The following is a 122,558-nucleotide window of genomic DNA, read 5'->3' as shown; positions in this document are numbered from 1 at the left end:
GAAACCTTTTGACCTACACCTTCTGCCCCAAGTGGTGGGTATTAGAAAATTCCCACCAATAGCAGAGTCTTGCTCTTGAAGCAAAAAAGAATTATATGACCAACTTCGAAAGTTAGTTTTTTTTATTTCTCTGGGGGCAAGGGAACACAAACACTGGGTGGGAACTGTCTTCCCTTCAGACTCTAACAGCTGGGTCCTGGGTGGGCCTTTATCACCTCCCAGCTATTGGGGTAGGTGGGGGTACAACGGTGACCAGACCCAGTGTGCTGGCTGGGCCTATGGAGTGAGCTGGGGAAAAAAACAGGAACTATCCGGATTCAAAACTGGTTGGGGCCAGAGAGATAGTTTAGCATATAGGGCATTAGCCTTGCATGCAGCTGACCAGGGTTCAATCCCTGGCATCCCATATGATCTCCCAAGTCTGCCAGGAGTGAGCCCTAAGAAACACTGGGTGTGGCCCCCAAAAACCAACCAACCAACCAACCAAGCAATCAACCAACCAACCAACCAACTCTTCCTGGTGTACATTTGCATGTGTGAGGCCCTGGCTTTCACCATGGGTACATCCCCCCTACCCCAAAACAAAGGTCCCAGTTCAGTTACCTGCCTGAGTCGGTTACATGGAGCAGAGGGGTGATCAGGGAATGAGATTAAATCCTGTGGTCAGAATTTAAAGGGGTCTCTTTTTCTTGCCTGTCACAGCCAGATAAGCAAAAGCCACATCCCATGCCAAAAGCCTCTGGCACAGACCCTCAGCAAAATCAAGAAATGGTACAACGCAAGGCCTGGGGAGCACCTGAGCACCTGCCTGCAGGAGGCCTGGCCACCACATGTTCCTCCAAGCACTAAGCTGGCAGTAGTCCCTGAGCAACATGCTGTGGCCCCCAAACCCAAACCAAACCAGTAGGACATAAATAATAAGCCAATAAGAGCACTGATGCAGGAGTGGTTCTGCAGAGGCCTCCTCCGTGGACAGGGTAAGGCCGGGCCTGGAAGCTGGCCACCTGTGATACACTCAGTGTATCAGAGCTGCAGGGGCTGCTCTGCTCCCGGTTGGTTTGAAGTCACTGATGGCCTTGACTCTGCCTTGCCAAGCCACCACGGTGTCTGATGGGAAAACAGGGAGGAAGCCTCTCAGAGGCAAAGGCAGCTCTGCCCGAATCAGGTAGATAGCACCTGGATAGTTCCTGGTGGACAAAGTTGAGGAATAAGTTTACTAATTCCCAGGAATTCTGAAACTCTGGATACCAGAGTTCCTGGGATGAGCACCTGACCTTTGGGTCTTCCCTGCACATTTTGAAGGTGTTGAAGATTTTGAGGAAGCAAGAACAAAAGGAATGGTTTTGTTTGACAAACACTGTCAGAATTTTTCTTGAGGAACTGGAGAGATAGTATAATGGGTAGGGCGTTTGCCTTGCATGCAGCCAACCTGGGTTCAATCCCCAGTGCCCCATATTGTCCCCTGAGCACCACCAGGAGTAACTCCTGAATGCAGAGTCAGGAGTAACCTCTGAGCATCACCGGACTGGACTAAGAAAACAAAAAAAATCCCAAAAGGAAAAAAATTTCTTCATACCCAATATTCTCACTTAAACTAGAAAAAGTAATTATTGTCATGTTGAAGGATTTTGTAGCATTTTAGGTTGTCAGGAAACAGCAAACACCAGATAGCATCAGATCATACTTGTAGAGAATAAAATATGGTTACAGGGCTCAGAGTGATGTGATGGCTTAAAGGGCTCAGTGAAAGTTTTTTTTTTTTTTTTCCGGGGCCGGAGCGATAGCACAGCGGGTAGGGCGTTTGCCTTGCATGCGGCCGACCCGGGTTCGATCCCCGGCATCCCATATGGTCCCCCAAGCACTGCCAAGAGTAATTCCTGAGTGCAAAGCCAGGAGTAACCCCTGAGCATCGCTGGGTGTGACCCAAAAAGCAAAAAAGTTTTTTTTTTTTCATTTTTGGTCACACCCAGTGATGCTCAGGAATTACTCTTGGCAGTGCTCAGGGACCATATCAGATGTCAGGGATCGAACCTGGGTCAGCCGCATGCAAGGCAAACACCCTGCCTGCTGTACTATTGCTCTGGAGCCAGATTTCGAGTTTTGTTTGCAGGAGTTCTGAGTTGAGTCCTGGCACTACAGGACCCTCTAAGCACTGACACAAAACCAGCACCTGAGCACCATTGTGGGTGGCCCCAGAGAAAACACACAAACAAAAGAATTCTACCCGTAAGACGCTTGGATATATTGCTGTGGTAGAACGTACCCTGGGGCCAACCCCAAGACAACAGAAAAGGGAAGCTGTTGCAAAGGCATGTTTCAGCCACATTTGAATTATGTTTATAATTATACAGAATATATAAATATGATATATCCTTCTATCTATAATTATCACCTGCAAAAGGGAATATTGCTATGTTTGATTTAAACCAACCATTACTCATCCCCTAAGATTGGGCATATTATAATTTGAAAACAAGGATTTCATTAAAAGTGAGAAATGGCTTGTAGCAGACAGAAGTAGTTCATGGTTCCAGGTACAGGGCAAGAGCCAGCAGGAACCTGTGATGCCTTTTTTGAGGGTTGGGGGCACGTCTAGTAGTGCTCAGGGGTCACTCCTGGCTCTGCACTCAGGAATCACTCCTGATGGTACTCGTGGAAACTATATGGGATGCCAGGGATCGAACCTGGATTGGCTGCGTGCAAGACAAGCGTGCCACCCACTATGCTTTCTCCCCAGCTTAACCTGTCCTTTGCTTTGACAGGACCCTTCCTAAGGGCACTGCTACTCCCCCAACCCTCACTGGGGGCTCCTGGCTTTGTTTGCTAATCTTTTTTTTTCTTTTTGGGTCAACCCGGTGATGCACAGGGGTTACTCCTGGCTCTGCACTCAGGAATTACCCCTGGCGTGCTGGGGGGACTATATGGGATGCTGGGAATTGAATCCGGGTCGGCCGCGTGCAAGGCAAATGCCCTACCTGCTGTGCTATTGCTCCAGCCCATGGTTGCTAATCTTGCCTGGAAAAGAGCTAAAAGATCTGAACCAGAAACAGTATGGCAGGTAGGGCACTTGCCTTGCACTCAGCTGACCCGAGTTCGATTTCTGGCATCCCATATGGTCTCTTGAGTCCTTCCAGGAGCACAGAGCCAGGAGTAAGCACTTAAATAAGTAAAACCCAAAAGAGAGGTGAAAGATCTGCTCCCGTCAGATTTTGTTCACCTTCCAGCTCTTCAGTACGCCATGAGGGGAGCTTTGCTGGCCTCCCCATCTATTTTGGTGTGGGGGGCCTGGTGACCTTGTCGTTCTGATCATTTAGGAAACCTACTAACCCCTGCTCCACCGGACCCCACACCACCTTCCTCCGACAACTCAGCACTGCAGCTTGGTCCTTGTCACCAAGGTCCTTACATCTGCATGGAGGTCAAGGAAACATTTCCATGACCTTGGTTCAAATCCCTGTGTCACAGAGAAATCTCAGGATGGGGCTTATGAAGAGCTCACTCGAGACTTTCCATTCAGACCTGAGCGTCTCTGGGGAGAGTATTGCTAAAGATGCATGGAGATGCGGTCAGAAGGAAGCAGGCTGAACCCCAAACCCAAACTTGCTTAATTTAGGCTCCAAGCAACCACGGCCAGGCTGGGTAGAACAGGAAACAAAACCTTTTTGTGTCCAAAACCTCCCAGACACCACAGCACTAGCCCACTGAAACTGGGACCTAGTGTGCAAGTCCCACGCCCAAAGGTACACCACAGCTAAGGGTGCTAGGCGTGTGTGCAACCCTGTTGTGACAACAACAATGAAGGGAAGGGAGGGGAGGAATTTAAAGTAAACAAACAAAAACATCCTATTGCCATTTCCTTCACACTGAAACGGTATTTTCTCAAAACTCCATCCTGTTGGGCTCAAAATCTCTCTTGTGTTTTGGTTCTTTTTTTTTTTTTTTTTTTTCAGGAAATAGACAAGATAGTTGTTTCAAGCACCTCCTTCTGCCTGTATAAATATTTCCTGACTCACAGGGATGGGGAGGTCGCTTAGAGGCTGGCTCCTGCTTTCCCCCTTTTCCCTGATGGCAGTGAAGGACTTTCCCTTCTGGCAGAGGCTGGTGTGACAGCGCTGGGCACTCCGATGCACTGGGCAGCAGGCCCTTGTTTGGCGTCCAGCCCAGAGCCTCAGAAGATTAATTCATGTGTTCAAATAAATTAAGATGAATTCATGCGTGCAAATAAATTTCAGGGACTTGGAGTGATAGCTCAAAGGGGTGGAGCACACGCTCTGCATGAGGGGGCCTGTCTCCATCCCAGCCCTACGTGGCTGGTGACTCATGTGCTGTGGGGGGAGAGGAGAAGAGCCCGCAGTCTGGGGAGAGGGAGTCTCCTGACTTCCTTTTGCCCCACCTCATCATCTCAGGATCGCCTGGGAGGTTTAGAGAAGATGAAATCGGCCATAAGCAGCAAGCTAGGCACAGGCTTAGCTTGTCACCATGGCACTTGGCTCCACGTGGTAGTTGTCAAACTGCACCTGAGGCCCACTTGATCTTCACAGCACGAAAATTTACTCCGACACTCAAGTGCTGAAAGTTACAACAGCCGCGTCTGGCTTCTTGGGAAGGCAAGTAAGAATCACATGCCAGGGGCCAGAGAGAGAGCACAGCAAACGAGGCGCTTGCCTCGCATGCTGCTGTTCCCCTGAGTCATGCCAGGAGCCATCTCTGAGCACAGAGCCAGAGGTAAACCCGGAGCACAGCCTGGTTTGGCCCCCAAAGTGAACAAACAAAAAGAATAAGATGCCAAACACTGGTTATCTTTGGTGTTACATTTCTTTCTTTACAGCTGGAAAGAAGATACAGCAACCTCTGTCTAGAGCGAGGGACCCAGTGTCTCCTTTCCAGCAGCTTTTCCCCAGCATCTCTCCCCGCTGCAGCCTCTCACAGAAGTTTCTTTCTCTCCCAGGAATACCATTCCTAGCAGCTCACGGCTCATGCTCATATGCCTTTTATATCTCTGCTCCTGGCAAGCTCCCCGTGGCCTATCAATATGCCAAATACAGTAACAATAACAGGTCTCATTCCCCGGACCCTGAAAGAGCCTCTAATCATTGGGAAAGACGAGTAAGGAGAGGCTGCTAAAAATCTCAGGGCTGGGATGAATGGAGACGTTACTGTTGCCCACGTGAGCAAATTGATGAACAATGGGATGACAGTGATACAGTGATACAGTGATCCCTGCTCCTATTGTCCAATTGGTTATGCCTGATCTTAACAAAGGTATGAAAATTAATCTATTCTGTTTCACCAGACAACCAATCAGACAACCTAGATAAAAAAAATCCAATCCGATTGCCTGTCTTTTGGGTTTTGCTGTTTGCTCTTGAGCCACACCAGGTGGTGCTCAGGACTGACTCCTGCCCTGCACATGGGAATTACTCCCGGCAGGGCTCAGGGGACCATATGAGGTGTTGAGGATCTATCCCAGGTTGGCTGCTAGCAAAGCAAGAGCCCACTGTGCTGTTCCTCTGGCCCCTCAGACTGCCTCTTATGGGCACTACTAAGATGAGGCATCTGTCTCCCTCACTTCTGGAACACAGGCAGAGGACTTCTCAGGGTGCCGTGGGCTCGGGCCGGAGAGAGGGATTGTCCATTGTAGGAAAAGGAAAATAATTCCTAATCTCTGCTCTCGCCTTGCATGCGGCTGACCCAGGTTCAATTCCTCCTTCCCTCTCAGAGAGCCCGGCAAGCTATTGAGAGTATCCCGCCCACACAGCAGGGCCTGGCAAGCTACCTGTGGCATATTCAATATGCCAAAAACAGTAACAAGTCTCACAATGGAGACATTACTGGTACCCACTCGCACAAATTGGTGAGCAACAAGATGACAGTGATACAGTGAATGGCCTGAGTCTGAACTCGTTGCACAAATAGGAGTCGGGGGATTCTTATGGGGACAGGCTTTGAACTCCTAGCGGCTGTTTTCATGTTTTTCTCACAGCCTTTGAGTCCCATGCTTCTCGTACCAGAATAGGTTCAAAGATGTTCTGGGTCTGGAATTTTGCATCTTGGAAGTTTCCCAGGGTCCTCACATGAGTCCTATATTTCAAAGGCTTTTGCGCCATTGGGCAGACTTTACTTGGAGACACACTCTCTGTCCCAGTCCACATTACCAGGACCCCCTGACCCTCTATCTCTGCCTGCCACAACTGCATGTGCTCCCACCCCCAGCACCCTAAGCACAGAGCTGAGAGTAACCCCCAACCTCATCCCCAAACCAACCAATCAACCAGGGTTGGGGAAATAGCTTAAAGAGCTATTTAAGCTACATTCTGTGTGGCTGGGAGGCCAGATTTCAACACCAGATTGAAGAAACAAAAAGAAAAAAAAGTTCTGGCACATACACACTTACTGAAAAATTCAGTCCAATCTTAATTTATGTTCTGTTTTCCTTTTTGCTTCTTTTTTTCCCCCCTAATGCTGGGGCTCAAACCTCAGGCCTCACACATACGAGGCAAGTGTTCTATTTTGAGTCATATCTCAAGGCACAAACTTAAGTTCTTTTTTTTCCTTTTTTTGTTTTTGGAACCACATCCGGCAGTACTCAGGTTTTATTCCTGGCTCTGCGCTCAGGGATCACTCCTGGTGGGGCTCAGGGGGCCATACAGGCTGGTAGGCATCAAACCCAGGTTGCCTGCATGCAAGGCAAGCACCTTACTAGCTGTACTAGTTCTCTGACCCCTCCCTCCAGAGTGCTCTGTGTGAGGGACTTAGTTTACATGTGGGAGGCTCTGGGTTTGAGGAGGTTGGGGTGCATAGATATGTAAGACACTGACCCTCCTACCCATTCCCTGGAGAAGTAACTTTCTTTGAAACAATGTTTGTTTGTTTTAAATTAAGGTCTGGAGAGACAGTGTTAGTGCAAAATCGGATTTTCCTGTGCTCGTGGGTTCTTGAGAATTGCACGAAATATTTGTATACAAAACTTGGCAGATTAAAAGTTAGAGTTTGGGTCAGTCTCTCAGTGAGGGAGTTCTGTTTTGTTTTGTTTTTGTTTTGGGGAGGCCCTAGACATGCTCAGGGGTTACTCCTGGCTCTGTGCTCAGTGTCACTCCTGGTGGGCTCTGGGGACCATATTTCATACCAGGGTTCAAACCAGAATCGGCAGCATACAAGGCAAACACCCTACCTTTGTAATATCACTCCAGCCCAAACGCTATGCATATTTTTTGTTGTTGTTTTATGGGCCGCACCTGGAGGTGTTCAGTTTCTCAAGGATTACTCCTGGTGGGGCTCAAGGAACCATAAGAGATGCTGGAATCAAACTGGGATTGGCTGCATTCAAGGTAAAGGCCCAACCTGCTGTACTGTATTTCCAGCCCCTGTTATGAAGATTTATTTATTATTTACTTTTTTATTGGGGGGGAGCACACCCAGTGATGGTCAGGGGTTACTCCTGGCACTGCACTCAGAAATCATTCTTGGAGGGTTTGGGGGGCCGTATCAGGGACTGAATCTGGGCCGGCTGCATACGAGCCAAGCGCCCTACCTGCTGTACAGATTTAAATCTGGTGTCTCCTCTACTGGTGGAGGTTTGCTTATTCTTCACTTCCTGCTATGGAAAGGAGACACCTTAACAGAAGTAGATTTTCCTTACAAAGGTTATTCCAGAACCGGATCTCCTACTCTGAGCTTTTCCCATCTGCTATTTCTTAAAAATAACCAGGCTACCATAATCCTTGTGCTAAACAGGCATTATTCCCCTCCCGCTAAGTGGTATTTGTTCAGTGTGTGTGGGGAGGTGGGGAAGCACACCTGGTGGCGCTAAGGGGCTGCTCCTGGCCCTATGCTCAGGGGTCACTCCTGATGGCGCCGGGGATCAAACCAGGGTCGGCCACCTGCAAGGCAAGCACCTAATCCCTATACTACCTCTATAGCCCCTTTCCCACCCGCTTTTTTGGGAGAGAGGCGGGGAACAGTAGCACATTAGCAGTGCTCAAGGCTTACTCCACTCCTGGCAGTTCTGGGGCACTGTGTGGTCCCAGGAATGGAATTGGGTTGAGCACATGCAAAGCAAGTGCCTTACCCACTGTACCATCAATGCAGCCTCACCGGGGTCCTTTTGTAACCATTTTAGTATTATTAAGTTAACGCAGTTTACAATACAGATACATCCTTTACCCTATTTTTTTTTCTTCTGGGTCATACCCAGTGATGTTCAGGGTTATTCCTGACTCTGCACTCAGAAATTACTCCTGGGGGACCATATGGGATTCTGGGGATTAGAACTCAGGTTGGCCACGTGCATGGCAAACGCCCTACCCACTGTACTATCACTCCGGCCCTACCCTATTTTTTGTGGGGCGGAGGGGGGTAGTTTGGGTCACACCAGGCGATGCTCAGGGGTTACTCTTGGCCCTGCACTCAGGAATTATCCCTGGTGGTGCTAAGGGGACCATATGGGATGCCAGGTATTAAACCCGGGTTGGCCACGTGCAAGGCAAATGCCCTCCCTGCTGGGCTATCGCTCCTGTCCCACATCCTTTACCCTTGCATGAACCCAGGCCTGCAGTCTCATTGAGATGGCCACATTTAGCAGAGGGACTAGATTTCCATGTTGGAGGGACTGATTTCCTCAGCAAGTGATGAATATGAGTATTGCCAGCTGCCCAAGACTGGCCCAGCAGCCAAGGCACAGCTGCAATTTCCAAGCCACTGGAAGGAAGCCCTTGCCTCCAGCTTCTTTGTCAATCCACACCGAAGCATAAAGGTGCAGCTGGGATGTCTGGGAGGGGTGGGCAGACGAGAGCACTCTGGGGACCCCAATACCATGGTCAGAAAGTGAAGCAGGAGAGAGTCCCTAAGTGGAAATGGGAGGGAGGACAAAGGGCAGGTGAAGGGGAGAAAGGGCAACCCAGGAATTTAGTGAGGGTTGGGAGGAGGTTGGCAGGACGATGTTAAGAAGTGGAACCAGGGGCTGGAGCAATAGCACAGTGAGTAGGGCATTTGCCTTGCATGCAGCTGACCCAGGTTCGATTCCCAGCATCCCATATGGTCCCTTGAGCACCGCCAGGGGAACTTCCTGAGTACAGAGCCAGGAGTAACCCCTGCGCATCGCCAGGTGAGACCCAAAAGGCAAAAAAAAAAAAAAAAAAAGAAGTGGAACCAGGGACCAGAGCCACAGTGCAGCAGGTAAGGCACTTGCTCTGCTCTCGGCTAATCCAGGTTCGAACCCTGTCATCCCATATGGCCCCCGAGCACTCCAGGAGTGATTCCTGAGCGCACAGCCAGGAGTGACCCTTGAGTTCTGCTGGGTGAAACCAGAACTGGAGAGATAGTGCTCTGCTGGGTGAAACCAGAACTGGAGAGATAGTGCAGTGGGCAGGGCACTTGGTTTGAACACAGCTGACCAGGGTTGAATCCTTGGCACTGCATATGGTCCCCTGAGCCCTACCAGGAGTGATCCCTGAATGCAGAGCCAGGAGTAAGCCCTGAGCATGACCAGGTATAGCCCCAAAGCAAGCAGGCAAGCAAAGGAAAGCGGTTTGGGAGAGGCAGGAGGCTTGGGGGAGGCAGGAGGCTGGGTGCATGGTATGGATCCAGCAGGGCTGAGAGCTTGGCAGCTGCTGTATGGGACAGGGGCACCCAAGGGGGCAGAGGCATTCCTAGGAGGAGGCTGGGCTGTCAGAGAGAGCCCCAGAGCAGGGACAGCCTCGCATCTGTCCCCCAGCTGTGTACCCAGATACTGAGTCTTCCACCAGCCTCTCCCTGTAATGGGGACCAGGGGCTCTCGGACCCCCGCTCCCTGTTCTCACACGCCAGTCTGGGCACTGTCTCCTCAGGTCTCATTCCTCTGCCTGCAGGTGAGAACCATGTACTCAGTGGCTCAGACGCCCCAGCCAGTAACATTTTCAGCACCGAGCCTTTTATCAAACATGCCAGGTGCAGGGAGGGGTGACGAAGCAAAAACCCTAGAAGTTTTCTGTTTTGGGGTCATACCCTGTAAAGCTCAGAGGTTACTTACCAGTGGGTTTGCACTCAGGGATCACTCCCAGAGGTGCTCGGGGGACCATATGGGATGCGGGGTATCAACCAGGATCAGCCACACACAAGGCAAGCGCCCTCCCCACTGCACCATCGCTCTAGCCCCAGTTGAGCATATAGAAATCGCACCCCCTGGATGATGGCATCGAGGGGAGGAGGCTCTGGGAGATTAGATCCCAGGGTGGAGCCCTAGTGAACACAGTCAGTGTCCTTTGAGAAGGGATACAGGGGACAGACACATGTCATCTATGATCAATAGCACAGAATCTGCTGGCCCCTGTGCTGACCTGCTCAGTGGCCTCAGAGGCTAAGACAGGTGCTTCAGCTCCCTCTTCCAGCTCTGGGGGACCCCCGTCCCAGGCAGAGGAGGCAGTCAGCACCCGGCATCACGGCAAGGCCAGTGGCCAGCAAAGGTGCTCCTGCCCTACCTCCACCCCTGGAGCCAGGAGATGGCTGGAGTGAGTGCACGGGGCTGCTGCTTTCACAACAGGACACTGGACCCAAAGCTGGCCTGAGCCGGGGTGACCCTACCAGGCCTGGGGGTTGGGTAACCAAGAGATGAAAGGTGTCACCAAAGCGGGGTGGGGTGTCTTCAGACTTGGCTTCCAGGCGGGTACCCCTATCTGCAGGGTACCTATAGAGTGCCAACATGTGTTCTGGGCATTGTCCAGAGGGCTAACCTGGTCCTCGGGTTCCTCTCAGTGCCAACGAGGTCCCTCAAGAGCTGGAGAGGGGCTGCATCCGGGCTCCCCATAGCACCGGGCGGGCGTCCCAGTTGTTGGAGGAGGTTCTGGGGAGACCCTCCGGCCGGCGCTAGCGCGGGTGGGAAGGGAAAGTACCGGGAAGCCCAGGGAACTTGGGAGTGAGGGAGCAGACACCGGACGTGGCCTGGGAGGGGCGTCCGCTTCCCCGCCCTCTCCCCTCCTCTCCCCCCGGGGTTCCCGGAACGGCCGGGGCGGAGCGAGGACACGCCGGGCCTCTCGGGTCGCAAAGTCTGAGCTGCCCCCGACCCTGGTGCTTCCGGCGGTCGGTCCGTCTGTCCAGCCATGGCCGTGCCGGGCCCCGCGCCGCGGATCGCGCTGCCGCTGCTGCTGCTGCTGCTACTGGCGCCGCCGCCGGGGGGTGAGCTCCGCGCTGGTGGTGGTGGTGGGGGGGGGGCTGCGGCGGGACTCGCAGGACCCCCAGGACTGCCTGACCCCGACTTCCCCCAACCCCAGGCGCAGAACCCCCCCCAGGACTGCCTGACCCCTACCCCCAGGCGCAGGACCCCCAGGACTGCCTGACCCCGACTCCCTCCACCCCCAGGCACAAGACCGCCAGGACTGCCTGACTCCTATGCCCAGGAGCAGGACCCCCCAGGACTGCCAGACCCAGACCCCTGCCTGGCGCAGGATCCCCCCGCCCCCCGACGGCCCCAGCCCCTCCACCGCCCTACCAACTCTTGGCGCAGGACCCCAGGATGCCAGCACCGCTGTGTGGCTGTGTGCCCGCAGGGACCCAGCCCCCATTGTTCTGCCCGGGCATGCGGGGGAGGCTGTCCTCTGTAGTAGCTGCCAAGTGGCTGGGTCCCAGACAGCTGTAGGGGGACTCCCTGTGGTGGCCCCATCAGAGGCCATCTCCTTGCCCTGTCCCCTTCAGAGAGGTCCCACTTCCCTTTATGGCTTCCCTTGATGGTGTCTCAGAGGCCTCTGGGTTGGGGATGATTCTGGAACCCAGAGGCTAGACCAGAGCCGTTCAAGAGTAGGGCTGGGAGCTGCCCCCCACACTCTGCTGCAAGGGTCCGGCGGATATGATGGCTGGGGTGGGGAGTGAGCAAGGAGGCCCGTCCATCCTGAGTGGCTGGGGAGCCCACTAGCTGAAGCCCCCACTCTCTGCTCCAGCACAAGGCCCTGGACTGGCCGCTCAGGCTGGAGGTGGGGTCTCCTGCCACGCTGGGTCTGTTGTGGGCTTAAGGCCCAGCAGGCCTTGCCCAGAGCAGGGTTCTGCCAGCAGCTACCAGAATGAAGCCATCCTCTTGTCCCCAGCTCCCTCCTCTCTGCGGCCACCCTCCCCTGCCCATGGCCCTAAGGCTATGATGCTGAGTGGACCCTGCTGCCTCTGTAGACACTTCATTGTCCACCCGGTCCTGGCCAGGCAGGGGCAGAGTGTGCCAGGCCATTGGGGGTTAGCACGTGGCCCCTCTCCCTGCACTGGGTATTTCGTTTGGCGTGTGCCTGGCACGTCCAGCTTCTGAGGAGACATGGGGATATTGTCGTGCATTCCTGGAGCTTTCTGACTGTCTGGTCACCCCAAGCCCTGGAACAGCTGCGGGGGTGCTGCCAATCATCAGGGCAAGGTTGGGGTGGTTTCTGGAGTGCCAGAAAGAGGGCCTGGAAGTAGGCTTGAAGGTGGGGGATGGGAAACATTGTAGATTCTAGAATTGATTCTAGAATTGATCCCGTGGCAAGGGGGGCCGGGGTGAGAGTGGCGGAGAGCAAGGGTGGCCCTGTGAAACACTAAGCAAGTCCGCCTCCAAACAGAGGGTGCATAGAGTGGCGGGCTGAGGGGGACCTCGTTAGGAGCCAGTGCTGCCCAGTAAGTAGGGCAAGACTGGCAGGGGTGGTGGCTAGTGGAGGCCAGTGACTGAATCTGCCCAGTTTGTTTGTGCCCTCCGGTCATGCTGGGACAGGTGCTGTGCTGACCGGACGTGGCCGAGGCCTGGTGTGAGACTGGGCCCCGTGGCCCTGGGCAAACAGGTGTGTCTCTGCTGCAGCCCAAGGTGAGGTGTGTGTGGCTTCCAGTGGACGCGGCTTCCCTGAATTCTGTCCTGTGTTCTGCTGTGGCACCTGCAGTGACCAGTATTGCTGCTCTGATGTGAGGAAGCAAGTGAGCTGTGCTGAGGCCAGGTGGGTGCACTGGTGGGCAACAGGGGGGTGGGCACACGGAGAGAGATCACCCTGCCCCCCCAACCTCCTCCAGGAGGCCCCTCTCTGTTGGAGACTATGTTCAGTTTATTGCATGCTTCTCTCTCCCTCACCCTGGAAGGCTCCACCTTACCCACCTGACCAAGTCGCCAGCTGTGCATTTTCCTTGTCCCAGCATATCCTCAGAGCGGGCACTTTGGCATGAGTACTCCTCAGGACATGCCTGCATCTGGTGGGCTGTGATCTGTGCATGTACTATCTTGTGGCCCTGCGTGTGGACCATAACTTGACCTTCTGGTATTACCCATGGATTTGCACTTGGGTCTAGAATATAGATGGTTTTCATGGGGGGCCAGAGAGATAGTGCAGTGGGGAGGGCGTTTGTCCTGCATGTGGTTGACCTGGGTTCAATCCCCAGCATCCCATATGGTCCCCTAAACCCTCTAGGATAATTCCTGAGTGCAGAGCTAGGAGTTAGCCCTGACCACTGCTGAGTGTGGCCCCACAATGCTATGTCCCCCCCTCCATCCCGCTCACATACACCAAAAGATGGTTTCATTAGCCAATAACCAAGATCTGCGCCTCTGTCCTGTGGTGCCCTTTGCAATATTCTGTGTTTCCTTTGCCGCTGGCCACAGGTCTAGAGGGTCAAGGTGGTCTTACAGATTTACTTCGTTTTTTTTCTCTTTTTTGGGTCACACCCAGAAATATTCAGGGATTACTCCTGGTGGTGCTTGGGGAACCATAATGTATGCTGGGGATTGAACCCGGGTTGGCCACATGCAAGACAAACGCCCTACCCGCTGTACTATTGCTCCGGCCCCCATTTATTTATTTTTAATTGTATTGTTATTTTGTATTTGGGGGACCATACCGGGCAGTGCTCAGAGTTTATTCCTAGCCCTCAGGGGTCACTCCTGGAGGGCTCATATACAATGCTGGGGATCAAACCCAGGTTAGCTGTGTGCAAGGCTAATGCCCTTCCTACCTACTGTACTACTTCTCTGGCTCCATATTTGCTTTATTTTTATTTAATTTAATATTTTGGTTTTTAGGTCACACCCAGCAATACTCAGGGATTACTCCTGGCTATGGACTCAGGAATTACTCCTGAAGGTGCTCAGAGGACCATAGGGATATCAAAGATTGGCCTGAGTTGACTGTGTGCAAGGCCCTCTTTTTTGGGTCACACCCAGAAATGCTCAGGGGTTACTCCTGGTGGTGCTTGGGGAACCATAATGTATGCTGTGGATTGAACCCGGGTTGGCCACATGCAAGACAAACGCCCTACCTGCTGTACTACCTCTGAACCCTCCAGATTTACTTTACTGTCCCATGACCGCTCCAGTTCTCTCTAATCCCTCACCATCAGTTTACTGGTCAGGGCATTTCCGTTTGGTTGTGTTCTTGCCCAGTCTGTGTTGCTTTGTGCATGTTGAGGCCCTTCTGGGGTTCTGTGCAGTGTTGGTAAGACCTATTCACTCTGCCTTGTGCCCTCCCCTGCTCAGCCCAGACCCCCTGCTCAGCCCAGACCTTTGCTATTACATATGGCTACAGCAAGCACCTTTGTTTGTTTGCTTCTGTCTTTTATTGAGCTGTGGAAGATTTTTTGGAAGTGTGCCTGGGGGCCAGTTCCCAGGTCATAGAGCGGTGAGGCATTGCCAGAGGCTTCCCCAGTGCTCTTGTGAGCAATGCTGTGGACTGTAGCCATCTGATGCTTCTGGCAGGTTCAGTATGGCCCTGTTTCACAAATATCTTTTGATTTGTATTTTTTGTGTGTGTGTGTGCATGTTTTTTTGGGGGGTACACCTGGTGATGCACAGGGGTTACTTCTGGCTCTGCACTCAGGAATCACTCCTGGCGGTGTTCAGGGGACATATGGGATGCTGGGAACAGAACCCGGATCGGTGGCGTGCAAGGCAAACACCCTACCCGCTGTGCTATCGCTCCAGCCCCTGATTTTTTTTTTGAAAAATTTTGGGGCACTCCTCTGACACTGTGTTCTGGGGTTACTCCTGGTGATGCCTATATGCAGTGCTGAAAACCATATGTAGTGTAGTTCAAAGTCTACCTCCCATAAAAAAGAGGGAGAGGGAGAGGGGGAGGGGGGGAGGGAGAAGGAGAAGGAGAGAGGGAGAGAATACAGTTTTTAGAGAGAAACTTTTTGTTTGTTTTTTGATTTTTGGGTCAGTAATCAGGGATTACTCCTGGCTCTACACTCAGAAAATACTTCTGGTGGTACTCAGGAAATCATATGGGATGCTGAGGATTGAACCCAGGTTGGCTGCATGTAAGGCAAACACTCTACCTGCTCTACTATTGCTTTTTAAAGAAAAATTTGTATCTTAAATGCTTAAATCTTTTTGTTTGTGGTTTGGGCCACACCTGGTGGTGCTCTGGCCTTATCCTGCCCCTGCTCAAGGATCACTCCAGGCAGGGCTCTGGGGGCATACAGGTGCCATGAGTCCACTGCATGAAAGGCAACTACCTTAACCCCTGAGCTCTCTCTGGCCCCAAGTGCTGAAATGATCTAAAATTAATCTTTTAGCCAGAGAGACTGAACAGGGGTAAGGTGCTTGCCTTGAGGACCCAGGTTTGACTCCCAGTACAGCATAAGGCCCTCTAAGCACCAGCAGAGGTTCCTCGTGAGCACAGAGACATAAATAGCCCCTGAATATTTGGGGAAAAGGGTCCCAAACATTGCTCAGAGGGCCTAGGGTCACCCTCTCTGATCTCCAGCCAACTGGGCCAGATGGTTGAGTGCTAGGGCCTGGGAACTGTGGTGCTTGGGCACTGGTGCTGTAGGTTACCGGGGTCACACCTGGTGGGCTCAGATCTCAGGGACCTCAAGGGCTGCACTCAGAGATATCTTGGAGGCCATGCAGTGCTGGGAGTTTTTTTATTTACTTTCTGGAGCCACTCTGGTGATGCTCGGGGCTTACTCCTGGCTCTGAGCTCAGAGATCACTCCTGGCAGGGCTCAGGATCATATGGGATGCTGGGAATCAAACCATGGGAATCAAATGAAAGTAAGTGCCTTACCCACAGCTCTGACCCCTGGGAGTTTTATTGTTTTCTGCTGCAGTGCTGAGGGTCAAACCTCGCCTCATGCACGTAAAGCATGTCCTTTGCTGCTGAGCCACATCTCCTGCCTGATACTGGGATGAACTGGGGTCACAGGCATAAGAAGCAGGTGCCCCTAACCCCTGTGCTATGTCCTTAGTCCAAGGACTGTATTTTATTATTATTGTTGTTGTTGTTATTATTTTAGTTTTGTTTCTGGGCCATACCCAACCTGATGATGCTCAGGGCTGCCTTACTCCTGGCAAGGATTCAGTGACAGGCATTGAATCAGGGTCAGACACAGAGAGATAGAGATGTGTCCCCCAGAGATAGAGATAGAGATGTATGTACTCTCTCTCCGGCCCATGTATTTTTTTTTTCTTTTTGGGTCACACCCGGCGATGCACAGGAGTTACTCCTGGCTCATGCACTTAGGAATTACTTCTGGTGGTGCTTGGGGTACCATATGGGATACTGGGGATCAAACTTGGGTCAGCCATGTGCAAGGCAAACACACCCTACCCTCTGTGCTATTGCTCCAGCCCCACCATGTATTTTTTAATTCTCTGATTTCTGTTTGGACTTTCCTTAAATTTTCTCTTTCTTTGTCTTTGTTTACGTTGTTTTCCTTGATTGCCTCAGTTTCTTTCTTTCTTTCTTTCTTTCTTTCTTTCTTTCTTTCTTTCTTTCTTTCTTTCTTTCTTTCTTTCTTTCTTTCTTTCTTTCTTTCTTTCTTTCCTTCCTTCCTTCCTTCCTTCCTTCCTTCCTTCTTCCCTCCCTCCCTCCCTCCCTCCCTCCCTCCCTCCCTCCCTCCCTCTCTCTCTCTCTCTCTCTCTCTCTCTCTCTCTCTTTCTTTCTTTCTTTCTTTCTTTCTTTCTTTCTTTCTTTCTTTCTTTCTTTCTTTCTTTCTTTCTTTCTTTCTTTCTTTCTTTCTTTCTTTCTTTCCTTCCTTCCTATTTTGGGTCACACCCAGCGATGCACAGAGGTTACTCCTGGATCATGCACTCAGGAATTACTTCTGGCGGTGCTCGGGGGACCATATGGGATGCTGGAAATCGAGCCTGGGTCGGCCGTGTGCAAGGCAAACGCCTTACCCGCCGTGCTGTCACTCCAGGCCTGATTGCCTCAGTTTCTGAGCATCATTAGGACTGTTGCTTCTTCAGGTCAGCTGACAGTTTATTATTGCTCCATTTGCTTCATTGCAAGGCTTGGGGGACTATATGGGGTCTTGGGGATTAAATCCACCTTGGCTGCTTCCAGGAAAGCTCCTTTTCTGCTATTCTCTCTCTCTCTCTCTCTCTCTCTCTTTCCTCCTCCTCCTCCTCCTCCTCCTCCTCCTCCTCTTTTTTCTCTTTTTCCTCTCCTCCTGGAAATCCCTGAGCTCTATTAGGTTTGACTCTAGAGGCCCCACACCACTGGGGTGGCCTGGGTTCCCCTGACATTGCAGGGCCTGAACAGGATCACATCCTTGGGCCATGGCATAGAACCATTGGTTTGATTGGCTGGAAATCAGAGGTGGGGCCCCCAGACCTTGAAACACCACTTGGGAGCCCCCACTCTAATTAAAAAAAATGTATATATGTTTGCCTTTTGGGTCACACCCAGTGATGTTCAGGGGTTACTCCTGGCTCTGCAGTCAGGAATCACTCCTGGTGGTGCTTGGGGAACATACGGGATGGGGATCAAACCTGAGTCAGCGGCGTGCAAAGCAAAGTCCCTACCCACTGTACTATTGCTCCAGTGCCAAAAAATATATTTTTTAACGTTTGTTTTTCAGTAATCTTGTTTTGGTGGGCTTGGATTTTTTTTTTTCTAAATTTAGGCTGTTAGCACTCTCAGAACTTCTTGAAATCCTTGCTTATTTAATTTTTATTATTATTATTACTACTACTATTTTGGTTTGGGGCAACATCTGGGGATGCTCAGGAGTTACTCCTGACTGCGCTCAGGAATTGCTCCTGGAGATGCTAAAGGGACTATATGGGATGCTGGGGATCGAACCTGGGTTGGTCATGTGCAGGGCAAGTGCCCTACCTTCTGTTCTATCTCTCGGGCCCCTGATTATTTTTAATTAGTGAGAAAGATGTTAGCCGTTATCACTTTTTTTAAAAAAGATTTTTTATTGGTGAGTCACCTGAGGTAGTTACAGACTTACAAACTTTTGTGCTTGTGTTTCAGTCATAAATGATAGAGTACCCATCCATTCACCAGTGCCCATTTTTCACCACCAATGATCCCAGCATCCCTCCCACCAGCCCCACCCTGTCCCCCCCACCCCACCCCGGCTCTGTGGCAGGGCATTCCCTTTTGCTGTCTCTCTCCTTTTAGGTGTTGGAGTTTGCAATAGAGGTATTAAGTGGCCATCATGTTCGGTCTGTAGTCTACTTTTAGCACGCATCTCCCATCCCGAGCAGGCCCTCGTAACACCCTTTACTTGGTGGTTCCTCTTCTGTCTGAGCTGCCTTTTCCTCTAGCATGTGAGGCCAGCTTCTAAGCTGTGGAGTAATCCTCCTGGTACTTATCTCTACTGTTCTTGGGTGTTAGTCTCCCATTCTGTTACTTTGTATTCTGCATATGAGTGCAATCTTTCTATGTCTGTCCCTCTCTTTCTTGTTTTTTTTTTTTCTTTTTGGATCACACCCGGCAATGCACAGGGGTTACTCCTGGCTCTGCACTCAGAAATCACTCCTGGCAGTGCTCAGGGGACCATATGGGATGCTGGGAATTGAATCCGGGTCGGCCGCATGCAAGACAAACGCCCTACCCACTGTGCTATCGTTCCAGCCCCTGTCCCTCTCTTTCTGACTCATTTCACTTAACATGATACTTTCCATGATGATCCACCTATATGCAAATTTCATGACTTCATCTTTTTTTTTTGGGGGGGGGGGTCAGACCTGGCAATGCACAGGGGTTACTCCTGGCTCTGCACTCAGGAATCAACCCTGGCAGTGCTCAGAGGACCATATGGGATGCTGGGAATCTAACCTGGGTTGGCCGTGTGCAAGGCAAATGCCCTACCCGCTGTACTGTTGTTCCAGCCCCTGACTTCATCTTTTCTAACAGCTGCATAGTATTCCACTGTGTAGATGTACTAAAGTTTCTTTAACCAGTCATCTGTTCTCGGGCACTTGGGTTTTTTCCAGATTCTGGCTATTGTAAACAGTGCTGCAATGAACATACAAGTGCAGATGTCATTTCTACTATACTTTTTTGCCTCTCCGGGATATATACCCAGAAGTGGTATTGCTGGGTCAAATGGGAGCTCAATTTCTAATTTTTTGAGAAGCGTCCATACTGTTTTCCAAAAGGGCTGAACCAGTCGGCATTCCCACAAGCAGTGAAGGAGTGTCCCTTTCTCCCCACATCTGCGCCAACACCGGTTGCTTTTGTTCTTTTGGATGTGGGCCAGACTGTGGTGTGAGATGATATCTCATTGTTGTTGATCTGCATCTCCCTGATGCGTTATCACTTTTTTATTTTCTCTCTTAGTGCTGGGTCTCAGACTCAGGCCTCCTGTGTGCAAGCCCTGCTCTTCACTGCTGAGCTTCACCCCCAGCCACCACCCTCTGTGTAACGATCTGCTACTGCAGCTGCTCTCTGCTCCTTTCAGGTGCTAATCACGTGTCTAAGACCTTCTGTAAATTCTGTTCCATAGTTCACTTACAGCTTCTGTATTTACATTTTCCACTTTATTTTGGTGACTGGGTTTCATATATATATATATATATCAGTTTGGGCTGGAGCAATAGCACAGCGGTAGGGTGTTTGCCTTGCACACAGCTGACCTGGGTTCGATTCCTCCGCCCCTCTCGGAGAGCCCGGCAAGCTACCAAGAGTATCTCGCCCGCACGGCAGAGCGTGGCAAGCTACCCGTGGCGTATTCAATATGCCAAAAACAGTTAACAAGTCTCACAATGGAGATGTTACTGGTGCCCGCTCGAGCAAACTGATGAGCAATGAGATGACAGTGATGACAGTGACGTATCAGTTTGAACATATGCTCAAGTTAATTGATCATGTCCTAGCGATAGCTCGTCTTCTATAAAGTCCATCTAATCACTTACTGATTTGTTGTTGTTTTTGTTTAGTTTTAGTGTTCTTTAAATTTATTTCTTCTCTCTCTTGCTTTTTTTCTCCTCCTCTCTCTTTAATTGTGTAGTGTGAGGGATCAAGCCCAGCGGATGATACAATGTCAAAAATTAACTCCCTGCAGGCCCGAGAGATAGCGTAGCGGGTAGGGTGTTTGCCTTGCATACAGCCAACCTGGGTTCAATTCCTGGCATCCTGTAAGGTCCCCCAAGAACCGTCAGGAGTAATCCTTGAGTGCAGAGCCAAGAATGACCCTTGAGCATCACCTGGTATGACCCCAAAACAAAAAAAAATGCAAAGTACCTGCTTTGCCAGCATGAGGCCCTGAGTTGAACCCCTAGTCTGTCCACATGTGCCCGGTATGGTGTCGTGTCCTAGTGACTCTGCTGCTGGGAACCTGGAGCCACAACAAAGTGGACTGTGCTGATGGGCGGGAGATCGCTGTGACCGCTGATGAGCATTGTAACCAGTGCTTGAGCTCCACAATGAAAGGGGTGCCATCCCCAATAAGCACTGTGATCAGAGCTGCAAGGAGGGGGGCACCATAGCCAAGGATGTACAACCCCATTCTTGAAGCAATGAAGGGAAGGGAAAGGTCAAAAAGCAGAGAATAGGGCTGGAGAGATAGTACAATGGCTGAGACGCTTGCCATGCACGTGGCCAACCCTGCTTTGATCCCAAGTACCCCGGATCTATCAGGAGTGACCCCTGAGCACAGAGTCAGGAGGAAGCTCTGAGCACAGCCAGGTGTGAACCTCTTCCCCACTGCCCCTGCTCAAGAAAAATGTAGGAATCATTTCTCTGAAAAGATATGTAAGCACTAAATCACTCACCCACTGGGCACAACTAAGAGTGATTAATAACTTTCAATATTAGTCTGTCTTCAGCTGCCTCTACTTGTTTCAAAAGTGCATTTCTTGGGTGGCTCGTTACATCATCATCCCTTGAGCACCACCGGGAGTAAATCCCAAGTACTGAGAAAGGAGTAGACCCTGAGCACTGCTGGGAATGCATCCCACACCCCACAAAAAAATTTACAGTCTAACAAAGTTCTTATGTTTTTGTTTTTTTTGTTTTTGTCTTATGTTTTGTTTGTTTTTGTTTTGGGGCCGTACCAGGTGGTGCTTAGGGGACAGTGTGGTGCTGGGGATTAAACGATATGACCACATGCTAGATAAGTGCCTTACCTAGGTAAATCGCTTATTCTCTCCAGTTCTTAAACTTGTTATTGTTGTTGTGTGTGGGGCCACCATGGCATATCCCTGCTGGAGATGGGGCCATGTTCCAGGGCTGGAACCCAGGGCCACGCATGTGGCTGGGGCATCTGTTCTCTGATGGAGCCACATCCCTGCTCCACCATTCCATGAAACATCTCTTTGCCCCTGTTTTAAGCATTTTGTTGGTTTGAGCCCCCTCCTCACCCTGTCTCTCTCTCCATCTCTGTTCTCTCCCTCTCCCCACCCTCACTCTCTCTGATAGGTATTCTTTTCAATTCTGTGACTCATCATTAGCCTCTTACCTTCTTTGTTGTTACAGTGACCCGAGTTGCATACTTGCCAGGCTCCGTGTTCCCATAGCTTTCAGCCATGGCACTTGCCGGGGTTCACGCGCTCAATAGTTCTGTGCACCAGGTTTTGCTCTCGTTGAGTAGTTGCAACGGGGCCTGCACATGTGCTCTCCTGGCCCCGCATCCTTGGGTTTTATTTGTTTTATTTATTTTTTATTTTTTTTTATTTTTTTGCTTTTTTTGGTCACACCCAGCAATGCACAGGGGTCATTCCTGGCTCATGCACTCAGGAATTACCCCTGGCGGTGCTCAGGGGACCATATGGGATGCTGGTATTCGAACCCGGGTCGGCCGAGTGCAAGGCAAACGCCCTACCCGCTGTGCTATCACTCCAGCCCCCCCTCGGGTTTTACTTATTTTTGGATTGGGGGGCCTACCCAGCAGTGCTCAGGGCTTACTCCTGGCTCAGGGATTACTCTGGTGGGACTTGGTGGACCATATGCAGTGCTGGCGATTGAACCCAGGTCAGCTACCTACTAGGCAAACGCCTTACCCTGTGTCACCCCTCTGGCCCCTGTGCCCCCACTCTTTTTTTTCTTTTTTGGGTCACACTCGGCAATGTACAAGCGTTCCTCCTGGCTCCGCACTCAGGAATTACTCCTGGCGGTGTTTGGGGGACCATTTGGGATGCTGGGGATTGAAGCTGGGTCGGCCGCATGCAAGGCAAATGCCCTACCTGCTGTATAGTAGCTCCAGCCTTTGTGCCCCCACTTTTTTAATATATATTATGTGGGAACACTACTATTTATTTGTGCTCCCACTTTTAATAGAGGCATGCAAGTAATGGTTGTGGTGCTCACAGGGCTCACTGTGGCTCTCACACCTGTGCTCACTGGCGGCCATACTTCCTGGTTGGTGCACATGCACATTTATTTTTAAAGTTGTGTGTTTCCTGGTGGTTGGACCCCTTTTTTATGGTGCTTACAGACTCCTGGCCATAGTGTGGTCAGGGGTTCCTTTTGGCACAGTCAGGATCAACTGCGTACTCGGGCACAGGGAATTTGAACTCAGGCCCAAACTCTTGCAAGCAAGATGCTCTGAGGCCCTGCTCTATTCCTTTGGGCTCCTTTTCAGATCTCTTTTGAGCAGTGTTCTGTGGCTTCACATGTAGTCCACCCTGGTGAATGTCCCCTGTACACTTGAAGAATTGTGTGTGTTATCTGTCCTGAGGAGGCCATCAGAACTACCACTGTGACAGTTTGACATTGAATTTTTTGATTCATTGGCTTTTGTTTTGGAGTTTCGGAGCCATACGGGGAGGTACTCAGAGGCTCCTCCGACTCTGCTCAGGGTTCACTCCTGCCATGATGGGGGGCACAATATGCAGTTTGTCGGGCTCTGTCTTCTGTGGGGGACAGGTGAGAAGCTGGCCAGCAGCTACTGTAGCCCGTCTCCGGGAGAGCTCGACTGGGATGGGTGAAAGTCTCTCCTGAGGGACCTGTAAAGGTGAAAGGGTTAGGGAATGACTCAAGACTCGTGAGGGTCTAGAGCGTTTATTCAAGGCAGAGTTGATGCTTATATACTTTGCAGGGGGATTGAGAAACTCGTAGGTCACGTACACAACGTACACAGCAAATGGGCAGTGAAGATAGGGGGCTTGTGCGTATAATCATTAACTTACACATCCTTGACAATTTGATCAGAGTGAGAGCAGGGACAGAGCTGTCAGCCCTAACTGTTTTCATTGTGGCTCAATATCCTGTTAGCGGGGGCTCGTGAACGTCTGTTTTCAGTCCCTCTATCGAGGCAGGCGGAGGTCATGCAGAGATCACAAGTTGTGGGGGAGAGGGGCCTAAGACTTCTCGTCCACGGCTCCCCACAGCAGTTCTGGGAACGTAAGTGCCTTCCCCCCTGTGCTGTCTCTCTGACTACCAGGATTGAGTTTGGGGGCCTGTTCTGTGACCTGGGTGTGAACTGAGATTTTTTTTTTCTTCTCAGTGTGGCTGTTGCTATGAACACAGCCCCGGGGGAGCAGCTGGGCACAGCTCTGAAGTTCAGCATGGACGATGATCCCATGTCAGGGTAAGTGAATGGAGGGCACGGGAGCTCCGGTGGCCAGCCCGGAGAGGGCTTTAGGGACTGGGATGGGGTATCAGAAGCTGTGTCTGATCCCCAAGACCTTTACTCCTTATGCTAGGAAATTCTTATCCTGATTATTGAGCGGTCTGAGGCGGGCTGGTTGGAGGTGGATAATTAAAGGATGGGGGCACGGATCTGATTTGGTGTCTTGAGACTGGTTTTCAGCGAGGGTGTATTTGAAGCCTGGTGTGTGGGATGGAGGCCTTGCACCTCAGTTCTGATGCTGTCTAACCAGAGAGCGCATCCCTTCCTGGGGCAGTGATCCACGGGACTCAGGAGTCCCACTGGATGCTCTGTGTGACGGAGGAAATGCTTTGGAGTCCTGGGTTGGATTCCTGGTGCACTGTAGCCCTGCCAGGAGTGAGCCCACCCACAACCCGCTCACCCCTCCAGCACAGAGCCAGGAGCCCCCCTCCCTGAACAAACAAAAAAACCCAGAGGAAGGAAGGAAGGAAGGAAGGAAGGAAGGAAGGAAGGAAGGAAGGAAGGAAGGAAGGAAGGAGTGAAGGAAGAAAGAAGTAAAGGAAGGAAGGAGGAAGAGATGCACAGGGCAGCTCAGGGAAGGGCAGGCAGGAGGCGACAGCCTTGCGCACACTCCCTGCTCCCCCAACCTTCTGCCCTCCTCAGCTTTGCATGCCTTGCCTTGACGAGGTGGAGCCCAGTGTGGGGAGCCCCCATTCCCACCCCTTGGAGGAGTGATTCCATGAGTACTGACATGTGCCATGGGCCCAGCAACCCCCACCCCAATATTGTATTTTCTCAGGGCCTCAGGCTTGACTGTCCTACAGCTGCCCCGGAGGGGAGGGGGCGTGGGAATTTCTTCCATTCCTCGGGGATTTAGTGAACATCTACCCTGGGCCACGCTGCGAGCCACAACAAGTGTGTGGGGCCAGATAGTGATTAAATTCTGGGAGAGCATTTATTAAGGAACCTGACCTGGCTTGCCTCCTTATAGGTAACGGGGCAGTGAGAGAGAGAGAGAGAGAGAGAGAGAGAGAGAGAGAGAGAGAGAGAGAGAGAGAGAGAGAGAGAGAGAGTGTGTGTTACGTACCCTGAGCCTCTTGCATTGAGCAGATTACTTCTGGCCACAGGAGTGAAGTTTCGTGCTGAGGTCAGGAGGGTGAACGGGAGGGAGTAGATGGGTCCCTCTGGGGCAAAGTCCCCAAAGGTGCTTCCCAGAGCTGAAAGAAGTTGGGTGTGTCTGGAGCAGTGAGAAGATGAGGGGGAGGGGCGGGGTGGGGACATTGGAGTTTCGAGCTGGTTTATTTAGAATTTTTGATTTTTGTTCTTTGGGCCCCATCCTCCTGTAGGGATGCAAGGGATCATACTGGTGCCAGGGATCAACCCTGGTCAGCTTGGTGCAAGGCAAGCATCCTGCCTGCTGTACTATCTCCTTGGGCCCTTATTTAGACCTTTAAATAAAGATGAACATTTGCTTCCTTGTAGTGCACCATTAGGGGAGGCAAACTCTTAAACTATCATCCAATTGTTTGTTTACTGTCAATAATAATACACTGTGGAAAAGTAAGACAGACGCACAGTTTGGTGAGGAAACTAGAAGCCAAATTCCCACATGATCCCCAGAACGTTTGAGAAGAGCCACAGTGAGCTTTTGAGCAAGGAGCTCCAAGGCCAGCCCTGGGGCTGGGGGCTGAGGAGCTGGGTGCCTGGGGGGCCCTTTAGGGAGCCTGGGTAGCCGTAAGAGCTCTGCTTGGAGCGCCTGGGCACTGAGCAGGAGTGTCCAGCCCCAGAGGTGGGGGCTTCGCAGACCCTCAGTAGTAGTGTGCCCTGCCCCAGCGTAGGAGCCCATGTGAGTAGCAGCCCGGGAGCGGCAGGAGACTGGGCCATGCTGTGTCTTTAAGAGGGCCCCCGTGTTTGTCCTTCTGCCCTGACGTCAGGGGAGGGCGGGCCGGGGCGGGCCCGGGCAAGCCAAGGAGATTTGCTTTCTTTTTCCCTGAAGGGGAGGAGATCCGAAACTCTTAGAAAGCGGGAAGTAGGGGATTCGGAGAGGCCCCTGAGTGAAGTCTGAGGCTAATATGGGGTGAGCTTGGGCTGTGTTCGTGTGCTTGCGTGTGCGTGTGTGTGCTCACATAGGCACCAGAGGCAGAGGATGGCCCTGTTGTCTGTCGTTGTGTGTGTGCGCACATGATGGCCGTGTAGCATGTCATTGTGCGAGTGTGCATGTGGTAGACCTATTGTCATTGTGGTGTGTGTGTGCGCCTGTGTGTGATGGCCCTGTAGGGTATTGTTGTGGTGTGTGTGGAGGCCCTGTTCTATGTGCAGTGTGGCATGTATATGTATGTGCGTGTGAGATTTCCTGTAGTGTGTCATTGTGTGCTCACGTGTGATTGTGTGATGGCCTTGTAATTGTGTATCATTTTGTGCAAGGTGTGTATATTTGTGTGCATATGTGTGACGGCTCTGTCGTAGTGTGTGTGTGTGTGTGTGTGTGTGTGTGTGTATGTGTGTGTGTTGTCCTTGATTCCTGGGAGGAGGCTGTGGGAGAGACAGCGAGTGGCTCCTGTGTTGAGCAGAAGGGCAGACACCCCTGATCTGGCCTCGGGCCACACCCAAGGCTCTGGGAAAGGCTCCTTTGACCCTTGGGCTGTGCTGCCCAGTTTGGGCCTTCTAGAAGCCCCTCACCCGGCAGCGAGGCAAGGCCCGGCCTCCGTTCCAACTGATCTGGCTCCTTTCAGAACTTCATGCACTTGGTGCAGCTGAGCATTTGCCTTCAGTACACTTGACTTGGCCTCTGGAAATGGGAGGAGAGTGCGGGACTCTGTCTGGAAAGTCAGTTTTTCTGAACTTCCCAGACCAGGGCCTGCTTACTCACAGGGCAGGTCACACTGTGGTGTCCCAAACCAGCAGGGCCACATCAGGCCTGTCCCTGTCATCACCTGACACAATTCATCTGCTGGTCAGCTAGTCAGAGCGTGGGATTCCAGGGATGTGTGGACAGCTGGCCTAATGCTGGCACCTGGGGCCAGCAACTCTGCCCTGGGCACAAAGGTGGCTGTGTGGGGCTGTCACCCCATGCCTGTTCTCTTCTCATTGGTCTGCGCTTCTGGAATATCAGCCCACCTTTACCACCTCTGCTTCCTGAGCCATCCTGCCTTCAACATCTGCTTCCTCCCTGGACCCACCAGCTACTCTGTTTCCTGTTGCTAAGTTGGGCTCAGAGCACAGTGTCTGGCTTGTGGCCTGTGTTCCGTGATCAGCTGATCAGCTGGGGGGTGGGGTGGGCAAGATATGTGTATGTGGGGAGCAATGGGGAGATGCTACAAGACCGCCTGAACTCCTGAGAGTGAGGTGGGCGAGGCCAGCTCTGCCAAGGTGCGTTGCACAGACTCCCCAACACCCCCATCTCACCTGGGAGGAAGTGGGCTGCAACAGGAAGTGGGCTGACCTGGAAGCTGTCTGAGTCTCCTTCCTGCCAGCACGCTGCCCTGGGAATGGGCGTGGTGTGGCTCCTGGCTGATGGTGCGTGACACTGGGTTGTGATCTGGCTCCTTTGCAGGTTCGGGGCGACGGTAGCCATTGGCCTGACCATCTTTGTGCTCTCCGTGGTCACCATCATCATATGCTTCACTTGCTCCTGCTGCTGTTTGTACAAGATGTGCCGCAGACCACGTCGTAAGCCTGTCTATCCCCACCCCTACTCTGGCTCTTATGTAGACCCACTTCACGGGGGCAGGGGAAGCTGTTCAAGACCCCCAGTTGGGTTCAGCTAAAGGGAGGCGGTGAGACTGAGGGTCCTGACTGGGCTTCTCTTTATAGCGGTCGTGACCACTACCACGTCCACCACTGTGGTGCATGCCCCGTACCCACAGCCTCCTCCAAGTGTGCCACCCAGCTACCCTGGACCAACCTACCAGGGCTACCACCCCATGCCTCCGCAGCCAGGGATGCCAGCAGCACCCTATCCAGTGCAATACCCACCACCCTACCCAGCCCAGCCCATGGGCCCACCAGCCTACCACGAGACATTGACTGGTGAGTACCACTGCCACCTCTACCACTGCCTGGTCCCCCTGCTATAACCATGGGACTTACAGCCACCGAGTGTCCTCTCTGTTTCAGGAGGAGCGGCCATGCCCTACCCTGTCAGCCAGCCTCCTTACAACCCAGCCTACATGGACCCACCGAAGGCTGGCCCTTGAGCACGCCCTCCGTCTCTGGCTGCCACTGATGTGTGAATGTGTGTGAATGCAGACACGGTTCTCTTTGTTAGTGGTTGCGTGTGTTGTCTATTCACAGGCTTTTTACAATGCTGACGTGGTGGTGAGCGATCCTCGCCAGAGATGCTGGGATATACTTTGTTCTCTTCCTCCCTTGACATTATGCTTCTTGAAATTACAAGACTCAAAGAATGACTCAAAAGAGCTCTTTTCCAGACCACCCCCAGGAGACCAGAGGGCCATGTCACACTAGAGTCACACAGTGTTTTTTCTTTTCTTTTTTCTCTCTTTTTTTTTTTTTTTTTTTTGTGGCAGCATGCATGTGCTCTCCTTTTGGTGGAATGGCCACTGCTTGTGGCCATGAAGAGCCAGAGCCATGCTACGGGCAGGTGGGTAAGGCTTGTGGCCCAGCAATAGGGTTTAAGTCATTATAGTGGGAGTTCCCAAGCTCCTGGGCCTGTGCTACGCCCAGTGAGGGCAGACATCAAAGCACCTCAGGCAGAGCCTCATCCTCCCGTATGAACTGTCTGCCCAGATTTTCCCTACCTTCTCCCTGGTATTGCCAGGGAGCCATGTGCACCCACAGGTCACCCTTACGGGTGCCAGCCCATGACAGGTGGTCAGTGTGCCACCTACACACTCAGGTGTCTCCCCCCTGCAGTGTATCTGTTTTACCTGTAGCCAAATATTATGCCTTATCCTGTTGCAAATGGTGTGTGAAAATTTCAGTGGGCTGAAGCCACTGGGACATGAATATCCCATTGAGAGGGACCATCTGACGCTTGTCATTCCCTGCTTCCTCCAACGACAGCCCCAGCGAGTATCCAGCTTCTGTGCTTGTCAAGATTGTCTGGGCAGTGGGACCCTTGGGTCAAGGGGCAATGTGACCCAAGATGGAGGGGAACTCTGGGTGACAGCTCAGACCCAAACTTGAATTCCCCCGTGTTCCCGGCCCTCTGTTCATTCTCACCAGGTCTTTCCTAGCTTTGTACCTGTTCATGTGTTTCTGTGAGTGTTGTTTATAATAAAGGCAAACTTTTGGAGCTGCTGCCCTCTTTTCTTCTGTGTTGGCTGCTGGGATTGGACATTAGACCTGGCACCTGGATGTGTCATGCATCTTGTTGGGGTTTAGGTGTCTGACCATCTTACAGGGGAAGGTGAGAGTGAGGGTGAGTCCTTGCCACCCTCTGTGCCCATCTTCCCTAAGTGTCCCCAAGTGGGGCAGAGGCCCAGGTGGCTACCAAAAAGGGGAAGAGACAAGTAGTGCTGGGTGGGTCTTTATTAGTCAGACTGTTCTTCCTGGCCTACTGTCCTGGTGTGGCCAGGGACAGCCCGTACAGTGTGGCTATCGCCAAGGTCAGGAAGGCCAGCAGGCCCAGCGGGGCTAGCAAGCCTTCCTTGGGTGACGCTCCGGGGCCGTGCACTGGAGGAAGGGCATTGGCTCTCCTGCCTCTTCCAACGTTGGGATTGGGGTTCCTGACTCTGTTCAGGGATGCAGGGACGATGGTAGAATACGGCCTTGGATTGGAGTCAGCCGAGGCAGGGACCACCTCATACATGGGCTTGATGGTGCTGAAGGGCTTGGCGTGAGCATCCACCCACCGCAGCAGGGCCTGTGGCCTCCACTGACAGATGCTGAGCAGAGCCAGCACGTCCCCCTCCGCCGTGTGAGAGTCTGGCGCTTCCTGCCCGTATAGGCGTGTGTAGATGCTGCCCAAGCTGTAGCTCTTCCTTGGTCCGTGCTCCGGAGACCTGCCCGCGTGCTCCAGGGCCTTCATGGCTGCAATGCTGTCCACACAGAAGGCATCGTCCAGAACACTGGAAAGGCCCAGAGCGGCCAGCTCCGCCTGGAGCAGAGGGAAGTCATACCGGTCCCCGTTGTGTGCCACCAGGCACCAGGGCTGGGGCTGGCGCTGCAGGAAGGCCTGGAGCATGTTGGCCACATTGGGATCAAAGTGTTGACGCCCATGTGCTGCCAGCAGATCTGTGTTCAACCCTGTGATCTCGCTTGCCGCAGGGTTACAGGCCTTCCCTGGAGCTACGCACAGGGATAGCTTGTCCACCACGCGGGGTGGGGGGGGCACTGTGGGAGATGGCCCCTGAGGGCTGGGTGGGCTCTCCAGAGCACATCTGTGGATGGCCAGCAGGCACAACTCCGTGACCTTGGGCTGGGAGAAGGGTAGGCCAGTGGCCTCCAGGTCCAAAAAGATGAGGGTCTGTATGGGGGCCGGGGGCAGTGCCTGCGAGCCCATGGTGAGGCAGGTACCTGTGCTGAGCCTGGGAAGAAGCACGGGAGAGGAGTGGGTATGAGTGCCTGGCAGCAAGGCAGGTGGGGAGGGGCTGGGCGGGGCCAGGCTGAGAGAAGCATATTTCTGGCCCTGGCCAGTCATGCTTGGGAGCTCCAGGACCCATTTTCAGGGCAGGAAGGCCGTGGTGGGGGAGGGAGAGGGGAAGGTGGCTTCCTTGGTGAGGCCAGCAGATAGCTCTGGAAGGTTGGGCTCCTCCCCCATGCCCGCCTAGTCTGGGAAAGGGTACCAGTGGCCTTCCCACCTTGCCCAGCCCGTTGTGGAGGAGTGGGGGGTCAGCACTTACCGGTCAGCAAGCAGCGGCACTGACTCTGGGAGCACACTTTCCGGCTGGCTCTCGCAGCTGGCAGCAGTGGCGGGAAGTGAAACTTGCCTGAGCCCGCCCAGGGGCTGGCCTCAGTAGGGCCTGCCCACCTCAGCTGCCGGCTGGAGGCCCCTCCCTCCCCATCCGTCCTGCTCACAGCCACAGTGGAGGCCTGTTGCCTGCACAGTGCCCCGCAGGCTCTCATGCTTCCGGCAGCGAGCCAAAGCTATGGGAGAATGGTGGGATTTGAGACCTCCCCGAGCCCCTACCATGGCCATTATGAGCCCACACTTGTCCCCACATTCCCAGGACTCCCCGGTTTAGGCCTAGGCTAAGAGCTGCCTTCTTTCTTGCCACACCAGGCTTCCTAAGGCCTAGGCCCAGAGCGATGACTCAGGACAATTCATAGGCAGGGCAGGGCTCCTTCCCGCAGGCTGACTCGTTACCATGGGGATAGGAAGAAGGATCCCAGCCTTCCCGGAGTCTGGTCTTGCTCCATCCCTCCCACTCAGCCAACACAGATCAGACTCAGGAAACACAAGCTGCACTCTTTTAATCAGCAGATGAGGTGAGGAAAGTGGTGGTGCTGCTGCTGCCACCGTGTGGCCCAAAGCTCACAGGCCTCAGCTACAGTCCATGTCGTGGTCGTCGGCATCGGTCTCGGCAGCGCACAGGTCATCCAGGGCTGCCTCTGAAAGGAGGATTCAACAGTGAAAACCCCAAGAGTTGGGGGTTGGGAACCCACCTCTCTCCCGCCCATACCCGCAGGAACTAACCAGTCCCTTCCACACCCAGGCCTTGCTCCCTCAGCTGCTGCAAGCAGTGATTCAAAAAGGCAATTCAGACAGAGGTGTTTCTGGAAAACTGTGACTCTGCCCAGCTGACTCAACAGTCAGGAGCAAACTCAGCCTGCTTAGCTCTAAGAGCCGGAGCAGGAAGATGGGAATATGGGCCCAGTGCTGGCAACAGTGCTGGGAAGGGAGGCCTGCGGGAGTGCCCCCGGATCCCTGGCACCTGAAGGCCTGAAGGTGGCTTACCTTCGCAATCCGTCAGGTCAGGAAGCCCTCGAATCAGCATGCTGACCCCTGGCATCACCTGGTCATATTGGTGCAGGACCTCTACACAGTGCACCGTGAAGAGCTTGTCCCTCTGGGCCAGGCTGTGCATCAGCAGCACCGTGTCCCGCAGGCACCGCACTGTCCGCTTCTGCTGCTCAGTCCTCGGGTGCCCCCCTGCCCACCGCACTGTCAGCCACTGTCTGTGTAGCATCACTGTGAGCGCCCTGACCACCTGCAGGGTGGGCGCAGCCTGAGGCTGGGTTTCATGCTTCCCACAACCTCCCCTACCACCAGCACAGCTGGGTGGGGTGTCCAAGGTATGGGGAGTTCAAGCTGCCCAAGAGTCCAAGGTGCTGCTCTTGCCCCCACCCGTAGCCAGGTACTCACCTCCACGTTGCACTGGCAGTCGGAGCCAGTGACTGGGGAGGTGGAGTTGTGTACCCCAAGCTTCGCCAGGAGCCACACGGCCTGGAGTGAGAACAGACTCTGCTGAGTGCCTGGTGGAACAAGTCCAGAGCACAGCAGGGGCTGTGATCACTCTCAACAAAAGGTTCTTCTTAGCTTTTGGTTTTTGTCCATACCCGAAGTGCTCAGGACTCACTCCTGGCTTTGTGCTCAGGGGACTGAACAGGGTCAGTCGTGTGCAAGGAAAATCCACTAGCCGCTGGATTCCTCTGGTCCTTTAACAAGTGCTTTTTAGTGGCTGCTCCTCTGCAGGCAAAGGTTCCCTGAAGTGGCACTGTGGGGCATTCCTGGACCCGATTCAGGACCGACATCTGTGTCCCACCCAGCTCCCACCATCACCAGGCCCCACAGCCATGGGATGATCAACTCAGCCTCTCTGCAAAGTCCCAGGACTCCCTGACCACCACCAGTATTGCATCTGTGTATATGGGATATCCAAGTTGAGTTAACTGTTGGCTACTATATAGTTTTATAACTGAAGTGACTGAAAACTCTTCTACCCAGAGAGAGGAGGAAAGAGGGTGTGTGGGTTCGGAAGGTAGCATGGCTAGCAGTTCCCAGCAGGCGCTCTGGAGTCTTTACTTTTTATGGAGAAGAAAGGGAATTTGGGGCCACACATGGAAGTGCTCAGAGATACTCCTGGTAGTGCTCAGGGGCCCACATGTGGTGTTGCAGATGACAGCTGGGTCGGCTGTGAGCCCTCCCTGCTGTATCATCTCTGGTGTGTGGAGTCTTACCTCTTGTTCCAGCTGAAGCCACTGTGACTCTGAGGCCACTCTGTCAGGCCTTGATGTGATGTACATGTACAGCAGCAGGAGGAGGCAGCCTTCTGAAAGACACCCCACCTCTGACTCAGTCACCGTGTGCCCACCGGAGCCCACATACAAGCGGCAGTATTCATTAGGTGGTTGCTGCCCTGTCCCTGTCCCCACCCTTCCAGCCCCTGGCCTGCCTCACCTGAGTGGGAGCAGAGCTGAGGCAGGAGCTTCTCATGGTCCACCAGGAGGGAGAGCAGCTCCACGGCCAGAAGCACGCTGGGCAGAGGCGTGTCTGGGCTGAGGCACCGTGGTAGCACTGGGAACACACACTGGAACCTATGTCACAGGGACCCAGAGAGACATGACACTCCCAAGCCTACTGTCTAAGCCCCTCGCGTTCCACTGATTAGCAGGATACTGGTTAGCAGGTCAGATTCTCGCAGGGGAGCCTTGTGGGTTCACACCGGTTGGGACAAGTGTCAGCAGATCACCCCTGATTGGTTGTGACACTGGCCTCACTGGAATACTGTGCATCACTGTGGGCTGTTGTGGCTTAGACCTGATACCCAGGGCCTGGGCGAGCCTGGCCTCCCCAGTGCTGGACTCCTCGCTGACTCTGTTCCCTGACTGGCACAAGACATGCCCTGTGCCCATCACCAAAGGACTAGCCCTGCTCCAGAATGACAATGTATGGCCCTGATGGGATCTTGTGAGATCACTCAGGAAGGCTTTTTTCCCCCCACCTGTCAGAAAATACCAGTTCTACTGACAGTAAAATATTTACTTGGGGTGCCCATAAGGATGGGGGCTCTGGGCAAAGGGTTAACTATTACCAAGCAATAAAATCCTAAGACAACCAGTGTCTGGTAGCTGGGGAGAGGAGAGGGTTAAATCTAACACGTCCTATGTCACAATTCTGCAGTCTACACATACAGTGCTGAAGGTTAAAAGTATTCTTTTGAGGCCAGGAGCCAGTCCAGAGGTTAGGGCACATGCCTAGCATCACCAGAAGCACCTGGCACTGTGGGGTGGCAGGTACCCCAGGCAACACAGCTCCTCCGGCCTTGCACTGAGTGGATGGTTGGAGAACTGACAGTGGGGCCCACAGGCCTCCTAACCACTGCTTGGGAGAACATCAGCATTTCTCATGGAGGGCTGGGATATGACTTATCAACAGAACATTTGCTCTGCATCCTGTGTGAGGCCTGACTCTGGATTTTGAAACTGCACAAAACAAACTTATTTCTCACTGTTGGTGGTGAGGTGGTTCAACAATACAACGCTTGCTCCATCTGGCATCACTAAAACTTTAAAGTTCCTTAGCACACTATCAGGAAGCAAAGTAGGTCACATCATTTGTTATTATGATTCTCGTTAATATTGGTGCCAAGGATCTAACGCAGGGGCTCACACAAGTGGAGGATACACTCCATCACTGAATCGCATCCCCAGCCCAAGGCCTCTTTATTCAGGCGACCTGACTTTAGAGCAAGTGCTGTCTCACAGACATGCAGCTGAGCGTCACCAGGGAGTGTGGAGTTTGGTAAGGAACTGGAATTGACTTAGTTGTTAACCCAATTTCATTACAGAGGCTCCCAATTAGTGCACTGAAATCCTTGAAATTACCTGCAATAAAAAACCATCTTTTTATAAACACAGTGGTTTCAAATATTTGTATTTTTTGGACACCTATTTGTGCTCAGAGGATGATATGCAGTGCCCGAAATGGAACCTGGGTCTCTATGATGCAAAGCATGTGCTCTTGCCAATTAAGCCATCTCTGACCCTTAAATGTTTTTTGGATGGGGGTTTGGATCAAGACCTGATGGCACTCAGGGCTTCCTCTGGTCAGTGCTCAGAGAACTGTATGCAGTACCAGGGATTCAATCAGGGTTGGCTGTGTGCAAGGCAAGTGCCTTAACCTCTGAACTGTATCCTGGCCCCTCAAAACCATCTTTTGATTAACACCAGAACCTTCTTGTAAAGTTTTTCCTTCTCTAGAGGGGGCATATACAGTGGTACTCGGGGATCATGCTGTGCCAGAAATCAAACCCAGAGCCTCATATATGCAAAGCAAGTTCCGTACCACTGAAGCACATTCCCCCAACACTAAATCACTAAATTTTTTTTGTCTTTGGGCGACACACTACTTTGCTCAGGCTTACTCCTGGTGGGAGCTGGGGGTCTATGTGGGGGGCAAGGGATAGAACTGGGCCGACTACATGTAAGGCAAATCCACTATACTATTTCTCCAATTTCTAATATTTTCTTAACAGTAATAGTTGTTACCCTGGTTGTAGTTGAGATCCAATTGCTGGTCTCTGCCATAGTCTGTGGGGGACAAGGCTGGCACTGTGCTACCACAGATGCGGTAAGATACAGGGGGTGATTTGCTCTACTGCCTGCTTGGCTGCACACACTGCAGTGCAGACTGCTCTGGAACCTGGCAGTACCCATTCTTCCTTAGCTCTTCTTTCTGGGGTATAGGAAGTGGAAGCTGTGTGCTCGGGGTTCAGCTTGCAAGCATGAAGGAATTCTGGAGAGCACTGAGTAGGAAGTGATGCCCTGAGGGGGGCAGAGCAATAGTAAAGCAGGTAAGGCAGTTGCCTTGTGTGCGGTCTATGTGGGTTCGATCTCTGACACCCCCATATGTTCTCGAGCCCTGCCAGGAGCGATCCCTGAGTGCAGAACCAGGAGCAACCTTTGAACACTGCCCAGTGTGGCCCCAAAACAAAACAAACAAAAACGACTAGTAAGCTTTAAACCCACCCAGGACACTCCTTCCTGTGTTTCAGTAAGTTTTCTTACCTCGACAGATGGTTCATTCGCTGAACAAATACTGAGCTTTGGCTTCTATGGGCTATGTCCTCTGCTATGGTAAGAGACTAGAGGGCTCTGTGGGTAACATAAGGCCTGTGCCTGGGCTACAGAAAGCACCAATTAAAAGGCTGGGTGTTTGGGGCTTTTTTTTTTTTTTTTTTTTGCCCACATCCTTGCAGACTAGCACAATAGGAGAGCAAGGATGAGATATTTACTGAGTCACTGTCACTGTTATCCCGTTGCTCATCGATTTGTTCGAGCGGGCACCAGTAACGTCTCTCATTGAGAGACTTATTGTTACTGTTTTTGGCATAACAAATCCGCACGGGTAGCTTGCCAGGCTCTGCCGTGCGGGCAAGATATTCTTGGTAGCTTGCCGGGCTCTCCGAGAGGGGCGGAGGAATCGAACTTGGGTCGGCTGTGTGAAAGGCAAATGCCCAATCGCTGTGCTATCACTCAGAGTACTGGTAAAAAACAAGATTTTTGGAGCTTCATTCATCTATTATGATATACACTTTCACCTTGAGCTGTACACCTGGGTGATGGTTCTATATTCACCATATAGCCCACCCATAGAGCGGAAGGAGACTGGCTAGTTTTGAGCACCAACAGCATGATGGGCCTGACGAGCCAGAACATATTCAAACTGGAAATAGGTTTCGGAAGTGTTTTTAGTAAACAGGAATGCTCAGCTTGAAAGAAGGACTTTAGTTTTGGTGCCATACCCAGCTGTGCTTGGGGGACCAACAGTGTTAGGAATAGGCCCCTGGCCTCCAGCATGTCTGGCAAGCACTCGGCCTGCTGAGCTATCTTCCTAGTCCTGATACAACAATACTTACAGGACTGGAAGACAGCTCAAAGGCCTGGAGTGCATATTTGCATGCAGTAAACCTGGGTGTGATCCCCAGCATCACATATCTGCTGAGTACTGCCAGGAATGATTTTAGAGCAGTGCAAAATGTGAGGCCTCCTCCCAAAAAGGGCACACTTATGTGCAGTTAGTGGAGTCACCGCAACACAGGAACTGGCCTCTTGCTGGGAGTGCTGCGAGCGAAACTGGATCACCAGATGAGGGGATAGGCTGAGTCTTGAGGCTCTGGAATAACAAATTGATGGTAACAGTGTTCACTAGACTACTATCTCCACCAAATCTTTAAGAGGAACAAACACCTAGGGTCCAGGTGTAAGGTGTGCTCATGATGATGACTGCAAGGTCACCTACAGGCCACAGTCTTTCCCTACCCTCTGCTTCCTTCGGGAACCCCACCAAACTTAATGTGGATGTGACATGTTGTCTTCACCTCATCTGTGTCCTAGGTTCAAGGGTGCCTTGGTTCAGCCTTTGTCCAGGGGTAATGGTTAACAGCCTTCTTTTACCATACAGGACTTTTACTTACCTGCTGTACAAAGGCAGAATTAAACTAAATAAACCATTTCCTCAATTCTCCCAACACTTGGCACTTCAGAATGCCTTGAACAAAGCCTTAGAATCAAAACTAAGGCATAGTAGAATTGAGCAGTGCAGACAAATGAAAATGAAAGCAAAGCACAAACCCACAGGAAAGACCCACAAAGAAATTTCCATGCTGTGTTATACCTGGGCAAGAAATCAAAGGAAGCATTTTCAGCTAATTTCACCAACACCTTAAGGCACTGGCTAAGGACACTGGCTTGAGGGTGACCTGTTGCAGCAGAAGAGAAAGTCAACAGGTGAAGAAGCATCCTCAATAGTGGATGTTGATCTTGGTCATCAGCAAGCCCCCCTGGGGCCAAAGTCACATCCCCATGTTCATGTCTCTGAGCCATGTTCTGGCTTCCTTTTCTAGCAGCAGAATCCACCCCCACTCCTGATAGCAACAAGTGGACGACTGCTCCACTGTGGCACACCAGGTGCTGAAGGATGCTAAGTGATGCCACAGAGAAGCCTTCCAGGTTGAAAGGTGAGTCCTCAGGGCTGGCCTCTACCCCAGGACTCCCACGGGAGGAATGTGCTGGGGAATCCCCAGGTGCTCCGCTTCTTTTGGCTGCTGCCAAATCCTGCAGAGCCTGGCAGTGTAAGCCAACAAAGAACTGTACCAGGGGGAGGAGATGCACAGCTCCAGGAAGCTGGCTGAGAGGGAAGGGCCTTGTGCCGTCCTCTGCTGGGTTTCCATCACCGGAACCTTCATTTCTGGCAACCAGATTCAGTCCAGTGAGCGCCAGATTCTGTGCTTCTCTTAGGGCCGACAGAGAAAAGGACCCTTCACGAGAACCTGCAGTCCTCAGGCCTGAAATCCCAGTCAAGGTACTAGCAACAAACAAGAGAAAACATGCACACGTGAAATGGACATAAGCTCCATCACGGCCTGCCAGCCGAATTCTCTACACCTGCCCATCCCGCTGACCTCCCAGGCTGACCAGGACTAGAAAGGGACTTGCTTACTCATTCTGAACGCCCCCGTGAGGAATCTTAGGCTTACCTGCCAAAGCCTGTTGCCTGCAACAGGGTGCCAACAGGAGCTTCAGAACAACTACTCAGGAGGTGGCACAGACCGAGGGGTAATCCTGGGATCAAAGGTTGTTTCAAGAGAAGGTTTATCAAAATGGAACCTGCAGAAGACAGGATGACTGTGGGAAGGTTGTGGGAAGGTTTTTCGAGGGCTTCAGAAGGAAAAGGTGAATGCTCCTTAGTGGCAACTGTTTTCTAAACCGCCTTTTTTTTTTTTTTTTTGTCACAACTGGCGATGCACAGGGGTTACTCCTGGCTCTGCACTCAGGAATTACTCCTGGCCGTGCTCAGGGGACCATATGGGATGCTGGGATTTGAACCCGGGTCGGCCGCGTGCAAGGCAAATACCCTACCCGCTTTGCTATCACTCCAGCCCCATCTAAAAACAGCTTTTAAGTGCCATTAAGATATCTGTGTGTGCTGACAGCTCAGGGACACACGTACTTCTTGGTCCCTACCATTTCAGTCTTTTAAGTCACAGGATTATTTCTCTGTACTCTTTACAAGACTGGATAGGGCTCTGGCTGTTATAATTTGAGACAATTCTGCAGCTGGTTCCAGAGGACAATCAGAATCACAGAAGCTTCCTGAGGAAAAAATGGGATCTGGTACCTTGAGTATTTGATCTCTGTATCCAGCTATCAACTAAACTCTTCTTGAACTCTTCTTGCTTCATTGGGTCAATTCCTGAATTATGCACTTTACTCTCTGAAACTAGGAGGGAAAAAAAAAATAATTAAAACTTGGGCACAAAAGTACAAGCATATCAGAACCTCTTATACGTAAAAGAATTTAAAACAGATTGTTCTGCTTCCTCAACTTTGAATTAAACAAGAGTCAAAATGAGAAATGGGCCAGAACAGAAAGGCAAAGGGAATTGAGAAGGGGAAGGAAAAGGGGGAAAAATTACATAGAGTCTCCTGAGCATAGAACCAGGAATAACCCCTGGAGCACCACCAGAAGTGCCCACCCCCTTCTCCCCAATAAAAAAGCTGTTTATGACCCAGCCCTGGAAGTCACATAGCATCACTTCTACCACATCCTGTTAGAAGAAAGTCACTGCCTCTGGGCCATGTTCAAAGGAAAGGGAATGAGGTTGTACCTGTTGAAGGGAGGCGTGTCAACAAACTGGCAGGCCTGTTTAAAAAGCTCTCCAGTTAGCATCCATTCATGTGTCAGCAGTTACAGAACATGTAGGGACAGGTTCCTGTCATAGCCCAGCTTGGTGTTCTACTGCTCAGTTCAGATGGAGGGTGCTGCTCTGCTTTCTGCTGCAGAGCATCACTGGTTTCCCTCTGCATCTGCTATGCCGGTTTATCCAAGAATTCAGATACTCGACCTCTCTTCCACCACATTCACCCTTTCAAATCCCTGGGTGTCACACCACCAAGAAACAAGGCCCACTCATTTTTGTCAGATAGCACATGCAGCAGCTGAACAGGGGGACCGATCAGGGGTAGGCCACACTCACAGCAAACACCTTAATTCCTATATAGCCTATCCAGTCCCAAAAGTATAGCTTTCACCTGGCTCTCTGCATCTGCGAGCTCTAAAGGAAGCTATCCACCAGGTCATGAGCTCACCCAAGCAGTCCCGTGGAGAGGAACTGTGTTTCAGTCTTTGAGGGAGCTACCCTGAAATAGATCCTCTAGCCCCAGACAAGCTGTTAAGGATTCCAGTACTCCCTGAGTTTAGCTGTCCCTACTGTACCCTGTCAGAAGTGTGGATCATAGAAATCAGGGGAAAACAATCGCTCACTGATTTCTAAATCACATAATTGGGTAAATTTGGGTAAATAGATGACTGAGAGACTTACCCTCTCTGCCCACTAGGGACTTGCATCCAGGCTCTGTCTGGCAGGAATGCAGAAGGGACATGTTAGCAGTAAAAGACTCCTTTGTGGGGAAAGATGGTTTTCCAAACTGTGGAGAACTTGCTTCTGGTTTTACAATCACAGAAGGGCTTTTCCTAGGGCTAGAAAAAGTCACTATGAAAGTACAGTAAAACTTCTGCTAAAACTACTTAAAATAACTGGTTATGAAACTTCCAACATGTTTCATCCTTTTTTATAGCTAGAGGTATTGAAAATTTTTGTTTTGGGGGGCAGAGAAAGTATAGTAGATATGGCACAAGTCTTAAATGAAGTCAACCTAGGTTTGATCCCTGGCCATCCATATGGTTCCCTATCAGTCCCTAAGCAGAATCAGAGTTTAGTCCTGAGGTACAGCTGATGTGGCCCAAAAATCAAAATTAAAAAAAAGAAAAAAGAAAATTTTGTTCGGGGGAAGAGGGGTGGTAGAAGAGAGAGCGTAGAGAAGGTAAGGCACTTGCCTTGGATTTGGCCGACCTAGCACCAAACATGGTCCCCTGAGAACGGCCAGCAGTGATCCCTGAGCAAAGGAAGGAATAAACCCTGAGCACAGCCAGGTGTGGCCCTGTCCTCCTCCCCCATTCTGTTTTGGATTCATGCTTCACAGAGGGTTACTCCCTACTCTGTGCTCAAGGTTGTTCCCCAGTGATGCCTGGGAAACCATGTGGTGCTGGAGATAGAACCAGGGTCTCTTGCATGTAAAATATGTGCTCTAGCACTTGGAGCTATCTCTCCAGCCCCACAATCCCTCTTCTAATAGTCAGGGACTGAAAGATTTTCAAGAGGATCAACTGTTAAAAACTTATGCAGTTGGACCAGAGAGACAACTCTACAGATTAGTTAGGCAACTGTACTATTGCCTTGTATGTGGCCCACCCTGGTCTGATTCCTAGTACCTCATATGGATGGTCCCCTGACCACCACCAGGAGTGATACCTGAGCACAGAGCTGGAAATAACCTCTGAGCACTGCCAGGTATGTCCAAAACCAAAACCAGATATGTTGTCTTGGGGCTGGGGAGATAGTTCAGCAGCTGGGGTGCAATACTTTGTATGAGCAGAGAACTAAGTTTGAATTCTAGCATCACGTGTGCTCCCAGCACCTTTGGGTGTAGCCCTTGAGGCCCACAGTACCACTGGGGTAGCCATGCTGGTCCCCAACACCACAGAGCTGTGTAGCTCCACACCCTTAGGTTCTTGCATGGAACAACCTAGCTCAGTTGGTTAAGAATCTTCTGGAATGGCCCTGGGGTCCCCTTGAGCACTGCTTGAGAGTGCCTCCCACCAAAAGGAAAAAGCAATAAAACAAAAACAAAGAGGAAAGTATGTTGTTTTGCAAATTGCAATCTAAGTCAGCTCCTGAAGGTCAAAGTCCTGTTAGAGAACAGTCTTAACTCTGTGGTTTGTACTTTGTTTTTTTGGGTCACATATATTGGTGCTGGGAGCTGCTCCCTATGGGAGCTTGGGGTTCACTCAAGGTGATGCAGAGGGTACCATGAGGTGTTGTGGATGGAGCGCAGTGGTGGTCCTGCCTGCTCTTCATGTACTCCCGGCTTCTACTTCTACTAGTGATAAGTGAAGAGGTGTCAAGAGATGAACTACCTCAGGCCCCATTTAACATGGACTGCATAAGGCAAGGTCCATTTCACATCTGCTCCTATGAGCAAAGGCAGCAGAATGTTCAACACTAATACCACAAAATAGACGTGCTTGCCCACACAATTCATATTTCCAAGCTGATACCAATAATGTGCCAGACATCTGTGGATTAGAGGTAAAAGGTCTGCAGTGGAAAGAAGAAAAGATTATCCCAATTAGTTGTGACTGAAATAACACTAATGCTTTGGGAAAATTCCTTTTTGGGGGGGAAAGCAGGAGCATACCTGACGCTCGGGGGGCCATTCGGTTTAAACCTATTTGCTCTGGGTCCCAAATAGGTTATTAAAAAAAAAAAAAATCAAAGTTGAGACTCAAGTGATAGCTCAATAGGCTGAGCATATGGCTTGCATGAAGGAGGCATGGATTCGATCCCTGCCACAGCAGCCCTGAGCAGAGTCAAGGCAGGAGTAGCACTTGAACACCCCCAGGGAGGAGGCTCAAACAAACAAAAAATCAAAAAATGGCCAAAATAAAAAACCCATGGCCAGAGAGGTAATACAGGGGTTAAGGCACTTGCCTTGCACTTGACTGCATGTGACCGCCAGCACTGCCGGAAGCGCCCTCTGAGCACAGGGCAGGAGTGCAGGCTCTTCGCACCACTGGCTGTGGCTCAAAACAGAACCCAGTGAATAGATAGAAAATGATCACATGTGACTGCTTCTGCTTCTGCTTTAGCGGTGTACAAAATATGTCTTCTATTTTTGTGAGCTACAAGTATAAAATTAAAAAATCACCGATGCAGATTTTGGGGAGTTTTTGGGCCACACCAGCAGGCATGTGTGATACCAGGGACATGTGTGATACCAGGGATGAACCTAAGTTGCCTGTGCAATGCAAGCACTTTAACCCATGTACTATCTCTTCAGCCCCCCTCCGTGTACCTTTTTTGGGATGGTGGGGGAGCGTGCCTACACCTAACAATGCTCAGGCTTACTCCTTGTTCAGTGATGGGATCTCTTCTGGTGGGGCTCAGGGGACCAGATGGGAGTGGTGGAGACTGATCCTGGGTCAGCTGTGTGCAAGGCAAACTTCCTATCCAGTGTAGTATCTCTATGGTCCTGATGTAGACTTTTTTCTTTTTTTAAAAGAATGTAGGAGGACTGCTAATTATTCAGCCATTGATTAATGATGTAGACTTTTTAACTAAAAAATCAGAACTGAGGCCAGGGAGGCAGCTCAAAGTGTTGGAGCATATGCTTTACATGCAGGAACCAGTGGTTTGACTCAGTACCTCGTGGTAGCATAGCAGAAATAGATCCTGAGTACCCCAAAATTAAAAAGCAATTATAATTAAACTCAGACCAGGCACGAAAGATAGTTGAAAGGGCTTTGCATGCAGGAGGCCTGGGCTGGTCCTCAGTTCCACCCAATTTCCTAAGCACCTCTTGGTGTGACCTCCTTAAATCCAGAGCCAGGCATAGCCCTGAACATTTATGGGTGTGGCCCTTATACAAAACAAAACAAAAACCAAGCCAACACAACACAAAAGAAAAACTGAATATTCCCTCCAGGACCATTACCTGACATGAGAAACAGAGGGAACAGAGAGTTTATTTGTCCGTTCACAGCTCTGAAGCTTTGTCCTTAATTCATTCATCTCTGCATCTTTAAACTGGAGTTCAGACTGCAATGACTGGAGCTGAAAGGCAGAAGAATGCACTTGTAGTGGTCCCATTACAGATACAAAACTAGTTCTGGGTTTTTCAGTCTCAAGATAGTAAAGAAAAGCCCAACGATGACAAATAAGTATGAAAGTCTGCTGTGATATGAATGTCCTAAAATAGCAGCTTAACCTTTTAGAAATATATTCCAATTTGAGCTATTGTGAAGTAGTTCATGAGGACTCAAATACTATTTACTCAGTCCCTCTTAACTTTAGTATTTATAACACAAATATCAATCTTTGTGGTTGAATGATACACGACTAGAGCACTAGTACGGCGGGTAAGGCGCTTGCCTTTCACGCATCCAACCCAGGTTCAATCCCTAGCACCCTACATGGACCCTCTAGCACCACCAGAAATAATTCATAAGCCCTAAGTACTGAGCCAGAAGTAACCCCTGGTTACTCTACAATACAAAAAAATGGTTGAGTGATTAAATAATGATGCTGAAAATCAAACGCCCAGTGGCCAGAGAGATAGAATAGCAAATAAGAAGCTTGCCTTGCATGCAGTCGACTCAAGCTTGACACCTGGCACCACACTGGTCCCTAAAACACCGCCAGGAGTGATCCCTGGGCATTGCCAGGTGTGGGTTACCAACCAAAAAATTTAATAAAAATAAAAAGTAAAATGCGCAACATAGAACTTGGCAACCTGCCATATCTTATAATGATTTGTCCTTTTATTATATAATCTTGTTTTGCTTCGATCATACTTGATGGTGCTCAGGGATCATTCCTGGTGGTGCTTAGGGAACCACATGAGGTACCGCATGCAAAGCACCACTTTACCCCTTTTACCATCTCTCCAGTCCAATGATTTGAACCTTTAATAAAGTTAGTGGTACACAAATCCAGGCGTTCTTTGATTTTCCACACAAAAAGCACCACCAGGAGTGATTCCTGTGCATGGGCAGAGTACACTAATAGTTCTATCATATACAATGGAGGAAGAAGAGCCTGTGCTCTGGCCTGCAGGTAACATCTGTCATTTCCCTGACACACTTGGTACGAGGCACAGCACCAGACACAGAAAACCAGTTCAGTCTCAGAAGGATCTTTCTGGATTATTTTCTGGAACTATAAAGGGAGTAATAAAACTTATGTCTGAGTTATGGCTTGTTTTTTTTCCTTTGCTTTTGGGGCATATCTGGTGCTGCTCAGGGCTTACTCATGTCCCTGCACTCAGGGATCACACTTGGTGGGCTCAGGAAAACATATCGGGTGCCAGGGATTGAACTCAGGCTGGCTGCATGCAGGGCAAGCATTTTACCCTCCAGCCCCCTGAAGTCACTACTTGTATATGATTAAGATCTGAATTCAGGGGCTGGAGTGATAGCACAGCGGGTAGGGTGTTTGCCTTGCACACGGCAGACCCAGGTTCGAATCCCAGCATCGCATATGGTCCCCTGAGCACCGCCAGGAGTAATTCCTGAGTGAAGAGCCAGGACTATCCCCTGTGTATGGCTGGGTGTGACCCAAAAAGAAAAAAAAAAAAAGATCTGAATTCAAACTCTGGTTGATCTGACTGAAAGTTCTTTGCTTTTCACCCCCAGTATAAAAAAGTAAGCACTGCTGTTGCTTTATTATGGTTTTTTTTTTTTGTTCCTTCATTCTTTGGGGTCACATCTGGTGGTGCTGGGGGTAGGGAAACAACTCCTGGAAATGCTCAGGGAACCTTTGATGCCAGAGATCAAACCAAAGGATCCTGCACACAAAGCATGTGCTCCAGCCCATTTGAGCTATCTCTCTGGTATTGTTTGTATTTCTTTAAAGTTTGCCAAAAGAAGGGGCTGGAGTGATAGCATAGCGGGTAGGGCGTTTGCCTTGCACGCGGCCAACCCGGGTTCAAATCCCAGCATCCCATATGGTCCCCTGAGCACCGCGAGGAGTAATTCCTGAGTGCAGAGCCAGGAGTAACCCCTGTGCATCGCCGGGTGTGACCCAAAAACCAAAAAAAAAAAAAAAAAGTTTGCCAAAGGAAGAAATGACAGAGTAAGACTGTATGTCCTTGAGATTAAAGCCTTGGGCTATGCTGAGGGAAGTGGTACTAGATATCTATTGCTTTTCTTCCCAGAACAGCATATCTCTTCCCTCAGACACAATCATTTCCTGTGGAATTAGTGATTGATGGAAATATATTATGAGTCAAAGTATTGTGAAGTAGCTTAGCAACTGCCCTGTGGTTACAGTGATTGGTTCGTGGACAGAGCCCAGACTCAAATTAAACCAATAAAAGCCTTTCCAATAGGCTTATTTGGAAACACCTGGCCATCCACCTATGAGATGGTCAGACTTCTTCGTCAAGACCCTGAATGAACAGTTTGATGCTCTTTGTGTTCCTGGATTGAGCAGGTGCCATTGGACTACACTAGCATGCAACAGGGATGAAGGGAGATGTTACTGGTGCCCGTTTGAGCAAATCTATGAGCAACGGGATGACAAGTGATACAAGTGAACATTGGGGCCGTGCCTGGTGGTGCTCAGGGCTTACTGCTGGCTCTGTACTCAGGGATCATTCTTGGCAAACTCATAGGAACAGCCGCTGAGATGTGACCCCGTGAATCCAGTGTGCACGAGCGTGAATCCAGACCCAGCTGAACCAAATTCAACATGGGCAGCTACTTGCAGAATGTCTCCAGCCTGAGAACCAAGCCGAGACCCCATGCCCGCCCAGGAGGGGAAAGGTATTTCTCTCTCTCGCCTGTCCCTTCCCGGGGATGAAGGGCGTGGGGACCGCCATATTATGACGACCACAGATGGGATTTACAAGCCTGCAATGATCCAATATCCGGAAGAAATCTCCCTGGACTTAGTTGTTTAAGTACAGAAATCCAAAACCGCGTGGCCGCTACTGCGGCCGTGCAACCTCATTTCCCTTCACAACAGGTCTGACTCTAGTGGGGTGCTCCTAACAATAATACAATAATGGTGAGGATTGTGTTGAAATATTGAATGTAACCAAAGTAAATAGAAAGTAAAGTGAAATTTATCAGTTATAAGGGGGGGTGTGGGGGTGGGCGGGATGGGAGGCGTACTTTTTTTTTTTTCCGGTGGTGGGATATGGGCACTGGTGAAGGGATGGTTGTTTCAGCATTGTATGACTAAGACTTAAGCCTGAAAGCATTGTAATTTTCCACATGGTGATTCAATAAAATAAATTAAAAAAAAAACCTCATAGGAACATATGGAATGTAAGGGGAAGGGGATCTTGAACCTGGGTCAGCCAGCAGGGTCAGCAAGCAGTGTCCTACCCACCATACTAACCCTACAGATGAGGGAGCCGCCCAAGTATTTAGTCTGTACTAGAGCTCTGAAATATGCCAGGAACTTCTGGTAAACATATCCTCTACCAGAAGGAAGAAGCCTAGCCAAAGAATAAAGGTGAGTTCAGGAATAGCTTGAGTCATTCTAAATTCCAGCATATCTGCTTTCCTGACACTTTTTATTTTTGTTTTTGGGCCACATCCGGCAAAGTCAGGGATTACTTCTGGTTCTATCTCAGGAATCACTCCTGGTGGTGCACAGGGAACCATATAGAATGCCAGGGATCGAACCTGGGTGGGCCACATGCAAGGCAAGTGCCTACCTGTTTTTATCGTACTATTATCCCGGCCCCTCCACACACTTAATTAGGGGTGCTAACATATTTCCTTTTGTCCTAAGCTAGGTTACTAGAATTTCTGATCTGCAAAATAAGTATAACTTAAGCCTATTTCTGTAAATTCTAAGCTACTGAATTATTCCTGCTCAAATCAACTACCAAAGCAAGGCAATTTCATCTGAATTCTTTTCCAAATTACATGCAGATTCTGGAGAAAAGTACGTGTAATTAGCTGATACCAGAAATTATTTAAGAAAAGCAACTGCTGTAATATTCTTAGATTTATAGGCAGCTTTGGTGGTGTTTCTAAAGGAATTTATTAAGCAGGGAAAGCTAGCATCCATAACAAACAAAACAAATGTGCTCAGTCACCTTTCTGGAGAATTCCTTTTCTTTGTCATTGAGTGCTTGGGCTTTCTCTTGTTCAAGAAGGAAATGAGATTTTCTTTGTTCCTCCAGGATGGATTCTGTCTGATGCAGTGAGTCCCGCAAAATTTTAATTTCCCCATTTTTAATGAGGACTTCTTCTTCCATTGCCTTCACCTGTAAATGCCAAATCAATCTTGTGAAAAGTTTGTAAGGAAAAATCATATATGTATTTGCTTAAACATGCTGTTGCAGAAATGTAAAGGGCATATTTACAATATAAACTATAGAATAATGAGTGCTAAAAATGTATCTTTACCAAACAGATCATGGCCTCCTATGTCTATTCACAGGACAGCTGATTTTAGCAAGATAGCTTAAGAACACACTTGTCACTATATAGTACACAGATTCTACTTGTAGTCATAGAAAGATCATCTTCTGTTTCTGCAACCATTCATAAAAACAGCAAACATTAGGGGCCGGAGCAATAGTTCAGTGGGGAAGGCACTTGCCTTACATAGGCCAACATGGATTTGATCCCCAGCATATGGTGTCCAAAGCACCTCCAGGAGTCATTCCTGATTGTGGAGCCAGGAGCAACCCCTGAGCATTGCCAGATATGATCCAAAACTAAAACCAAACCAAACAAAAAAAGAAATAGCAAACATTCAGTTTGCTAAACGGTCATTTTTTAATATTTACTGATAACCTTCAATATGCCGGGCACAATTTGATGAGTAAACTACATTTTCTTACACTCATGGAGTTTATAGAGCATTAAAAAATAATCACACAAGGCCTAAAAATGCAAGATGTTGCATTTTTAAATTTTGTTTCGATTTTGGGTCACACCTGGCAGTGCTCAGGGCTTACTCCTGGTTCTGTGTTTAGGGATTATTCCTGATGGGCTCAGAGGACCATGTGGGGTGCTGAGGAAGAATCTGAGTCTGCCACATGCAAGGCAAGTGCCCTACTTATTGTACTCTGGCTCCAGATGTTGCATTCTTTGTATAAGACTATAATATATAAATATAAATATATGTTGCATTCTTTATATCAGACTTAATTTTGTCTCAGTGTGTAACAGAAATTTTATACCTCTTGGATTTGTCATATAGTGTTTAGTTCCTTGGCCTGGCTGTAAGAAATTTTAGGATTTAGTTTCCTTTAGTTTTTATTTTCTGGCTTTCCTTCCCCAACTCTCTCTCCATTTTATGAGGATGAATCTAGATGAATTCTATTTTTTTTTTATAATATAGGAGCACTGCTATTTATTCAGCCATTGATTAAGCTTATTGAGCTGGACATGAGCTCCACATTTAAAAAAAAAATTAAAAAGGGGCTGGAGCGATAGCACAGCGGGTAGGGCGTTTGCCTTGCACGAGGCTGACCCGGGTTCGAATCCCAGCATCCCATATGGTCCCCTATGCACCGCCAGGAGTAATTCCTGAGTGCATGAGTCAGGAGTGACCCCTGAGCATTGCCGGGTATGACCCAAAAAAGAAAAAAAAATTAAAAAAATTTATGTTATTTCATAATGTTTGATTACATTAAATATTCAAACACCAATCCAACCACCCTTACACCTTCCCACCACCAAATTTGGGATGTTTCCATCCCAAACCCCAATCCCTGTTCCAAAACAGTCTATTTTTCTTAATGGGAGGATGTGTGCTCAGGGCCCACTCCTGGCAGTGCAGGGGAACAATGTGGAACATCAGAGATTTGAATTTGTTACCACCTGCTTGCAAAGGTATGCCTGTAAGCTCTGTGCTATTCCTTTGGGCCCTGGATACATTTAAAAACATTTACATATTTTGTTATAAAAGCTTTAAAACACTTGCACAAGTAAATAAATTAGCTACAAATACCTCCAAGTCACTTACCTTCTCTTTAAGTTCTTTATATTGTGTTTGAAGTACCTCTAACTCAAAATTATCTTTAACTTGAACATTTTCTCTGTATTTCCCTGAAGAATTTTTTAACATTCCATCTAATCTGGGGACCTTCTGAGCGTCTGTAAAAAAACAGTTCTCATATAAATTTCAGGACCCATCATTGTCACACTTTTGTCAGACAATGCAGAAAATCATTCTTAACACACATTAGAAAAAGAGCAAGTCAAGCAATAAAGTAATATATTTTCTAACCTAAGGACATGATTCAAACTCATAAATAATTCTTATGAAATGACAAATCCTAGTACCTTCCCTCTAATCTAAACCAACCAAGATTCAAGTTTCATCTGATAGGTAAAGTATATGTCTCACTGGTCAACACTTAGCGGTCATTTTTTAATATTTACTGATAACCTTCAATATGCCGGGCACAATATGATGAGTAAACTACATTTTCTTACACTCATGGAGTTTATAGAGCATTAAAAAATAATCACACAAGGCCTAAAAAGATAGTATAGGGGGTAAGGCACTTGCCTTGCAAATGGCCAACGTGGGTTGGCCAGCATTCCACATGGTCCCTGAGCACCAGTATAGAGCCAGGAGTAACCCCTGAGCATTACCAGATGTGGCCCCCACACAAACATAATAACACAAATATAAAATTACAACTCTGATGAGTGCTGTAGCAGAGAACAAACCTAGAAAGCCTCTCTTTTAAGTGTGGGATTTACTCCAACTGAAATGACTGGTATACTTTCCTACGGAACAGAGGACAAAACTAAGCTGAAGAACAATCAAGAATCAATCAAGAGGGGTTGGAGCGATAGCACAGCGGGTAGGGCATTTGCCTTGCACGCAGCTGACCCAGGTTTGATTCCCAGCATCCCGTATGGTACCCCGAGCACTGCCAGGAGTAATTCCTGACTGCATGTGCCAGGAGTAACCCCTGTACATTGCCAGGTGTGACCCAAAAAGAAAAAACAACAACAAAAACAACAACAAATCAATCAAGAGAACTAGGGAGAATCGATGAAAAGAATACTCAGTACTAGACACAGAAATATACAAAATGTCTTTTGTAAGCAGGAAGAGAAAATTTAAGGAATGGAGTTCAGCATTCTCTAGAGAGTGAGGAAGGGCAAGACTACGCTGGGTTTTATAAGTCATGATCATTATACCAAAATGTTATTGGAAACTCATTCAAGGACTCTCATACGCATCTGTGTAAGACACAGCCAGTATCTAAGTTCTGAAAAGATAACTCTTGATGTGGTATGAAGCGTGATTTGTAGGGCATCAAGATTAGACACAGAAAGATAATTTAGCAAACTGTTGTCAAGAAGAGGGGTGATGGTTAGCATGTTTAAAGGGAAATGGTAGAGATGATGCAGAGAATGGACCAGAGATGGATTTAGAAGGTAAAGGAAGGCACTAGAAAAAACACAGTGGGTAAGGCACTTGAGGTACTCATTGCTGACTTGGGGTTTGATCCCTGGGACCCCATACGGTCTGAGCCAGGAGTAAGCCCTAAGCATAGCTGGCTGTGGTCCCAAAACAAGGAAGGAAGAATGGGAGGGAGGGAGGGAGGGAGGGAGGGAGAAGAAGGTGGAGCATTGGAGAATCAGTCAGATGTAGGAGGGCTGATTCCTTGTGCTGGCTGGGAGGAACAGTTGGTCCACAGTATGTTTCTGCATGCTTTGCCAGGTGCTATGCGGTAGATGCCAGCGGACGGCCTCTCACATGTCCTAGGAATATGAGGAGCTGAAGATCCAAGCAGAGATGCAAGGTGCCCTTGGAGACTTTATCTGGGAGGCTCACAAGACTTCACTTGTTCCCCAACCAGAATGAAAATGCCACAAGGAAGGAACCTGTCTTTGTTTTCTTTGCAAAATGTGCTGCAGTTCCCAGGGTTTGGGTACCGGTACAATGTGTGGACTCTTTGAAAGAAGTAGCTCATCTTTTGCCGCAGCCAGACTCTATTATGCTCCTGTGGCCCAAGGGGGACCAAAAAAAAAAAAAAAATGGGTGCCTGGGTGTTGTCATGGTTCTGACAGTGGTGGTTCATGTTTCAAGGATCTCTGCTTTGAGCCAAAACCCCCAGTGGCTCAAACTTTAGAAACTCCAGTAAAACGTTTACCAAGCTTTCTGGATTTCAAATAGGCGGCCTGACTTTGCTTATATATTTCTCCCTAAAAATCAGAGCAGCTTTTGAGACATGACCGCTACTTAAACCGAGATCTAAGTTCCTAAACTATAAAAAGAGGGAAGGGGCAATGTGGGTTTGAAACGGTCGCCGAGGGGTTGTGAAGACACAACCATCAAAGGGGGCTATGGGGGAAAGGCCCCGTGCGGCACTCACTGGACACGTCCCGAGGCGCGGCCGGACCCTGGCTCAGAGCCTGTGACGCGAGCGTGTCAAGCTCTTCCAGGTCGTCTTCAGTGAAATCCTCGTGCGCGCCGAACGGGTCTTCGGGGTCCGAGGTGACCACAGCGGGGAAAGACCGGGCTCGCTTATTCGGAGGACGCCCGGCACTGGGCAGCAGGCCGGGGCTAGGCACAGGGAGCCCACTCAGCCTCCTGCTGCCCGGCGTGGGCGTCCGAGCCATGCCTTCCCGCCCGCTAGTCTTCGAGAGGACCAAACAGGGCAGCCGAGCCGCGAGCCCAGAACCGGACCAACCGTTCACGCGCCACCGCTCGCCTCAGCCTGAGGCCCCGCCCCCGACGACCCGGGCCAATCAGCTGGCAGCCAGCGGGCGCGTGAGAATGACGCACATCCTAGCGCGCCGCGACGCTCAACTCCGCCTGCCCCTTTTTGGTCGCGCGATCCGCCCTTCGCCCCGGTAGCTGCGAATACTCACTTCTCTGCGGTGCGACAGCGGGTTGCCAAGCGTGCAGGTTCGGGCTCGGCACTCCGCCCCCCCCTCCGGCCCCCCTCCCGTAATTTCTTGTTCTACAGACCCATTGCAGTACACAGTTCGCCACTTATATGTGCGACTTATTTGGAAGCAGTCACAGCGGCCACACCGGGAGGTGCTAAGACCATACAGTGCTAGGATTGAATTTGGGGCTCCACGTATGCAAAGCATATGCCCCAGTCCTGTAGGGCATCTCCCTGGACCCCATCGTGTGCATCTGAATGCAGACAGCAGCAGTATTCAAGGGTTTGGTTCTGTCCTACCGGCCCAGAGCTTGTCTTCCCACTGTACGTATCTCTCACATAATCCCAAATGCTTGATGGAGGAGCGTGGGAAAACTGGATGGATGAGGAGTATGAAAAAGGATGTTGTGAACAGCAGTACATGCCTTTGAGTATAGCAAGTAGTTTAAAATTTTTTCATCTGCAGTCCGGAGAGTACGGCAGATAGCGTTTTTGCCCTGCACGCAGCTGATCAGGGTTCAATACTTGACACCCCATACTGTCCCCCTAAGCCTGCTAGGAGTGCCACCTGGTCACTGAGACAGGAGGAAGCCCTGAGCCCCATTGGGTGTGGTCTAAATACAAAAACAAAATTTATCCACTTGAAATAGGTCTAGAGAGGAATAGCCTAAGAACAGATGACCCTGAGAGGAATGTGCCTTTGTTGGAGGATGGGAACTACTCAAGCTATTAACATTTATTCCATTCTCATAAGAAAGGGCTTTGGGTGTTTTTGTCTCAAGTGCTGGTCATATTGAAATGAAGCTCAGGTCAAGGAAAGTTCCCTGAAGTGGAACCTGATCTATCATAGATGTTGGGTGGAAATTACTGATTGAGCAAAGAGGCTGATAATATAAGATCCCTTAGATAAAATGAAATGAGTTTTCTGTGAGAGAAGGCAAGCCTTCAAAGAGTAGGAATTCAGATTGGGCTTGAGTCCACTTTGGGCTCAAGAACGTTTTGTATTTTGGATCACATCTGGCAGTGCTCAAGGGGCTATTCCTGGTTCTGAGCTCAGGAGTGTCCCTTGTCTCTACTGTTAAGGACCATATGTGGTACTAGGGATTTGAACCGTGTTTAGAATGCAACTCATTGGGATTGTTCTTATTTCTTTTCTATCACTATAGTCCTCAATAGGATTTTTTTGGGGGGTGAGGGGTTGGGCCCCACCCTGCAGTACTAGATGATCATGTGGTGCTAGGAATTGAAGGAGTCAGCTTCAAGGCAAGTGCCCTACCTCCCACACTGTTTCCCCTGCCCCTCGGTAGGATTTTATTGGGCAGCAGTTGTGTGCACTGACAGCAGGAATAGTGTTGACTAGCAGGCAAAACTGTCTTCCTCCTCAGTGGCAAATTTGGCCTCTGAGTGTCCTGTGAGTGAAAGCAGTAAACGAAAGGCCAGATGGTTAATAAAGTCAGGAGTCTTGAATACCTGAGCTTAGTTTTTTTAAGACTAGCAGGCTCTGATAGTTGCCCAAATGTTGAGTGTGTCTTTGTTTTGTTTTTGGGGTCTCATCTAGTGGTGCTTAGGCTTACTCCTGGCTCTGTGCTTAGGGATTACTCCTGGTGGCTCTGGGGCACCATATATGGTGCTGGAGATCAAACCCAGGTAGGCTGCATGTAAGGCAAGCACCCTACCATTTCTGGACCCAGAATGCTGAAGTCTTAATTAGAGCAGGTTCTGTTGTAAAGAGACAAGATTGCACTTCATTTGACAGGAGGGACTAGGTTTCATCCAATAAAAAAAAAAAAAAGCAGTGCTTGTTCTTGGGGGCAATGTGTTGGCTGACCCTCAGAAAGTTGATTCTCAAGACAGGGCTGCATGCCAGCCGCAAGGCCACTTGGGGTAAACCTATAGTCCAAAGATTATGCTGCTGGCTGCAACATTCTAGAAAATCAAAGCAGGTTTTTGTTTTTTTTGTTTTTGCTTTTTGTGTCACACCCAACGATGCATAGGAGTTACTCCTGGCTCACGCACTCAGGAATCACTCCTGGTGGACCATATGGGATGCTGGGAATCGAACCCGGGTGAGCCGCGTGCAAGGCAAACGCCCTACCCGCTGTGCTATCACTCCAGCCCCCAAAGCAGGTTGGTTTTAACTAATTTACATTAGTTATAACAGGTTTCAAGCCATCAGAGTCTTTTCCAGTTTTTTGTTTATTCCCTCCTCTCTCCATTTTGTTTTTGGCAATGCCAGGGATCAAACTCATAGCTTCACACATGTGAGGCAAGTGCTCTATTGCTTACATTCCAAAGCCTAGAATTCTTTCCTTCTTAGTCTCCCAATCTCTCAAAGTCCCTAGGAACTACTGTTAACATTCAACCCCAGGCTACGTGGGCCCATCAGTGCTGCGGTCCACCATGGCCACCCTAGCAGGGCTCAGGAACCATGCAGTTCCAGGAATTGAACTCTCTGATTATACTTTGTATTCCCAGCCATACAGTACTCCTCTGGTCCTATTTTTTTGTTTGTAGGCTACACTGAGCAGAACTCTTTTGTGATGTTCAGAGCTGGCAGTGGTATGGCTTGAAATTGCTCACAGTGCCAGGAATGGTGGACAGTAGGGCTGTTCAATTCACATAGGGCACCTGGGAATTAAACTGACCAGTGCTAGGTAGGCACTACTCCTCTGGGTCACTTTGTCAGTTTTGCATTAACAAAATCTCAAAGGAGTTCTAGAGCACTTCATGAAAAATGTTATTTTCATTAACATTATCCTTCAATTCTTTATTGTTATTTTTTGGGATCACAGTTGTCTGTGCTTAGGGATACTCATGACTCTGTTCAGAGTGACCCCTGGGATCAAACTGGGGTCTGTCACAAGCAAAGCAAATAAGCCTCTTAAGCCCTGTGCAAGTCACAAGATTGGGTATCAGTGGAAATTAATCTGTAGGGAAGTCAGGGAAGGTGCAGTAAGACAAATTTGGATGTGCATGCCATAATCCAGTAAGGAATGATTTAGGGTTAGAATGGGGGTGATGTTAGGGCTGGAGGGATAGCACATTTGCCTTGCACATGGGTGACCTGGGTTTGAACCCCAGTGCCCCAGATGGTCCCCTGAACACTGCCAGGAATGATCCCTGAGCACAGTCAGGAGTAAGCCCCAAGTACCACTGGGTGTGGCCCAAAAACAAAAATAAAAGGAATGGGGGTGGTGTTAGCACTAGAGTAAGTATATAAGAGCTAGATATAATTGTGCTGATGAAATATTAGACACTGAAACCTAGCAGGGATCTTTTGAACCTCCAGTGGAAATGTAGACTATGTGGGCTTTGATGTACACTTGGGTCTTCAGATCCTTTTAGGAATATCCTTCTTACAGCCTTATTCCTCTCATAAGAAGTATTTTTTTCATCCTGCTCCTCCTAAGAGAAACACCTTGACAAGAAGAACTATTCACTGTACACGCCCAGTCTGCATATACCAGACTCCTTGTACGAAGAATAAACATTATAATAAATGGCAACAGATGTCAAAACCAGAGTGGATTTCTTTATAAAGTATACATTGTTCCACTTACCTCAAGAGTTCTGTTTGGTATACAACCACACAAAAACAAAACTGTTTCAAATGAGCTGGTTTAATTTCAGATGGTACAGAATAAGGGATGGACCAAACACTTGAGGAAAGTACACTTTGGCAGGGTCTGGGCTAGGTTTACTGACTTCACTGCTACAGTAAAAACAGCTGAGAACCAGAGAATGAGAAACCTTATGAATTCTTTCTCTTCTTTTTTTAAATTTTTTTACAGAAGTTTATTCTTAAGTGTACAACAGGTTCCAAAACACTTCATTCTAGGTACTGCTGGCAACCGAGGTTACACAGGGAATCCAGATGTTTAACCAGAAATAGAATTAAAGATCACCATTATCTCCAGCACAAGAAACAGCTTACTTTTTGCCAGACTTCTTAATTCCACCAGTGGCTGCAAAAGGAAAAAGTTTCCAGTTAGAGAAAAACATTTTTTTGGTTTGTTTCTTTTGTGGCCAGGAGGCAAGTGAACACAAGGCCTCAAACATCAAGACAAGAGCTCTACTGGTAAGTTACAGCCCCGGGCCCCAGTGTATAAAGCTTGACTCCTGTATTGTGCACAAGCATGCACAGGGCTCTATTAATGTTGTCTATTCTAGGCAAAAGCAGAATGAGGCAGGTGCACAAACGGACTGATCTGATTTACACTCTGATGTGCGCATCATAGATTGGCTCTTTAATTCATATCACCTATCAACTTGCTATAGAGGTAATGAAGTCTTCATTGTTCAAAGCCAGAACCCCAAGCTGAACAGTCTGACTTTCCAGTTCATATTCTCAATTTTGGAGGTGGGGAGACAGAGGCATCCAAGTAGTGCTCAGGAGGTCTCAGGAACCACTCTTGGCAGCCAACTTAGGCTGAGCATTCAACACTAGAGTCCAGCAGTTCTAAAGGAACCATGTGGTACAAGGGATCAAACTCAGGGCCTTGCACATGCCCTGATATGTGTCCCTGGGCCCATAACTATCTCCCCAGTCCGTAAGTCTTTCTTCTTCTTCTTCTTTTTGTTTTTGTTTTTTGGCTTTTTGGGTCATACCCAGTGATGCACAGGGGTTACTCCTAGCTGTTCACTCAGTAAGAGTAGTGGGGGGTTGCACACCCAGCATGCACTCAAGAATCACTCCTGGCAGACTTGTGGAATCATATGGGATTCAGAGGATCAAACATGGTTTTCCTGTGTGCAAGCAAACGCCCCAACGATTGTGTACTATCTCTCCTGTATCTCTCCTGCCCCAAGTTCATATTCTTAACAGACATGCACGCGCGCACACACACACACACACACACACACACACACACACACACACACACACACACCACACAAATTTTCTCTCTGATTATATGGGCTGGACAGAATACACAAGGGTTCAGGTGCTTGCCCTGTATCCTGGTGATCATAGTTTGAATGCATGGCAAGACCATGTATGGCTATATAGACAAGCCCCCACCCTCAAGCAACTAGAATCTTGGCACTTTGGAAAACTCCTAAATTAGAAATCTTGCAAAGAAAAAAAAACAACAACATACTAAAGGGCTGGAGCGATAGCACAATCGGTAGGGTGTTTGCCTTGCATGAAGCCAACCCAGGTTTGATTCCCAGCATCCCATATGGTCCCCTGAGCACCACCAGGAGTTAATTCCTGAGTGCATGAGCCAGGAGTGTGCATCGAGGAGGGTGACCCAAAAAGCAAAAAAAAAAAAAAAAAAAGAAAAGAAAAGAAAAAAGAAATCTTGCAAAGTCCTGATTGACTTATACCATACCACCCTCTACAGCCCCAGTGTGGCTCACAGTGATGGAACAGAACAAGACATTAAGTGGAGAGAGAAGAGAATTCACTTTGTGAATGTAAATAACTATCTCGGAAGTACAAAGTATTATACAATGTTACCATAGCTCAAACAAAAACAATACCCAGAAAGAAATCTGTTGGTTACAAAAAATCTTTTTGTAATACCAAGTCCTCTTAAAGTCAAAGAAGAAGCAGAATAGGGGGTTACTAGGGGGCCAGAGCAATAGTATCTGGCTTCAATACCTTACCCAGGTTCAATAGTGGCCCTGGCATACAGTCCTCCAAGCCAGGCTTTATCCCTGAATACACAGCCAGGAGTAAACCCTGAGCAATGCCAGGTGTAGTCCCCCCAAAACAAATAAAAAAATGATTAGGCTGAAAAATCACACAGGGGCCCCAGCAACTCTTCGGCAAGAGCCATGCTTTCCCTGCTTGCATGCAGGAACCCTGTGCTCTACCACAGCAAGGTCCCCCAGCAACCCAAGGAGCTAACTTCACCTCAGCTTCACTAAGTGTAGCACCACAGGGGCTGCGGGGGAGGCATAATGCGGAACAGCAAACCAAAGAGTCTGGACTTGATCCTTCAAGTCTGTCAGCATCCGAAAGTAATAAAGATGAAAAAAATTTAATTTTGTGGAGGAATCCCCAGCAGTGCTCGAGATTCTGGTGCTGGACCCCAGAGCCCCTGAGCATGCTATGCTGACACTCCAGGTCCCAGTAGTCACTGGATTTAACATGTCACTGTCATTCTGTTGCTAATCGATTTGCTCGAGTGGGCACCAGTAACGTCTCCATTGTGAGACTTGTTAGTTTTTGGCATACTGAATACACCACAGTACCTTGCCAGGCTCTGCCGTGTGGGCGGGATACTTTTGGTAACATGCCGGGCTCTCCCAGAGGGACGGAGGAATCGAACCCGGGTCAGCCGTGTGCAAGGCAAATGCCGTACCCGCTGTGCTAGTGCTCCAGCCCGATTTAACATGAGTAGCAACTAAATAATTGTGATGGTTGGGGCCAGGGCGATACAGTACAGCGAGGGTAGGGCGTTTGCTGTGCAGGCGGCCGACCCAGGTACAATCCCCGGCATCCCATATTGTCCCCCAAGCATTGCCAGGAGTAATTCCTGAGTGCAGAGCCTGGGGTATCGCCGGGTGTGACCCCCAAACAAAATAAATACACAGCAAAAAAACTGTATTGGCTACGCATGAAATGTGTGCGCCTTGAGTTAACTTCTCCGCGGTCATTTTTGCAGCTTCCCTAAGGAAGGGGTGCACGGACTCCCCGAGAGACAGGCAGACTTCGTCTTAGACCTGATCTCGATCCAGCCCCCTTCTCGTTGCGGGGAGCACCGCGCTGACCACAGGCTGGCCGGCCGGCCGCCACGGCACCCCTGCCAGCACCCCTGCGTGCGCCAGATCCGGCCCTCACTCACCCAGGGGGCCCTTCCCCGCGGCCTTGGCTTTTAGTTCCTCGAGTTTCTTCTGCTCCTCCTTCTGTTTCTGCTTGAATGCCTTATCTTCCTAGAGAGAGGCAGAGCGGGGTAAGAGCGGGCGGGATTCCCAGCCCTGCGCGCCCGTCCACGCCCCGGCCGGCACCTGCCCTCACCTCGTCCATTTCCTTGGCCTGTTTCTTGGGCTGCTTCAGGGGCTTCTTCTTGCCACCTGCGGAGGAACACCCGCACGCTCAGCCCGGGCTCCGGCGCGTCCCGCCCCGTCCCCCACCGTCCACTTGTGCCCCGACCACTCACCTTCGCGGCCGGACATGGCGCCTGCCGCCCCTCGCCCGGGCTCTGCCACAGGAAGCGGAGAGCGGCAGCTCAGCGCGCGCTCGCTGATTGGCTCCCAACCAGGAAGTGGCACTCCCGGAAGCGGCCCTGGGAGGCGGGCGCTAGAGGGTCAGAGGTGAGCTGAGTGGCAGGCGCTGTTCTGCGACTTCGGCTTCGGCGCTGGGCGCGCCAGGTAAAGAGGAGGAGGGTCGTGAGGCGAGGGGAGGGTCCGGAAGCCGGGACGGTGCTTTTACCGGAAGGCGCCGGGACTGGAACGGCGCCCGGGGAAAGCGTTGCAGGTAGAAGGAAGGGCGAGAGCAGAGGTCTTCCGACAAACCTTCGCCGCATTCCTGGAACCGAGGAAGGCACAGAGTGGCCAGGAGATGCGAGGGAGGTGGCGGAGTGGGAAGGGGCTAGAGCATATGGACCTAGAGCTTTGCAGACCACAGGAGGGAGTTTGGGTTTGTGATCCAAGATGTGACTTTTTGCAAATTCTGTGTATTCACCCACTACACTTTTTTGCTCATATATGATATACGTTAATACTTTCATACATATGTATTGTGAACAAAAAGTGTCAGCCTTGCAAAACTGAAGTCCTAGTGAACTGTAACCAAAGTAAATGAAATGCATGTCATAGGTCATGGGAAGTGTGTGCGCGCAGAAAATTAGATAAATAAGGCAGAGATCGTGAGTAAGGAGTTGCCGATGGATGGGAATGATACTGAAACAGTATACCTGGGTCAGCAGTTCACAGAGAGTGAACAGTTCTCTGTCAGAAGACAGAGTAGGTAGTGTGCAGGCCTTAAGGCAGGATAGCTTTGGTGTTCAGCAACATCAAGAAGGGTCATGCAGAGTAATTTATGAGTTGAAGTGTGTTAGCTGACCTTAATCAGCAACATGTTTATTAAATCATTACATTGTACTTCTTAGACTCAGTGAAACTGGGGCAAAGGTGCACATGATGAACAAGAGTGGAAAAGGAAGACTAGTGGCTGATGAGGTCAGAGAAGAATGAGTCAGGAATCAGATGTCCTGTAAGCCATAGAAAAGTATTTAGGTTTTTACCTTTGGAACTGTTGTAGGCTTTGAGCACAGAGGTGGGATCTGGCATGGTTTTGAGTGGACACTGGTTGCTTTCAGACATGCACAGATTGATAAATAGAACATAGGTGCTAGTGTGGAATCTGGGAGACGTGTTTGGTGGCAAATTTCTAAAGGAAGTAACTGTAACTAATGGACTGACTATGAAGTGAGAAAAAAAGCTGAGTGAGGGTTGAATAAGACTTTTGGCCTGATGACGACATGGTGTTTCCATCAGCCAAGATGGAGGCTGTGGAACAGGCAACTTTAGGGGTGGGGGCAGGGAGATAAGGTCCCCTTTAGCATTCCAAGCAGAGATATGGATGGACTAACACAACAGTGGACCTGAAATCCAGAATAAACTGAGCCATAGTCAGCACAGTTTTTCTCTCTTTTTCTTTATCTTTTTTGTTTGTCTTTTGGGCCACACCCAGCAATGCTCAGGGATTACTCCTGGTTCTGCTTTGGAGTCACTCCTCGTGATGCACGGGGCACCATATGGGATGCTGGGGATGAAACCCAGGTCAGCTGATGCAAGGCAAGAACCCTACCTGCTGTCTTATCACTTCCAACCCTATTGATTTTTTTGTTTTTTATTGTGATGCTAGGGATCAAACTCAGAGCCCCACACATATATGGATGCACTCTATCACTGATCAACATCCTGTGTCCAGTAAAAACTAAATTGAGATACTTGGCAAGTAATTCACCTATTTACTATGTGCAGTCAGTGGTTTTGCTTCAACATTCACAATGTTTTGCAGCCATCACCATGGTCAATTTTAGAACATTTCACAGGTGGTTTTAGAGCCAGGGGTCTGCATGGGAGGAGACGGAAGACTGAACCCTGAGCCTCTGGTAGAAATGGGGAGTTGAGTGGGAACTGGATGCACCTTTCAAGGAGGGAACTGTTTCCCGAGGGATGGACTGCCAACAGGGTGAGTGTCTGAGGACTGAAAACTGATTACTGGGTTTAGCAATGTGGAGATAACCTAGACAAAAGCCGTTCTAGTGACCTGTTGGGAGTGAAGAACAGATTAGAAAGGGTTTAACAAAATGGGAAGAGGGACTGGAGGTGGTTGGATACTGGTTGTCGGGGAGGTTTATTCCAGATAGGAATTAAGAAGTGGAGTAGAAGTTGGGAGACAGTAGACACTGTCTGATGACTGATGATCAATGACTGATGATTAATGAGTGACTGTGGGGTGGGGAGAGGACATGGTACCTGGGGCATAGCTTAGTCTTCCTTGGACATAAATTCTTCATCCTGAGGATCAGGGGAAAATGGAAAGGGGACAGATACTACAGGAAGGTGTAGTGGGAGTTCTTTTCCAGTTTCTTGTATTTTTCTGGCGAAGTGAAGTAAGTTTTTAATTAAAAGTGAGGATGAAAATGGAGGAATTGTACAGCATCTAAGGCACTTGACTAACATGGGTTTGATACCCAGCACCCTATATGGTCTCCTGAGCCCCACCAGGAGTAAGCTCTGAGTAATGCTGGGTGTGGCCCAAAGACAAAGAGTGTTGGATAGGGGTGTGGCCTCCTTATGCGGGGGGGGGGGGGGGGGGGCCCAAATTTGACTCAATATACTGTGTGGTTCCCTATGCATTGGGTGAAGGGTACTGCTGAGAAGCACCTGATGTGGCCCCAACACTAAAACAAAAAACAAGCAAAAGGGTGTTGAAAGCTTCAGAGAAACTGAAGCAATCTGAGTAGCACCTGCGGGACCTGGCAGGAGTTTTGAGAGGCCTGGGAGAGCAACCTGGGTTGAGTAGGATCAAGAATGAGGGGGCCTGGGAAAAAGTGACAACCCCAGTGACACTTCTGTGTGGGCATAGTGGGCACTGTGGTTGGCAGGGCCTCCAGGCTCTGCACTTTGCTTAGATGAGGGGGTCATGGTGCAGGATTGTTGTGGGGGTCACAGCTTGTGTGCAGGGTCTTGGGGATTGCCTGACTCTTGTGATCCAACTGGTGTGCATTTTGTGAGTGTGTGTGTGTGTGCGCGCTTCTTTGGGCCTTAAGGGGAGCCAGGGATCCTGTGCAGCCCCACATATTCCCTCCCATGTCTCTGTGATCCAACAGGTGTGTGTGTGTGTGTGTGTGTGTGTGTGTGTGTGTGTTCCTTTGGGCCTTAAGGGGAGTCAGGGATCCCATGCAGCCCCACATGTTCCCTCCCATGTCTCTGTTCTGACCACTTTGGCCAAGAGGTATGTCCCTACCAACTTTGTTTTTGAGTGGACTGAGTCTGTCCCAGTGGGCAGGATAGAGAGGGGGGCTAAGGTGCTGTGAGCCGGTTTCTGCATTGGCCCAGGAAGCCCGTTTCCTGATAGCTGGCAAGCCTGCAGTCTCCTGCCTGTCTCCCTGCTCTCTGCTCTTCTCACTCTGGTTATTCTGCCATTTGGCCACAGGGTGTCACTCTAGCAGATAGAGCTAGCAGGGAGAGGTGCGGTTGGGGGGGCGGGGGGGGGTGGTGCTGTTAACCAGAGGAGGGTCCTGCTGGTCCAGCTTTGCCCAGCATGGGTCACTGGACCTCACCCTAGGTCCTTAGCAGTCACTGCTGCTCTCGCAATGGGGCAGGGCCTGACTGGATAATGGGAAGCTGACTCCCTGTGTTGTTAAGGAAATGATCTGGAGGCAGTAGGCGTTGGGGCCCACACATCAAAGCCAAGCGGGAAAGGAGAGATTAAAGAAACCTAACCTGTTGAGCAGTGACTTAAATGGGAAAGGAGGGACTCGCTTCAGGAGGGTGAGAAACGTGAGACTAGGGTTGGTAGCTAAGTCTGACTCAGGCAGGAGAAGGGCTGGTGTGAGCCTGAGAGAAGCCCTTTAAGGAACTGCTTGTTTTTTTGTGGCCTCCTCAGCCCCCTGAAATGCCTTCTCAAAGGAGAGCTGAGGAAGGAAATTTCTGTCTTGGGCATGGAGGACTTATGCCCTCAAACTTCATTTTCGGTTTGTGGGCCACACCCTGCAGTGCTGGCGATAAAGCAAACCTGGGGCTCCAACGGGCGAAGCAAAGCGTGCACTCCCGCCCTTGGAGCACGTCCCCGCCCTCCTGGAGCTTAACTGAAACTGCTTCCCAGTGTTGAGGCAGCCTTTAGGTCACTGACTAAGAAGTTGGTTTTGAGAAGTGGGTTTTTTTTTTCTTGTTTGTTTTTGGGGCCATATCCAGCCATGCTCAGGTGTTACTCCTAGCTTTGCACTTGGGGATCACTCTTGGCAGTGCTCAGAGCACTATATGGGATGCTGAAGATCAAACCTGGGTTGGCCGCATGCAGGGCAAGTGCCTTCCCTAGCTCCTGTTCTGAGAGTCTTTTGCTGAAACTTTCCCTGAAATCCCCTCAGTGACACAGTTCTCCCTGGAATCTTTATGTGTCTTTATGGGACTTTGTCAGCAAAGATGCAATTTGCTTTGTTTTGTTTTGTTTTTTGGGGGGCACACCCAGTGATGCTCAGGGTTATTCTTGGTCTGCACTCACAAATTACTCCTGACAGTGCTCAGGGGACAATATCGATGCCAGAGATCAAATCTGGATTGGCCACGTGCAGAGGCCCTATCCTCTCCACTGTTGCTCCAGCCCCAGAATGGATACAACTTTGACATCAGAGAACTGGTGCCAGGATTCTCATTTGAGCCATAGCAGAATCAGAGAGCGGGGGTGGAGTAAGGAAGAGGTGGGGGTGGCTCGAATGAGAATTCTGGTTCTCTCCTTCCATCCAGTTTCATTGCCCAAGAGCCTGGGGGTGGGAGACTGGGGGCCACTGGTCGCAGGCCCAGATATCATACTGTTCAGAACCATCGGGAGCCTGGGAACCTAATGTGACAGCCTTCCTGCTGCGAGCTCATCTGTCTGGTGTTTCCCCTGCAGGTTTCCCCATGACGGGTGCAGCCCATGTTCAGCATGCAGCACGTTGTGGGTGCACCCCCAGGTCTGGTGCGAAGAGGCCTCCTTGGCAGGGACCTTGCTGTGACTAGGACTTTCTGCAGCTCAGGCTCGAGCCGGCCCAGAGAGAAACGGCCCGAGGAGGTGGCCTTTGGACTCTACAGCCGCCTTTCGGCGCTGGGCAGGACCGTGGGACGCAGCTTTCAGCAACGAGCGTCCTCCACAGCCAAGATCTGGTGGGACAGATATGAAGAGTTTGTTGGACTCAATGAGGTTCGAGAGGCTCAGGGAAATGTGACAGAGGTGAGAAGGGCTGTGGGCTGGTGTCCTGACATGGGGAGTTATGCCACCCGAGGTAACTTACAGCCCTTTAATGGGATGGTGAGAGCTGGAGTGGGGAGTGGGGACTCAGGAGACAACTCCAAGGCTCTCAGGAATGCAGTGTCCACCACTTGGCCAGAGCCCCATGGTTCAGGATGTACTTGACCCCATGGCCATCTGGGATGAGCTGCTTTTCAGCCACTGCGTCTTCAAACTCCTCCGCAGTAAACTTATTCAGCACCCAGAGCCAGAGAGATAGTACAGTGGGCTGGGCACTGGTCTTGCATGTGGCCAGCGATCCCACTGAGGTGGGGCAGGTGCGGGGATTGGCTTGTTTTTCATTGAACAACCTGGGTTCTCTACATGGCGGCACCGAGGATGACCTGGGTGAGGCTCTCTGTGGAACTGGGTCCCGTGATTCACGAGTCACTGACCATTTCTGCCCCTCCTGTTAGGGCTCGCAGATGCCCTGGCAGCACTGGGGGCAGGTGGTGAGAGATGTCTGGAGTGGGCGTCACAGGGCTCTCAGGACTGTTGGGAAGGCAGGACACCGAGTACTGTGCTGTGGAGGAGAGAGCTGCCCGCGGAGGCTGTTTATCAGAAGTGCACTCTGCCACCCCTTTTTCCATTCTAGCTTAGGCACAGAGCAGGGTAGGGAGGTGGGAAGAGGCTGGGGGTCAGCGGAAGGCCCCCGAGGCCCAGTGCTTGGAGGTGACGCAACTTGTGCTGAGCCAGGGTTTTTGCATCTGTGAAGGAGGCTGTAGTTGCAGTGATGCCTCTCACGGCACTGCGTGGGGCGGAAGGAAGGTGACACACCTGCATCAGCTTAAGAACATGCTCCTCAGGCTGTCAGTGGGCTGGTGTTGACCAGGTCTGGTGCATTGTTAGCTATTTCCAGATTTCCCCAGGGCGTCTTATTTCTGCGTGAATGCATAAATCCGCTGGCTCTGACAGGCGTGGCCTGGGGCACTTGGAGGACCTCTGGGAGGCCCAAGACAACGGGGCTGAGGGGCTGTATTTCCACCCTCTGCACTGAGACCCCTAGCAGCCAGCAGATACCTTGGGAAAAGAATTGAGCCCATGTGCATGCAGAGAAAAGAGGCTGCTCACCTCTATTCTTCTTTCTATAGGCGGAAAAAGTGTTCATGGTGGCTCGAGGCCTTGTCCGAGAGGCTCGGGAAGACTTGGAAGCTCAGCAGGCCAAGCTGAAGGAGGTGAGGGACCGCTTGGACCGCATCTCCCGGGATGACAACCAGTACCTGGAGCTGGCCACCCTGGAGCACAGAATGCTACAGGTAGGCTTGGCTGGGTAGGGGGAGACCCTTAGTGGTCTGCTGGTTAGAAAGTAAGGTGGGGGGTGCGCCAGGAGCTCCTGCCAAGCGGCTGGGTCCCAGAAGCGGGGAGTATCAAGGTGCCAGAGGGCATAGCCATTGCCCTTCTGTTTTTATTTTTCCTTCTTGGGTCACACCCAGCGATGCTCTGGAGTTATTCCTGGCTCTGTACTTAAGAATTAGTTCTGACGGTGCTGGGGAACCATATGAGATGCTCGGGATTGAACCCAGGTACGCCACGTGCAAGGCAAACACCCTCCTTGCTATACTATTACTGTCCCAGGCACTGCCCTTCTGATAGACCCAGCCTACAGACATTGGTCAAACCTAAGACTGCTTGGGAAGGACTGAAGGTCTATGTGAGCATGCTCACTTCCTGCGCTGTCCACTGAAGGGGTCTGTGCTGCTTCACAGCCCACGTATTCCTGGAGCACCTACTCTGTGCCAGGCATGAGCCTGAGCCCCAGGGTCCTCACAGTAGACGTTGCTGGTGGTGACAGTGCTCAGGCCAGGTGGCTGCCATTAACACAGTTTTGTTCCTGCAGGAGGAAAAGAGGCTGCGTGCGGCCCACACACGTGCTGAAGACTCGGAGCGAGAGAAGTTCTCTCTCTTCTCTGCGGCCGTGAGGGAAAGTCACGAGAAGGAGCGCACGCGGGCTGAGAGGACCAAGAACTGGTCGCTCATCGGCTCGGTCCTGGGGGCTCTGATCGGTGTGGTGGGCTCCACCTATGTGAACCGTGTGCGGCTGCAGGAGCTGAAGGCCTTACTCCTGGAGGCGCAGAAGGGGCCAGTGAGCCTCCAGGAGGCCATCCGAGAACAGGCTTCCAGCTACTCGCTGCAGCAGAAGGACCTCCATGACCTCATGCTCGATCTGAGGGGCCTGGTGCAGGTGGGGCCGGGGCAGAGCTCCGGGTCCCAGGCAGGTACTACCCCCACCCGAGACAGAGACACAGATGTCCTTTCAGCCGCCTTGAAAGAGCAGCTCAGCCATTCCAGACAGGTTCATTCATGTCTCGAGGGTTTACGAGAGCAGCTTCATGGCTTGGAAAAGACTTTAAGCCACACAGCTGGGGTGGTGCAGCTCGCAAAAGCTGCAGCACACCCGGGCCTGGTTGAGCCTGCAGATGGGGCTCTGCCTGGCTCTTTGCTGGAGCACGGGAGTGTGATCCTGGCACTGGCGGACGTGGAGCAGAGGCTCGAAGCCCAGGTCAACAGAAACACTGTCTACAGCACAATGGTCACCTGCCTGGCATTCGTGGCCACATTGCCTGTGCTCTACATCCTGTTCAAGGCCAGCTAACCCCTGGACCCTTCTCCAGAGAGTGTAAGAAATAGGTGTAGAGGTGGATTTAATTAGATCCCAGCAATGGAGTAAACCTGTGGGGGTGCACACCACTCTTTGGGGTGCTCTGAGTCTGAGCACCATCTGCAGTGGCTTGTCAGCTGATAAACTTTGCTTTCTAGCCAACTATAATTTATATTCATTATCAAAACTTTGTGCTGGTGTTCAATTAAAATGCCTTTGCATTTGTATTGAAAGTAATTTATATCCGTTTGAGTTTGGCCATTGAAGGTTGAGATTTCGGACTTGAGAGTCGGGTCTGGGGTTTGTGTAATTGCTCCCCTTGTTCCTCCTCCCTCCTCTCTGTCTCAGTCCTGTCCTTGGTTCAGGGCCATTTTGGATACACTGACCTGTGGAGCCTGGATTTTCATTTTGATTCCCGGCCATCCGTTCACCCAGTCCTCTCTGCTGTGTGGCTTGGGGGTCCCTGTGGGTGGAGCCTAGTCTGCGTCCCATCATGGTTACTATGGCTGCTGTCCTTTTCCTCATCACTTTCTCTGCCATGGTGGGGAGAATCTGACGCTGGTGCTGGAAGTGAGCAGAGGGGCCGGGGGAGAGGGCTTGGGGGAATGGTTGATAAATATTGCTGGGGATATAATCATAGGGATGGATGGGTAATCTGGGATCCTGGTGCAGACTGCATTGGGCAGCATTGGTCTATCTGGATTAGGGGTGCATATCCTTCCCCATACACGTCCTCCAGCCTCGAGGTGGCCTTGGAAGGCCCGAACAGCCCACTTGCAGGGTGAACATTGAGACAGTGATGGGGAGGGGCCTCTCAGAGCTATGAGGTGCTGTGGGCTTCAGAGGCAGACTGTCCAGAGAACTCCTGACCTCTTTTCAGAGAGGAACAGCCACCTTTGACCTCCGGCACTAAGTGGCCATGGGTGAGTTTGCCCTTGAGTAAACAGGAACAGTGGGAGGCTTTCTGTGCTCCAGCTGGTGTGTGGCTGGGGCAAGGAGAATTCACCTTTCAGAGCCTTCCAGACTCTGAGCAGGGAGCCTGGGGAGCCAGAAGTGCTTCCTATGAAGGACCGTCTCTTTTTAGAGACCATGCTGAAGGCATGACCCAAGTGGCCCCGGGGACACTATGAGCTTCTGAACGCTCCTGGTTCCTTAGACAGCTGGCCACTCCATTTGGGGCTGGAGCGATAGCACAGCGGGTAGTGAGTTTGCCTTGCACGTGGCCGACCCAGGTTTGATTCCTCCGTCCCTCTCAGAGAGCCCGGCAAGCTACTGAGAGTATCCCTGCCTGCATGGCTGAGCCTGGCAAGCTACCCATGGCATATTCCATATACCAAAAACAGTAACAAGACTCACAATGGAGCCGTTACTGGTGCCCTCAAGCAAATGATGAACAACAAAGGATAGTGCTACAGTGCTACGTTTGTATCTTTCGTATCTTTTGGCATGGTGTGGGGATGGGATGATCTTGTACCTGGGAGGCTCACACTCCTGACACGAAGGAGATGGAGTATCTGTAAGGGGGGGTTGTGCTGTGGGGCTTGGGAGGCCCAGGTGGCTCTTGGGTGGGTAGAAGCCCTGAATGGGGGTGCACTTGATGAGCTGAGGAGCAGGAATGCACAGGCAGCAGGGGCAGGAAAGGGAGGGAGGGAGGGAGGGAGGGAGAGAGGGTGAGAGGGTGAGAGGGTGAGGGACCTGGGCCTCATTGACTGGGCTGAGGGGGTGATTGGTGTAGGTGTGGAGCATAACGTTGGAGGATTCCATATTGGCAGGCATGACTTCTATGTCAGAGGGAAAGTGCACGGGAGCAGGTATGGGAGGTGCAGAGTGACCAGGCCATGTCCTGGAAAAGGGGTGGGTGGAGGATAAGGAATCTAGAGGGAGAACTTGGAAGCCTGTAGATTAAAGTGAAGGGAGGCTCTTGAGTTGGTGAGGTGGGAAGAGAATGTCTGGTCTTCTCGCACTAAATTCCGTGTGAATGACCTGAGCCTTCTGGCTATGCACCCCATATGCCCCATGAAACTCTGTAGGCTTCCAAGGTATAGTATATGCATACATTTTGCCTCTCAGGAGGCTCTCTCAGTTGCCTTGAGCTGAAGTTGTCAGAAAGTCTGAATGGAAGGGCCGGGCAGGGGGGCTGTTGGCAGTGTGCAGGCCTGGCTGTAGGGTCCAGCAAAGGGCACAGCAGGGCCTCAGCAGACAACCCTTCTGCCCAGCAGTTCCTCCCAGAGACGGCCCAGGTATGTGCCAGTGAGGGGAGTCCAGACTTGCCCAAGGCTTCCCAGCTTGGGGTGGGTCCCGGCTTAAACCTGGGAGGAAAGGAAAGAAATGCACCTCACTTATGCAGCCTCCAGAGCTTTGGTATCACCCCCACTCGCCGGTGAGCAAATAGTTTGTGTATTTGTGTGAGGGGCAGGGATGGTCAGGTTACTGGCTTGGGGATGGCGCAAACCCAGGCCCAGCCCCCAAAGCCTGCCACCGTCGTCCTGCACAGCGAGATGAGGGGTGGGGGTGGGGGCCGGAAGGAGGGCTTGATTATTGGGGAGTCCTGGGGGAAGGGGCTGTGGGGAGAAACGAGGCGTCTAAGAGCCCAGGTAAAGTTGGAGAAAGGCGAACCCCACTGGGAGTCAGATCTCGGAAGGGAAAGAGGGACCTTGGGGCGGCGCAGGGCGGGGGTAGTGGCTAGCGAACAGGCCGGGCAGGTAAGGGAGCTGGGACCCACTGGGCGCGAGTGGGACCCCGATCCCGGGACAGGGGGGTCGCGGGGCGAGACCTCCGCCCTCAGCCCGCTGCCTTCCCATCCCGGGAGGGCTCCCCCAGCCGGGATCCCGCGCGCGGCGCTCAGGTGAGGCTCGCGGGGCGGGGCGGCGCAGGGCGGGGCGGGGTGGGGCTCCCCCCGGCCCCTTCGCGGCCGCGACCCGCGTTGCCGTGGAGACCCTCGCGTGGGCGGGGCGCCGTCCCCCGCCCGCGGCCAGCGCGGGCCCGGGGGGCTGGAATGCGGGGTCCCGGGCGGCGCGGGGCGGCGCGGCCGGCTCTGGCGGCGGCTTCCGGCCTGGCTGCGCGGCGGGCGGGGGGAGGGCGGCCCGGCGAGCGCGGGGGGCAGGCGCGGAGCCGGCCCGGCCGGCGCGGCTTTGTCTCCTTTGTTCGCGGCCGTGGCAGCGCGGCGGCGGCGGGCGGGGCGGGCAGCGGGCGCAGCTTTCCGCCCCTCGGTCTCCGGGTAACAGCTGCGGCTCGGCCAGACCCACCTCCGGGGGGCGGGGGGCAGCCGCGCCGCCGCGCGCAGATCCCGAGCCGGGCGCGGCGGCCGCCTCGGCGCGCTCCTCCCGCGGGGCCGGCCCGGTGGTGAGTGCGGGGCGCGGGCGCGGGCGCGGGCGCGGGGCGGGCTGCCGAGCGGAGAGCCGGGACCACGCTCGGCCGCGCCGAGGGAAACTCTGGCGGCGGCGGCTGGAACGCGATTGGGAGACGGAGGAGGTGGAGCTGCTCCTCCGCGCCCCCTCCTCGCCGCCGCGCCGCGGCCGGCACCGGCCGGCCCCTTCCCCGCCCTCCCAGGACCACTGGTGGGGTCGCTGCCCCGCGGCTGGGGGGAGGAGGGGGGTCGCGGGCAAGCGCCGATCGCGGAGACCTCGCCCTCCCCTTGGTGGTAACAGCGCTGCGCCCAGCGCCTCTCACAAAGGCGCACCGGAGCCTCCTGCCAACGCACTCCCCGCACCCGGGGACCTGGGTCTCCACGTGGGCGCGGGCGGCGGTGATGGAGAAGCGTGCAGGGCCCCAGGGGTGCCGGGTCAAATGGGGGATTCCTCCAGCCCGGCTCCACGCACGACGGGGCGAGCAGTGTGTGCTCCCGAACTGTCAATGAGTAACTCTGCGGGCTGGACCCAGAGCCCAGCTCGCGCGGGAAGGGAAGGCCGCTTCCCACTCTCCCCGGGACAGACGCTCGCGGTGGGGACCTGGTGTGCGGGGACCTCAGGCGGGCGGGCCCGCCGTGTTAGACGTCCTTGGGTCCCACTGAAGACGGCCCAGAAGGAAGCTCAGGGCACGTGTGGCCCAGGCCAAGCTAGACTTGGGCTGTGAGTCTGGAGGGCCCAAGATTTGGGGAGAAGGCAGGAGATCCTGACCAAACCTGAAGTGTGGCTCCTAAATAGGCTGTCTTTTTTTTTTTTTTTTTTTTGTCAGCTCCTGCCCATCATTAATAAAAGTGACACTGACTCCTTGTGTGCCCTTTGGAGAAGCAGGTGGGCCTCTTATCTCTCCTGCCCACATGGTTTTACCTGTTGGTGAACTGAAAGTTCACCCAACTAACCGTAGGGAGCTTGGGCTAACATCTGTCCTCATTTTGGGGCCTCTGAATCATCCAAACACCCCAGGGAGCCATCAGGCGTGCACTGAATCAGGTGTCCTGTGGACTGGTCTGAGCAGTCCTGCTGCTGGTTCTGAGACCCCAGGGTACACAGCAGGTGGCTAGGTGTGCCCACGCCCACCTGTCTATCACAGGAGGAGCAGCCTAGGGGCAGGGAAGACTGGCTGGGAGGCTAAGAAGGTAGGGAGTTAATGGGACAGCTCGGGAGTGGCCATTCCAGGCTGTGGGAACCGCCTGCAGTGGAGGCCGGCAGGCCCGCGGAGCATGTGTGGGGGAGAGCTGGCAGGGATCCGACCACGGGAGAGGGCCTGCGCCGAGGGGGTTGACCTTTATCCTTCTGCCCAGGGTGGGGTGGGGGGATGCAGAGAGAGAGAGAGAGAGAGAGAGAGAGAGAGAGAGAGAGAGAGAGAGAGAGAGAGAGAGAGAAAGAGAGAGGCATGTGTCCTGATTCTGTTTGAAGGTCCAGAGGAGGTGGGGACTGAGGGCTGCTCTGCCCATGGCCAAGGTTTACATGAAATATGCCTAGCCACCAGAAGTGTCCTTGCCGTGGAGGACAGGCGGCCCAGATTCACTGGTGGGATGAGGGGGAGGGAGGGGCCAGTGATGAAAGGAGCGTGAATTTTTCCCAGAGAGGTCAGCCTCCCCTCTCTCATGTGGCCTGGCCCCTCCGATTCGTCCATCCTCTTCCTGTGGGCCAGTTGGCTCTGTTGTGATTTTACATTTGGGGAGTGTCTTGGTAGCGGCCCCCTGAGAACTGGAACCTTGGCACGCAGTAGGCGCTGAGCAAATGTTTGTAAGTGAATGAAAGCGGGAGTGTTGGTAACCTCAGGCTGCTCTGCCCAAGGCGCATCCCTGGGTGTGAGTTGGCAGGGGGAGTGAGCACCAGGGTATGGGGGTGCCCTCTGTCCATCCTCAGTTAGACACCGATATCACACAGTTCTGAAGAAATCCTCTCCTCCCCCCACCACTCCAGCCCTTGAAAACAAGGTGGGGGGCTCCAGGGAAGCCTGGCCTTGCCATAGTCCTGGGCTGCTCGCCGGGTTCACGAATCTCCCTGCCACCCCTTTTCCACCACCCTCCCCTTGGTGGCAAACAGAGGCGGCCTTGTTCCCGCTCCCATAGAGCTGCCCTGTTCTCTGCACACTAAAAATGGAAACCCCCAAGCTATTTTGGGAGCAGTGCCCAGCCAGGCTCTGGCCATGGCTTCCCTGCTCCCACCGGGCTGCTGGACTCTCCGGGCTGCTGGACTCTCCTCCGAGCCTTTGGCCAGCCCTGCCCAGCCTGGTTCATTGTGGGGCAGACTTAGGGGGAGCCCCCTGCTGGGGCCGTGGCTGGGAGGAGTCCACCTGCACTGCTGGAAACTCCCAGGGTATTATGCACAGGCAGATTGGCATCTGGCGGGAGGGGCTGGGCAACGTGGCCTGGACATGGGCAAATAGGGAAAGTGTCTGGGGCACTTTTCAAGAGAGCCTAGCCTGGCCCTTCACTAACCCCAGCTCCTGCTGGGCCCCCTAGGGGTCTGGGGGGTGGGGGTGTTGCCATGGTTTCCCAGGGCCTGCAAAGGAGAGGTTTGTGAGGAGAGTGGGCACCCACCCAACGTCTGGGGAGTACCTGGGGGTGGCAGGTACAGCATGGGGCGTGGTGACATCCTCCAGGAGAACTCCCCCACCCCTCCACATACAGCCACCCTGTGCCCTGGTTCTGCTCTGACCTGCGGGAGAGGAAATAGCAAGAGATGGCCTGGCTTCACCAGCCCCTAGGACTTAGGGCCCGCCCCAGGGAAGTGTGCATGTGTGTCTAAGTGCCGGGGGCGGGGAGGATGTGTCCGCAGGGTGTGGAAAGGAGCTGGGCTGTGCATGTGTGTGAGTGCGCGCATCGGTGCGTCTTCGGGCTCTGCATGCGTCTGTGTGTGGCAGCGCCCGTGTGTGTGCATGCAGGCCGGGGCTGTGGGGCTTGGTGGGGGCGGGGGCGTGAGCATGCCTCTGCTGTGGGGCCCAAGCGGTCTGGCCTAGGACAGCCTCTGGCCCGTGTGGAGGAGGACTTGCACTCAGGTGCCTCCACAAGGCCGAATTTGGGCAGAGGGTGAGAATGGCGGGGTGCTGGGGGAAGGGGCAAGGGTCTGCAGAGGGACCGGGCCTTGGGGGTGAGGGGCTGCCTGGGCCCTGCTAGCCACACGCCCTGTCCTAGCTGCCCTTTCCCAGGCCCTGCCGGGGCCTAAGTCCTTTGCCCTCCCCCTCACTGTGTGGGCTCTGAGGAGGCGTCCCCTGTGGAATGTGTTTGGTGGACGAGGGCCAGGCTGGGCCCCATTCCACCGGCAGGCTGGGCAGCAGGGAGGGGGTACCTTTGTGCTGCCGGCACGATGGGCAGCCGGGGGCTCCCTCCTGCTTGCTGCTCAGCCCCCAGCTTCACGCTTTGCTTCTCTCCCTGGCTAGGTGACTTCCGTGCAAGGCACAGGTCATGGTGTTGTCTCCTAATCCAGCCGGCCCTGCCAGGTGAGCAGTGAGCTCCCGCCTCTGCTGAAGGCTCTTCCCGGTGGGGTCCCACCCTGGCTGCCTTTCCCTTCCGCCTCCCTCTCTCTGGGGGAGCCCTGTGCTAGTTATTCTTGTGGGTTCCTCCCTGCCCTTTGAGACCCCCTCACTCAATCCTTGTGCTGCTTTAAACCTGGGGGTGGCTCCTGCGTCCCTGCTCTCGTGACTCCTTCTGCCTCAGTAGCCAACATCAGGGCCAGGGAGGTGGCCCTGAAGGGTGGTGCAAACGCTTTGGTTGTCAGAGCCACTGGTTGGATCGCTGGCACCTTCCAGTGCCTGAGCACTGCTGGGAGGACTCCTCCAAGCACTGCTGGGTGTGGGCCTAAAGCAAATCAAGCAGCAGTATCATGCGGAGGAGCCCCACCCTCCTGGGGGTGCTAGCCCTTTCTGCTGTCACCTGCTCTGCTGCTGCTTCTTCCAGGCCCTGGGCGTGGCCAGTTTCTAGTACTTGCCTGCCACCTCTGACCCTCAGGTGGTACAGGGCACCTGAAGAGAATAATGCAGGTGGAACATGGGCAGCGGGGAAGTTTCCAGAGTGTATGTGGATTGGGGGGTTATCCTGACCACCACATCCATGTCTGTATTTCCCTCCATGGCTTCTTGGTAGTGTCCCAGCCCTGTCCCTCTGAGACTGGCCTCCTGAGCCACTCTGCACCTCTCTCCCTGCCAGGTGACCATGTCAGCCCTCGGCCCAGCTCTGCTGCATGCACTCTGGGCCGGGTGGGTGCTCAGCCTGCAGTCCCCACCGCCAGCTGCTTTTACTCCCAATGGCACGAATCTGCAGCACCTCACTCGGGACCCTGCCTCCGGCACCCTCTACCTGGGGGCCACCAACTTCCTGTTCCAGCTTAGCCCTGGGCTGCAGCTAGAGGCCACCGTGTCCACTGGGCCTGTCCTTGACAGCAGGGACTGCTTGCCCCCAGTCATGCCTGATGAGTGCCCACAGGCCCAGCCTACCAACAATCTGAACCAGCTGCTCCTGGTGAGCCCGGGGGCCTTGGTGGTGTGCGGGAGCGTGCACCAGGGGGTCTGTGAGCAACGGCAGCTGGGGCAGCTGGGACAAGTGCTGCTGCGGCTGGAGCGCCCGGGGGACACCCAGTATGTAGCCGCCAATGACCCTGCCGTCAGCACAGTGGGCCTCGTGGCCCAGGGCCTGTCCGGGGAGCCCCTCCTGTTTGTAGGACGGGGATATACCAGCCGGGGCGTGGGGGGCGGCATCCCGCCCATCACCACCCGGGCCCTGTGGCCGCTGGACCCCCAAGCTGCCTTCTCCTACGAGGAGACTGCCAAGCTGGCGGTGGGCCGCCTGTCAGAATACAGCCACCACTTCGTGAGCGCCTTCGCGCGCGGACCCAGCGCCTACTTCCTGTTCCTTCGACGGGACCTGCAGGCACAATCCCGGGCCTTCCGTGCCTACGTGTCACGCGTGTGCCTGCGGGACCAGCACTACTACTCGTATGTGGAGCTGCCGCTGGCCTGCCAGGGTGGCTACGGGCTGATCCAGGCCGCAGCTGTGGCCACGTCTGCCGAGGGTACCCATGGGGAGGTGCTGTTTGCAGCCTTCTCCTCGGCTGCGCCCCCCACTGTGGGCCGGCCCCCCTCCCCTGTGGCTGGGGCATCGGATGCCTCTGCCCTCTGCGCCTTCCCCCTGGATGAGGTGGACCGCCTTGCCAACCGCACCCGGGATGCCTGCTACACGCGTGAAGGTCGAGCAGAGGACGGGGCTGAGGTGGCCTACATTGAGTATGACGTCAACTCTGACTGCGCGCAGCTGCCTGTGGTGAGTGCTCACCTCTCTAACCCTTTGGTAAGAGTGGCATCCAGGGGGGCAGAGCGGTGCAGGGTGACGTGGACCTGGCACCGAGGGGGTCGCGCTTTGGAGGAGCCTTGAGAGAGTGTTGCGATTCTTGGCTGAAGCACTATAGTTCAGGTTGTGTATGTGGGATGGAGTTGGGGACTGTGACTGAAAATCTTGGCCTGGAGGGATAGGACAGCAGATAAAGCACTTTGCATGCAGCCAGCCCCGTAAACTAACATCCCACATGGTTTCCTGAGCACCCCTGGGTGTGGCCCAACCCCTTGCCTGCAAAGGAAAATGAATCAAAATAGAATATGGCGGGGCTGGAGCGATAGCACAGTGGGTAGGGCATTTGTCTTGCACGCGGCCGACCCAAGTTCAATTCCCAGCATCCCATATGATCCCCCGAATATGGCAGGGGTGACACCTGTTTTGTTAGGTCCTCGAGCAAGAGAGCTTGTGGAGTTGAGACTTGTTTGGTTCTGACCTTGCGACAGTGGGAAAGGATGGGTAGGACTTGCAGGGGACAGTCCGAGAGAGAAGGGTACTGGAGGAGGCTGAGTGTAGACCTGGGACAAAACAGCTCTCAGCTGGGAATGAGGAGCAGGACGGAGCCCAGCCAACTGGTGTCAAAAGAAGGGAAGGCACTGCTGGATCCCATCTGTGGTGGGGGTCAGGATGTCGCTGTGGAGACCATGTCGGGAGCAGGTTGGCCTGAGACCTTTGCAGGGGGTGAAGTTATGGCAGGGAGCCCAGACACTGCAGAGGTGTTTGGGGAGGGCATGACGGATGGTGCTCATGGCCTGCAGGATACCCTGGACGCATATCCGTGTGGCTCAGACCACACCCCGAGCCCCATGGCCAGCCGCGTTCCCCTGGAAGCCGTGCCACTTCTGGAGTGGCCAGGGGTCCAGCTGACAGCTGTGGCGATCACCACGGAGGACGGCCACACCATTGCTTTCCTGGGTGATAGCCAAGGGCAGCTGCACAGGGTGAGTGCACAGCTAGCTCTCTGGGGATGGCCTGAGCAGTGGTCTCTGTGTGCCCTGGAGCTGTCATATGTGGGATCGGTGACCCGCCCCTGCCCTGGGCTGGAAGGGGAAGCTTGGCAGAGAGGGCTTGACCCGTGGCACCCTTACCCCCAGGAATGCCTCCTTGTAAACTGTTTCACTGGGGGAGAAGGCAGTGCTTGGGCAGGGTCAGTGGCTATGACTTTCGTGGCCTTAGGTGTACCTGGGCCCGGGGAGCGATGGTCGCCCATACTCCACCCAGAGCATCCAGCCGGGCTCTGCGGTGAACAGGGACCTCACCTTTGATGGGACCTTGGAGCACCTCTATGTCATGACCCAGAGCACAGTGAGTGGTGGGCCTGGGCTGCGCCCGGCTGGGTCCCAGGTGCCGGATCCCGGCCTCATGTGCTCTGCTGTCCCAGCTTCTCAAAGTTCCCGTGGCCTCCTGTGCCCAGCACCTGGACTGCGCGTCTTGCCTTGCTCACCAGGACCCCTACTGCGGGTGGTGTGTGCTCCTGGGCAGGTTTGTGCGCCCCGTCCTGGACTATTCCCCCAGCCCAGCAAGTGCCCCGCCCCCCTTCCTCCTGTTCCCTGCCTTCGTGCTGTGCCCAATAGACCCTGCCTGGTGTCCAGCCTGTCCCCTCCCCTGTGCCCTGCTGTCCCTCCAGTCAATGCAGCTGTTCTCCCGCAGGTGTAGCCGCCGTGCTGAGTGCTCGCGGGGTCAGGGCCCCGAGCTCTGGCTCCCAAGCTTCCAGGCCGACCAGGGCTGTCTGCGCGTGGTGGCCATGAGTCCTGCCAACATCAGCCGAGAGGAGAGGCGGGAGGTGAGGTGGGGGAGAGTTCAGGCATGAGGCTGAACCTGCGGGCTTGGCTGTCAGGCACAGAACGCCACACGGCCCCCGCACGAGCTGCTTCTTGCAGCTGCGCTTTCCCCGTCTGCTGCTAACACAAGCCCGCAGGTGTTCGTGAAGGTCGAGGGGCTGGAGGCCACCAGGCCTCCTTGGGTGCCCCCAAATGCTGGTCGTGGTCTGTAGCTCTCTCTCCCGCCGTTCTCCCGGCAGGTCTTCCTGTCGGTGCCGGACCTGCCGCCCTTGCAGCCCGGGGAGTCGTATTCCTGCCACTTTGGGGAACTGCAGAGTGTGGCCGTCCTGACGGGCCCTGGAGTGATGTGCCCCTCCCCGGAGCCGAGTGACCTCCCAGCGCTGCCCAGAGGAGCCGGTGGGTGAGAGAAGGGCCCCGAGAGTCCCCCTCCCCCATCCTACTCTGAGGTGGGTGGTGGGGTGGGGTGTGAACCCGGGCACACTGGGCTTTGTGCCCTGCAGGCTGCTCCCCCAGCCCTGGAGCCCCCACCCTTCAGGGCCTCAGCCCACTCTGGTCCTGGGCTGTCTCCATGGGGGCTGAGCGGCCCACTCTTGCCCCCTCGCAGACCATGTTGTGGTGAACGTGGAGCTGCGGCTCGGCCCCGTGCTGCTGGCCCAGGCCCCGCTCGCCTTCTACGACTGCGCGGCCATCACCGAGCTCCACCCCTCAGCACAGTGAGTCCCTTAGCCCGGCCCCGCGTCCCCCGCCTCCCTGTGGGGGCCCCTGCCCCATTGCTGTGCTCTGTGCAGGTGCCAGGCCTGCGTGAGCAGCCGCTGGGGATGTAACTGGTGCGTCTGGCAGCACCGGTGCACGCATAAGGCCTCGTGTGATGCTGGGCCCATGGTGGCGAGCCAGCAGGTGAGTGTCCCACCTAGGCCCCAGTGGGTGGGGGTGGGGGGCCGTCCCCATCTCGAGGGTCTCTCCAGTGGCTGGGGTGTGGGCCGGCCACACATGGGAGGCTCTGTCGGGGCACCGGATCACCAGAGAAGGTGCTGGAGCCGACAGGCCCGGCCTAGGGCCTCAGACAGCCTGCGCCCCTCACCCCTTGGGAGAATTAATGGGCCGTTTTTGTTTCTCTTTTCCTTCGTCTCCTTTCCTCTAACACACCCTTTGCCCACCCGTCTCCTGGTCCCGTGCCCGCCTGCTGAGTGGCCCTTCCTGCCTGCCTGTGCCACTCCTTCAGAGCCTGCTTCTCTCCCCGACACCTCCTGCCAGGGAGCCTCCCACCCCCTTCCCACCCACGGCCCCGAGGGCCACGGCCACCCCCAACCCCGAGCCCCACCCCGTGGAGCCCGGGGCTCCTGTCACTGCTGCCTCAGATGTCCCATCTGGGATGGGACCTTCCCTGCTCAGCCCCTGGGGACCAGGGGCAGGTCCCGGCCCCCCACCTACTTCAGCCCCCACAGAGTCACCTCTCCATGAAGAACCACCCCCTCCAAGCACCCCCAGTAGACCTGGAACTGCTGTCCCGGACGCCATTGACCCTACACCCACGGCCACCCCCGAGGACCTTTCAGGCCCCGACCCTGTGCCCTCTGCTGAGGCAGCACCGCCCCCGGCCCTTGCAGACCTCGGTCCTGAGGTTCTTCCCTCCGCGGTGCCCCTGGATCCAGCCCCCGACACTGCTCCCACCACCACTTTCCCAGGGGTCATAGGCTCCCCCAAGCCCGCTCTGGACTGGCTCATGAGAGAAGGCGGCGAGCTGCCCGAGGCGGACGAGTGGCCGGGGGGTGATGTGCCCGCCTTCTCCACTTCCACCCTCCTCTCAGGTGATGGAGACTCGGCCGAGCACGAGGGCCCCCCCGCCCCTCTCATCCTCCTGTCCAGCCTCGACTACCAGTACGACACCCCCGGGCTCTGGGAGCTGGTGAGGCCCAGCCCAGGAAGGAGCCTCAGTGGCGGGACCGGGGCAGAGCGGCCCTGCCCCTCCCTGCGATTGTGCCTCGGGAAGGACCTTCGGGGCAGGGTGGGGTTGGCAGCAGGGTGGGCTCCACAGGCTGCCTTGTTCTTGGTGTCTGCAGGAGGAGGTGAGCTGGGGCGCCAGCGCCTGCCCGTGCGTGGAGCGTGTCCAGGGCCCCACACTGGTACCCGTCCATGTGGAGCGGGAGGTGCGGCTGCTGGGCAGGAACCTGCACCTCCTACAGGTGAGAGTGGCCACTTGGAGGCCCAGGGCAGGCCCCAGGGGCCTGGGTTGGCCCTGGCCTTAGTCCCCGCTGGTGGTGGGTGGGGGCGCTGTACTCAGGGCTCTGCAGATGGCCATCAGTCCAGCCGAGCCCAGCCCCAGCTCCTGCCTCTGCCTCCAGGACAGCCCAGGGGACAGTGAGTGTGTGATGGAGCTGGAAGACCGCCAGGTGGTGGTGGGTGCCCTGGTCGAGTGTGAGCCGCCTCCAGATACCTGGTGCCGGGTTACATGCCAACAGCATCAGGTGCGTGGCCGAGAGTGCCTGGGGAAGGGGCAGGAGTGCCCCGGCCACAAGCTGGCTCCCTCACTCCTAGCCCAGTCCAAGCTCTGGCCTTGAGGGCGTCTCCAGGCGCACCTCCCATCTCTGCCCTCTGACCCCATGCCCTATGGGCTTCAGGTGTGTCCACTCTGGCCTCTGACCCTGTGGCCCCACGGGCTCTCCACTCACCTACCTTCTCTGGTGCTGGGTCCCCAGGAGGACTGGGTTGCTCGGGCCCTGTAGCCCCATGATTCCTGGCACCCTACTGTGACCTCTGACCGTGTGCCCCCACAAATAGGCGTTTGGATGCTTTCTCTGACCCCCTGCCCCCTCCCCCCTCTTCAGCTCAGCTATGAGACTGCGCAGCCTGAGCTCCAGGTGGGGATCTTCCTGCGTTGGGCAGGCCATTTGCGTGTGGACAGTGCGGATGGACTGCACGGTGAGGCCCTGGGGTAACCGGGGTGCTGGGCGGCAGGGCTCCTCTGGACCGGCTCATCACGTCATCTCTGTGCCCCCCAGTGGTGCTGTATGACTGTTCCGTGGGACACGGGGACTGCAGCCGCTGCCAGACTGCCATGCCCCAGTACGGCTGTGTGTGGTGCAATGGGCCGCACCCACAGTGTGTGGCTCGGGAGGCCTGTGGCGAGGCTGAGTCTGTGGTCACCCAGTGCCCTGCGCCTCTTATCCACATGGTGCGTTGGAATGTTGGTGGTGCCTTTCCTTACTGCTGCCCTTGGGGGGCCGGGGCCCAGAGGTGGGTGGTGGGTCCCTCTCTCCGGCTGCCCAGGTGAGCAGTCTTTGTGCTGGACAGGTGGAGCCGCTGACTGGGCCTGTGGACGGAGGAACCCGGGTCACCATCAGGGGTTCCAATCTGGGCCAACATGTGCACGACGTGCAGGACACGGTCAGGGTGGCCGGAGTGCCCTGTGCTGTCAGTGCCCAGGAGTACGAGGTGTCCAGCAGGTGAGCCGGCTGCTCCCCCCTTGCCTCCATGCTGGGCTTGCATCATGCCCTGGAGCACCCCAACTATAGGCTCCCGGGACCCCGTCTATTTCCTGGCGCCACTTTCAGAGTGTCTGTGGGTGCAGTTGGGATAACAGTTCTCCCAGCTGCCCCCTTCTCTCACCAGCACTGTCCAAGGTGGGCTCTGCAGAAGGGCAGACTGGTAGAACACCTGCTGAGTGCCCTTAGGTGGGGGCTGCTTTCAGCTCTGGACTTTGCTCCTGGCAATTCTTGGCCACATGCAAGGCCAGTGCCCTTAAGTCCTGTACTAGCTCTCCAGCCCCTGAAAGTTCTGTTTAGGCAAGACTCCGCCAGATCGTGGGATTTGCTGACGCGCATTAGACCAACAGTTTTAGCTGACTGTCTAGACAGTGAATGATTCTAGGACCAGGAGACGGAAGTGATTTGAGAAGGGATGAAAATACATTCTGATGGGAGCCCCTTGCCCCAGCCATATGTCTCTTGTCCTGTTTTCTTGACTGCTGGCAGTGACTGTGTGGGGTTCCGTGCTGCAGCCTGCATGTGCTGGACATGAATGTGCCACGTGCTTCTTTTTCTCTAAGATCCAGCGTTTTCTTAGACGGTTCACTTTCCAGAGGCGCTCAGAATGGCTCCTGGGAGCAGGTCTTGTCTCTCTGTATGGGGTGCTGTCCACACAGCGCTGGCAGCTGCTCAGGCCCACACATGAACTTAGCTGCTCACCCTACCTCTGGCCACACAGGGCTGCTTTGTAACCGGGTGCCACACGGAAGATAAATTCTTTCTCGTTCTGTCACTCTGCGGTTCAATTTGAAGGAAAGCACAGAGATGCCATAGACTACTGGGGTACTGTAAGGATTTCCCCCTAATTGAGAGGGGTTTTTGTCAGTCTCCTGGGGGTGGGAGGGAGCAACCAGGCCAATTGGCTGCTGCCTAGCACCCCAGCTTGCCTATGTCCACAGCCTTGTGTGCATCACGGAGGCCAGCGTTGAGGAGGTGGCAGGCACTGTGACAGTGGAGGTGCCAGGAAGAGGACGTGGCGTCTCAGAGCACAGCTTTGCCTACCAGGTGCCCACTTGCCCAGCCCCCGCAGCTGCAGACAGGCCACTCTGGTGCCTGCTGCCAGTCCACTGGGCTGTGCCTTCATTCGGCTCTCTGCCCCCCTCAGGCTCCTTCTGCCTGTTTCTGACCTCACACCTTTCCCTCTTCCATCCCCCTTCCCCTAGGACCCTAAGGTGCAGTCCATCTTCCCAGCCCGAGGCCCCAGAGCGGGAGGCACCCGCATCACTCTGCATGGCTCCAAGCTTCTGACAGGGCGGCCCGAGGACATCCGAGTGGTCGTCGGAGACCAGCCTTGTCACCTGTGAGGAGGGTGGCTTCCTGGGAAATGCCACAGGGTGGGGTGGGTGCTGGGGAAAGCAGAAAGAGGGGAGGTGCTGCGGGGAGTGGATGAGGCCTGCATCCTCGCTGCCCAGCCTGGCCGCCTTTCCACACCTCTCTCCCTCCTGCAGGCTGCCCGAGCAGCAGGCCGAGCAGCTGCGCTGTGAGACCAGCCCACACCCCGTGCCCACCACCTTCCCCGTGTCTGTGTGGTTTGGGGCTGCTGTGCGGAGGCTGCAACACAGCCAGTTCGAGTACACGTCCGACCCCAACGTTACCTCTGCTGGGCCTACCAAGAGCTTCCTCAGGTATGGGGCCCAGGGCACGGGCGCGGTAGGGTGGCTTGTCTGGCTGTATGTGGGGGGCCCTGAGTCCCATGCTGTCTGTGCCAGCCCAGTGAGGGCTGGGATGTAGAGCCTCATTCACATGGATCATGAATGGCTCTGGGCTGTGTTTCAGTGGAGGACGTGAGATGTGGGTCCGTGGCCAGAATCTGGATGTGGTACAGACACCGAGAATGATGGTGACTGTGGTCCCAAGAGCTCCGTGGCCCGGCCAGGGGCTTGGGCGGAGGCGCCGTGTGATCCCTGAGACTGCCTGCCCCGCGGGAGCTCCCTGTGGCCTTCAGCACGTAGGACACCCGGGGGCACCTTCTGTCCGCCCTGGGCCAGCCGTCACCCACCTGGCCCACACCCACCTGGTGGTCCGCCGCTGGCGGCTGGTACCAAAGGAGGCACTCCCCGTCTTTGCTGGGCATCCTGCCTGCTCACCCCGCCACTCACCTTCCCTCCGCTCTAGTTTGAGGGGCCCTGCCGTGTGGACTCCCCCCAGCTGATCACCTGCCGAACGCCTGCCCTCCCGAGCCTGCCCGAGGAGCCCGGAGTCCGCGTGGAGTTTATCCTAGACAATCTGGTCTTTGACTTTGCGACATTGAACCCCACACCCTTCTCCTATGAGGCAGACCCCACTCTGCAGCCCCTCAACCCCGAGGACCCCACGGTGCCATTCCGGCACAAGCCCGGGAGTGTGCTCTCTGTAGAGGTATCACTCTCTCTGGGACGGGGAGGGCCCCCACAATGCCCCAGCTTGGCAGATAGCCCCCATGCATGTGGCCGAGGGACTGAGATGGCAGGGCTAATGCCACATGTAGTGGGGGTTTGGCCACTTGCCTGGGTAGTGGCCTGGGTCCTGCCGTTCTCCATGGCTTGCAGCATCTGGGGTGGCATGGGATAGAGCAGGCCTTGGCCAGTACCCATACAAGAGTGACTTATGAGAACACAGCAGATGGGCACTCTGGAAGGCCGGTCGTCACCTGTAAGTCTGGGAGGACTCAGACACTCCAGGTTTCTAGCTGTAGAAGTTAAGACTTGAGGGCCTGGAGAGATAGTCAGGCAGATAGGGCATTTGCCTTGCACATAGCTGACCCAAGTTTGATCCCCAGCATCAAATATAATTCCACAAAGTCTGCCAGGAATAATTATTGAGCACAGAGCCAGAAGTAACCCCTGAGCATTGCTGGGAATGGCCCAAACCCACCCCCCCCCAAAAAAAAAAAAAGAAAACAGTTAAGAATTGAGGAAGATGGACAGGGCAAGTCATGGGGTCACTGGTGGAGGGGTGCCCATGCATACGGAAGATGTGCTGAGGGACCATCAGGTCTGCCCCTTGGGCTAGGGATCAGGACTACCCTTCCCACCTCTGGGAAGCATTTGAAGTGATTGATCATTGACCCATGTTCCAGGGGGAGAATCTGGACCTTGCTATGTCCAAGGAAGAGGTGGTGGCCATGATCGGGGCTGGGCCCTGTGTGGTGAAGACGCTGACCCGGCATCACCTGTACTGTGAGCCCCCCGTGGAGCAGCCCTTGCCCCGGCACCACGCCCTCCGGGAGGCCCCTGACACTTTACCTGAGTTCACGGTCAGTGGCACAAGTGTCAGGCTGGGGCCGGCCTCAGCTGTGGGTGGACTCTTGCTCACAGGTGGTTCCTCCTGCAGGTACAGATGGGGAACCTGCACTTCTCCCTGGGCCAGGTGCAGTATGACGGTGAGAGCCCTTTGGCTTTTCCCATGGCCGCCCAGGTGGGCTTGGGAGTGGGCACTTCTCTCCTGGCTCTGGCTGTCATCGTCATTGTCCTCATGTACAGGTGTGTGCGGCCACAGTGGCTGGGCTGGGCTGGGCAGGTAGTGGGGTGCGGTTGGAATGGGAAGGGGTGATTAAACCAGAGGTCAGCAACTGTCAGGAGGGAGATGTATTTCCAGCTCAGTATTTGCAGGTTGCTCCCAGTGGCGTTCGCAGATCAAACCAGAGGCTCCTGCATGCGAATTGTGTGCTTCAGCCCTCTGAGCCCTCTCCCTGGAGCAGCAAACTTTTTATTTATTTGTGTGTGTGTATGTGCGTGTGCGTGTGTGTGTGTGTGTGTGTGTGTGTGTGTGTGTGTGAGGGGCACACCTAGTGGTGCCCGGGGGATCATATAGGATGCCAGGGATTGAACCTGTATTGGCTATATGTAAGGCAAGTGCCCTATCTGTTGTTCTATCGCTTCGGGCCTCATTAAACATTTTTAAATAAAGAACTGGAGAATAACTATCTCTGGCGGGTGGTCTCAGTTGTAGCTGTTCAATTCTGTCAGAGGGTGAGAGTTGCCACAGACATTGTGAAGCACATGGGCACGGCTATGTTCCAGCAAAGCTTTGTTTATAAAAACAGGCTCCTTTCATGCCCAATTCAATCAGCTTAATCAATGGCTGAATTTAAAAAAGACAAACAAAAAATAGGCTCCAGTCAGATCTTTTCTGCCAAAATGCTGGCCTAGACAAGGCTTAGGCAGGGTGACTTGCTTGGGATGTGACACAGGAAGTTTTGCTGGGCTAGGCCTTGGCTTGGTTTGATTCAGCCAAGGTCAGGGTGAGGAAGGGTCTGTCCACCTGGGCCAGGGAACATTTACAAGAACTCTGAGTGCTGTCTTTCCCCTTTCGGACCACGGTACTGAGCAGGAGGAAGAGCAAGCAGGCTCTGCGAGATTATAAGAAGGTCCAGATCCAGCTGGAGAATCTGGAGAGTAGTGTGCGTGACCGCTGCAAGAAGGAGTTCACAGGTGAGGTGGCAGGGGGCACCCCCCCGCCAGGATTTAGGCCTTGTGTTGACTGGTTCCATCCCTGGCACTAGGGTGTCCCCTGAGCACTGTACAGGGTGGAGCTCCCAAGCACTGTTGGGTATGGCTCCCTGCCCCTCCCCTCACTAGGGCTCTGCCAAAGCTGCATCCATCAAGCCTAAACCCGGCCTCTTTTGCTTCCCAGACCTTATGACTGAGATGACTGATCTCACCAGTGACCTTCTGGGCAGCGGCATCCCCTTCCTTGACTACAAGGTGTATGCTGAGAGGGTCTTCTTCCCTGGGCACCAGGAGTCGCCTTTGCACCGCGACTTAGGTGTCCCTGAGAGCAGGCGACCCACTGTGGAACAGGGGCTGGGACAGCTCTCCAACCTGCTCAACAGCAAGCTCTTCCTCACCAAGGTACCGCAGGTCCCCAGGACTTGCTCCTGGACTCTCCTGGCCCCGCCCACCATGGCTTCACTCCTAAATTGGCCTGACTGGTCCCACCCACATATCCCACCCCTTCCCTTTTATATGCTGACTGGCCACGCCCCACCCCGCCAGCCCACGTTCTGACTGGCCACACCCCATCCCTGCCCATATCTTCATTGGCCCCGCCCTCTTCCCCTCTTCCCCTCCCCTTTCCTCCCACATCCTGACTGGCCTCCGCCCACCCACGCTGTCCTCCCCCCTGTCAGTTCATCCACACCCTGGAGAGTCAGCGCACCTTCTCAGCTCGTGACCGGGCCTACGTGGCATCTCTGCTTACGGTGGCACTGCATGGGAAGCTTGAGTATTTCACCGACATCCTCCGTACCCTGCTCAGTGACCTAGTGGCCCAGTATGTGGCCAAGAACCCCAAACTGATGCTGCGCAGGTCTGTGAGTCTGTCCAAAGCCGTGTTGTATGTGTGTGTGGGGGGCAGGTGGGCTCTGGGCGGTGCTGTCCAGTGGGAACCAGGGGTTGAGTCTGGGCTCTGGGACACTGCAGCAGAGAGAGCCCCCTGCCCCGCCCCCCGCTGACCCTGCCCCTCTGTCATCACAGGACAGAGACTGTGGTGGAGAAGCTGCTCACCAACTGGATGTCCATCTGTCTCTACACCTTTGTCAGGGTGAGGGTGGCAGAGTGAGGGCATGGGGACAGGGGGTGTGTACGCTCCAGGGAGGACCAGGGCTCTAGCCACACAGCCCCCAGACCCTGAGCTGGGGGCTCCGTCACCTGGCCTTCTGTAGCTGCTTCCTGTCCTTGCCCCAGTGTGGTCAGCCTCTGCCCTGTCTGTGCCTTGCACTGATGCCTACCACGCCCACAGGACTCAGTAGGGGAACCTCTGTACATGCTCTTTCGAGGAATTAAGCATCAAGTGGACAAGGGGCCTGTGGACAGTGTGACAGGCAAGGCCAAGTACACTCTGAATGACAACCGTCTGCTCAGGGAGGATGTGGAGTACCGTCCCCTGGTAAGGGAGCATGTGCATGTGCCTATGTGTGTGTGTGTGTACATGTATGCACAGTAGTGAGGGGGAAGGGAGGGGATATGATTGTGTGTGTGTGGTGAGCACCTGGACAGAGCCAGCCTGTGTCCTCACTGCATCAGGACTCAGTGGTTTCCTGGTGCCCTGCCAGAGATGCAGTTGTACCAGCCACACAAGAACCAATCCCCACCCCCATCACCCATCACCTCCTTTGGGTTAGTCTTAGACCCCGTAGTGATAGGAGGTGCGCTGGGAGAATGCCACTCAGGCTCCTGGTTCAGGCTGGCCAGACTCCCGCTCCTTAGACGGTTTCCCTCAGAGACAGCCCTGGCCCCTTCCCCCTGCCCCCTGCCCCCTGTCTCCCCTCACCCCCCACCGACTGACTGGAACTAGAGATCCCAGCAGCGAGGACCTTCTGGCATTCCTTTTTCCTGCAACTCACCATGTAGACATTTGCTAGTGTACTGTGCTCACTGCTAGGTTGCAGGGGGAGACCAAGCAAAGAGATAAGAATTAGGGCCTGTTTGGTGCTTGGAGGTCAGAGGTAGAGGCAGTGGCTTTTGTGTGTCTTGTCCCTGTCCTTGGCCTGAGAGTGACGGAATCCCTGACTGGCTGTATGTCCTGTGCAGACCCTGAATGCACTCTCTGCTGTGGGACCTGGGGCAGGAGAGGCCCAGGGTGTCCCTGTGAAGGTCCTAGACTGTGACACCATCTCCCAAGCCAAGGAGAAGATGCTGGACCAGCTGTATAAAGGAGTACCCCTTGCACAGCGGCCAGACCCCCGCACCCTGGACGTTGGTGAGGGTGTGGGAGGGTGGCCAGGACCCTGAGCTTGGGCTGGGCTGGTGCTGCAACAAGGGAGGGTTTGGGCACAGTCTCTGGAGCCTCTGCCAGGATGCCTTTTGCCTGGCCAGGAGCTTCTGTATCCCATCTTGGGCGAGGCAGGATGGGGCTGCCCCAGGGAAGAGCTACCTGCCCTGTGCCCTACACTAAGTGGCATTTTGCCCTGGCAGAGTGGCGCTCTGGGGTGGCCGGGCATCTCATTCTTTCCGATGAGGATGTGACCTCTGAGGTCCAGGGTCTCTGGAGGCGTCTGAATACTCTGCAGCATTACAAGGTGAGCAGAGAGAATGGGAGGAGGCAGAGGACGGGACAAGACTGGTGCAGGGGTCACCAGCTGTTGTCAGCAGGTTCCGGATGGAGCAACAGTGGCCCTCGTCCCCTGCCTCACCAAGCACGCTCTCCGGGAAAACCAGGACTATGTCCCTGGAGAGAGTGAGTATGTCGGGTCCCCAGGATAGTCAGACGTCCCCCAGTATGTCACCCTCCCCAGCACCCAGAGATTCCTTCACTGGCCCTCCCCACTCCCCAAGGTCCCTGACAAGGGATGATGAGCTGTGGGTCCTTCGACAGGGACCCCAATGTTGGAGGACGTGGATGAGGGGGGCATCCGGCCTTGGCACCTGGTGAAGCCAAGTGAGGAGCCGGAGCCCCCGCGGCCTCGGAGGGGCAGCCTGCGTGGCGGGGAGCGGGAGCGCGCCAAGGCCATTCCCGAGATCTACCTGACTCGCTTGCTGTCCATGAAGGTGGGGCCGGGGGCAGCCATATGGGGGCTGCTGGGGCAGGTGCCGGGTTCACTGGCTCAGCGCACCTGCTCCATGCCCCTTTGCAGGGCACGCTGCAGAAGTTTGTGGACGACCTGTTCCAGGTGATTCTCAGCACCAGCCGCCCCGTGCCTCTCGCTGTGAAGTACTTCTTCGACCTGCTGGATGAGCAGGCCCAGCAGCACGGCATCTCAGACCAGGACACGGTCCACATCTGGAAGACCAACAGGTGAGGCTGGGGTGGGCTCGGGTGGGCTGGGGCCCTGGGCTCTTCTCTCCCTGCCCCACCGCACGCTCACCAGCCCGTGGCTCCTGCCCGCAGCCTGCCACTGAGGTTCTGGATCAACATCATCAAAAACCCACAGTTTGTGTTCGACGTGCAGACGTCTGACAACATGGACGCAGTGCTGCTGGTCATTGCACAGACCTTCATGGATGCCTGCACCCTGGCTGACCACAAGCTGGGCCGGGTGAGCATGGGGCGGGGGCCTGGTCTTTCCAATCAAGAGGAGGGGCTGGGTGGAGCCTCTGAGTCCAGGCCCCAGACCTGCCTTGGTCACTGGGCCACCTGGGTGGTGAGGCCTCAGTGTGTTGGGGACAGCTGGGCAGGGGCACAAATGCCAAATCACAGTGGCAGCATGTGTAGCAGGAGGCCAGGGCCACTTGGGAAGGTGCACCCCAAGGGCAAGGAGGCCCCACACAAGGCCTGGGAGTGTGGAGGTTGGTCAGAGCCGAGTGAGGCAGTTCCTCTGGGCCACCGTGTGGTGCAGGGCCCCCAGCTGGCATCCCGTCACAAAGCTGCATTTCCTTGGACCAGCGGGGCCAGGTGCAGATTAGGACATGCATGCGCAGTGCAGCAGCAAGTGGGGGTTAGGGAGGGGAGGACTCACGGTGACACTGGCTCCCCTGCTGTGGCCAGCAGAGGCTTAGAGGAGTGGCTTGGCCAGTTCCCAGACATGGACTTGGACCCTGGCAGTGTTTGCCAGTCTGAGCTGTAGAGATGGACCCCAGCCAGCTGGGGCGCACCGAGGGGAGGTCAGGGCCTGGCAGCTCGGGGTGGGGGGTGTTGCCACAGAGTCGGAGCCAAGAAATTCTCATAGCTGATGACAGGTTTTCCCTTGTGCAATTTAGGATCACACCCGGATGTCACCCTGCTGCAGGGTGGATGTGGCCTGGTGTTCACTAGGACACTGGACGTTGGAGGATTAGAGTGGGGTGGGAGTGGGGGAAACCCCTGCAGAGGGAAACACACAAGGGCCACCCATATTCTATTTGGGCTGGGACTATGGAGTTCCTGCAATTGTGGACTGTTGGGGTTCTTGGGATTTGGTTTTGGGGGTCACAGTTGGCAGTGTTCAGAGTCTACTCCTGGCTAGAGACTGGGGAGTGACTCCAGGGGTACTTGGGGACCATGTGCTGGGGATTGAACCTGGGGTTCCCACCGAGCTGTTTCTCTGACTCCAGGACATTTAGTTTTATATACAAAACTACTCTGGAAAACCGGGATGCTTGGTCCCCGAGCCCACACTCACCCCTCTTTCCCTCTTCGCTGCTCTGATGCTCAGGACTCCCCCATCAACAAGCTCCTGTACGCCCGGGACATTCCCCGCTACAAGCAGATGGTGGAAAGGTACAGGCTAGCTGATGGCCATGCGGGGACTGGTGGGCATAGACAGAGGTGGGCCCGGGCAGAGTGGCGGCTGTGTTCCCACAGGGGCTCATCTCCATCTCTGGCAGGTACTACGCGGACATCAGACAGACCATTCCTGCCAGTGATCAGGAGATGAACTCCATCCTGGCCGAGCTGTCTCGGGTAAGGGCCTCCCACTGCAGCTCCTGTGCAGGTTTGGATGGTAGGCCGGGGCAGCGAGCCAAGTTGTCTCTGGAGCTTGGTGGCTCGGGAAAGGTCTGTGTCAGAACAGCACAGGGGTGGCCTGTGGATGCTGCCTTCCCTGGGGTAACAGCTAGAGCCTGCAGGGGAAAGGCAAGCCAGGGCCTCTCACCGGGGAGACCCTTTGGCCCTTTCCTGGCCCTAGATGAGCTCCTGGCTTGGGGTCCCTGCTCTGGGGAGGAGTTCTGCTTCTCACAAAGCCCCTTCTCCACCTCCTGGCCCCCATCTTCTCATTCCCGCGGTCCTCAGCCTCCTATGGCGTGTGGCAGCACCCCTCATTTTTCCCCTCCTGCCTGGCCTTCTCCTTAGAACTACTCTGGAGACCTCGGGGCGCGAGTGGCCCTCCATGAGCTCTACAAGTATATCAACAAGTACTATGACCAGGTGGGTGAGCACCCCCAGCCCTGCCACGTAGACAGTCAGGGGAACTGGGGCGTGAAGCTCAGTCAGGTTCTCAGAACCTTAACCTCCCCCCTTGCCCAGGCTGGCAGTGAGGGAGGCAGCCCCCTGGGTTTCCCAGGCTCCTGCCCTGCTGTTGGAGTCTGACGTGGAGCCGGCGCAGGCACGGTGCCCGACAGCCCAGCCTCTGCCTTTCAGATCATCACTGCCCTGGAGGAGGACGGCACCGCCCAGAAGATGCAGCTGGGCTATCGGCTCCAGCAGATAGCGGCTGCTGTGGAGAACAAAGTCACAGATCTGTAGCGACCCAGAGCCACCTGCTGTTGCCTCAGCCCCACAGCAGCCCTGGCAGCGCCTGGAGAGATGCCTCCGTAGATGCTGTAGTGCCTGACGAGCAGAGTTAGTGGAGGTGCCCCAGGCTCTGCGTGCCTCTGGCCCGGCCCGATGGATGTGCCTGCGGGTGCAGGGCCTGGAGGCCAGTGGGTGGGCGGGGGGTGGCCCTGCCTGCTCCCCTAACCCAGGGACCCCGGGGGACTGTTTTCTGGGTGACGTCAGTCTGTGGGGAGACAGAGACTATGGGCTCCCAGGAGTGGATGTCAGGGCCTCCAGACCCTGGGGAGTCGGTACGGTTCCTGCACACTGGCCCTGGCCCCTGGGACCCAGCCAGGAGGAGAAGGAGGAGGAGGAGGAGGAGGAGGAGGAGGAGCAGCGCCCCTCCAGGCTGCCTCTTAACTCTGACCTCAGTCTAGCTGCCTCTTGCCTTGCTGCTGCCACGCTCCTGGGTCCGAGAGATGGATGCATTTTCTTGACTCCCGTGGACAGACCCCTCAGCAGGTGGCCGTCCCCAGGGCGGTCACCCTGCCTCCCAGAGTGGCGAGGGGCATCTGCTGTGGGGAGCTCAGGGCTCAGGGTGGCCCCACTGACCCAGCTCTTCATTAAAGAATGACACACTGTGTGACGTCTGGTACATGGGCATGGCTCAGTGCTCCTGTGCGAGGTGCCAGCTGTATCCAGCAGGCGTGTGTTTGTGTGTATGAGAGAGAGAGAGAGAGAGTGCATGTGAGAAGTGAGTGCAGGTTGGGGGGTCTCCTGGCCCCCGTGTCATGCTTCAGGCTGCTCAGCTGGCCGGACGCTCCAAAGCTCCTGGACAGGGATGCTGGGTGAGCTGTGAAGTGAGAGCCCCATGCAGGAAGGAGCTGGGGAGGCCAGGGCTGAGGGGCCTCCGGGCCTTCTCTCCCACCCGAGCCGCACTTTGCAGCTGTGTCACCATTTCTGGGGCGTTGGCCTGAGTGGTCCAGAGAGCAAGACAGCTCGCAGTCAGTCAGTCTGAGTCAGCTCGCAGTCAGTCTGTCTGAGTTCAAGACTCAGGGTGAGGGGTGTTTTCCCATACTCCTGTTTCTCACTTAGATTCCTCAGCCTGGAATGTCCGAAGGGGCCCATGGTTACAGGGTTATCTTCCGGGTTGGGGCGTCAGGGCAGGGCTCCGAGCCCAGCTGCATGTGAGGAGCCCCTGTGACGCCCACTGATTGGGGGTGAGGCCGCTCAGCAGAGACCATTCTGGTGCCTGGCTTGAGGCCTGTGCACAGTCAGGCCAGCCCAGTGTTCCTGGGCTCTATACTGGCTCCCCATAATCGGGCCCCTCTCTGCCTCCCCTGTGACTGGGTCCCCTCCCACAGGGCCGTGAGGGTTGGATGGGACAGAGGCCATGGTGCTGGGAAGTTCAGTGCCGAGTGCACTGTCTCGGGCCTCACAGAACTTTGTTCTAAGATATAAAGGGGGTCAGGGCTGAGAGGCCGCACAGGGCTTAGGCCTGCACATGGCTGATTCCAATTAGATCCCGTCACCACATATGGTCCTCAGATCTTTGGGCACAAAGCCCCTGAGCATTACCAGGTCTGGTTAAAAAATCAGGCAAAAAAATAAAAAGAATCAGGGCTGGGATATGGCCTGGGTGGTAGAGCCATGCTGGGGTCAAGACCTGAGTTTGGTCTTTGGCACTGGCCAAGGCTATCAACACCCCCTCCCCCCAGCACCTCTGGGAGTGGCCATGAGCTCAATCTTGTGCACCTCCGTGCATGGCTCTTAATTGAAAAAAGTAAGAGATAAGAAGGAAAATCTCTCATGATAAGCTAGGAATTTATAACATGTAAGATTAAAAACTTTAACACTTGACTGATGGGTCAGAGAGATAGTACATGGGTAGGTCGTTTGCCTTTGAACTGATCCTCCACCACACAGGCTCCCCCAAGCACCACCAGGAGCCATCCTGAGCACTGCTGGGTGTGGCCCCCAAACTTCAGAAGCACCTGCCCTTGGGAACAGCAAAAACACTCAAGATCGCACTGGCCAGGGAGGGCAGGAGGCTCTTGGCTGTGAAGTGGGCTGTGTTGAGCACCACTGCTGCATCCAGAGACAACAAAACCCTTCCCAAACTTTTTGGAGTCAGAGAGATAGGCCGGGGGTAAGCTGACACTAGCTAGCCACCCCAAACCCCCACCAATTCCTGAGCACTGCCGAGTATAGCCCCTAAGCCCAAATCTACATAAAGTATTTGATGCAGGTTCCCTTTGCCTTCATCTCAAAACTAGCTGAAGCTCAGTGGTGGAGTGATTGAACCTTGCATATATGAAGCCTGGGTTTGAGACTGCAATTAAAGAAAAAATATCCAAAAAATGTTCCTAATGAAGGATTGTTGCTAATGAAGGTTTATTCAAGCCCAGGTGTTTATCAGAAATCTAAGGCAAGGGTAGCATCACGGTGTTTCCTTGGTTGTAGTTTCTGAGTCTTAGTTATTGAAAAGTCCTTGGATGATGTGGCTGGTGGGTACCTTAGAGTCAGAACCATCTGCCTCTGTGGCGGTGCTTGTGACTGTGCCCGGAGGAGGTTGGGGGAGCGGGGAGAACTGGAGGAGCTGGGGTGGTGAATGACTGCCATCTTCTGGCCACACTGTGGAATTTGTCAGGAGCAGCCTGGGAGATTTGTGTCCAGAGGAGGAAACTTAAACAATGGGCAGAGGTTGGTGCTAGCATTTGCTGGGTAATCTTCATCCCTAAACCGAATTCTGCCTTAGGTGTGAGGCATGGGGCTGGGGATGTGGCTCCGTGGGAGAGAGGGTACATGCCTTTCCCGGGTGAGAACTTGCATTTGAGCCCTTGCATAGGGAGTAGGGGTGGGGCTGGGGGAGTCACTAGATATGATTTATGTTTTGGTTTTGTTTTTAGGCCACACCCAGCTATGTACAGGGCTGCCCCCCAGCCATCTTCTTAAATATATATCATGCCTCCCTCAGCTATCTTCCTAAACATATATCACGTCTATAAAACCAGAGAGGTAGTACAGCAGGTAAGATGCTTGCTTTGCATGGGCTGACTTGGGTTTAATCCCCAGCACCACATATGGTCCCCCTGAGCCCACCAGGAGTGCTCCTTAAGCACAGAGCCAGGAGTGCTCCCTGAGCACCGCTGGGTGTGGCCCCAAAACAAGAAAAACAGGCAAACAGGATAGTTGAAGTCTTGTCATGTAAAATGACTAGCCCAGAAAACAGAAACCACCATGCTTAAACAGAAGAAAACAAATATGAGAATTAGTACAGACGTTGGGAAGGCAAAGAAGCAGTAAAATTACCCAGAGATTAGGGAGTCCACAAGTTTTGGGGACTGTAAAATGCTCAGGGGCTGACACACCCACCTTCAAATGTGAAGCCTGGAGTTCCCGCTGCCACCACATGCACCGAGCACCATCCAGCAGTTTTGCTGTCCGGTTTCTTACTGCACGGCGGCCAGATGCGTGCGGGCACCAGCACTAAAAGGCTGCATGCCCTGCAAGCACGCATATGGGCACCATGACCTGGCCCTTGACCTGAGGTGAGCACCACAACAGAGCATGTGTGTCAGCAGAGGAAAGGGTCAGGGCACATTGTGCCTGGCATCAGCAAGGCCCACAGTGTGGTTCCTGGCACTGTGCTGATGTTTCCAGCCCTTCTGGGTGTGCCCCTGTGGCCTCTGAGCAACTCTGGGAAGATTACTCCTCCCGGGGCTGGAGAGATAGCACAGTGGGTAGGGCATTTGCCTTGCACGCGGCCGACCCGGGTTCAATTTCCAGCATCCTATATGGTCCCCTGAGCACCACCAGGGGTAATTCCTGAGTGCAGAGCCAAGAGTGACCCCTGTGCATCGCCAGGTGTGACCCAAAAAGAAAAAAAAAAGATTACTCCTCCCCCCAAAATCAAAGACCCCAGGAGGAGCCACTCTGTGGACTGTGGAAGATGCGATCTGTGTGTATCTTTGATCAGGGCAGGGGAAAGCAGCCCCAGAGATGGGTGGGCAGAGCATCTGCAGTCCTTGCCCTCGGAGGCCTGTGCAGGCACTGGCAGCCCCCAATGAGGAGAGGGCTCCCTCATCAGCTCCCAATCCAGGTCTGAGTGTTCTCTATGTGTGCGTATGTACATGCATTCCTGTTTGGGGTGTGCATGCATGAGTATGTATAAGTGTTTGGGGTACATGCATCTATGTGTGTGCACATATTGGATACATACGTTTGGGAGTATATGTATATAGTTGTATTTGATGTGTGTATATATTTGTGGGGTGTGTACATGTATATGTATATATTTGGTATGTTTGGGGTTGTATATATGTTTAAGTGTGTATGTATATGCTTGGGGCATGTGTGTGTGTGTGTGTGTGTGTGTGTGTGTGTGTGTAGTACTAAATACAGGCAGCTTCTGCTCTCATGGAAAGTTCTAAGGACTTGGAGGTTGAGAGCTGAACCCTGGCACTGACCACCTTTGGAAGTTGCCTCTTTTTAATTTCTTTTTAATACATGGTTTTATTTTTTTTTTAAATTTTTGCGTTTGGGGTCACAGCTGGCAATGCTCAGGGGTTACTCCTGGCTCTGCACTCAAGAATTACTCCTGAAGGTACTCAGGGGATCATATGGTTTGCTGGGGAGCGAACCTGGGTCAGCATGTACAAAGCAAATTCACTTCAGCCCCAAGTTGCCTCTTTTCTAAACCTCAGGTTCTGCTTTTTGGGATGTGTGTGTGTTTGTGTTTGGGGGGGGTGCAGGGGAGGCGGGTACTGGGAAAACTGTCCCCTGGATACTCAAGTTGTGCTTGCAGGAGGAGCAGGGGCTGAGGCCTCACCATAGTGGATGTAGTGGAGGGTGATTTGGGTGGCCTGAGACCCAGTACACTGGGTGGGACACTCACACACACACACAAACACACACACACACACACACACACACACACACAAACACCTATTTCCATCAGGGAAATAAAAATTCCACAGAGCCAGAAGGAATTCTGAGCACTGCTGGGTATGGCAGAAAAACAAAGACAAATTTTGCTCCCATTGTATTTCATCAAGCTGTCTACCATTATTATTACATAAGCGCTTCTGTAGGAGTAGAAGTAAGCCCTGAGCTTCTATCCTAGAGTTTTCATTAGCATGTAACTCAGTCTGGAAAAGTTGGTGCCCCAAGAGCATAATTTGCTTTCCTATGTAATTGTGATAATGACTTTTTTAATAGATGAATTCACAAGTGGGCTAATTTGAGCCCACTTTAGAGGCTTACCCCAGGAGTCTGGGCCACATGCAGCCTGGGTGACAAGTTAATGATATCCCAGTGTGGGCTGAGGTCCCCTGGCCCTGTACATGGGGTCCCACAGCCCACACGCAGGCTCAGCAGGAAAACAGCCTGGTGACAGTGGCCCCCACGTCCTGCCTGGGCCTGGGCAGGGAGCAGTGAAGGGCGCTCTTCTGAAGAAGCCCCTTCCTCCTTCAACACCTTGTAAAAAACCCTTCTTCTATTTGTGTACCTCTGATATTTTTTTCATTTTTTATCTTTTTGTGGTCATTTTTTTTCCATTTCCCTCTCTTCAGTTCTCAATTCTATTTTAATTTTCTCACTTCCTTTTACTACCCATTATTTTTTTCTACCCATTGCACTTTTTATTCTCTTTTCCTCTTTTTTTTTTTTGGTTCTGGCCACTCTGGGGGTGGCCCGCCCCTGGTTCTGTGCTTGGGTGTTGCTCCCCACAGTGCTCATGGGGTACTGGGGACCAAACCCTGGCCTCCTGCATGCAAAACATGAGCTCCAGGCATTCAGCTGCCTTTCCAGTATCCTCTGTTCTTTGAAGTCATTGCTCTGTGACAGAGCATTAATCCCGGAGAAAAATCAAATCCTGAATTTTTCTTCCCTTCTCAGCATATTTCTCTGCCTCAGGAAACAGACCTCATTTCCTTCCAATCACTCCCCTTCTGCTTTGGGCTTTGGGGCATTCACATCGGACAAACCCATTTCTGCTCCTTTTCTCATATTCTACTCATTCTTCTTTTTCTTCTTTCATCATGATTATCTTAAAACATTCTCTATTGCTATATTCTACATTTACCCCTTGATTTCTTTTTAAGAGGTGGAGGTACTTGGGGTACCCATCAGTATTTGGGGCTATTCCTGGCTCTGTATTCAGGAGGAATGCATGGCAGTGCTCAAGGAACATGTGGAGTGCTGGGAACCAAGTTGGCCTGAAAAGGCCACATGCACTGTAAATTACCTCCCTTACCTCCTGTACTCTTTCTCAGGTTCCCTGATATTTTTCTTTTGGTGACACATCCAGTGATGCTCAGGGATAACTCCAGGTTCTGTGCTCAGGGATTACTCTTAGTGGTGCTCTGAGGAGTGATAGGGATCAAACCCTGGTTGGCCTCGTGCAAGGCAAGTGCCCTACCTGCTGTACTATCTCTTCAGTCCCTGATTTCTCTTTTATGTTTGCTTTTGTTTTGGAATCACATTTGGTGGCACTTAGGGAATCCTTCTGGAGGATTCAGGAGCCTGTATGGGATGTCAGGGATCGAACCCAGGCTGGCTACTTGCAAGGCAAATGCCCTATCCACTGTACTATCACTCTAGCCCTAGTTCCCTTGATTTATTGTCTGAATTTTCCTTCTTGTTTATCATTTACTTTTGCAGTGTTTTTGTTTTGTTCTACTTTGTTTTCTAAGAACTGTTTTGATCTGATTTTGGTTGATCAATTTTTCACTGGTAACTGAAAAGAGATTGTCTACTAGTGACAGGACATCTGTCACAAAGCAGATTTGTCCTGTTTTATTGAGTTATTTTGGGGGACCCACACCCAGAAGTGCTCAGATTTGTTCCTGGTAGGGCTTGGGGTACTGCATGAGGTGCCAGGGGTCAAATTTCAGGTTGGCCCGGAAAACCCAGGTATGCGGGACTTTGTGATTGAGAACTCTGGGTTCAATGGGACTGGGACGGGAATTGAGATCCTCTGCCCGTATCCCTCTGTCTCTGGCAACTCAGCAGTCACGCCCATAAACCACCTCTGACTGGTGCCAGGTAATCTGTCTTCAGCAACCATCCAGATTGCATGTCCTTCTCTCCTGGAAGGGAGTATAACATGACGCTTGCCATAGCCATGCCACTGGACCTCACACCAGGCTGTTTCTCTCCGGGTGCCCCAGAGGGGGGCGGATGAGACCCCTCACTGCCTCAAGGGACCCAGTCCCAGCAGTACAAAACCTCCAGAACTCAACCGCCGCCATGCTCACAGCCGCTCTCCACACACTTAAGCTGAGGCTCACCCACGAGTGAACTTATTACTCTACTTCATACCACACACTCTACCCATACTCCGAGAGTACTGCACCACATTTGATAGAGTTCAAAGTAGGAGGCAACCAATCTTAGAGGGAAATATTCTTTTTTTACATATATATACATATATATGTATATATATGTATACATACATATATCTACATACACACATATGTATGTATGTATGTATGTATGTATGTATGTATATATATATATATATATATATATATATATATATGAAAGCACACAAAGCTCAACCTCTAACAGCATGTTAGTGATCTCTCATAGAAGGACTTAATGCCCCCTTGGGTGAAATACAACAATCTTCATACTCTTTCCTCTAAGGATACTTTTTTGTAGCATTTTCAATGTTTTTTTTTTCTTTTTGGGTCACACCTGGCAATGCACAGGGGTTACTCCTCGCTCTGCACTCAGGAATTACTCCTGGCAGTGCTCAGGGGACCATATGGGATGCTGGGAATCGAACCCAAGTCAGCCGCCTGCAAGGCAAATGCCCTACCTGCTGTTATTGCTCCAGCCCTTCAGTGGTTTTTCATAACAATACAAAATATATTGTGTTGGTTCTGCTTTGGGGCAGGAATTGGGGTTCGGGATGGAAACCTGGTGGAAAGATGCAATGGTGGTGGGATTGGTGTTTGAATATTAAATGTAATGAAATATTGTGAACTACTTTATAAAATTTAAAAAAATATAAAAAAAACCCCAACAAATTTCAGGTTGGTTCTCCTTCCTTTGCCCCTGCCCTGTCTCATGCCAGCCTTTGCCTCTATCTCCCTGTGCTTTTGTGTGCAGGTTTCTCTGTGCATACCAGGAACAAGGCTGGGGAATCGGACATGAGCTCTTACTGCTGTCACCAGACATCCCTAAGCTGTTCTTTGGTGCCCACGCTTTGCTTGGGTCTGCTCTAGTTTCTAGTGAAGCTATGGATTTACTTAAAACAAACCAACCTACACTCTTCCTTTCTAAATCTTTGTGGGCGGAGAGATAGTACAGGGGTTAAGATGCTTACTTTGCATGAGAACTGGGGTTGGCTGTCATTTGTAATATACTGTAACAAAATTGGTATATGGGAGTAAAAATTTCATTTTGGTAAATTGCTAGTACACACAGGAGTTCAAAATACATTCCAGAAATAGTATCACTGAATTATCGGCATCCCATTGTTCATCGATTTACTCCAGTGGGCGCCAGTAACGTCTCCATTTAGCCCAGCCCTGAGACTGTTCAGGGCTTCCTGAAAATAAAATAAAATAAAATAAAATAAAAATAAAAAAACTCCCAGTTCAGGAGACCATACACAATGTGAGGATAGAATGCGAGGTATCTGCATGCAAGACGAGTGCAATACACATTACTCAATGGCTCTGACTCTAATACACACACACACATACACACACAGGCATATATGTATGTATATGTATGTTCTGGAGGGTGGCCACCCTCCAGACTTCACAGCTGCTTCTCCCAGAAGGGAGCATAAAATGAGGCCCCCATAACCATGACACTGGACTCCAGAAATAGTAGCACTGTAGCACTGTTGTCCCGTTGTTCATCGATATGCTCGAGCGGGCACCAGTAATGTTCTCCATTGTGAGACTTGTTGTTACTGTTTTTGGCATATCGAATACACCACGGGTAGCTTGCCAGGCTCTGCTGTGTGGGCAGGATACTCTCGGTAGCTTGCCGGGCTCTCCGAGAGGGTCGGAGGAAATAGTAGTTACCCAAAAATTAGAAACCCAGGATTACTAATGGAATTCTATTTTGTAGACGGGGATAACACTTAGAGTCAGAAGTTAGTGTCTCCTGCCATTGGAATTAATCATAAAAGTTTACTGGTTGATGCTAAACTGATAATAGACTTTACAAGTTTCCCCTCTGAAAAGGCATTTCACACAGAAAGGTCCTGCAAAATACTGATTTCAACCAAAGAATCATATAATTTGATTTATTGGTTGGGGTTTTAGCCATACTTTGCAGTGTTCATGGCTTATTGCTGGCTCTGCTCAGGGATAACTCCTGGTGTTGCTTGGGGGAACCATATGCAGTGCTAGGAATCGAACTGGGGTTGGCCACATACAAGACAAGCACCTTAACCTCTATAAAATTTCTCTAGCCCCTTATTTATTTTTTTGATGCTAGCGATTGAACCCAGAGTCTCATACATGCAAGGCAAATGCTCTATCATTGAGCTAAATATTGCCCAAAGCATAGGGTTTTAATTGAGCATATTCATCACTTAGAAGGCCATTATAGAGTTCTGCTTGATTTCAGCAGTTATCAGCATGTTATTACATTTGAGATTAATCACCTACTTTTGAAGGTCACATGGAACTGCCTCAATTTATTGCTAAATTTTGTTTGGCACTGTATTGAGCTTTTAAAAAAATGTAGTCAGTACTATTGCTTTGTTCAGAAAATGTCTGTTGAAAATTATGTGGGAATGAGACTCCCTCTTGTTTTCACTTTAACCAGCAGGGGAGGTGTAGTATAAAGCCATTTGGGACCTAGAAGAGAGCTCAGAGGGCTGAGTTCCTGCCATGTGGGACGTCTAGGTTTGATTCTTGATGCCACATGGTTCCCCAAACGCTGCCAGGAATGACCCTGAGCACCACCAGGTGTAGTCTCTTTTTTTTTCCTTTTTAAAACTTGTGAACCATACATTGTATTGTAACATCTGTGAAATAATAATTGACAGTGAAATAATTTGACTATAGCATGTTTTACATGCATGATTTTTTTTTCTTTTTGGGTCACACTCAGCGATGCTCAGGGGTTACTCCTGGCTCTGCACTCAGGAATTACTCCTGGCGGTGCTTGGGGGACCATATGGGATGCCGGGTATTAAACCCGAGTCGGCTGAGTGTAGGGCAAACGCCCTACCCGCTGTACTATTGCTCCAGTCCCCTACATGTATGATTTTGTCTTGCAATTTTAGTTTGTATTAAGAAATATTAGCAAGGATTCAGTAAAAATAAATTTACAAATATTCTCAGTATCCGTTGATAGTGGCTGAGGGCATTTCTCATACAGTCTTGGGTCTAAGCTAAAAAAATATTGCAGGTCTAGAGAGATTGTATTGTGGGTAAGACACATATTTTGCACATAGTCAATCCACGTTCAATCCCTGGCACCATATATGGTCCCCTGGGCTAGGAGTCACCTAAGTATAGAGCTTGTAATAAAGCCCAAACACCACCAAATATGGCCCAACACACACACACACACACACACACACACACACACACACACACACACACGTTTCCTATTGCTATAGGTCAAGTCAGGCTATTTAGCCTTTATTCCTGAACAAAATATCAGGAAAGTGATAAAGGTATAATTTGAGTGAATAAAGTCCACTTTTGATGCCACTGACTCAATAACACATGACAGATTTAAATATTTTTTTCCAAAGCACTTGCTGATACAACAAATAAACATAGGCTCTTACATTTTCACAAACTATTTTTTTGTTTGTTTGAGGGCCATACTTAGCTGTGCTCAGGGCTACTCCTGGCTCTGTGCTCAAAAATCACTCTTGGTGGTGTTCAGGGGACCATATGTGGTGCTGGGGATCAATCCTAACCCACTGTACTATATCTCTAGCCCTTTCACAAACTTCAAATATTGGTTCAACTAAGTCTTTTTCTTATTGTATTTAACAACTTAAAACTTAAATTTTTTTTGTTTTAGTGGTTGGGGGAGTTAATGTGGCTTTGCGATGGCTATTTTAGGGAGCCAGGAAGTGTACTGAGGGTCTCTCACACTCGAGGCCGGCACCCCCATGCAGGTGTATGTACGTGTACGTGTGTGTGTGCGCGCGCGCGCATGCAGAAGAGTTGACTCTGGAGACAGCATGCTGGGTTGTGTGGGAAATATGAGGAGCCACCAGACGTTGCTCAGATTCACTGATACAAGACTGTACCTGGCACAGGGACTCCCAGTGGTGTTGGTTGGAGGCAGGTTTGTGCTGGGGTTTGAACTTAGTGTATGTAAGGCTTGTTCTGTAGTCTTTTGAACCATCTCCCTAGCCCCTATGTGTGTTTTGACACAATCAGATAGATTTTTAACAGCTTCTACTTCTGACTGTACTGAATTAATGTTTGTCTTAAACGTATTTGAAGATATTTTCATCTGCTCTTGTTACGTACGGACTCTTCATTGAGGCTAATCTTTCAATCACTTCCAGTTAAGCATTAGCTACTTGAATAAACAATAACCAGACAATACTGGCATTGTCAATTCATCAAGAGCCAAGGAAAATCACTTAACATCATTTACTTTTCTTTTTAATTGGTCATTTATGTCATTCTCAATGTCTTGCATTATTTGAGCAATTCTTCTTACCTAAGGCTAATTGTTTTAAACAAGTTTAATTTCTCTTGAGCAGTCATTGTGGCAGTTGCAATCAAATTGTTTCAATTAATTTCCCAAGGAGAATTTACATTTTTGCTTGGCTATCAAAGCCACTTTTTAATTTTTTTGAAAAAGTCATTTTGGGGGGCTGTAGCGATAGCACAGTGGGTAGAGTGTTTGCCTTGCACATGGCCAACCCGGGTTGATTCCCAGCATCCCATATGGTCCCCCGAGCACTGCCAGGAGTAATTCCTGCGTGCATGAACCAGGAGTAACCCCTGTGCAATGCTGGGTGTGCACAGAAAAGCCAAAAACAAAAAAATGTCATTTTGGATGGCTTCTCTTTCATTTGTACTTTTATTTTTTTTTGTTTTGGCCACTCCCTCTTGTGCTTAGGGTTTACTCCTGGCTCCATACACAGGAATTATTCCTGGTGGTGCTCAGGGGACCATACGGGGTGCCAGGGATCAAACCCAGATCAGCTGTGTGCAAAGCAAACACCCTGCCTGCTGTAGTATATTGCTGGTCCCTTAATTTTGGGAATTTGAGGTCATACCTGATGAGTTATTTGAAGTTGTTTCTGCCTCTGTGCTCAGGAGTGACCCCTGGCCATGCTCTGGGGACTGTTTGTGGTGTCAGGGATTTTAGCCAGGGTAGTAATGTCACCAACATGTGCAAGCTTCTGACCTCCTGCACTCTCTCTCTGGACCCTCTTTCTATTTAGGGGGGGTTGGAAGGGGAGGAGGGTCCACACCCACTTGGTGTGGAGCACCCAAGTGGTGCTCAGGAATCACTCCTGGCGGGCTCAGAGGACCGTATGAAGTTGCCAGGGATCGAACATCTCAGCTTAGCTGTGTGCAAAGCAAGTGCCCTACCTGTTGTACTAGTATTGCTCCAGCTCCTCCTCTTTCATTTCTTTTTTCGCTTTTTTTGGTCATATCCGGCGATGCACAGGGGTTGCTCCTGGCTCTGCACTCAGGAATTACCCCTAGCAGTGCTCAGGGGACCATATGGGATGCTGGGATTCAAACCTGGGTCGACTGTGTGCAAGGCAAACACCCTACCCGCTGTGCTATTGCTCCAGCCCCCCTCTTTCATTTTTTAACAAAGAAATTATGTGATAAGATAGTTCATTTGTGCTGAGCTGAAATGACTGTTTCAGGTATTGACATATTTTTAAGACTTTTTATTTCTGGGGTTAGAGGGATAGCACAGCCAGTAAGGCACTTATCTTGCACATGGCAGGCTGCAGGTCCATTCCTGGCACCACATATAGTCCCCCCAAGCCCTGCCAGGAGTGATCTCTGAGTTTGAATCCAGAAGTAAACCCTGAGCACTGCCAGGTGTGATCCAAAGCCAAAACGAAAAACATCCCCTAAAAGAAACAGAAACCCCCTAAACCACAACAAAAACAAGTTTGGGGGAAGGCTTCTCCCACAGTGCTTGGGGGCCACTCCTACCAATATTTGGTCTGGCTCTGCAGTGCTGAGAATCCGAGGAGGAGGCTTGGGCATGGACAGCACGCACTCTAGTCATCTCCTCTATCTCCCCTGCCCCAGACTATAACCTTATAACATTGCCGCAATATGATTGTGTGATAAACACAGGCTTAGTTGGATAATAAAACAATCTACATACAATTGCTTTAAAGACACAATATAGGCACCGTTAAGTTAGAAAAAGTCATAATAGAGTGGTATGGGTGTCACGTACAATGCCTTTGAGTTATTTCTGTATCTCTTTGATTTGTGATACACTGAACGGCAGTGCAACGCAGAGAGGATACCGAGTATGGTCTCTGTCACAGCCATTCCCATCTGCTACTGCAGTGCGAAGCAGCCACTGAGGACAGACAGTGAACAGCGTGCCTGCTTCCAATAAAACTTAATTGATAGTTGCTGAAATTGGAACTTCACATAATTACATGTCATGGAATACTGTTCGTTTGATTCTTGTCCACTCCCCCAACTATTTAAGAATAAACACACTCATTCTTTGGAGGTTGGATTTGGCCTGAGGGAGCAGTTGCTGGCCCCTAGACATAGCCCAATAATTTTTGTTTCTGTTATAACTGCTAATTACTAAAGGGTTTGCTAATTTCTCAAAAAGATAGCTTCCTCCTTCTCCCAGCAAATTTTGAAGGTGTGGCTTTCTATAATAAGGTAACTTAGAGGTTGGAGAGATAGTATAGCACATAGGGTGCTGCCTTGCTGGATTCAATCTCCAGAACCCCATATGGACCTCTAACTCCTGCCAGGAGTGGTCCCAGAGCGAAGAACCAGGAGTCAGCCCTGAGCACTGCTGGATGTGACCCCAAAACCAAAATTGAAAACTGAGTAACTTACTAAAATGCAGGTATAGAAGTTGTCCTTTTGTTGAACTCTGCATGTAATGGCCCACTTTATTAAAAAATTTTTTTGTGGGGTCAAAGAGACAGTACAGCAGGTAAGGCATTTGTTTTGCATGTGGCTGACCCAGGTTTGATTCCTGGCACCTCATATGGTGCCCTGAGTAACTGTCAGGAGTGATCCCTGAGCACTTTAGGGTGTGGCCACAAATTAAAAACCAAACCCCAAAAATGTGTGTGTGTACGGTAGTACCAGGATGGCAGGTGACCTTGTGTACGTGAGGCCTGCACTTTATTGCTACATCCCCGGCCCCCAAACTGGGCTATTTTATTCAGTGCCAAGAATCACCTCAGGGCCTCACGCACACAATACTCAGCCAAAGCACTCTATGACTGAGTTGAATTTCCTGGCAGCCTCTATTGTTTTAAAATCCAAGTGGTCTGGGGCCGGAGCGATAGTACAGCAGGTAGGGTAGGGCGTTTGCGTTGAACTTGGCTGACTCGGGTTCGATCCCGGCATCCCATATGGTCCCCAAGCACTGCCAGGAGTAATTCCTGAGTGCAGAGCCAGGAGTAACCCCTGAGCATCGCTGGGTGTAGGATAACATGAGGTTTGTCCTTTTAGCCTTGCCTTAGGGAACATAGTTTACCTTAAAGCAATGTCCTTTCTGTATGGACACAGGAAGACAATATTGTGCTTGTAACTTGGGAGTTGATTGACTCCAATAATATTTACTCCTGGGCATCTGCTTTCTTAACTCAGTTGCCCTCAGTTCCTAGCACTCCAAAAGCAGGATCCCGACGAGGGACAGGACGGATCCAGGGCAAGCGGTGAGTTATGTGCTACCCTAGCATCGAGATAGGCCAGGCTAAAGTGCCACAATACTCAACTATAAGTTGCGGGCATGATCATGGACAATGTTGTTATGATCCAAAAGTAACGACGAGATTAGGATCCTGCTGGGGTTAGGAAGGTTAACCTGGCCCGAGGACTGTGGTCTGGAATATACAGTGAATGTCCTCAGGAAGAACCAAACTTAAAGTGATATCTCTTACTGTGCTCATACAGAATGACATTGCTAGAAATATTAGATTTACTATAACTATTTAAGTAGAGTACTAGCTCACACCCTGACACACCCTTGTTTGGAATCACACCCTTGAGTGGATCTCCTTAGATGAGATTTCCTTAGATGAGATTTTGTTAATTTCAAGAAATGGTCTTACCCTTCTTTGTTGATTTGTTGATGTTAAACCCACCTTTGTGTCACCACCCTATGTAATTTGCTATATAAACTAAGACTGTGGGGCACTGGGGGGAGATAGAAGAGACGGGGAGAGAGAGAAGACAAGGGAGACAGAGGAAGAAGGAGACAGAAGAGGGAGACAGATGAAGAAGACAGAGAGATAGAAGAGACAGAGAGGCAGAAGAAGAAGACAGAGGAAGAAGAAACAGAAGCAGATGCAGAGAGACAGAGGCAGAGAGACAGAAGAGAGCACAGTGGCACACACATAAGCAGAGCACAAGGAGAAAGAAGTGAGAGCGAGCGGGACAGACAGGCGGATAGAGGAAGATCCAGAGAGAGATCGAGAACCAGGAGAGAAGCAGAGAGAGAGAACGAAATAAACTGATCGAGCAACCAGTTTGGCCTTCTTCCTTCCTTCGCCTGCCTCATCATTGCCATCAACCTCCCCGGGGTGGGGAAACGGCGCGAGACTACCGAACACGGGCAGCGGGAGAGATAGAGCCCTGCTGGCCCCCTCCTTTCTTTTTTGTGTTTTTACACAGCTGGGTATGACCCAAAAAGCAAAAAAAAAAAAAGTGTTCTTAAAAGAATAAAATAAAATCCAAGTGGTCTGATATTTGTACAAATGAACATTCATTTGGGTAGTTTGGGACTAATAGTCTCCCATGTGGTTTTTGGGGGTTTTTTTGGATTTTTTTTTTTTTTTTGCTTCTGCCTTCTCTGTGTAAGTAAGTCTGATTTGGGGCAAGGGCAGACAGTGCTGTGATCCCTCCCTAAATTCATTTCCAAGCGGTGTCCTGAGCACTCTCCCCTCAGCTACTAGGGAGCAGCTGTGGTCTGGGAAGCAGCCGCCTTGACTCCTAGGCAATCTCACCCACTCCTCACTGCCCATTTCCTTTCCAAGGACCACACCAAGCAGTACTTGGGGGTGGGGTGAGCTATGTGGTGCTGGGATCCAACCCAGTTCCTGCACTCTAGCCCTTTGCATTTCATCCAGGCCCTAGAATACCTGGCTTTGGAGTCAGTAATAAAGCATCTTTATGGCCCAGTATCTGAGAAGGACGCAAGCCAGGATTTCAAAGCCTGTTTGTACCTACCTGTCTATTTGGTGGTGGTGAGGCAGAACAGACCCCAAGAGGAGATTTTGATTTCTTAGTCAATACTACAGGAGTGTTAGCGCCTGACTGAAACCTGGCATTTCTCCCACCAGGTGGCAGGGGGTGTCAGCACAGTGAAGACCCCTCCTTGGGGCACTAGAGAAGTGCAGTGGCATCGGTGAGGGTAAGGGTTTCTCACTCAGGTTGGGTGGGATGGAGACAAACAGGAGAGCTCATCCACAAGGGTTCTGCCTGCCATCACCCACATGGAGGGTTTGTTACCTGGCTGTGTCAGGGGATCATATATGGTGCCAAGGGTCAAACCGGGTGGGCTAAGCACAAAGCAAGCACTTTGATCCTAGAAACTTGAGGGGGGTGTTGGGGTATGTGTGTGTCTTGGGGTCACACCTGGCTGTGTTTAGGACTTACTCCTGGCTCTGTGCTCAGGGATTACCCCCAGCAGAGAAATGGGTTGCTGGGGATTGAACTACGGTTTATCTCATTCAAGGCATGTGCCTTAACCGCTCTACCATCTCTGTCTGCTTCTGGGAATATTTTACCTGATATAATCTGAGTCAAATCTAGAGTTTTCCTTTTTTAGGGTCAACACCCCTCAGTGTTAGAGGACTATGCAGTGCCTGGAATTGGACCCAGGCCTCCTGTGTATGCACTCCAGTCTGTTAAAGTTCTATATTGGGTGGGAGAGATAGCTTAAGTCATATGTTGAGTCCGTTCTAGCCTATGTTTTTCTAATGCTTTTTGTTTGCTTAAATTTTACAGGTTGATATATATATATATATACATATTTAAATTGTGCTGGGGAGTCATACGTGGTGGTGCTGGGAGCAGGTAGGTGATGCCAGAGATTGAAACTGGGGCCTTGCACATGGGAGACATGTGCTCTACCATGACACCACATCGCCAGTCTCATACACTCTATACAAACTAGTCTTAGTTTAATTTTGAACTTCTCCCCACAGTTTGCTCCTCCTTTAGTAGTTCAGATCACAGCTGTGACCCTCCATGTTTTATTCCCTTTTGTGTTCTGACAGCAGGGACAGGACAGGTAGCTCCACATCCTGTCTGTCTGGCACCTGATATTCAGTTGTCTTAGAATCTGATTCATTGCAGATAAACCCCTATTTCCTTTATTGCTAAGGTAACTGGGCATGCAAACAAGATTATTTTTATTACATTGACAATGATACAGAGTTCATTTCATTAATGTCCATAATTCTTTTTCAAGGAATACATCAACAGCATGCTGGATTCACGGATTTTTGACACCACGTACACTATGCTCCTATTATCACAGATGGCTTTGGAGAGATAGCTGCCAACAGGAAAAAAAGAAACCAATGTCATCAGTGGACAAAAGGGAGAAGTAGGAAGGGAGTGATAGCACTGCGGGTAGGGCATTTGCAACTTGCACGTGGCCAACCCGGGTTTGATTCCCAGCATCCCATATGGTCTCCTGAGCACCGCCAGGAGTAATTCCTGAGTTCATAGCCAGAAGTAACCCCTGTGCATAGCCGGGTGTGACCCAAAAAAGAAAAAAAAAATGGAGAAGTAGATCTACCCATTGCTGATGATGATAAAATAGAACTGACAAAGATACATTCTGTTCACTCATGTCAGTTGATCCTTTGGTTATAGAAGTTTGGATAAATGTAGATCTGGCAAAACCACACTGATGATCACTTGCAAGGTGGATGTTGCCAGAATTAACTATCATTAACTTGGCATATTATTGTATTTAATGATTATTGTATTTAATGAGAAGATTTCTATTAAAAATAGAATTCTAGTCCCTTTGATTTTTCCTGCTACATTCTAGGTGAAAACCCTGAAAGAAGACTGGCCTTTCTTCCAAGGGATGATGGAGGTGGTGGGCGTAACCCAGCCAGCTGTTCTCATCCTATGTTACTGTCGGTTTTCCTAACTCCTCTCCACCAGGAGCTCAGATACTGGGGAAGGGTCCTTGCACTAACCCTAGCACTAACCCTAGCAAAGGTGGCTGGCATACCCCAGCCCCACCACCAGGTTTGTACACTGGAATGGAGCTTTTTGACCATCTCCATCTGCACTAAGTTAAGTAGAGGTGATATTCCTTTCTCCTTTCAAGCTCTTTGGAGACTAGTAATAGTGGGAAGCTTATCAAATTTAGTAAGCCTACAGAGCTCATCAGACCTAAACAGCTTATGCTCAGAGAAATCTATACCAGACATGGGGGCTGGAGAGCTCCCAGCCCAACAGGCTACAGTGCACACTTTGCATGCAGGAGGCCCATGTTCATTCCTGGCACCACATAGACTCGCCCCCAAATACTGCTAGGGGTCACCTAAAAGTACCCCCAAAATTATACCAGACTCATGAAATTTCTGAGAACAAAAGACAAGGAAAAGAACTGGAAATCAGCCAGAGAAAAAGGACACATTCTTTTTAGAGGAAGAGCCATCTGAATGGCAGCAGATTTCCCTTCCAGTAATATGGAATTTAGAAAGAAGTGGTATGTTATTTTCCAAACTCTGAAAGACTAGAACTTAACACACCAAAAAGGCACAGTAGATAAAGACCTTGACCCAGCTGGATGTTATCTACAGAAACTCACTTCAAATAGAATGTAAGTACGCTGGAAATAGAAGCTTGGAAAACAATGTACAAACATTAATGAAAAGAAAACACAAATAGTTAATAGGTGAGGTATACTTTTTTTGGTCACATCTGGTGATACACAGGGGTTACTCCTGGCTAATGCCCTCAAGAATTACTCCTGGTGGTGCTTGGGGAATCATATGGAATGCTGGGAATCGAACCCAGGTTGGCCGCATGGAAGGCAAATGCCCTATGCTCTATGTTATTACTCCAGTCCCAAGTAAGGTATAATTAAGAGCAAAAATAAGGATCCGAAATAAGACGTGGGGCCAGAGTGATGGGAAGGGTGTTTGCCTTGCATGCAGCTGACCTGGGTTTCATCCCAGCATCCCATATGGTCCCCAGAACACTGCCAGAAGTAATTCCTGAGTGCAGAGCCAGGAGTAACCCCTGATCATCACCTGGTGTGACCCAAAAAGCCAAAAACAAAACAAAAAACAAAACCAGAAATAAGACATGACATTACATAAAAGTAAAAGGGTCAGTTAACCAAAAATACAGAATTGCAGAGTGCAAGAAAAATGGATAGAATTCAAAATTAAATAAACAAAACCACATTTATAGCTAGAGCATTAAAATTTCTCAAAATTAACAGAATTTCTAGATTGAAAGTTAGATAGATGTAGAGGAGCTGAGGACAAGCAACCATGGTGCCATTTGTAGGCTATCCCACTCCATAGGGACAGGATCCATGTTCTTTTCAGGCACACCTGGAGCATTTGTTAAAAAATACATCCTGGGACATAAAAATAACAGATGTTGGGACTGGAAAGATAGTTGAGTAGGTAGGCACTTGTTTTGAGTGTGATCAGCTTGGTTTCAATCCCTGGCACCACATAGGATTCCCTGAGCCCTGGCGGGAGGGATCCCTGAGCTTCACCGGGTAGGGCCTAAGAGAAATCCCTTCCAAAAGAAAATCAATGAAAGAGACTCAACAATAAATCTCTCAGGGGCTGGAGCGATAGCACAGCGGGTAGGGCGTTTGCCTTGCACTCGGCCGACCCGGGTTCGATCCCCAGCATCCCATATGGTCCCCCAGCACCGCCAGGAGTAATTCCTGAGTGCAAAGCCAGGAGTAACCCCTGAGCATCGCTGGGTGTGACCCAAAAAGCAAAAAATAAATAAATAAATAAATAAATAAATAAATAAATAAATAAATCTCTCAGAAGAGAGCACAGAATGATATGCCATAGACACGCCTTCAGACTCTGTGCCAGGCTTTCATTTGGGGCAACCTGGAGGGGGGCAGGTGAGTTCCCCTCCTTGCCTCAACGGAGCCAGTCCTGGTGCCAAAAACCTCTAGAACTCAGCTGCTACATGCTCACAGCCGCTCTCCACACTCGGATGAGCCTCATCCACAGGTGAATCTATTCCTGGACTGCGTGGCCATGTTTGCTACCGCATAACATCTCATACTTTACGCCACTGATATACCAAGAGTAAGTAGCACATCACATTTGATGGGATTTAAAGTAGAATGCAACCAACCTTAGGGGGAAATATATTTGTACATATATATGTGTATATATATGTACAAATATACACCACTGATATACCAAGAGTAAGTAGCACACCACATTTGATGGGGTTTAAAGTAGAATGCAACCAACCTTAGGGGGAAATATATTTGTACATATATATGTACATATATACATATATATATAAGCACACAAGGCTCAACCATTAGCAACATATTACTAATCTCCTATAGAAGGGTTTAAATGCTCCTGGGTGAAATGCAACAATCCTCACATACTTTCCTCTAAGAAACCTTTTTTCTGGATCATTTTTAGCCAATTAGTCATAACAAGCAATACAAAATAAATTATTTCAGTTATGCTTTGAGGGCAGGGTTTGGGGTTTGGTATGAAAACATCCAAAATATGGTGGTGGGAAGGTATGATGGTGATGGGATTGGTGTTTGAATATTAAATGTAATCAAATATTGTAAACAACTTTATAAAAAAGAAATTAATGAAAAATAATAAATATTATTGAACTAAATGCAGATTTGCATTAATTGCATACAGTAAATCTCATAATAATAGAAAGCTAAACCCTGGATATTAGACAAGAATGACTACACCCCATCTCACTGTATTTCTGACGGTTATAGCTGACACAATAAGGTGAGAGCTAGGGGACTAAGGTAGACAGACTGGGAGAGAAGAACTAAACTTGTCTCCACCGACAGATAACATGAGTACATGAGTATCTGCATAGATAATCACAGAAGCAAGGGCTATATTACAGTGGGTTGGGCATTTGCTTTACATATGGCTGACCTGGGTTCAATACCCAGCATCCCATATAGTCCTCTGAGCACTGCCAGAAGTAATTCCTGAGTGCAAAGACACGTGTTACCCCTGAGCATCACCATGTGTGGCCCAAAAACAAAAACGAGGGGGCTGGAGCAATAGCACAGTAGGTAGGGCGTTTGCCTTGCATGCGGCCACCCCGGGTTTGATTCCCGGCATCCCATATGGTCCCCTGAGCACCCGCCAGGAGTAATTCCTGAGTGAAAAGCCAGGAGTAACCCCTGTGCATCGTCGGGTGTGACCCAAAAAGAAAAAAAAAAGAAAACAAAAACAAAAACAAATCACAAAATAATCTAATACAGATGAATCTAAGCTATTCAAATATAAATTTAGCAAGAGTATAGCATATAAGGGAAATATACAAAAATTATTTTTTTTGCAATGTTAGAAATGAAAAGTTGAAAACTAAAATTATGTAAGACAGTATTTTTTTGGTTTGAGGGCCAGGCCTGCCAGTGCTCCAGGGCGACACCTGGGTTGGTGCTTAGGGGTTATTCCTAATAGGGCTTGGGGTCGTGAGATGCCAGTGATCAAACGTGGGGCTCCTGATGCAGAGCATGCACTCTGGCCTGGGCTGCCGTCTTCTCATCCCTGGGGCTCACTCTATTCTTATGGCGCACATACTCTATCACCAAGGTCACTATGGTGCTCACACACACACTCAGCAGGTCATGCTTCCTAACCAGGGTACTCACACATCTTTAAGCTGTTTTTTGTACCCTTTGGTTGTGGTGCTTGCACACACCCAGCTGCCATGTACTGCTTTCAGCACCAGGGATCAGAGAGCAGAAAAGCCAGAATTGAGCTTGGCACATGTGCTGGCATCGGGGATTAGACTCATGAGCAACGAATTTAACAAATTTTTTTTTTTTGCTTTTTGGGTCACATCCAGCGATGCTCAGGGGTTACTGCTGGCCCTGCACTCAGGAATTACTCCTGGAAGTGCTTGGGGTATCATATGGGATTCCAGGTATCGAACCCAGGTCACTGCATGCAAGGCAAATGCCCTACCCACTGTACTATCACTCCAACCCTGCATATACTTTTAAGGCACGAATTCTAAATTGCTGAGCTCTTCCTCCTGGCCCTAATCATTCTCTTTGAGGGTATTTACATATGAAGAAACTTACACCCCTAAAGAAATCTGTGTGTTGCCAGAGACTGACCACAGCATCTTGTTCATGCAAAGCATGTACTTTACCACTGAGCTACATATCTGTCCCTACACAAAGAGTCTGTTAAAAGCTATTATATACATCTACACAATGGAATACTATACAGCTGTTACAGCTGTTAGAAAAGATGAGTTCATGAAATTTTCATATAAGTGGATCAACATGGAAAGTATCATGTTAAGTGAAATGAGTCAGAAAGAGAGAGACAGACATAGATCACACTCATCTGTGAAATATAAAGTAATAGAGTGGGAGATTAAAACCTAAGAGTAATAAAGATAAGGACCAGGAGGTCTGCCCCACAGCTTGGAAACTGGCCTCACATGCTGGAGGAAAAGGCAGCTGAGATAGAGAAGGGAACATGAAGTAGAGGATGTTGGGAGGACTCACTCGAGTTGAAAGATGCGTGCTGAAAGTAGACTATAGACCGAACATAATGGCCACTCAATACCTCTATTGCAAACTACAACACCCAAAAGGAGAGAGAACAAAAGGGAATGCCCTGCCGCAGAGACAGGGTGGGGTGGTGGGGGATGTGGTGGGGGGTGGGGTGGGAGGGATTCTGAGAGCATTGGTGGAGGAGAATGGGCACTGGTAGAGGGATGGGTAAACGTCATTGTTGACTGAAATGCAAACACAAAGTTCATAAGTTTGTAACTGTACCTCATGGTGATTTACTAATAAATTTTTTTAAAATTTAAAAAGTTATTATCATTTTATTTATTATGTGGAATTGACCATGGGGCATTGCTCAGGGGCTACTTCTGACTCTGTGCTCAGGAGTCACTCTTGGCAGGGTTTGGGGGGAATCTATGTCCAGGAATCAAACTGGGTTGACTTCTTGCAAGGCAAGAGCTCTAATCCCTGTACTATCTCTCCAGACCAAATGTAGACAATTTCAAACTTCAGGAAGAATTTAAATGAAAAAAATCAGGGCTTACCAGTTTGGTGCACTACCAAGAGCGTCCCTGTATTGCAGATGAAAGCAGCTCTTGAGATATGGAGAACGATCTCCTTCTTCCCACATGTACATGTGCAAAGAATCATCCATGCCTGCGGTGAGCACATGGACAGAGTCCTTTAAAGGAAACCCAGGAGTGAGTGGCCAAGTCAGAGGCAGAGCAGTGAATAGTGGAAATAAAGGCTCATACACACCGCCCACAGGCAGACAATGTTCCTCTGGTGATGTTCAAATTGTTGTATTTGGAGGCCTCTGATGGAGAAGAGGAACAGGAAGGGACCACTCTCAAAGGCAATCGTATTCCCGTCACTAACTCCCATCCATGTAGGAATCTCCATGTGAGCTGGCAGCCGGAAACTTGCGATCTGACTTGCTGAGTTCATGCAAAACATGGACACACATGCATGCAAATTCTGGTTCATTCATCAAAATAATAGCCTTGCAATAAGTGGGGGGAAAGACACTTCCTGGGCCTGGCATGTGGCTCTGTGGTGGAGCATTGCAAATCTGCAGTCCCTGCCTTTTGGGATCCCTGAGGCCGGGACAAAGTGAGCAATCATCTCTGGCTCATTGTAACCAGATATACAAACCCCAAAACAGCAAAGAGAAGACAAGGAGAAAAATGGCAATAAGCGTGCTTAAAGAAAAAGACACTGGTGGAGGGATGGGTGTTGAAACACTGTAATGACTGAAATCCAATCATGAACGACTTTGATTGGATTTCATGAATCATGAACCATGCTCGGCACTGCACTGTAGCACTGTCGTCCCATTGTCATCAATTTGCTCGAGCGGGCACCAGTAACGTCTCCATTGTGAGACTTGTTACTGTTTTTGGCCTATCGACTACACCATGGGTAGCTTGCCAGGTTCTGCTGTGCGGGTGGGATACTCTTGGTAGCTTGCTGGGCTCTCCGAGAGGGATGGAGGAATTGAACCCGTTCAGCCACGTGCAAGGCAAAGGCCTTACCCATTTGCTATCGCTCTAATAAATAAAAATTTAAAAATTTTTTAAAAGATTTTTTAAAAGGACATACTTCCTAAGTCCATAGGACTCTGGTCCAGTGAAGAAAATGGAATTGGTAAGCCATTGGACAGGGGAATGGGAATAGGTGCTCTGACATAGAAACAGAGAGATGTGGCAATTAATAGGAGCACCAAGTAAAGGGTGCTAGGAGGGCCCACTCAGGATGGGAGATGCGGGCTGAAAGACTGTAGACTGAACATGATGACCACTTAATACCTCTACTGCAAACCACAACACCCCAAAGGAGAGAGAGAGCAAAAGGGAATGCCCTGCCACAGAGGTGAGGGTGGTGGGAGGGATGCTGAGACCATTGTTGGTGGAAAATGGGCACTGGTGGAGGGATGGGCACTCGACCATTGTATGACCGAAACGCAAGCACGAAAGGTTGTAAGTCTGTAACTGTACCTCACAGTGTTTCACTAATAAAATATAAAAAAAAAAATAGGAGCTCAGACTTTGAGGGGAGGCTGTGGTGGGAAGAAACCATGGAACCCAGATCCTAAACCACCATGGAAATTTTTCCCTGTCTGCCCTACAAAGACCAGGGTGTGCAGAGGTCAGAGCTTCCGAGTCCAGAGATATGGATTTGTTGCCAGCTACAGCAATCCTCAGCCTCCAGTACACAGACCAGTCTGTTTACTAGATGCTTCACGTGCTCACAGTGGATGCTTGTGACAGAGGAAGAGATCAGTGTTTTGGGGCTGGAGTGATAGCACAGCGAGCAGGGCATTTGCCTTGTATGTGACCAACCTGGGTATGATCCCCAGCATCCCATATGGTCCCCTGAGCACTGCCAGGCATGATTCCTGAGCACAGAGCCAGGAGTAACCCCTGATCATTGTCACATGTGGGGAAAAAATTCACTGTTTCTAATAGGGATCGCCTACCAGTAACAACTATGTTGCCTTCAGTCCTCTCAGCTGTTATGTCGAAGGTGATAAACCCTGTAGCATTGACAAAACCTTTCCGGAACATCACTATGATCCTGTTTGGTCTCCTTGGGGCCCAGGAGTTTGTGCAGCATGATGAAGATGGAACTGAGAGAGTCGCAGGAACATGGTTTCCTGCTGGGTTCAGCAAGTACTCTGTCAAAAATACCTGTGGAGAGGTTATTACACATGATGTCAGGAGAGGGGAAACAAATATATTTCAGTCATAAAGTGACTTGGAAAAACTCCCCCAGAAAAAAAATTCATGTTGGGTAGGCTTGAAAGATAGTCAAGGAGTTTAGGCTCTTGACTTGCATATGGATAACTCCAGCACCATGTCCCATAGGCACTGTCAGAGGTGATCCTGATTACAGCTAGGTGTGATCCCCAAAACAAAATAAATATCACATTGGACCCAGAGAGATGGTACAGGAGGTAAGACACTTATATTGGGCTGTGGCAGCCATGACCGCCCCCTCTCCCAATACTTGAATCCCCAGCATCACATATGGCTCTCCGAGCATCACTCCTGAGCCCAGAGCCAGAATAACCCCTGAGCATCTCCTAGCATGGCCAGCTACCCCATCCTCCTCCCACCAATCATGTGTTGCAGGCCAAAATTTATTTTGAATCTCAGAAGTATTGAGTAGTCTTTTCTGCCTGTCTTTCCTACAAAGAACCCCACCTTCCTACCCTGCCCCGGAGCAGGACAGGGTCCACAGGAGCAGAATTCTCAAATCTTCTCTGACCTTCCCTGGGGGCTGCAATCATCTTGCCACCCTGGTCCCTGACCAGGTGGTGGGTAAGATTGTCCTCAGAAAATTAGACAAGGGATGCTGGGCTTTTTCTGCATCTGCTCTTAGTTCCCTGTTTTCTGATGCCTCAGCACATAGGCCCTGCTAAAAATTGTTTGCTTCGGGACCAAAGGCTTTCTCAGAATGACATTTAGATACTCCTGAATGTTTATTTGCTTCTGAACTTTTCTGTGCTTTCTAGCCAAAGGGGGATGAAAGCTCAAGAAGGGAAGGTAAAGTGAGCAAGGTTACCAACGGTCCTCATTTCTTGATCTCTCATCCTTTTCCATCCTTTGCCTGGTTGAGGCTTCATGAGAAAATTTCTAAATGGTTTTGCATTAGTTTGTGGCCCAGAGAAGTGTTTATTAACCCTTTTCCAATCCCTTTTTTTGGCATGTGTGTATGGGGGGCATACCTGGTGATGCTTAGGGGTTACTCCTGGCTCTACACTCAGGAACTGCTCCTGGCTATGCTCAGGGAATCATTTAAGATGCCTGGAATTGAATCCAGGTTGGTTGTGTGCAAGGCAAGTGCCTTACTTGCTGTACTATTGCTCTCCCACCCCAGTTCCTTTCCTGATCTTCTGACCTTGTTTCTTTCCTGTGACTCTCCTATGCTATGGGTTGCCTGCCCCGCCTCCCACCCTAGTCTTGTGCCATGGCCTAGCATCTGTGATTTTCACTTGCGGGCCTCTCAGAATATCCTGAGGACCCATAGTTCCAGTTGAGAAACACTGGCCTATAGGAAACGGTTCCACATGAGGGCACTGGAGAGAAGTGAGCAATTTTTCTGATCCTCACTAAACTCTTTAATTTCTCAGCCTTCCTTTAATTTCTCAGTGCTTAACCTCTTCTCCCACATTAAAACACACACAGAGTAGCACCTACCGTTGGCAATGTGACTTGATGGGATCCACATGCAAACAGCCATTTGTTGTCAGGAGAGAAGTTCAGAAAATCAACGCTATATTCAAATGCTTTTATTTTAGAAACTTCCCTTAACTCAGGCACAGTCAATGTGTAGATTTCACCTTTAATGCTGCCCACCTGAAACCAAATCATCATCATCAACATGTTACTGGAAAAAGTTGGAACATTGAAAGCACACAGAAGTCAGGAGAAATCCAGCACAGTTTCCCCAATCACACAGTGGCCCTTGTAAGCCTCTGCCAATAGCTTATGGTAACAAAAGGTCAGAAACACTAAGTGCTGACCAGCTCCACACATTCATTGTGAACTGGATTGACCTCTATAAAAAACAGTCCAGAGATTCCTCAAAAAAGTTAAAATTTTAACAATCATTATCTAGAAATTCCATTCCAAAGAACCTCAAAGTCACTAATTCAAAATATATGCACACATTTGTTCACTGCAGTGCTATCAGCAATAGTCAAGTTTTGAAATTAATCCAAGTGTCCAACAACATATGGCTGCATAAATAAATATGGCATATAGACCCAATGGAATTCCTATAAGCCATCCTGAAAGATGAAATATTGCTGTTTTTCTACAACATGAATGGAAATAGAGAGGGTCAAGCTCAAGTGAAGCAAGTCAGAGGAAGAAAGACAAATGCTAGGTGATCTCAGTCAGGTGTAGGGTATAAAGAAACAAAACAAGAGCACAGAGAGCCCGTGAAAGATCCTTTGACTCAGACCCAAGAATGGAGTAATTAAGGTGGGAAGGGAGTAGGCAGTGTGTGTTGGACCCAATAACTGATGAAGGTATCTTGGACTTTTGCTGGTGGGTGGGAAGTGGTAACATTGTACCCCTAAAACATGTGAACATTTATAGTCTTGTAAGTCAATGTCACATTATCAAATAATTAAAACCTGGCTTATGGGACCTGGGAGCAGAGATCCTCTGCCTGCAGTGATCCTACTCTCTGGTGACCCAGGGGTAAAGCGCATAAGCCACCTCCTGCTGGTGCCACATAATCTCCTCATCAGCCACCATCCAGAACTCATGGCTGCTTCTCCCAGAAGGGAGCATAAAATGAGGCCCCCATAATCATGCCATTGGACTCTGCGCCAGGTTGTTTTCATTCAGGGGCACCCCAGAGAGGACCGGGTGAGAGCCCTCCCAGCCCCAAGGGACCCAGCTCCAGCAGCCGACCTCCACAACCCAACCGCTGCCACGTTCCAGGTCACTTTCCACACGCTCAGGCCAAGCCTCACATATGAGTGAACATATTTCTGGACCACGCAGCTGCTTTCGTGGCCATGCGACACATCATAAGACACTCCCTAATCATTTTCCATAATTACCACACCATATTTGATGGGGTTCAGACAGTATGCAACAAATCATAGAGGGAAATATATATATATATATATATATGTATATATATGCCTGACTGGGAACACCTGTAAAGACGATTAGAGGCCACCCTAAAAGCCTCCATCCCTCTCAGAGATCCTGGCAAGCTACCAAGAGTATCCCGCCTGCACGGCAGAGCCTGGCAAGCTACCTGTGGCATACTCGATATGCCAAAAACAGTAGCAATGACAGTTCTTATTTCCCTGACCCTGAAAGAGCCCCTAATGTGCCATCGGGCTACACTAACACGCGACAAGGATGAATGGAGACATTACTGGCACCTGCTCGAGCAAATCAATGAACAACAGGACAACAGTAATACAGTGACACAGTGATACCTAGCCTACCCCAAAACACTGTTGAAGATGATAAAAAAAAAAAAAGCTTCTAAGTCCCAAGCATTCTTCACAAGGATATTTTGTTTTGTTTTGTTTTTTTGGGTCACACCCGGTGATGCACAGGGGTTACTCCTGGCTCTTCACTCAGGAATTACCCCTGGCGTTGTTCAGGGGACCATCTGGGATGCTGGGATTAGAACCCGGGTCGGCCGCATGCAAGGCAAACGCCCTCCCCGCTGTGCTATTGCTCCAGCCCCTCTTCACAAGGATACTTTTACTCATTAGTTCATCGATACTATTTTTTTCCCTTCAACATCTCCCCAGACATATATCTCTTCCTCCCACAGACCCTACCCAAGGGTGTAGACTGTACAGTATTTCTGTGAGATATTCTTATGTGGAAGAGGAGACACATAAAAAAAGAATTCAGGAAAGGATTTGCTTTATAAGAGTAGCTAGAAGTGTACTGGAGAAGACCGAAGGCAGGATGGAATGGGACTTGTATGAGCAGCATTTGCTGGCATACTGCGGCTCTCAGGGAATGTGGAAAGGATGGCCTCAGGCAGATAGATGGTGATGCTATCAGTAATGGGACTCCTGTGGTTGTGCAGGCAGCACATTTTGTATGGTGGACCCCTCCAGAAGTGAGGTTCACTTACCATCAGGAACGAGCCCTCCACGGTGACACAAGTTTCCAAGGAAAAACAGGGATTGGGCATGCTGAGAGTAGCCAAATCCTCTTTGTCCCAACAATTCCACATTTTGATCTTTCCCTCCATGTCCACAGTAAATACAAGATGCATCTGAGGGAGGGTTGCAAGATTCAAGAGCCGAGTTCTCTGGACTGGGCTTTCCCAGATCACAACACCCTAGAGAACAGAAAGAACACTCCGTGCATCCAAAGGTCCTTCACACCTACTCTGTAGTCATTCCACTAGTCTAGTCTTTATTTGGACACCTTCAAATCTGATTCAGGTCCTGTGCCTGGGGAAAGAATAGGAAAACGCTCCCAGCATCTCACTTTATTGAATGGTTGTAATCAGGAAAAAAGGAACTATGTGATATATGGAACTATGTGATATATTCAAAGGTAGGAGCTCACAAATGTGAATAAAGAATGATCAGAATGAAATCACAAGCTTGCTGCAACCTGGATGGAACTGGCAGTTATCATGTTAAGGGAACTAAGGAAAAATATTGGATGATCTCATTTACCTGTGGTAATACAAATACAGGACAAGGGAATAGAAAATATTCAGTGATGGCCAACCCGTGGCCCTGAATTATACAAAGGAGAATGCTAATGAAGGTAGAGGAGGAAGTGGACTATGATAACAGACGGGCATTGGTCAAGGGTTTTGGAATTTCAGCAATGAAGAAGTGAGGTAACTACATCACAACTCTAAGAGTCAACACTATTGTAAGCTCATAACGTAAACTATAAGTAAATTTTAATTTAAATTTTTTTGCCTTTTGGGTCACACCCAGCAATGCACAGGGGTTACTCTTGGCTCTGCACTCAGGAATTACTCCTGGCGGTGCTCAGGGGACCATATAGGATGCTGGGGTTCGAACCCGGGTCGGCTGCGTGCAAGGCAAACGCCCTACCCGCTGTGCTATCACTCCAGCCCCTAACTTAAAATTTTTTTGTGTGTTTTTGAGCCATACCCACAATGCTCAAGGGTTACTCCTGGAGGTGTTTGGGGGAACCCTATGGGATACCAGGGATTAAACTTGGGTCAACTGTGTGCAAGCCAAGTGCCCTCCCCACTGTACACTATCTGGCCCCAGAAGTAGATTTTAAGAAATGAGTTTGCTAAAGAGGTGGGGTGGGAGAAGGGCCATAGGTGGAGGGATGTTGGTATTGTGTTTGGAGTGAAACACAATACTTGAAACATATCAACAGTTTTTGTAAATCACGATGAATTTTTAAAAAATAAATGTTAATACAAAATCAGATTGTTTTGGCTCAAATCAGTTTTCTTCTTTCTAGAAGTCTTTGACAAGTTACTTCTGTAATTTCTGTAGGACTCTGATATTTCTTCACAACACATGAAACAGAACTCAATTCTGCCTCCTACATGGCTTTAGAGCATAAGAACTATTTTGAGAATTGTTATTCCATCATCAACTATTTATATAACAAACAAGAAAGCTCCTCTGTGGACTTTTTTTTAGACTTTTAAAACTTAAATATGTCATATGAAGGAAAAACAGATAAATGTAAATTTTGACAAACCATGAAATGATCAGTAGAACTACTATTTTGCAGGGGGCTGGGACATATACAACCATGCTCAGGGATCACTCTTGGTGGGGCTCAGGGTGCATATGGGGTGATGAGGACCAAACCTCGGCCTGCCACCTGCAAAGCAAGTGCCCTGCCTGCTGTTCTATCTCCAGGCCCTGTAAATAGTTCTAGACTTTATCAAACCCCCTGCACTCT

General features: G+C 51.3%; 6 protein-coding genes and 1 long non-coding RNA gene across 15 annotated transcripts in view; 3 read left to right on the top strand and 4 right to left on the bottom strand.

Annotated features, from left to right (window-relative positions):
• The first annotated feature begins 10,969 nt into the window (after window positions 1-10,969).
• On the top strand, window positions 10,970-28,950 carry SHISA5 (shisa family member 5). 2 transcript variants are annotated; one of them, XM_055135359.1, is made up of 6 exons: window positions 10,970-11,148; window positions 12,779-12,911; window positions 23,589-23,672; window positions 27,247-27,362; window positions 27,507-27,722; window positions 27,810-28,950. In XM_055135359.1, the coding sequence occupies exons 1-6, from the start codon at window positions 11,073-11,075 to the stop codon at window positions 27,887-27,889; spliced, it is 705 nt and encodes a 234-aa protein (XP_054991334.1). In that variant the 5' UTR covers window positions 10,970-11,072; the 3' UTR covers window positions 27,890-28,950. The 2 variants fall into 2 exon arrangements, with proteins under 2 accessions (XP_054991334.1, XP_054991335.1); XM_055135360.1 differs by lacking the exons at window positions 10,970-11,148; window positions 12,779-12,911; window positions 23,589-23,672 and adding an exon at window positions 25,617-25,770.
• A 218-nt stretch (window positions 28,951-29,168) lies between these two features.
• Window positions 29,169-31,026, bottom strand: TREX1 (three prime repair exonuclease 1). The gene is made up of 2 exons (XM_004615275.2): window positions 30,500-31,026; window positions 29,169-30,184 (listed from the first exon to the last, which is right to left on the bottom strand). The coding sequence occupies exon 2, from the start codon at window positions 30,157-30,159 to the stop codon at window positions 29,212-29,214; it is 948 nt and encodes a 315-aa protein (XP_004615332.1). The 5' UTR covers window positions 30,160-30,184; window positions 30,500-31,026; the 3' UTR covers window positions 29,169-29,211.
• Window positions 31,027-31,053: 27 nt separating this feature from the next.
• ATRIP (ATR interacting protein) lies at window positions 31,054-51,882 on the bottom strand. Of its 4 annotated transcripts, none has more exons than XM_055136823.1 (13): window positions 51,531-51,882; window positions 49,157-49,287; window positions 47,274-47,444; window positions 43,155-43,273; window positions 39,923-40,080; window positions 38,719-38,820; window positions 38,078-38,207; window positions 37,216-37,905; window positions 32,998-33,134; window positions 32,778-32,869; window positions 31,963-32,043; window positions 31,555-31,807; window positions 31,054-31,208 (listed from the first exon to the last, which is right to left on the bottom strand). In XM_055136823.1, exons 1-13 carry the CDS (start codon window positions 51,775-51,777, stop codon window positions 31,141-31,143), a joined length of 2,379 nt encoding a protein of 792 aa, XP_054992798.1. In that variant the 5' UTR covers window positions 51,778-51,882; the 3' UTR covers window positions 31,054-31,140. The 4 variants fall into 4 exon arrangements, with proteins under 4 accessions (XP_054992798.1, XP_054992799.1, XP_054992801.1 ...); XM_055136824.1 differs by having other exon boundaries at window positions 32,778-32,866; XM_055136826.1 differs by lacking the exon at window positions 37,216-37,905.
• Window positions 51,883-55,651: 3,769 nt separating this feature from the next.
• LOC129404429 (uncharacterized) lies at window positions 55,652-59,260 on the bottom strand. Of its 2 annotated transcripts, none has more exons than XR_008629859.1 (4): window positions 59,159-59,260; window positions 59,017-59,072; window positions 58,844-58,927; window positions 55,652-56,014 (listed from the first exon to the last, which is right to left on the bottom strand). It is a non-coding gene; the product is annotated as an uncharacterized LOC129404429 (long non-coding RNA). The 2 variants fall into 2 exon arrangements; XR_008629860.1 differs by having other exon boundaries at window positions 58,844-58,931; window positions 59,159-59,248.
• A 20-nt stretch (window positions 59,261-59,280) lies between these two features.
• On the top strand, window positions 59,281-67,385 carry CCDC51 (coiled-coil domain containing 51). 2 transcript variants are annotated; one of them, XM_012934226.2, is made up of 4 exons: window positions 59,281-59,369; window positions 64,126-64,443; window positions 65,592-65,756; window positions 66,338-67,385. In XM_012934226.2, exons 2-4 carry the CDS (start codon window positions 64,150-64,152, stop codon window positions 67,091-67,093), a joined length of 1,215 nt encoding a protein of 404 aa, XP_012789680.1. In that variant the 5' UTR covers window positions 59,281-59,369; window positions 64,126-64,149; the 3' UTR covers window positions 67,094-67,385. The 2 variants fall into 2 exon arrangements, with proteins under 2 accessions (XP_012789680.1, XP_054993033.1); XM_055137058.1 differs by lacking the exon at window positions 59,281-59,369 and adding an exon at window positions 61,049-61,197.
• A 2,876-nt stretch (window positions 67,386-70,261) lies between these two features.
• PLXNB1 (plexin B1) lies at window positions 70,262-91,868 on the top strand. Of its 3 annotated transcripts, XM_055135184.1 has the most exons (39): window positions 70,262-70,441; window positions 71,273-71,331; window positions 73,889-73,948; window positions 74,655-75,764; window positions 76,592-76,774; window positions 77,010-77,138; window positions 77,215-77,315; window positions 77,484-77,616; window positions 77,854-78,010; window positions 78,219-78,327; window positions 78,403-78,511; window positions 78,837-79,520; window positions 79,675-79,797; window positions 79,957-80,079; window positions 80,440-80,533; window positions 80,614-80,786; window positions 80,906-81,057; window positions 82,038-82,143; window positions 82,302-82,438; window positions 82,587-82,763; window positions 82,915-83,086; window positions 83,254-83,496; window positions 84,197-84,373; window positions 84,451-84,599; window positions 85,450-85,550; window positions 85,753-85,970; window positions 86,249-86,427; window positions 86,595-86,661; window positions 86,860-87,006; window positions 87,651-87,819; window positions 88,035-88,138; window positions 88,212-88,296; window positions 88,435-88,607; window positions 88,694-88,854; window positions 88,948-89,095; window positions 90,191-90,255; window positions 90,363-90,438; window positions 90,826-90,900; window positions 91,114-91,868. In XM_055135184.1, exons 4-39 carry the CDS (start codon window positions 74,661-74,663, stop codon window positions 91,216-91,218), a joined length of 6,408 nt encoding a protein of 2,135 aa, XP_054991159.1. In that variant the 5' UTR covers window positions 70,262-70,441; window positions 71,273-71,331; window positions 73,889-73,948; window positions 74,655-74,660; the 3' UTR covers window positions 91,219-91,868. The 3 variants fall into 3 exon arrangements, with proteins under 3 accessions (XP_054991159.1, XP_054991158.1, XP_054991160.1); XM_055135183.1 differs by lacking the exon at window positions 71,273-71,331; XM_055135185.1 differs by lacking the exons at window positions 71,273-71,331; window positions 78,837-79,520 and having other exon boundaries at window positions 70,266-70,441.
• A 16,950-nt stretch (window positions 91,869-108,818) lies between these two features.
• FBXW12 (F-box and WD repeat domain containing 12) overlaps window positions 108,819-122,558 on the bottom strand; it is a 21,918-nt gene continuing 8,178 nt past the window's right edge. Inside the window, exons 5-10 of the mRNA XM_004615146.2 lie at window positions 120,772-120,981; window positions 118,344-118,502; window positions 116,621-116,831; window positions 114,901-115,079; window positions 114,687-114,823; window positions 108,819-108,930 (exon numbers count right to left, since the gene is read on the bottom strand). Coding sequence (XP_004615203.2) covers window positions 108,819-108,930; window positions 114,687-114,823; window positions 114,901-115,079; window positions 116,621-116,831; window positions 118,344-118,502; window positions 120,772-120,981 — 1,008 coding nt within the window. The remainder of the gene's footprint in view (window positions 108,931-114,686; window positions 114,824-114,900; window positions 115,080-116,620; window positions 116,832-118,343; window positions 118,503-120,771; window positions 120,982-122,558) is intronic.

The sequence above is a fragment of the Sorex araneus genome, chromosome 4 (assembly GCF_027595985.1).
Source record: "Sorex araneus isolate mSorAra2 chromosome 4, mSorAra2.pri, whole genome shotgun sequence".
In the NCBI taxonomy this organism is placed as follows: domain Eukaryota; kingdom Metazoa; phylum Chordata; class Mammalia; order Eulipotyphla; family Soricidae; genus Sorex; species Sorex araneus.
This window is presented reverse-complemented; position numbering and strand designations above follow the sequence as displayed.

Coding starts and splice junctions, on each gene's coding strand:
- SHISA5 (XM_055135359.1), top strand. CDS start 11,073: ATGGCCGTGCCGGGCCCCGCGCCGCGGATCGCGCTGCCGCTGCTGCTG. Junction 11,149..12,778: donor ACTGGCGCCGCCGCCGGGGG/GTGAGCTCCGCG, acceptor TCTCTGCTGCAG/CCCAAGGTGAGGTGTGTGTG. Junction 23,673..27,246: donor GACGATGATCCCATGTCAGG/GTAAGTGAATGG, acceptor GCTCCTTTGCAG/GTTCGGGGCGACGGTAGCCA.
- TREX1 (XM_004615275.2), bottom strand. CDS start 30,159: ATGGGCTCGCAGGCACTGCCCCCGGCCCCCATACAGACCCTCATCTTT.
- ATRIP (XM_055136823.1), bottom strand. CDS start 51,777: ATGGCTCGGACGCCCACGCCGGGCAGCAGGAGGCTGAGTGGGCTCCCT. Junction 38,821..39,922: donor GTCCCTAGTGGGCAGAGAGG/GTAAGTCTCTCA, acceptor TTTCCCTCCTAG/TTTCAGAGAGTAAAGTGCAT. Junction 38,208..38,718: donor ACAGAGATCAAATACTCAAG/GTACCAGATCCC, acceptor TGTCTTCTGCAG/GTTCCATTTTGATAAACCTT.
- CCDC51 (XM_012934226.2), top strand. CDS start 64,150: ATGTTCAGCATGCAGCACGTTGTGGGTGCACCCCCAGGTCTGGTGCGA. Junction 64,444..65,591: donor CTCAGGGAAATGTGACAGAG/GTGAGAAGGGCT, acceptor TTCTTTCTATAG/GCGGAAAAAGTGTTCATGGT. Junction 65,757..66,337: donor TGGAGCACAGAATGCTACAG/GTAGGCTTGGCT, acceptor TTGTTCCTGCAG/GAGGAAAAGAGGCTGCGTGC.
- PLXNB1 (XM_055135183.1), top strand. CDS start 74,661: ATGTCAGCCCTCGGCCCAGCTCTGCTGCATGCACTCTGGGCCGGGTGG. Junction 90,256..90,362: donor TACAAGCAGATGGTGGAAAG/GTACAGGCTAGC, acceptor CATCTCTGGCAG/GTACTACGCGGACATCAGAC. Junction 90,439..90,825: donor TCCTGGCCGAGCTGTCTCGG/GTAAGGGCCTCC, acceptor CCTTCTCCTTAG/AACTACTCTGGAGACCTCGG.